The following is a 107,500-nucleotide window of genomic DNA, read 5'->3' as shown; positions in this document are numbered from 1 at the left end:
AATGGCGGACATTATTTGAGCTGAAGCGAGAGAAAATACACTCTGACTTCGGAATTAAATATTCACATCTCATATGAAGCCTGACTACAATATTTCATCTTCATACGTTAATAAATACATGCTGTGTTAATGTTATCGTGTTTACCTGCCTATTTACCGTAGATCACAAGCCCATAATAAGTCAATAGGGCTAATAGGGCTAACTTTTAGGGCTAACTGGCTAGCTACTAGTACTGTTAGGGCTAACTGGCTAGCTACTAGTACTGTTAGGGCTAACTGGCTAGCTACTAGTACTTTTAGGGCGAACTGCCTAGCTACTAGTACTGTTAGGGCTAACTGGCTAGCTACTAGTACTGTTAGGGCTAACTGGCTAGCTACTAGTACTGTTAGGGCTAACTGGCTAGCTACTAGTACTGTTAGGGCTAACTGGCTAGCTACTAGTACTTTTAGGGCGAACTGCCTAGCTACTAGTACTGTTAGGGCTAACTGGCAAGCTACTAGTACTATTAGGGCTAACTGGCTAGCTACTAGTACTATTAGGGCTAACTGGCTAGCTGCTACTATTAGCTAGCCAGATAGCCACGAATAATTGACATCTATCTTGCATTATATTAGTTTTAGGTTATTTTTGCCTGGTAAACTATCTGGTTAGCTACATTATTACGATTCACATATCTAGCTGATAATAATGAAGTAAAATGTTTGCTTTGTGTACATGTTGTTTGGTCTCTATTGTTGCCATTGTCCTGGCTGGAAGAAGGTTCAGTGAATGGGGAGATGCAGCATGAGGTAATACAGTATGGGGAGATGCAGCATGAGGTAATACAGTAGGGGGAGATGCAGCTTGAGGTAATACAGTAGGGGGAGATGCAGCATGAGGTAATACAGTAGGGGGAGATGCAGCTTGAGGTAATACAGTAGGGGGAGATGCAGCATGAGGTAATACAGTAGGGGGAGATGCAGTGTGAGGTAATACAGTAGGGGGAGATGCAGCATGAGGTAATACAGTAGGGGGAGGAGGTGCAGTGTGAGGTAATACAGTAGGGGAAGATGCAGTGTGAGGTAATACAGTAGGGGGAGCGTGAGCTAATACAGTAGGGGGAGATGCAGCATGAGGTAATACAGTAGGGGGAGATGCAGCATGAGCTAATACAGTAGGGGGAGGAGCAGCGTGAGGTAATACAGTAGGGGGAGAAATGCAGTGTGAGGTAATACAGTAGGGGGAGATGCAGCATGAGGTAATACAGTAGGGGGAGATGCAGCATGAGGTAATACAGTAGGGGGAGATGCAGCATGAGGTAATACAGTAGGGGGAGGAGCAGCGTGAGGTAATACAGTAGGGGGAGATGCAGCGTGAGGTAATACAGTAGGGAGAAATGCAGTGTGAGGTAATACAGTAGGGAGAAATGCAGTGTGAGGTAATACAGTAGGGGGAGATGCAGCATGAGGTAATACAGTAGGGGGAGATGCAGCGTGAGGTAATACAGTAGGGGAAGATGCAGCGTGAGGTAATACAGTAGGGGTAGATGCAGTGTGAGGTAATACAGTAGGGGGAGATGCAGCATGAGGTAATACAGTAGGGGAAGATGTAGTGTGAGGTAATACAGTAGGGGAAATGCAGCATGAGGTAATACAGTAGGGGGAGTGCTGCTCAGCGTGAGGTAATACAGTAGGGGGAGTGCTGCTCAGCGTGAGGTAATACAGTAGGGGGAGTGATGCTCAGCGTGAGGTAATACAGTAGGGGGAGCTGCAGCATGATAAAATACAGTAGGGGGAGTGCTGCTCAGCATGAGATAATACAGTAGGGGAGTGTGAGGTAATACAGTAGGGGGAGATACAGCATGAGATAATACAGTAGGGGGAGTGCGAGTGCTTCTCAAATGGAATGTTTTATGAGTTCTCCACACTCTCATCCTCACAAAAATGTACCCAAGACAAAATCGTGTGAGAATGCAGTCTGATCATGAGAGTGTGGTGCACGGTAGTATGCATATTGAGAAACACCCAGAGAGACAGCCACGAATAATTGACATCTATCTTGCATTATATCAGTTTTAGGTTATTTTTGCCTGGTAAACTATCTGGTTAGCTACATTATTACGATTCACATATCTAGTTGATAATAATGAAGTAAAATGTTTGCTTTGTGTACATGTTGTTTGGTCTCTATTGTTGCCATTGTCCTGGCTGGAAGAAGGTTCAGTGAATGGGGAGATGCAGCTTGAGGTAATACAGTATGGGGAGATGCAGCATGAGGTAATACAGTAGGGGGAGATGCAGCTTGAGGTAATACAGTAGGGGGAGATGCAGCATGAGGTAATACAGTAGGGGGAGATGCAGCATGAGGTGATACAGTAGGGGGAGATGCAGCTTGAGGTAATACAGTATGGGGAGATGCAGCATGAGGTAATACAGTAGGGGGAGATACAGTGTGAGGTAATACAGTAGGGGGAGATGCAGTGTGAGGTAATACAGTAGGGGGAGATGCAGTGTGAGGTAATACCGTAGGGGGAGATGCAGCATGAGGTAATACAGTAGGGGGAGGAGCAGCGTGAGGTAATACTGTAGGGGGAGACGCAGCGTGAGGTAATACAGTAGGGTAGGTGGGAGGTAATACAGTAGGGGGAGATGCAACGTGAGGTAATACAGTAGGGGCAGATGCAGCGTCAGGTAATACAGTAGGGGGAGGAGCAGCGTGAGGTAATACAGTAGGGTAGGTGGGAGGTAATACAGTAGGGGGAGGAGCAGCGTGAGGTTATACAGTAGGGGGAGGAGCAGCGTGAGGTAATACAGTAGGGGGAGGAGCAGCGTGAGGTTAATACAGTAGGGGGAGGCGCAGCGTGAGGTAATACAGTAGGGTAGGTGGGAGGTTATACAGTAGGGGGAGGAGCAGCGTGAGGTAATACAGTAGGGTAGGTGGGAGGTAATACAGTAGGGGGAGGAGCAGCATGAGGTAATACAGTAGGGGGAGATACAGCATGAGGTAATACAGTAGGGGGATATGCAGCGTGAGGTAATACAGTAGGGAGAGTGGGAGGTAATACAGTAGGGGAGATGCGGCGTGAGGTAATACAGTAGGGGGAGATGCAGCATGAGGTAATACAGTAGGGGGAGATGCAGCATGAGGTAATACAGTAGGGGGAGATGCAGCGTGAGGTAATACAGTAGGGGGAGATGCAGCGTGAGGTAATACAGTAGGGGGAGGAGCAACGTGAGGTAATACAGTAGGGGGAGATACAGCATGAGGTAATACAGTAGGGGGAGGTGCAGCGTGAGGTAATACAGTAGGGGGAGATACAGCGTGAGGTAATACAGTAGGGAGAGGTGCAGCGTGAGGTAATACAGTAAGGGGAGGAGCAACGTGAGGTAATACAGTAGGGGGAGATGCAGCATGAGGTAATACAGTAGGGAGAGGAGCAGCGTGAGGGAATACAGTAGGGGGAGATACAGCGTGAGGTAATACAGTAGGGGGAGGAGCAGCGTGAGGTAATACAGTAGAGGGAGGAGCAGCGTGAGGGAATACAGTAGTGGGAGGAGCAGCGTGAGGTAATAAAGTAGGGGGAGATGCAGCATGAGGTAATACAGTAAGGGGAGGAGCAGCGTGAGGTAGTACAGTAGGGGGAGGAGCACCGTGAGGTAATACAGTAGGGGGAGGAGCAGCGTGAGGTAATACAGTAGAGGGAGGAGCAGCGTGAGGGAATACAGTAGAGGGAGGAGCAGCATGAGGTAATACAGTAGGGGGAGATGCAGCATGAGGTAATACAGTAAGGGGAGGAGCAGCGTGAGGTAATACAGTAGGGCGAGGAGCACCGTGAGGTAATACAGTAGAGGGAGGAGCAGCGTGAGGTAATACAGTAGGGGGAGATGCAGCATGAGGTAATACAGTAGGGGGAGGAGCAGCGTGAGGTAATACAGTAGGGGGAGATGCAGCATGAGGTAATACAGTAGGGGGAGATACAGCGTGAGGTACTACAGTAGGGAGAGGAGCAGCGTGAGGTAATACAGTAGGGGGAGGAGCAGCGTGAGGTAATACAGTAGGGGGAGGAGCAGCGTGAGGGAATACAGTAGAGGGAGGAGCAGCGTGAGGTAATACAGTAGGGGAGGAGCAGCGTGAGGTAATACAGTAGGGGAGGTGCAGCGTGGGGTAATACAGTAGGGGGCAGGTGCAGCGTGGGGTAATACAGTAGGGGAGGTGCAGCGTGGGGTAATACAGTAGGGGAGGAGCAGCGTGAGGTAATACAGTAGAGGGAGGAGCAGCGTGAGGCAGAATACAGTAGGGGAGATGCAGCATGATGTAATACAGTAGGGGGATATGCAGCGTGAGGTAATACAGTAGGGGGAGGAGCAGCGTGAGGTAATACAGTAGGGGAGGTGCAGCGTGAGGTAATACAGTAGGGGAGGTGCAGCGTGAGGTAATACAGTAGGGGAGGTGCAGCGTGAGGTAATACAGTAAGGGGAGGAGCAGCGTGAGGTAATACAGTAGGGGAGATGCAGCGTGGGGTAATACAGTAGAGGGAGGCGCAGCGTGAGGTAATACAGTAGGGGAGGAGCAGCGTGAGGTAATACAGTAGGGGAGCGTGAGCTAATACAGTAGGGGAGGAGCAGCGTGAGGTAATACAGTAGGGGGAGAAATGCAGTGTGAGGTAATACAGTAGGGGGAGATGCAGCATGAGGTAATACAGTAGGGGGAGATGCAGCATGAGGTAATACAGTAGGGGGAGATGCAGCGTGGGGTAATACAGAAGGGGGAGGCGCAGCGTGAGGTAATACAGTAGGGGGAGGAGCAGCGTGAGGTAATACCGTAGGGGGATGAGCAGCGTGAGGTAATACAGTAAGGGGAGATGCAGCATGAGGTAATACAGTAAGGGGATGAGCAGCGTGAGGTAATACAGTAGGGGGAGGAGCACCGTGAGGTAATACAGTAGAGGGAGGAGCAGCGTGAGGTAATACAGTAGGGGGAGATGCAGCGTGAGGTAATACAGTAGGGGGAGATGCAGTGTGAGGTAATACAGTAGGGGGAGATGCAGCGTGAGGTAATACAGTAGGGGGAGATGCAGTGTGAGGTAATACAGTAGGGGGAGGAGCAGTGTGAGGTAATACTGTAGGGGGAGGAGCATTGTGAGGTAATACAGTAGGGGGAGATGCAGCGTGGGGTAATACTGTAGGGAGAGTGGGAGGTAATAGAGTAGGGGGAGGAGCAGCATGAGGTAATACAGTAGGGGGAGATGCAGCGTGAGGTAATACAGTAGGGTGAGGAGCAGCGTGAGGTAATACAGTAGGGGGAGATGCAGCGTGAGGTAATACAGTAGGGTGAGGAGCAGCGTGAGGTAATACAGTAGTGGGAGATGCAGCATGAGATAATACAGTAGGGGGAGGTGCAGCGTGAGGTAATACAGTAGGGGGAGATGCAGCATGAGGTAATACAGTAGGGGAGATGCAGCATGAGGTAATAAAGTAGGGGGAGATGCAGGATGAGATAATACAGTAGGGGGAGGTGCAGCGTGGGGTAATACAGTAGGGGGAGGAGGAGCGTGAGGTAATACAGTAGGGGGAGGTGCAGCGTGATGTAATACAGTAGGGGGAGATGCAGCATGAGGTAATACAGTAGGGGGAGATGCAGCATGAGGTAATACAGTAGGGGGAGATGCAGCATGAGGTAATACAGTAGGGGGAGATGCAGCATGAGATAATACATGAGATAATACAGTAGGGGGAGATGCAGCATGAGGTAATACAGTAGGGGGAGATGCAGCGTGAGGTAATACAGTAGGGGGAGATACAGCATGAGGTAATACAGTAGGGGGAGATACAGCATGAGGTAATACAGTAGGGGGAGATGCAGTGTGAGGTAAAACAGTATGGGGAGATACAGCATGAGGTAATACAGTAGGGGGAGATGCAGTGTGAGGTAATACAGTAGGGGGAGATACAGCATGAGGTAATACAGTAGGGGGAGATGCAGCATGAGGTAATACAGTAGGGGGAGATACAGCATGAGGTAATACAGTAGGGGGAGATGCAGTGTGAGGTAATACAGTAGGGGGAGATACAGCATGAGGTAATACAGTAGGGGGAGATGCAGTGTGAGGTAATACAGTAGGGGGAGATGCAGCATGAGGTAATACAGTAGGGGGAGATGCAGCATGAGGCAATACAGTAGGGGGAGATGCAGCATGAGGCAATACAGTAGGGGGAGATGCAGCATGAGGTAATACAGTAGGGGGAGATGCAGCATGAGGCAATACAGTAGGGGGAGATGCAGCATGAGATAATACAGTAGGGGGAGATGCAGCATGAGGTAATACAGTAGGGGGAGATGCAGCGTGAGGTAATACAGTAGGGGGAGATACAGCATGAGGTAATACAGTAGGGGTAGATGCAGTGTGAGGTAATACAGTAGGGGTAGATGCAGTGTGAGGTAATACAGTAGGGGGAGATGCAGCATGAGGTAATACAGTAGGGGGAGATGCAGCGTGAGGTAATACAGTAGGGGGAGATACAGCGTGAGGTAATACAGTAGGGGGAGATGCAGCATGAGGTAATACAGTAGGGGGAGATACAGCATGAGGTAATACAGTAGGGGAGATGCAGATGCATGAGGTAATACAGTAGGGGAGATACAGCATGAGGTAATACAGTAGGGGAGATGCAGTGAGGTAATACAGAGGTAAGGTGCAGTAGGGGGGAGATGCAGCATGAGGTAATACAGTAGGGGGAGATGCAGCATGAGGTAATACAGTAGGGAGATGCAGCATGAGGCAATACAGTAGGGGAGATGCAGCATGAGGTAATACAGTAGGGGAGATGCAGCGAGGTAATACAGAGGGGAGATAGCACAGTAGGGGAGATGCAGCATGAGGTAATACAGTAGGGGGAGATGCAGCATGAGTAATACAGGGGGGAGATACAGCATGAGGTAATACAGTAGGGGAGATGCAGTGTGAGATGCAGTAATACAGTAGGGGAGATGCAGCATGAGGTAATACAGTAGGGGAGATGCAGCATGAGGCAATACAGTAGGGGAGATGCAGCATGAGATAATACAGTAGGGGAGATGCAGCATGAGGTAATACAGTAGGGGAGATGCAGTGTGAGGTAATACAGTAGGGTAGATACAGCATGAGGTAATACAGTAGGGGGAGATACAGCATGAGGTAATACAGTAGGGGAGATGCAGTGTGAGGTAATACAGTAGGGGAGATACAGCATGAGGTAATACAGTAGGGGAGATGCAGTGTGAGGTAATACAGTAGGGGAGATACAGCATGAGGTAATACAGTAGGGGAGATGCAGCATGAGGCAATAATACAGTAGGGGAGATGCAGCATGAGATAATACAGTAGGGGAGATGCAGCGTGGGGGGAGATAGCATGAGCAGAAGGGGAGGCGCAGCGTGAGGTAATACAGTAGGGGAGATGCAGCATGAGGTAATACAGTAGGGGGAGGAGCAGCGTGAGGTAATACAGTAAGGGAGATGCAGCATGAGGTAATACAGTAGGGGAGATGAGCAGCGTGAGGTAATAATACAGTAGGGGAGATAGGCATGAGGTAGCACAGTAGGGGGTAGATACAGTAGAGGTAGGAGCAGTGTGAGGTAATACAGTAGGGGTAGATGCAGCATGAGGTAATACAGTAGGGGGGGAGATACAGCATGAGGTAATACAGTAGGGGAGATGCAGCGTGAGGTAATACAGTAGGGGAGATGCAGCGTGAGGTAATACAGTAGGGGAGATGCAGCATGAGGTAATACAGTAGGGGGGAGATGCAGCATGAGGTAATACTGTAGGGGGAGAGCAGTGAGGTAATACAGTAGGGGAGATGCAGCGTGGGGTAATACTGTAGGGAGAGCAGCATGGGAGGTAATACAGTAGGGGGAGGAGCAGCATGAGGTAATACAGTAGGGGGAGATGCAGCGTGAGGTAATACAGTAGGGGAGATGCAGGAGCAGCGGGGAGAGGAGGTAATACAGTAGGGGAGATGCAGCGTGAGGTAATACAGTAGGGGAGATGCAGCATGAGGTAATACAGTAGGGGAGATGCAGCATGAGATAATACAGTAGGGGAGATACAGCGTGAGGTAATACAGTAGGGGGAGATGCAGCGTGAGGTAATACAGTAGGGGAGATGCAGGATGAGATAATACAGTAGGGGATGCAGAGGTGCAGCGTGGGGTAATACAGCATGGGCGAGGAGCAGCGTGAGGTAATACAGTAGGGGAGGTGCAGCGTGATGTAATACAGTAGGGAGATACAGGGGAGATGCAGCATGAGGTAATACAGTAGGGGGAGATGCAGCATGAGATAATACAGTAGGGGAGATACAGCGTGAGGTAATACAGTAGGGGAGATGCAGCGTGAGGTAATACAGTAGGGGAGATGCAGCAGTGAGGTAATACAGTAGGGGAGATGCAGCATGAGGTAATACAGTAGGGGAGATGCAGTGTGAGGTAATACAGTAGGGGAGATACAGCATGAGGTAATACAGTAGGGGAGATACAGCATGAGGTAATACAGTAGGGGTAGATGCAGCATGAGGTAATACAGTAGGGGGAGATGCAGCATGAGATAATACAGTAGGGGGAGATACAGCGTGAGGTAATACAGTAGGGGGAGATGCAGCGTGAGGTAATACAGTAGGGGAGATGCAGCGTGAGGTAATACAGTAGGGAGATGCAGATGGTGGTGAGCATGAGGTAATACAGTAGGGGAGATGCAGTGTGAGGTAATACAGTAGGGGAGATGCAGTGTGAGGTAATACAGTAGGGGGAGATGCAGCATGAGGTAATACAGTAGGGGGAGATGCAGCATGAGGTAATACAGTAGGGGGAGATACAGCATGAGATAATACAGTAGGGGGAGATGCAGCATGAGGTAATACAGTAGGGGGAGATGCAGTGTGAGGTAATACAGTAGGGGGAGATGCAGCATGAGGTAATACAGTAGGGGGAGATGCAGCATGAGGTAATACAGTAGGGGGAGATGCAGCATGAGGTAATACAGTAGGGGAAATGCAGCGTAATAAAATACAGTAGGGGGAGTGCTGCTCAGCATGAGATAATACAGTAGGGGAGTGTGAGGTAATACAGTAGGGGGAGATGCAGCATGAGGTAATACAGTAGGGGGAGTGCGAGTGCTTCTCAAATGGAATGTTTTATGAGTTCTCCACACTCTCATCCTCACAAAAATGTACCCAAGACAAAATCGTCAGAGAATGCACTCTGATCATGAGAGTGTGGAGCACGGTAGTATGCATATTGAGAAACACCCAGAGAGACAGACAGAATGATAGAGAGAGATAGCCAGAGAGAGAGAGACAGACAAAACGTTACAGAGAGATAGACAGAGAGACAGAACAATAGAGAGAGAGAGAGAGAGACAGAACAATAGAGAGAGAGAGATAGACAGAGAGACAGAACAATAGAGAGAGATAGAGACAGAACGATAGAGAGAGAGAGAGAGACAGAATGATAGAGAGAGAGAGACAGAACGATAGAGAGAGAGAGACCGAGAGAGATACAGACCAATAGAGAGAGACAGAGAGAAATACAGACCAATAGAGAGAGACAGAACGATAGAGGGAGATAAACAGAGACAGAACGATAGAGGGAGATAAACAGAGACAGAACGATAGAGAGAGATAAACAGAGACAGAACGATAGAGAGATATAAACAGAGACAGAACGATAGAGAGAGATAAACAGAGACAGAACGATAGAGGGAGAGAGACCGAAAGAGATACAGACCAATAGAGAGAGACAGAGAGAAATACAGACCAATAGAGAGAGACAGAACGATAGAGGGAGATAAACAGAGACAGAACGATAGAGAGATATAAACAGAGACAGAACGATAGAGAGAGATAAACAGAGACAGAACGATAGAGGGAGAGAGACCGAAAGAGATACAGACCAATAGAGAGAGACAGAGAGAGATACAGACCAATAGAGAGAGACAGAACGATAGAGGGAGATAAACAGAGACAGAACGATAGAGAGAGATAAACAGAGACAGAACGATAGAGAGATAGACAGAGACAGAACGATAGAGAGAGATAAACAGAGACAGAACGATAGAGGGATAGACAGAGAGAACGATAGAGGGAGATAAACAGAGACAGAACGATAGAGGGATAGACAGAGACAGAACGATAGAGGGATAGAGAGAGAGAACGATAGAGGGAGATAAACAGAGACAGAACGATAGAGGGAGATAAACAGAGACAGAACGATAGAGAGAGATAAACAGAGACAGAACGATAGAGGGAGATAAACAGAGACAGAACGATAGAGAGAGATAAACAGAGACAGAACGATAGAGGGAGATAAACAGAGACAGTACGATAGAGAGATATAAACAGAGACAGAACGATAGAGGGAGATAAACAGAGACAGAACGATAGAGAGAGATAAACAGAGACAGAACGATAGAGGGAGATAAACAGAGACAGAACGATAGAGAGATATAAACAGAGACAGAACGATAGAGGGATAGACAGAGAGAACGATAGAGGGAGATAAACAGAGACAGAACGATAGAGGGATAGACAGAGTTCTCCTGTGTACTGTGTGTCACTGCATCCTGTTCATTGACTGTGACACAGATCTGTAGAACGTAGTATTTGGCATGCCACACGTGCATTTCTGAATGCTTGTGTTTATCTGTATCCCCCGTTCTGTTGAACTAGTTACAAAAACAACATAACAGATTTTAGCGGTGATATTTTAACCCCCACAACTCATTAGATTGATGTGACAGTGGCATTGAACCTGGACGATGTTGCGCCCTCTGTATGTACTAATTTGTTCCTGCTTTCAAAGAGAGAGAGAGAGAGAGGTAGATAAACACACTTGGAATTGGTGTAACCGATATGAAATGGCTAGCTAGTTAGCGGTGGTGCGCGCTAATAGCGTTTCAATCGGTGACATCACTTGCTCTGAGACCTTGAAGTAGTGGTTCCCCCTTTGCTCTGCAAGGGCCACGGCTTTCGTGGCGCGCTGGGTAACGATGCTTCGAAGGGTGACTGTTGATGTGTGCAGAGGTTCCCTGGTTGGCGCCCAGGTTGGGGCGAGGAGAGGGACGGAAGCCCGCCCGATTGTTACATTGGGATGTTTGATTTGATTTGATTTGATGTGCTGTTTGTGCTAAAGACGTAGTGGCAGACATTTTACCTCCAAGATACAATTCAGGGGCCCTGCTTTCATTCACTGCAGAGGAGTTCAGGAGGCAGACAGACAAATGTTCAGGAGGCAGACAGACAAATGTTCAGGAGGCAGACAGACAAATGTTCCTGAGGCAGACAGACAAATGTTCAGGAGGCAGACAGACGAATGTTCAGGAGGGAGACAGACAAATGTTCCTGAGGCAGACAGACAAATGTTCAGGAGGCAGACAGACAAATGTTCAGGAGGCAGACAGACAAATGTTCAGGAGGCAGACAGACAAATGTTCCGGTGGCAGACAGACGAATGTTCAGGAGGCAGACAGACAAATGTTCAGGAGGCAGACAGACGAATGTTCAGGAGGCAGACAGACGAATGTGCTCTCACACAAAGAGGAATCCTCTCTGATTCACCACTCGTAGACACTCTTCTTTCTAGTGTGCACTTTGTATCTGTTACTGTCTCCCAGCTATCGTTCCTGTGGAAATTATAACTTCCAATGACAAAGTACCTTTGTCAGACATCTGTGTTTTTCTTGATCGTTTTTTGAAATAAACAACCTTTGGAATTCGAATGTCCTATCAAAAACACATCTGGATCTTGGTGATCCAGGCACGTGCCAAATACTACACTACATTACACTACACTACACTACATGACACTACACTACTGCAGGGAACCTAGTGGTTAGAGCGTTGGGCCAGTAACTGAAAGGATCGAATCCTTGAGCTGACAAGATTGTTCTGCCTGAAGATGTCGGTTAAGATAGCAGCCCCCCCCCACACACACACACACCTCTCTGATTCAGAGGGGTTGGGTTAAATGCGGAATACACATTTCAGTTGATGGCATTCAATTGGACAACTGACCAGGTATCCCCCCTTTCATTCAGTTGGACAGCTGACCAGGTATCCCCCCTTCCATTCAGTTGGACAACTGACCAGGTATCCCGCCTTTCATTCAGTTGGACAACTGACTAGGTATCCCTCTTTCATTCAGTTTGACAACTGACTAGGTATCCCCCTTTCATTTAGTTGGACAACTGACCAGGTATCCCCCGTTTCATTCAGTTGGACAACTGACTAGGTATCCCTCTTTCATTCAGTTTGACAACTGACTAGGTATCCCCCTTTCATTTAGTTGGACAACTGACCAGGTATCCCCCCTTTCATTCAGTTGGACAACTGACCAGGTGTCCCCCCTTTCATTCAGTTGGACAACTGACCAGGTATATATATACACAGCTGATTGGCTCAAACACATAAAGAAGGAAAGCAATTCCACCAATGAACTTTTAACAAGGCACACATGTTAATTGAAATGAATTCCAGGTGACTACCTCAGGAAGCTGGTTGGGAGAATGCCAACAGTGTGCAAAGCTGTCATCAAGGCAAAGGGTGTCTACCTTGAAGAATCTAAAATACACATATATTTTGATTTGTTTAACACTTTTTTGATTACTACATGATTCCATATGTGTTATTTCAAACCCTTGAATGAGTGGGTGTGTCCAAACTTTTGACTGGTACTGTATATATATATATATATATATATATATAGAGCTGTGTCATGCCATGATGACAAACTTGGACGGTTCTGCGTGACAAATTAGTGTCACGTTCAACAATCAAGGTGCTGCGTAACATTCAGAACAAAGGTACACAGAACCCATAGCCCAATCCTCTGTGACATCATCACAGAACACAGTATGTCATGGCTAGATTCTAGGAGCTGGTAGCGTTATGTTAAACTGGTGGCCCCAATGTGTGGCTCAGTTGGTAGAGAGCGTGGCACTTGTAACACTAGGATTGTGTGTTTGATTTCCATAGGAGACCAGTGCAACAACAACAACAACAACAAGTATGAAGATGTACATACTCACCACTGTAAATTGTTCTGGATAAGAGTGTCTGCTAAACATGTTAAAACATTGTTATTTTCTCTTTAATCGTTACGCGACTACAGGTATGCTTTACGCCCAGAGGTGTACCGTCGCTATTGTGTTGGCGCTGTCAGGAGTAAAAGTGTCTGTCTCTGACATCCGACACTAATTATCATCAAGTTCAATCTGTAGTCTTACAATAGCATAGGAGACTGTGTACCACAATGCTCTCTGTGAAGGTAAAGTGGTAATAAACACATCTCTCTGTGAAGGTAAAGTGGTAATAAACACATCTCTGTGTGAAGGTAAATTGGTAATAAACGCATCTCTGTGTGAAGGTAAAGTGGTAATAAACACATCTCTCTGTGAAGGTAAAGTGGTAATAGACACATCTCTGTGTGGTGGTAAAGTGGTAATAGACACATCTCTGTGTGGTGGTAAAGTGGTAATAAACACATCTCTCTGTGAAGGTAAAGTGGTAATGAACACATCTCTCTGTGAAGGTAAAGTGGTAATAAACACATCTCTCTGTGAAGGTAAACTGGTAATAAACACATCTCTGTGTGGTGGTAAAGTGGTAATAAACACATCTCTCTGTGAAGGTTAAGTGGTAATAAACACATCTCTCTGTGAAGGTAAAGTGGTAATAAACACATCTCTCTGTGAAGGTTAAGTGGTAATAAACGCATCTCTGTGTGAAGGTAAAGTGGTAATAAACACATCTCTATGTGAAGGTAAAGTGGTAATAAACACATCTCTCTGTGAAGGTTAAGTGGTAATAAACGCATCTCTGTGTGGTGGTAAAGTGGTAATAAACACATCTCTGTGTGGTGGTAAAGTGGTAATAAACACATCTCTATGTGAAGGTAAAGTGGTAATAAACACATCTCTATGTGAAGGTAAAGTGGTAATAAACACATCTCTCTGTGAAGGTAAAGTGGTAATAAACACATCTCTGTGAAGGTAAATTGGTAATAAACACATCTCTGTGTGAAGGTAAAGTGGTAATAAACACATCTCTCTGTGAGGGTAAAGTGGTAATAAACACATCTCTGTGAAGGTAAAGTGGTAATAAACACATCTCTGTGTGAAGGTAAAGTGGTAATAAACACATCTCTCTGTGAGGGTAAAGTGGTAATAAACACATCTCTGTGTGGTGGTAAAGTGGTAATAAACACATCTCTGTGTGAAGGTAAAGTGGTAATAAACACATCTCTCTGTGAAGGTTAAGTGGTAATAAACGCATCTCTTTGGCTGAGGGCGTGAGTTTCACACATCCCTATATGCTGCACATAGATTTGGAGTCACTCAAATATCACATCAATAAACATCAGACAAGAAAATATGCTTTAAAAATGCTAAATTGTTGCTGCACCTCATGACAAAATGTATAGAATTGCAGGAAATGTGCTTTCAAACCTGCAAAATGTTCCCTCCGCCAACAAGAGGGGTGTTTACAGTTTGTGTCATGAACAGTGCTTGTGCCCATACAAATAGACGTTGCTTGGGATGTTCCCCAATGCTGGAAGGGGGAGGCTGAATTAGAGAGCTGCCACACCCTGGTTAAGGGAACAGTGTTCAGCTGGAGCATGTTCCCCGAGCCAGCGTTCCTCGTGTTCCCCGAGCCAGCGTTCCCCGGCTGGGCTTGGCCATGCTTGCACCACAGATCCGTTATACAGAGACAGACAACGGACATGGTTCTTTCTGTTGCCTCATGACTCTACGCGAAGACAAACACTGTCTGCTCATTCAGTCCCACAGAGGAAGGTTCAGATGAGGTTAAACTACAGTAAAAAAACATGTTGTAACCTTTTGATTTCAAGTTCAATTCTGTAGGAATCGTCTCTCATCCAACTTGTGTCAAAATGTACAATTATGAAGAGAAAACACTGGGATTCTGCTCATTCAGTCCGGTAGACTGCAGTTTATATGAGGCTGAGTTAACACTGTTTCTAATCATTAGTAACCATCTCAGTCTTCATTGTTGTGGAAATCCTGCGCCAACGCCAGGCGGGAATCTGAGAAACGCCTCCATGAATAGCGTCCGCCGTTCAGCCACAAGCAAACCCTCCCAACACATGATTGGGCTGTGACAGCTAACCCTTTGAAGAGAGGGAGAGAGGGATGAATCGTCTCCTCACCACTCTCACCGCTGGCTGAGGTCCAGTGGACCAGTGGGAGAACTACAGAAGTATAAACACCCGTCAGGGATTATAATATCTACGTATGTACTATCAAACTACCTATTAAATACAGCTATACAGTCAACTAATAAACCAGTGATGACAATCCTCGCCCCAATATCAGGCCTTCTGTGTCTGGTCAAGAGGAATGCTCGCATCATATCAGAACAGATTCTTCCCAAAATAAGCATCAGCTGGCATGAATAGTTTATAATATAATAGTATGTAATTTGGCTGAAATCAAAACCAATCGTCTTATTTTCTAACCATCGCACAACTGTCAAATGTACACCAATGCACACCAATGTACACCAATGTACACCAATGCGCACCAATGTGCACCAATGTACACCAATGTACTCCGATATTCACCAATGTACACCAATGTACTCCAATATTCACCAATGTACACCAATGTACACCGATGTACACCAATGCACACCAATGTACACCGATGTACTCCGATATTCACCAATGTACACCAATGTACTCCGATATTCAACAATGTACACCAATGTACACGATGTACACCGACGTACACCGACGTACACCAATGTACACGATGTACACGATGTACACCGACGTTGTAACGGCTTTCTAATGGTGAAGGAGAGTCGGACCAAACTGCAGCGTGTCGATTGCGATTCATGTTTATTATACAAACGTAAAACACGACTAAACACGAACACTACAAAACTATAAACGAAACGAAAACCGAAAACAGCCTATACATGTGTCAACTAACATCTAACAAGGACATCAAGACACTCAGGACAATCACCCACAATACAACCAAAGAATATGGCTGCCTAAATATGGTTCCCAATCAGAGACAACGATAACCACCTGCCTCTGATTGAGAACCACTCCAGACAGCCATAGACTCTGCTAGATAACCCCACTAGCTACAATCCCAATACATACACACCAAAACCCCCAGACAAAACACACCACAATACAAAAACCCCATGCCACACCCTGGCCTGACCCAATACATAAAGATAAACACAAAATACTTAGGCCAGGGCGTGACAGAACCTCCCCCCTAAGGTGCGGACTCCCGAACGCACCTCAAAACAATAGGCAGGGTCCGGGTGGGCGTCTGTCCATGGTGGCGGTTCCGGCGCGGGACGTGGACCCCACTCAATAAATATCTTAGTCCCCTCTCCTCGCGTCCCTGGATAGTCCACCCTCGCCGCCGACCATGGCCTAGTAGTCCTCACCCAGAACCCCACTGGACTGAGGAGCAGATCGGGACTGAAGGACAGCTCGGGACTGAGGCAGCTCTCAGAATAATTTTGCACGCCCAATTTTTCAGTTTTTGATTTGTTAAAAAAGTTTGAAATATCCAATAAATGTCGTTCCACTTCATGATTGTGTCCCACTTGTTGTTGATTCTTCACAAAAAAATACAGTTTTATATCTTTATGTTTGAAGCCTGAAATGTGGCAAAAGGTCGCAAAGTTCAAGGGGGCCGAATACTTTCGCAAGGCACTGTACCTTTCATGTCCAACCTGGGACAATCTCAGTCCTATTGTCTGGTCAAAAAGGTGTGCTTTACCTTACACCTCCACAGAGTTCTCTCTCTAAAAATCAGTTTTAGCCGGCCCGAAGCCAACACCCATTGTCTGATCTGAGAATGTAGTAGTATACTATAGCAGTTCACCCACTTTTTTCTGCCTGTCCTTGATCTGTCTCAGCCCAATTGTGTCTGGTTTGCTTAATCCTTATTACGTTACTTTCAAATACATTGTTTACCAGGTCAGTGTCCTCTTTAAATATAGAATCCCTTCAAGTCAATGGTTTATTAGTTGACTGTATAGCTGTATTTAATAGGTAGTTTGATAGTACATACGTAGATATTATAATCCCTGACGGGTGTTTATACTTCTGTAGTTCTCCCACTGGTCCACTGGACCTCAGCCAGCGGTGAGAGTGGTGAGGAGACGATTCATCCCTCTCTCCCTCTCTTCAAAGGGTTAGCTGTCACAGCCCAATCATGTGTTGGGAGGGTTTGCTTGTGGCTGAACGGCGGACGCTATTCATGGAGGCGTTTCTCAGATTCCCGCCTGGCGTTGGCGCAGGATTTCCACAACAATGAAGACTGAGATGGTTACTAATGATTAGACACAGTGTTAACTTAGCCTCATATAAACTGCAGTCTACCGGACTGAATGAGCAGAATCCCAGTGTTTTCTCTTCATAATTGTACATTTTGACACAAGTTGGATGAGAGACGATTCCTACAGAATTGAACTTGAAATCAAAAGGTTACAACATGTTTTTTTACTGTAGTTTAACCTCATCTGAACCTTCCTCTGTGGGACTGAATGAGCAGACAGTGTTTGTCTTCGCGTAGAGTCATGAGGCAACAGAAAGAACCATGTCCGTTGTCTGTCTGTATAACGGATCTGTGGTGCAAGCATGGCCAAGCCCAGCCGGGGAACGCTGGCTCGGGGAACACGAGGAACGCTGGCTCGGGGAACATGCTCCAGCTGAACACTGTTCCCTTAACCAGGGTGTGGCAGCTCTCTAATTCAGCCTCCCCCTTCCAGCATTGGGGAACATCCCAAGCAACGTCTATTTGTATGGGCACAAGCACTGTTCATGACACAGGATTTCCACAACAATGAAGACAGATGTTATATCGGTGTCATTTTGATAGTTGTGAGGGGTTAGATCAGTGTCATTTTGATAGGTGTGTGAGGGGTTAGATCAGTGTCATTTTGATAGGTGTGTGAGGGGTTAGATCAGTGTCATTTTGATAGGTGTGTGAGGGGTTAGATCAGTGTCATTTTGATATTTGTGAGGGTTAGATCAGTGTCATTTTGATAGTTGTGTGAGGGTTAGATCAGTGTCATTTTGATAGGTGTGTGAGGGGTTAGATCAGTGTCATTTTGATAGTTGTGTGAGGGGTTAGATCAGTGTCATTTTGATAGGTGTGTGAGGGGTTAGATCAGTGTCATTTTGATATTTGTGAGGGTTAGATCAGTGTCATTTTGATAGGTGTGTGAGGGGTTAGATCGGTGTCATTTTGATAGGTGTGTGAGGGGTTAGATCAGTGTCATTTTGATAGTTGTGAGGGTTAGATCAGTGTCATTTTGATAGGTGTGTGAGGGGTTAGATCAGTGTCATTTTGATAGGTGTGTGAGGGGTTAGATCAGTGTCATTTTGATAGTTGTGTGAGGGGTTAGATCAGTGTCATTTTGAAGGTAAACAACATTTTAATAACACCAACAATGTTTTCATTCCAACTAGAACATTGATGTTATTTACAGTATACAGGTACATTGATCGGTGTTATTTACATAATACATTAATTTCACAATCATATCAATCAAGAGATTAGTTTGAATAGAAAATCTGAATAGAGGTTGATTCTACATTAGCTGTGAAAATAGGATAATTTTTTATGCTTAGGCTCTGCTTTCTCTGCTGTTTGGTCATGCTGCAGTATGCCTAGTGAATGGGGAACAGTGCCTCCTAGGTTTCTGGTTATAGATGAGTGGGGTACTTGGTCAGGCAACACCATCAAGCAATTACTATAAAGATTGATTCACGTGTGTGTCATCAGTGTGCGTTCTGAAAACTTGTCCTCCCCAAAACGTGGCTCTGAAACTCCAATACATTCAACGAGTATATTTATTGTCTATCATTCAATGTTGGGTGTTTATTCCTTAATTAAACTATATATTTTTCTAGCAGACAGTCCCAGGCTTTTTCTCACTGTGTGTTTCCTTCCTATCCAGGAGGCTGTATCATCTTGCAGAATTCTGTGGCGGTACACAATCAAGCGCGTTTCTGATTCCTTGTGCCTTTTGTTTGTAAAAAAAAACAATGTTTTTTTCTCTCTCTCTATTTTACGTAACATAGTTTCTGGCACACATTCCTGAGCTGTGAAAAACAGGTTGGGAGAGAGGGAGGGAGAGAGAGAAAGAAAGAGAGAGAGAGAGAGAGAGAGAGTGAGGGGGAGATAGACAGAGTGGAGCGTGAGAGAGGGGGAAAGACAGACCGAGAGAGAGAGAGAGAGAGAGGCGGATATGGAGAGGGGGAGGATTTGGAGAGGGGGAGGATAGGAAGAGGGACAGGGAGAGATGGGAAAAGGAGAGGGGGAGGATAGGAAGAGAGGAGAGGATAGGGAGGGGGAGAGGGAGAGGGAGAGGGGGAGGGATAGAGCAAAATGGGGATATGGAGAAGGGGGAGGAAAGGGAGAGTGGGAGGATAGGGAGAGAGAGAAAGGACCGGGCCTCTTGTTCTTATGTTTTCAACACTCCTCTGTCGAGACTGGAGAGGCACTGAGGCATTCTGGGTAAGCTACTGTAGTGACCCCCCCCCCCCCCGTACACAACTAATGACAGAATGCATCTAAGAGATGCTATACATGCATGTTACAGTATATGTCTACATGAATAATAGTTGTGTGTAGCATATAGAATGTGTTAATATTGTAGACAGTGGTGGCAGTAATACATTCAGGGATGAAGAAGTGTTGTGGTGGTGATAATGACACAATTTGGCTTTAGCATTTCCTAGCTTTTCCTTTTCCTCCAGGTTACAAAATCATCCGACCAACCGTGCAACTAATACCCTGGTTAGAGAGTGTGGGATCCGGGGGCCTGGAGGTTCAGACTAGTGAGGATTAGCCCTGTGAAACAGAATCCCCGTGTTTTGACTCTTCCGATGAATCGGGTGACACTCGTAGCATAGCGTCCTTGAATTGGCCCCCTGAGAACCCTAACAATTGGGTGTAAACAGCTAGCCACGTTTCTCTGCCGAGGCTCAGGAAGGATTAGCTTTTTTTCAAGGAAAGTCGACTTTTAGCCTACGCTACAACGCAGGCTGCAATTCTGCTGTGAAATTCAGGTTTAGGGCTGGATGGCCAGGGCTTTTTCTTGTGAGAGAAATAGGCAATTTGAGGATGGAGCCCCTCACCCCCCCACACAACATGTTTTGGCTCATACTGTATGAAGGTAGGGTTCCTGCTACTATGTGGTCAGATTTCCTGAAAAGCAGAGATATATATCCCCGAGCTGATAAGGTACAAATCTGTCGTTCTGCCCCTGAACAGGCAGTTAACCCACTGTTCCTAGGCCGTCATTGAAAATAATAATTTGTTCTTAACTGACTTGCCAAGTTAAATAAACAGTTAAATAAATAAGAAATATTTAGTTGTATTGTTTTGTGATGAACTGTAACAGGCCACCTACATCAATACCTCAGATCTTCAAAAATACATCTATTGTTCCTGATATGACACTATATTTAGCCAGCCAAGCTCCTTATGATACACCGTAAATACTTTGATGATCAGAGATATTGAGACAGAGTGTCACGCCCTGGACATAGAGAGGCTTTTTATTCTCTATCTTGGTTAGGCCAGGGTGTGACTAGGGTGGGCATTCTAGTTTCTTTATTTCTATGTTGGTGTGGTTCCCAATCAGAGGCGGCTGTCTATCGTTGTCTCTGATTGGGGATCATTTATAAGTTGTCCTTTTTTCGTTTGGGTTTTGTGGGTAGTTGTTTTCTGTTTAGTGTCTGCACCTGACGGGGACTGTTTCTGTTTTCACTCGTTGTTATTTTGCACGAGTGTTTTGTGTAATGAATGTATCGTGAACGCTTGGCACGCTGCGCTTTAGTCCATGCCTTCTGACGAGAGACGTGACACTGTGTACAATCAAAAGGTCACGTACTGTATTGACCTCGCAGCAGGTGAGTTTTTAACGTTGATTTAAATACTTCTGGGAAAAAGAAAAAAAAAGAAGGAAACTCCCAACAAAACACACAGACACCTAAAAATAATATGGGTGAATAGTCTCTTTGTTGTCTGCTACTACTCTATTGTGGCTGCATGTGGTCATTGTAAAGAAACACTGCAGGTGTATTTCAGAGAGTGCAGAACTACAGCGGAACTACAGCGTGACTAACCAATGGGCTTTACCAGTAAAAATTCCCAAAGGGAATATTTCCAGGAAGGAAGAAATGTCAGATTGCCATGGAAACGTAAGTCACCTGTACTCATCTGGAACAATGGGTTAAAGCGAGCAAATAAGAAATTAATCTCTGCATTTTTTTTTTTTGATGAGTGCTCCAATTTCTTTCTGCCTCAAATGAGTATTTTTCCTGGTAAGCCCCTTTTGTTGGAGTTGAGCATCCATCTTACTTTCTTGAGTTTGCTGTAGCATTGAGGCCTATCTGAACTCACACATCATGGGAACTTTTATTTTGTAGACCTGGGAGTTATCATGTGTCATGCTGTCACAAAATCTGAATACAATTTGAGGCTGTTTTATTTTTTATTTTTATGTTTTCAAAAAACAAATCAAACAAAAAACCCTTAAACATTAAACCCTTAAACATTAAACCCTTAAACATTAAACCCTTAAACAAGGTGGAATTTTATTTCAAATATTAACCTGAAACATTGAATCAGTTTCACAGCTTCATAATCACACTGTGCTACTTTACTACTGTGACTGTGGGTGGGAGACACGCACACACACACACACACACACACACACACACACACACACACACACACACACACACACACACACACACACACACACACACACTACAGTCACTGCCCCCCCCCCCCCCCCCCGCATCCTCCCCATTGTGACTGTACAGTCCCTTAGATGAAGAGGACAGCGCCTTCCGTGAGCATCAGCTGAAACTGGAGATGACCAGGTACCTGTGAAGGGTTGGCTTTCAACATGGCCTTTTCTTCTGTCCTGTTTCTTCTAACCACGGCCAGTTAAAAGGGGGACGTTGGGTTATTAACATACAATGCTGATGTCTATTGTTATACGTAATCTTATCGCTGAAGCCAGGTACTTATAGTCACGGGGAAAAAAGAGATGAAAGACAGTATGTTTTCCTACGTTTTTCGGACTGCGAGAGTCTGGGGAACTGTTCTACGACCTGCCATCTGAAAATCCAAGGACAATTAATTTTTTTGTAGAGACTTGTTTGGGAAACTTTGATTTTTGATTTCATTTTCCTGTGGGAGAAGAGAGCAACTTTTATTTCAGGTATGTTTCTCATCGTTGAAAATGTTTTCGTTATTTTATCAAATGCACATTTTCCAGACGCCTGGCAATTTAAATTGTATTTCAAGCCAATGATTGGAAAGTAGTGTTAAATGTCCCTTTTGTATAGCACACCACAGTGGTTCTGTATATATGGTACACCACAGTGGTTCTGTATATATGGGACACCACAGTGGTTCTGTACTGTATATATGGTTCACCACAGTGGTTCTGTACTGTATATATGGTACACCACAGTGGTTCTGTACTGTATATATGGCACACCACAGTGGTTCTGTACTGTATATATGGTACACCACAGTGGTTCTGTACTGTATATATGGCACACCACAGTGGTTCTGTATATATGGTACACCACAGTGGTTCTGTATATATGGTACACCACAGTGGTTCTGTACTGTATATATGGTACACCACAGTGGTTCTGTACTGTATATATGGTACACCACAGTGGTTCTGTACTGTATATATGGCACACCACAGTGGTTCTGTATATATGGTACACCACAGTGGTTCTGTATATATGGTACACTACAATGGTTCTGTATATATGGCACACCACAGTGGTTCTGTATATATGGTACACCACAGTGGTTTTGTATATATGGTACACCACAGTGGTTCTGTACTGTATATATGGTACACCACAGTGGTTCTGTATATATGGTACACCACAGTGGTTCTGTATATATGGGACACCACAGTGGTTCTGTATATATGGGACACCACAGTGGTTCTGTATATATGGTACACCACAGTGGTTCTGTATATATGGGACACCACAGTGGTTCTGTATATATGGGACACCACAGTGGTTCTGTATATATGGTACACCACAGTGGTTCTGTATATATGGGACACCACAGTGGTTCTGTACTGTATATATGGTACACCACAGTGGTTCTGTACTGTATATATGGCACACCACAGTGGTTCTGTATATATGGTACACCACAGTGGTTCTGTATATATGGTACACCACAGTGGTTCTGTACTGTATATATGGCACACCACAGTGGTTCTGTATATATGGCACACCACAGTGGTTCTGTACTGTATATATGGTACACCACAGTGGTTCTGTACTGTATATATGGTACACCACAGTGGTTCTGTACTGTATATATGGTACACCACAGTGGTTCTGTATATATGGTACACCACAGTGGTTCTGTATATATGGTACACCACAGTGGTTCTGTATATATGGTACACCACAGTGGTTCTGTATATATGGTACACCACAGTGGTTCTGTACTGTATATATGGTACACCACAGTGGTTCTGTATATATGGTACACCACAGTGGTTCTGTACTGTATATATGGTACACCACAGTGGTTCTGTATATATGGTACACCACAGTGGTTTTGTACTGTATATATGGTACACCACAGTGGTTCTGTACTGTATATATGGTACACCACAGTGGTTCTGTATACATGGTACACCACAGTGGTTCTGTATATATGGTACACCACAGTGGTTCTGTATATATGGTACACCACAGTGGTTCTGTATATATGCTACACCACAGTGGTTCTGTATATATGGTACACCACAGTGGTTCTGTATATATGGTACACCACAGTGGTTCTGTATATATGGTACACCACAGTGGTTTTGTACTGTATATATGGCACACCACAGTGGTTCTGTACTGTATATATGGTACACCACAGTGGTTTTGTACTGTATATATGGTACACCACAGTGGTTCTGTATATATGGTACACCACAGTGGTTCTGTACTGTATATATGGTACACCACAGTGGTTCTGTATATATGGTACACCACAGTGGTTCTGTATATATGGTACACCACAGTGGTTCTGTACTGTATATATGGTACACCACAGTGGTTCTGTATATATGGTACACCACAGTGGTTCTGTATATATGGTACACCACAGTGGTTCTGTACTGTATATATGGTACACCACAGTGGTTCTGTATATATGGGACACCACAGTGGTTCTGTATATATTCACTCTTTAGTTAATAAGACAATATTTCAGTGGATGGAACAACAACAGAAATAATTGAAAGGACTCCAGATTTCAGATTGGGACGCCAGGTAGCCTAGCGGGCTAGAGCCAATAACAAAAAGATCACTAGTTTGAATCCCAGAGCCGACAAGGTTAAAAACGAGCAGTGCCCTTGAGCAAGGCCCTTAACCCAACTACAACCTTGGAATGCTTTGCCACTCTTGTTGTGTTTACATGCAAACTATTTTCTTAGATTTTTTTTCTTCAATAATTATGATTGAAGATATGCCTCTTCCCTATTATTATTAGGTAAACAAAAGGAAATCTGCAATGTGGGGGTTGATGGGGCGGCAGGGTAGCCTAGTGGTTAGAGCGTTGGACTAGTAACCGAAAGGTTGCAAGTTTGAATCCCTGAGCTGACAAGGTACAAATCAGTCATTCTGCCCCTGAACAGGCAGTTAACCCACTGTTCCTAGGCTGTCAAAATTGAAAATAAGAATTTGTTCTTAACTGACTTGCCTGGTTAAATAAAGGTAAAATACAAAGAAAAAAAAAAGATGTTTCCATGTTAATGGATAAGGGTTAAACACACCTGTTGACAGATGCAATAAATCGGAATTTAATGGGGTCAAAATTCCTACCTTTTCAGTGTGTGTGTGTGACCGTGAGAGAGTCAGAGTGTTATATTCCTGGTTATCTTAGACGTTCATGAGTATTTTCATGGGTCCGAGGATCTTTCAGCGGCGCGGGGCAGAGAGGAGGGAGGAGAAGCACGGCGACACAAAAGGCAACATTATTCCCCGTCTGACCTGCGCTACATCCCACTATGAATGGAGTATTGACAAACACAACATTGGGGACTAGATTATTTTTCATTCCTCATAACTGAACCGTTTGTGCCGGGGATTTGAGCAGTTTGTTAGCACGCTGTGCTCAATGGGACAGCCACGGTGCCGGGTTGCTTGGCCGATGTTAAAATCCCTGCTTCCTAATTGGACAGCACAATGATCTCTCTGATCTCTCTCTGTCTCGACCTCCTGAATGCTCGGCTATGAAAAGCCGGCTGACCTTTAACTCCTGAGGTACTGACCTGTTGCACCTTCTACGTCTACAACCACTGTGATTATTATTTGACCCTGCTGGTCATCTATGAACGTTTGAACATCTTGAAGATAATCTGGTGCTAATGGTCATCACCAGGGGCACACTGACTGCCCTCCGGGACATTTACAGCACTCTGTGTCAAAGGACGGACAAGAAGATCCTCAAGAACCTCAGCCACCTGAGTCATGGTCTGTTCACCCTGCTGCCATCTAGCAGACAGAGACAGTAAAGGTGCATCATAGCTTGGACAGAGAGACTGAGAATCAGCTTCTATCACCAGGCCATCAGACTGTTAAACAGCTTCTATTACGAGGCCATCAGACTGAGAAACGGCTTCTATTACGAGGCCATCAGACTGAGAAACGGCTTCTATCACCAGGCCATCAGACTGTTAAACAGCTTCTATTACGAGGCCATCAGACTGAGAAACGGCTTCTATTACGAGGCCATCAGACTGAGAAACGGCTTCTATCACCAGGCCATCAGACTGTTAAACAGCTTCTATCACCAGGCCATCAGACTGTTAAACAGCTTCTATTACGAGGCCATCAGACTGAGAAACGGCTTCTATCACCAGGCCATCAGACTGTTGAATAGCTTCTATTACCATCAGACTGTTAAACAGCTTCTATCACCAGGCCATCAGACTGTTAAACAGCTTCTATCACCAGGCCATCCGACTGTTGAATAGCTTCTATTACGAGGCCATCAGACTGAGAATCAGCTTCTATTACGAGGCCATCAGACTGAGAATCAGCTTCTATCACCAGGCCATCAGACTGTTAATCAGCTTCTATCACCAGGCCATCAGACTGTTAATCAGCTTCTATCACCAGGCCATCAAACTGTTAAACAGCTTCTATCACCAGGCCATCAGACTGTTAAACAGCTTCTATCACCAGGCCATCAGACTGTTAAACAGCTTCTATCACCAGGCCATCAGACTGTTAAACAGCTTCTATTACGAGGCCATCAGACTGAGAAACGGCTTCTATCACCAGGCCATCAGACTGTTAAACAGCTTCTATCACCAGGCCATCAGACTGTTAAACAGCTTCTATTACGAGGCCATCAGACTGAGAAACGGCTTCTATCTCAAGGCCATCAGACTGTTAAACAGCTTCTATCACCAGGCCATCAGACTGTTAAACAGCTTCTATCACCAGGCCATCCGACTGTTGAATAGCTTCTATTACGAGGCCATCAGACTGAGAATCAGCTTCTATCTCAAGGCCATCAGACTGTTAAATCAGCTTCTATCACCAGGCCATCAGACTGTTAATCAGCTTCTATCACCAGGCCATCAGACTGTTAAACAGCTTCTATCACCAGGCCATCAGACTGTTAAACAGCTTCTATCACCAGGCCATCAGACTGTTAAACAGCTTCTATCACCAGGCCATCAGACTGTTGAACAGCTTCTATCACCAGGCCATCAGACTGTTAAACAGCTTCTATTACGAGGCCATCAGACTGAGAAACGGCTTCTATCACCAGGCCATCAAACTGTTGAATAGCTTCTATCACCAGGCCATCAGACTGTTAAACAGCTTCTATCACCAGACCATCAGACTGTTAAACAGCTTCTATCACCAGGCCATCAGACTGTTAAACAGCTTCTATCACCAGATCAGACTGAAACAGCCATCACCAGGCCATCAGACTGTTAAACAGCTTCTATCACTGGCCTTCAGACTGTTGAACAGCTTATATCACCAGGCCATCAGACTGTTAAACAGCTTCTATTACCATCAGACTGCCCTGAACAGCTTCTATCACCAGGCCATCAGACTGTTAAACAGCTTCTATTACGAGGCCATCAGACTGAGAAACGGCTTCTATCACCAGGCCATCAAACTGTTGAATAGCTTCTATCACCAGACAGTTGAACAGCCATCACTAGCCTGCCCTGTACTCATCCCTGCACCTTCAGACTGTTAAACAGCTTATATTACCAGACAGTTGAACAGCCATCACTAGCCTGCCCTGTACTCATCCCTGCACCTTCAGACTGTTACGTTACAGCATTACTCTAATATGGATTAAATAAAACATTTTCCTCATCAATCTACACACAATATCCCACAATGACAAAGCAAAATCCGTTTTCTTTTGTGTACAAATGTTTGAAAAAACCTTATTTGTATTTATTCAGAACTTTCGCCATGAGACTCGAAATTAAACTCAGGTGCATCCTGTTTCCTTTGATTACCCTTGAGATGTTTCTACAACTTGATTGTAGTCCACCTGTGGTAAATTCAATTGATTGGACATGATTTGGAAAGGTACACTGTCACGATCGTTATAAGGAGTGGACCAAGATGCAGCGTGGTATGTTTCCATCGTTCATTTTGGAATAGAAAACTTCAAAGAACAAACAAAATGTAAAGCTAATATAATGCTCACAGGTTAAACATACACAGGTTAAACATACATAGACAATATTTATTTGACCTTTATTTAACTAGGCGAGTCAGTTAAGAACAAATTCTTATTTTCAATGACGGCCTGGGAACAGTGGGTTAACTGCCTGTTCAGGGGCAGAACGACAGATTTGTACCTTGTCAGCTCAGGGGTTTGAACTTGCAACCTTCTGGTTACTAGTCCAACGCTCTAACCACTAGGCTACCCTGCCGCCCCAAGATCTCACAAAGCACAATGGGAAAATGGATACCTAAATATGATCCCCAATCATAGACAACGATAAACAGCTGCCTCTGATTGGGAACCATACAAGGTCAACATATAAATATAATTCACCTAGATAACCCACCCTTAAATCACACCCCGACCTAACCAACATAGAGAACAATAGTTCTCTATGGTCAGGACATACAAATTCCAGAAAATGATGTCATGGCTTTAGAAGCTTCTGATAGGCTAATTGACATCATTTGAGTCAATTGGAGGTGTACCTGTGGATGTATTTCAAGGCCTACCTTCAAACTCAGTGCCTCTTTGCTTGACCTCATGGGAAAATGAAAATATATCAGCCAAGACCTCCAACGAGTCTGGTTCATCCTTGGGAGCAATTTCCAAATGCCTGAAGGTACCACGTTCGTCTGTACAAACAATAGTACGCAAGTATAAACACCATGGGACCACACAGCCATCATACCGCTCAGGAAGGAGACGCGTTCTCTCTCCAAGAGATGAACATACTTTGGTGTGAAAAGCGCAAATCAACAGAGAGGGACATGGACAGAGAGACACAGAGACAGAAAGAGACGGAGACACAGAGAGAGACAGAGAAAGACACAGACAGAGAGATATTTAGACAGAGATATGGAGACAAAAAGACACAGAGACAGAGGGAGACACGGAGACAGAGACAGAGAGAGACACACAGAGACAGAGAGAGAGAGAGACACACAGAGACAGAGAGAGAGAGAGACACACAGAGACAGAGAGAGAGAGAGACACACAGAGACAGAGAGAGACACAGAGAGAGAGAGAGAGAGAGAGAGTTACAGAGAGAGAGATGAAGTCAGAGAGACAGAGAGAGAGGAAGTCAGAGAGACAGAGAGAGACAGACAGAAAGAGAGACAGAGTCAGAGAGAGTCAGAGCGAGTCGGAGAGAGACAGAAAGAGAGACAGAGACCTAGACAGAGAGAGACAAGGAGACGGAGAGGGAGAGGGAGACGGAGACAAAGAGAGAGACACAGAGAGAGAGAGATAAAGAGAGACAGAGAAAGACATGGAGACAGAGAGAGAGAGACACACAGAGACAGAGAGAGAGAGAGACACACAGAGACAGAGAGAGAGACACAGAGAGAGAGAGAGAGAGAGAGAGAGTTACAGAGAGAGAGATGAAGTCAGAGAGACAGAGAGAGAGGAAGTCAGAGAGACAGAGAGAGACAGACAGAAAGAGAGACAGAGTCAGAGAGAGTCAGAGCGAGTCGGAGAGAGACAGAAAGAGAGACAGAGACCTAGACAGAGAGAGACAAGGAGACGGAGAGGGAGAGGGAGACGGAGACAAAGAGAGAGACACAGAGAGAGAGAGATAAAGAGAGAGAGATAAAGAGAGACAGAGAAAGACATGGAGACAGAGAGAGAGAGAGACACACAGAGACAGAGAGAGAGAGAGACACACAGAGACAGAGAGAGAGACACAGAGAGAGAGAGAGAGTTACAGAGAGAGAGATGAAGTCAGAGAGACAGAGAGAGAGGAAGTCAGAGAGACAGAGAGAGACAGACAGAAAGAGAGACAGAGTCAGAGAGAGTCAGAGACAGAGAGAGAGGAGAGAGACAGAAAGAGAGACAGAGACCTAGACAGAGAGAGACAAGGAGACGGAGAGGGAGAGGGAGACGGAGACAAAGAGAGAGACACAGAGAGAGAGAGATAAAGAGAGACAGAGAAAGACATGGAGACAGAGAGAGAGAGAGACACACAGAGACAGAGAGAGAGAGAGGGGGAGAGACAGACAGAGGGTCCAGTGCACTGATAGATTGTGTGTGTTCCACCAGACTGATGGGATCGTCAGTCAGACAGCGAGAGAGACAGAGAGCCATGCGATGCCAGCGTGTAAAGGAGTGTGTGTTCTGGCCGTGTGGGGGCTGGAAGTTGGCTGTCTGGCTGCTGGCATCCCTGCTAGGGTCCCTGCTACTGGTGGCTGTCGGAGTGATACTGCAGATCGGTGAGTGTATGTGTGTAATGGAGTGATATATCAACCCAGCTCATTTTCGAATTGGGAGACAATCTATTTTAAAGCTCCTCGTTGTCTGAGCTGAGTGTAGAACATTTGTGAGTGTTTACTGTTAATTTTTTCTTGTTTATTTCACTTTTGGTCCTCTGTAGTTCAGTTCGTAGAACATGGTCCTCTGTAGTTCAGTTAGTAGAACATGGTCCTCTGTAGCTCAGTTAGTAAAACATGGTCCTCTGTAGTTCAGTTAGTAGAACATGGTCCTCTGTAGCTCAGTTAGTAGAACATGGTCCTCTGTAGTTCAGTTAGTAGAACATGGTCCTCTGTAGCTCAGTTAGTAGAACATGGTCCTCTGTAGTTCAGTTAGTAGAACATGGTCCTCTGTAGTTCAATTAGTAGAACACGGTCCTCTGTAGTTCAGTTAGTAGAGCATGGTCCTCTGTAGTTCAATTAGTAGAACATGGTCCTCTGTAGTTCAATTAGTGAACATGGTCCTCTGTAGTTCAATTAGTAGAACATGGTCCTCTTTAGTTCAGTTAGTAGAACACGGTCCTCTGTAGTTCAGTTAGTAGAGCATGGTCCTCTGTAGTTCAGTTAGTAGAACATGGTCCTCTGTAGTTCAATTAGTAGAACATGGTCCTCTGTAGTTCAGTTAGTAGAACATGGTCCTCTGTAGTTCAGTTAGTAGAACATGGTCCTCTGTAGTTCAATTAGTAGAACATGGTCCTCTGTAGTTCAATTAGTAGAACATGGTCCTCTGTAGTTCAGTTAGTAGAACACGGTCCTCTGTAGTTCAGTTAGTAGAGCATGGTCCTCTGTAGTTCAGTTAGTAGAACATGGTCCTCTGTAGTTCAGTTAGTAGAACATGGTCCTCTGTAGTTCAGTTAGTAGAACATGGTCCTCTGTAGTTCAGTTAGTAGAACATGGTCCTCTGTAGTTCAGTTAGTAGAACATGGTCCTCTGTAGTTCAGTTAGTAGAACATGGTCCTCTGTAGTTCAGTTAGTAGAACACGGTCCTCTGTAGTTCAGTTAGTAGGACACGGTTCTCTGTAGTTCAGTTAGTAGAACACGGTCCTCTGTAGTTCAGTTAGTAGGACACGGTTCTCTGTAGTTCAGTTAGTAGAACACGGTCCTCTGTAGTTCAGTTAGTAGGACACGGTTCTCTGTAGTTCAGTTAGTAGAACACGGTTCTCTGTAGTTCAGTTAGTAGAACATGGTCCTCTGTAGTTCAGTTAGTAGAACATGGTCCTCTGCAGTTCAGTTAGTAGAACATGGTCCTCTGCAGTTCAGTTAGTAGAACATGGCGCTTGCAACGCCAAGATAGTGGGTTTGATTCCCAGGAACACCTCCACGTAAAATATATGTGAGTGAGTTGCTTTGGATAAAAATTGCCTGCTAAATGGAACATGGACTGACCAGGTGAAATCTATTAACCCTTGATGATGTCTTATGACATGCACTCAGTGTAGATGAAGAGGGGAGACAGGCTAAAGAAGAATGTTTAAGACTCAAGCTAATTGAGACGTGTTGAGTGCCACTCACAGGGTAGATGGGAAAGAAAATAGATTTAAGAACTGTGTACGTTAATGGTTGCCAGGCTCAACCAGTTTGTGTCAAGAACTGCAACGCTGAGGTTTTTTGTGACGCTCAACAGTTTCCCGTGCGTATCAAGAATGGTCCACCACCTAAAGGACATCCAGCCAACTTGACACAACTGTGGGAAGCATTGGGGTCAACATGGGCCAGTGTCCCTGTGGAACGCTTTCGAACATCTTGTAGAGTCCATGCCCCGACGAATTGAGGCTGTTCTGAGGGCAAAAGGTGGGGGTGAAACTCAATATTGGGAAGGTGTTCCTAATGTTTTGTATACTCAGTGTATGTACAGTATATATATATATTATTATTTAAACTGCATTGTTGGTTAGGGACTTGCAAGTAAGCATTTCACTGTAAGGTCTACACCTGTTGTATTCGGCGCACATGACAAATACGATTTGATTTGATATATAAATTAGATTGTGTGAAATTCGTTTTCATATGTAGCCTATTGCAAAAAGACAGATGCATCTCTCATGATTTCCCTTTGACTAGACCAGTAAGATGCAAACTTCAAGTGTTTATTGGCTTAATGTTGCCAACGATCAAATTCATGAGGGATTGCTGTGCTATCTGACATTTCTTTGTGACGTTTTTATTTTCTGATTTCAGGAGATTTGACCGAAATCAGCAGAAGAGCCATGCCTGGTAAGTGGTTTTCTAAGTGAATCTCTTCTCATTTTACTGACTGTATTTTCTGAACCGTAACATTACTGATCCCACCGCAGATTTCAGTCCTACGTCACCTATATGAATACAGACGACCAAAAAAAACATATCATATTGTAACATTCTAGGACACTTTTTCAATAACTAACCCACATAGCGAACATAACACAACTGTGTTTAGGGCCTCTTGTTTAATTGACACAAGCACCCATGCACTGGGAAGCCAAAGTCATTCCGCTACCCAAGAGTGTTAAAGAGGCCTTTACTGGCTCTAACAGCCGACCAATCAGCTTGCTGCCAGCTCATAGCAAACTGTCAGGGGAAAAAATTGTGGTTGACAAAATACAATGCTATTTCTCTGTAAACAAATTAACAACATACTTTCAGCATGCTTATAACATGTACTGCACTGACACAAATGACTGATTATTGGTTAAAAGATTGTGGGAGCTGTATTGTTAGATTTCAGTGCAGCCTTTGATATTATTGGCCATAACATGTTGAAAAAAATGTAGGTGTTATGGCTTTTCAACGTCTGCCAAATTGTGGATGCAGAGCTATCCATCTAATAGAACAGAGGGTTTTCTTTAAATGGAAGTTTCTATAATAATGTTAAACATGTAAAGTGTGGTGTACCACAGGGCAGTTCTCTAGGCCCTCTACTCTTTTCTATTTTTACTAATGACATACCACTGGCATTAAACAAAGCCTGTGTGTCCATGTGTGCTGATGACTCAACCATATATGTGTCAGCAACCACAGATAATGAAGTCACTGAAACCCTTAACAAAGAGATGCAGTCAGTTTTGAAATGGGTGGCGAGTAATTAACTGGTCCTGAACATCTCTAAAACTAAGAGCATTGCATTTGGTAAAGCTGAATCTGGTAATCAAATCAAATCAAAATCAAATGTATTTATATAGCCCTTCGTACATCAGCTGATATCTCAATGTGCTGTACAGAAACCCAGCCTAAAACCCCAAACAGCAAGCAATGCAGGTGTAGAAGCACGGTGGCTAGGAAAAACTCCCTAGAAAGGTCAAAACCTAGGAAGAAACCTAGAGAGGAACCAGGCTATGTGGGCTGGCCAGACCTCTTCTGGCTGTGCCGGGTGGAGATTATAACAGAACCTGGCCAAGATGTTCAAATGTTCATAAATGACCAGCATGGTCGAATAATAATAAGGCAGAACAGTTGAAACTGGAGCAGCAGCACAGTCAGGTGGAAGTTGAAACTGGAGCAGCAGCATGGCCAGGTGGACTGGGGACAGCAAGGAGTCATCATGTCAGGTAGTCCTGGGGCATGGTCCTAGGGCTCAGGTCAGTTGAAACTGGAACAGCAGCATGGCCAGGTGGACTGGGGACAGCAAGGAGTAATCATGTCAGGTAGTCCTGGGGCATGGTCCTAGGGCTCAGGTCCTCCGAGAGAGAGAAAGAAAGAGAGAAGGAGAGAATTAGAGAACGCACACTTAGATTCACACAGGACACCGAATAGGACAGGAGAAGTACTCCAGATATAACAAACTGACCCCAGCCCCCCGACACATAAACTACTGCAGCATAAATACTGGAGGCTGAGACAGGAGGGGTCAGGAGACACTGTGGCCCCATCCGAGGACACCCCGGACAGGGCCAAACAGGAAGGATATAATGAATGATGTGACTGTATAACAAGCTGAGGAGACTCAATTAATTGGTGTTACCTTAGATTGTAAACTGTCATGGTCAAAACATATAGATTCAATGGTTGTAAAGATGGAGAGAGGTCTAGCCGTAATAAAGAGATGTTCTGCTTTTTCGACACCACACTCCACAAAGAAAGTCCTGCAGGCTCTACTTTTGTCTTATTTTGATTATTGTCCAGCCAAGTTGTCAAATGCTTCAAAGAAAGACCTAGTTACTGTAAGCTATACAGCTGGCCCAGAACAGAGCGACACATCTTGCTCTTCATTGTAATCAGGGGGCTATTATAAACATTATGCCGTCTCTTGTCTAAGAGTTGAGGAAAGACTGACTGCATCACTTCTTCTTTTAATAAGAAACATGAATGTGTTGAAAATCCCTAATTGTTTGCATAGTCAACTTATGCACAGCTCTGAAACACACACTTACCCCACCAGACATGCCACCAGGGGTCTTTTCATAGTCCCCAAATCCAGAACCAATTCAAGAAAGCGTATTAAAAATTATATTATAATAATATACAGAGTCATTATTGCATGGAACTCCGTTCCATCTCATGTTGCTCAAATAAACAGCAAACCTGTTTTAAAAAAACAGATAAAGCAACACCTCAAGGCACAACGCCTCTCCTTATTTGACCTAAATAGTTTGTAAATAGTGTGTATTGATATGTAGGCTATGTGTGCATTTCTAAATGTATATAGTGCTGTTCTTGTCTATTAATGTTCTGTATTATGTTATGTTTCATGTTCTGTGTGGATCCCAGGAAGAGTAGCTAAGGCGTTCACAACAGCTAATGGGGATCCTAATAAAATACCCCCTCCAAAAAACAAAAACAAATCCTAAAGGGAGAAAGCCTGTGAATTGACATACTGTATTTCGTGTGTGGTGTTTAGAATGGTTACTATTCTCTGTTTTTGAGGAAGTGAATGGAACTAGAAACTAGAATAACATATCTACAGGAAACAGGAAACTGGATGGAAATAGACCCACATTACTGTTTGCTTTTGCTGTACCAACAGAACTTCAAATTGCGGGATAGACTACCGACCGTCATTAACCTGAGGAGTAAAACACAGCATAATCGTGATGCCCAGCTTTCTCACAGTCTTTCCAAAAGAGGAACAAGACTCAGAACACAAGACTAAACAGAACCCAACCCTAAGGAATCTGTGTGGTTGCTAAATGATGGGCGATATACCTAAGATGTCCAATCGTTATTGCTGCATACAACTTTGATCAGTTATTTGGTTAATGTCTAAAGATATAGCGTTGAGGGAAAACAGTGTTTCCCAAACCTCTCCTCCAGTATCCTAGCCATTCCTAACCTCTCCTCCAGTATCTCAGCCAGTCTAAACCTCTCCTCCAGTATCCCAGCTAGTCTAAACCTCTCCTCCAGTATCCCAGCCAGTCTAAACCTCTCCTCCAGTATCCCAGCCAGTCCTAACCTCTCCTCCAGTATCCCAGCCAGTCTAAACCTCTCCTCCAGTATCCCAGCCAGTCTAAACCTCTCCTCCAGTATCCCAGCCAGTCTAAACCTCTCCTCCAGTACCCCCAGCCAGTCCCACCTCTCCTCCAGTACCCGAGCCAGTCCTAACCTCTCCTCCAGTATCCCAGCCAGTCTAAACCTCTCCTCCAGTACCCCCAGCCAGTCCAAACCTCTCCTCCAGTATCCCAGCCAGTCCAAACCTCTCCTCCAGTACCCCCAGCCAGTCCAAACCTCTCCTCCAGTACCCCCAGCCAGTCCAAACCTCCCCTCCAGTATCCCCGCCAGTCCTAACCTCTCCTCCAGTATCCCAGCCAGTCCAAATCTCTCCTCCAGTATCCCAGCCAGTCTAAACCTCTCCTCCAGTACCCCCAGCCAGTCCAAACCTCTCCTCCAGTATCCCAGCCAGTCCAAACCTCTCCTCCAGTACCCCCAGCCAGTCCAAACCTCTCCTCCAGTACCCCCAGCCAGTCCAAACCTCCCCTCCAGTATCCCCGCCAGTCCTAACCTCTCCTCCAGTATCCCAGCCAGTCCAAATCTCTCCTCCAGTACCCCCAGCCAGTCCAAACCTCTCCTCCAGTACCCCCAGCCAGTCCAAACCTCCCCTCCAGTATCCCCGCCAGTCCTAACCTCTCCTCCAGTATCCCAGCCAGTCTAAACCTCTCCTCCAGTACCACAGCCAGTCTAAACCTCTCCTCCAGTACCCCAGCCAGTCTAAACCTCTCCTCCAGTACCCCAGCCAGTCTAAACTTCTCCAGTAACCCAGCCAGTCCAAACATCTCCTCCAGTACCCCAGCCAGTCTAAACCTCTCCTCCAGTACCCCAGCCAGTCTAAACCTCTCCTCCAGTAACCCAGCCAGTCCAAACCTCTCCTCCAGTACCCCAGCCAGTCTCAACCTCTCCTCCAGTAATCCCAGCCAGTTCCACTTGTTAGATATATTCTTGAACTTGCACACAGAGGTTTAAGAAACAGGGATGTTAACAAAGTAAAGCCTGCCATGTTGGGGGGGGGGCAGCATTTGGAAAGGGACAGTAGTTCATAGACAGTAGTTTATAGTTTCCATTCTCAAAACAAAACCCCCCAAATGTCACACAGACAGGAATGTATAAACCCCCTGTACATATTTGTATGTCGACTCCTTCGCTGGTTTAGCTACATGGTCTAAACAGGCTTCCTGTTGCGTTGTCAAGCTGTGTCTCATATCACAGGAAATAGACAGGGTAGACGAAGTACAGTACTATGGAGGGCCAAGTACAGTACTATGGAGGGCCAAGTACAGTACTATGGAGGGCCATGTACAGTACTATGGAGGGCCAAGTACAGTATTATGGAGGGCCAAGTACAGTACTATGGAGGGCCAAGTACAGTACTATGGAGGGCCAAGTACAGTACTATGGAGGGCCAAGTACAGTACTATGGAGGGCCAAGTACAGTTCTATGGAGGGCTAAGTACAGTTCTATGGAGGGCCAAGTACAGTTCTATGGAGGGCCAAGTACAGTACTATGGAGGGCCAAGTACAGTACTATGGAGGGCCAAGTACAGTACTATGGAGGGCCAAGTACAGTTCTATGGGGGGCCAAGTACAGTACTATGGAGGGCCAAGTACAGTACTATGGGGGGCCAAGTACAGTACTATGGAGGGCCAAGTACAGTTCTATGGAGGGTCAAGTACAGTACTATGGATGGCCAAGTACAGTTCTATGGATGGCCAAGTACAGTTCTATGGAGGGCCAAGTACAGTACTATGGAGGGCCAAGTACAGTACTATGGAGGGCCAAGTACAGTTCTATGGAGGGCCAAGTACAGTACTATGGATAGCCAAGTACAGTTCTATGGAGGGCCAAGTACAGTACTACGGAGGGCCAAGTACAGTTCTACGGAGGGCCAAGTATAGTTCTACGGAGGGCCAAGTACAGTTCTACGGAGGGCCAAGTACAGTACTATGGAGGGCCAAGTACAGTTCTACGGAGGGCCAAGTACAGTTCTACGGAGGGCCAAGTACAGTTCTACGGAGGGCCAAGTACAGTACTATGGAGGGCCAAGTACAGTTCTATGGAGGGCCAAGTACAGTACTATGGAGGGCCAAGTACAGTACTATGGAGGGCCAAGTACAGTTCTATGGAGGGCCAAGTACAGTTCTATGGAGGGCCAAGTACAGTTCTATGGAGGGCCAAGTACAGTTCTATGGAGGGCCAAGTACAGTTCTATGGAGGGCCAAGTACAGTTCTATGGAGGGCCAAGTACAGTTCTATGGAGGGCCAAGTACAGTTCTATGGAGGGCCAAGTACAGTTCTATGGAGGGCCAAGTACAGTTCTATGGAGGGCCAAGTACAGTTCTATGGAGGGCCAAGTACAGTTCTATGGAGGGCCAAGTACAGTACTATGGAGGGCCAAGTACAGTACTACGGAGGGCCAAGTACAGTTCTACGGAGGGCCAAGTACAGTTCTACGGAGGGCCAAGTACAGTTCTACGGAGGGCCAAGTACAGTTCTACGGAGGGCCAAGTACAGTACTACGGAGGGCCAAGTACAGTACTGTGGAGGGCCAAGTACAGTACTGTGGAGGGCCAAGTACAGTACTGTGGAGGGCCAAGTACAGTACTGTGGAGGGCCAAGTACAGTACTGTGGAGGGCCAAGTACAGTACTGTGGAGGGCCAAGTACAGTTCTATGGTGGGCCAAGTACAGTACTATGGAGGGCCAAGTACAGTTCTATGGAGGGCCAAGTACAGTACTATGGAGGGCCAAGTACAGTTCTATGGAGGGCCAAGTACAGTACTATGGAGGGCCAAGTACAGTTCTATGGAGGGCCAAGTACAGTTCTATGGAGGGCCAAGTACAGTTCTATGGAGGGCCAAGTACAGTTCTATGGAGGGCCAAGAACCTCCTTTCAACAAATCAGTTGACCAGTGTCTCTCTCTCTCTCTCTCTCTCTCTTTTTTTTTCCTCCCTCCCTGCCTTTTTTTCCCAGCCAATGGGACCACGACGACGACGACCTCCATGAAGACAACACAGTCCCAAGGTAGGCAATGTGCTGCTGGGCTCCCGACCAACTCTCACCACATCCACCCAACCTTCTGTCTGCTACACCCATGTTCAACAAATACATGTTCACATCCAACGCATGAATGACAAATTATCTAACTCGTAGAGAGCGTGAGAGAGAGAGAGAAAGAGAGAGGGAGAGAGGAGAGGGAAAATGAGACAGGGAGAGAGAGATCAGCACCCTAGGCACACTACAACAAGGTCACTTTCTTTTACTCTCAATTTACCCAATCCACCTCAATTACACTCTTGTTCTCCCTCTCTCTCTCTCTCTCTCTCTCTCTCTCTCTCTCCCTCTCCCTCTCCCTCTCCCTCTCTCTCTCTCCCTCTCCCTCTCCCTCTCTCCGTTATTAACTATCATTATATGAGAGTTCTATTTTCAGACAGTAACACACACAGTATAATGTCCAACAGACACTGGGCCTGTTATGTGCTTTGCCCAGACTGACATTTTGTTCCATGTTACATTTACATTTAAGTCATTTAGCAGACGCTCTTATCCAGAGCGACTTACAAATTGGTGCGTTCACCTTATGACATCCAGTGGAACAGCCACTTTACAATAGTGCATCTAAATCTTTTAAGGGGGGTGAGAAGGATTACTTTATCCTATCCTAGGTATTCCTTAAAGAGGTGGGGTTTCAGGTGTCTCCGGAAGGTGGTGATTGACTCCGCTGTCCTGGCGTCGTGAGGGAATTTGTTCCACCATTGGGGGGCCAGAGCAGCGAACAGTTTTGACTGGGCTGAGCGGGAACTGTACTTCCTCAGTGGTAGGGAGGCGAGCAGGCCAGAGGTGGATGAACGCAGTGCCCTTGTTTGGGTGTAGGGCCTGATCAGAGCCTGGAGGTACTGAGGTGCCGTTCCCCTCACAGCTCCGTAGGCAAGAACCATGGTCTTGTAGCGGATGCGAGCTTCAACTGGAAGCCAGTGGAGAGAGCGGAGGAGCGGGGTGACGTGAGAGAACTTGGGAAGGTTGAACACCAGACGGGCTGCGGCGTTCTGGATGAGTTGTAGGGGTTTAATGGCACAGGCAGGGAGCCCAGCCAACAGCGAGTTGCAGTAATCCAGACGGGAGATGACATTATTACAATGACTGTTGCTGGTTTGAGGATGAAAGTGAAGCCAAAATAATTTCAAAGAACATTTCATACTACAGACTGCTGGCATTGAAAAGACTGGTTTGATCACACTTACATTCCTGTCGAGAACAGATGTCACGGTTGATCACCTGTATCTTGCCTTGCCTATAACCTGTTTACCTTAAGATTGTTTCAGAAAATAAATTGTTGGACTGTGGAATGCTGTCCAGATCCTAACGAATAGAAAAAAATATATTTTGCATTGTGGAGCTCCTTCACAATATATGAAGGTTCATTTAAACCAGTGTTGGGGTTCCCGTTTCGTCAGATGAGTCATTCATGACTGAAACATTGGTTTAAGTGAACCGTGTTAAGAAAGGTGGAGCATGTAGTTGTCTGTTTGATCAAAACTGAAACTTCCTTACCCGTTTCTGGTAAGAGTTGTTTGCCAGGAACTACACAGCACATAATGACAGGGTGAGAACTTGTCTAAGCATCTAAAGCATATCAAATCTTGGCGGTAGCACTACACCCTGTGCTGAGAAGGAATGCACGTTGTTCCACTGAGATACGCAGTGCATGCATTGGCAGCAACAACAAAAAGTAACAACCCACTTCAAGGGGAATTTCGACAAAATAATGATATTCTCTAAACAAATTTGACTATCTTACTTAACTTAACCATGTTGTGTGGCACATGTATTACACAGAATGAAAGCATACCGTTTCTAGCCAGCAGTCAACGGCCAGTAAAATGATATGGATTGAATTGGTTTGGTGGAGTATTTTCTTCACTTGCAGTGAAAAATAAGAAGATCTCGATACAGCCTCCCGACAGGATAACATGACATCATCACACCCTGGGTTCATGACGTCATCACACACTGGGTTCATGACGTCAGCATCAGAGTGAGAGGGAAGACAGTGGTGCTGTTTGATGACGTCATCACACACTGGGTTCATGACGTCAGCATCAGAGTGAGAGGGAAGACAGTGGTGCTGTTTGATGACGTCATCACACACTGGGTTCATGACGTCAGCATCAGAGTGAGAGGGAAGACAGTGGTGCTGTTTGATGACGTCATCACACACTGGGTTCATGACGTCATCACACCCTGGGTTCATGACGTCATCACACCCTGGGTTCATGACGTCATAACACACTGGGTTCATGACGTCATCACACACTGGGTTCATGACGTCAGCATCAGAGTGAGAGGGAAGACAGTGGTGCTGTTTGATGACGTCATCACACACTGGGTTCATGACGTCATCACACACTGGGTTCATGACGTCATCACACACTGGGTTCATGACGTCATCACACACTGGGTTCATGACGTCATCACACACTGGGTTCATGACGTCAGCATCAGAGTGAGAGGGAAGACAGTGGTGCTGTTTGATGACATCAGCATCAGAGTGAGAGGGAAGACAGTGGTGCTGTTTGATGACATCAGCATCAGAGTGAGAGGGAAGACAGTGGTGCTGTTTGATGACGTCAGCATCAGAGTGAGAGGGAAGACAGTGGTGCTGTTTGATGACGTCAGCATCAGAGTGAGAGGGAAGACAGTGGTGCTGTTTGATGACATCATCACACACTGGGTTCATGACGTCAGCATCAGAGTGAGAGGGAAGACAGTGGTGCTGTTTGATGACGTCAGCATCAGAGTGAGAGGGAAGACAGTGGTGCTGTTTGATGACATCATCACACACTGGGTTCATGACGTCAGCATCAGAGTGAGAGGGAAGACAGTGGTGCTGTTTGATGACGTCAGCATCAGAGTGAGAGGGAAGACAGTGGTGCTGTTTGATGACATCATCACACACTGGGTTCATGACGTCAGCATCAGAGTGAGAGGGAAGACAGTGGTGCTGTTTGATGACGTCATCACACACTGGGTTCATGACGTCAGCATCAGAGTGAGAGGGAAGACAGTGGTGCTGTTTGATGACGTCATCACACACTGGGTTCATGACCTCAACATCAGAGTGAGAGGGAAGACAGTGGTGCTGTTTGATGACGTCATCACACCCTGGGTTCATGACCTCAACATCAGAGTGAGAGGGAAGACAGTGGTGCTGTTTGATGACGTCATCACACACTGGGTTCATGACCTCAACATCAGAGTGAGAGGGAAGACAGTGGTGCTGTTTGATGACGTCATCACACACTGGGTTCATGACGTCAGCATCAGAGTGAGAGGGAAGACAGTGGTGCTGTTTGATGACGTCATCACACCCTGGGTTCATGACGTCAGCATCAGAGTGAGAGGGAAGACAGTGGTGCTGTTTGATGACATCATCACACACTGGGTTCATGACGTCAGCATCAGAGTGAGAGGGAAGACAGTGGTGCTGTTTGATGACGTCATCACACACTGGGTTCATGACGTCAGCATCAGAGTGAGAGGGAAGACAGTGGTGCTGTTTGATGACATCAGCATCAGAGTGAGAGGGAAGACAGTGGTGCTGTTTGATGACATCAGCATCAGAGTGAAAGGGAAGACAGTGGTGCTGATTGATGACATCAGCATTAGAGTGAGAGGGAAGACAGTGGTGCTGATTGATGACATCAGCATCAGAGTGAGAGGGAAGACAGTGGTGCTGTTTGATGACATCATCACACACTGGGTTCATGAAATCAGCATCAGAGTGAGAGGGAAGACAGTGGTGCTGTTTGATGACATCAGCATCAGAGTGAAAGGGAAGACAGTGGTGCTGTTTGATGACATCATCACACACTGGGTTCATGAAATCAGCATCAGAGTGAGAGGGAAGACAGTGGTGCTGTTTGATGACATCAGCATCAGAGTGAAAGGGAAGACAGTGGTGCTGATGGATGACATCAGCATTAGAGTGAGAGGGAAGACGGTGGTGCTGATTGATGACATCAGCATCAGAGTGAGAGGGAAGACAGTGGTGCTGATTGATGATGACATCAGCATCAGAGTGAGAGGGAAGACAGTGGTGCTGATTGATGACATCAGCATCAGAGTGAAAGGGAAGACAGTGGTGCTGATTGATGACATCAGCATCAGAGTGAGAGGGAAGACTGCTGCTGATTGATGACATCAGCATCAGAGTGAGATGGAAGACAGTGGTGCTGATTGATGATGACATCAGCATCAGAGTGAGAGGGAAGACAGTGGTGCTGATTGATGACATCAGCATCAGAGTGAGAGGGAAGACAGTGGTGCTGATTGATGATGACATCAGCATCAGAGTGAAAGGGAAGACAGTGGTGCTGATTGATGACATCAGCATCAGAGTGAGAGGGAAGACAGTGGTGCTGATTGATGACATCAGCATCAGAGTGAGAGGGAAGACAGTGGTGCTGATTGATGATGACATCAGCATCAGAGTGAGAGGGAAGACAGTGGTGCTGATTGATGACATCAGCATCAGAGTGAAAGGGAAGACAGTGGTGCTGATTGATGACATCAGCATCAGAGTGAGAGGGAAGACTGCTGCTGATTGATGACATCAGCATCAGAGTGAGAGGGAAGACAGTGGTGCTGATTGATGATGACATCAGCATCAGAGTGAGAGGGAAGACAGTGGTGCTGATTGATGACATCAGCATCAGAGTGAGAGGGAAGACAGTGGTGCTGATTGATGATGACATCAGCATCAGAGTGAAAGGGAAGACAGTGGTGCTGATTGATGACATCAGCATCAGAGTGAGAGGGAAGACAGTGGTGCTGATTGATGACATTAGCATCAGAGTGAAAGGGAAGACAGTGGTGCTGATTGATGATGACATCAGCATCAGAGTGAGAGGGAAGACAGTGGTGCTGATTGATGACATTAGCATCAGAGTGAGAGGGAAGACAGTGGTGCTGATTGATGACATTAGCATCAGAGTGAGAGGGAAGACAGTGGTGCTGATTGATGACATTAGCATCAGAGTGAGAGGGAAGACAGTGGTGCTGATTGATGACATCAGCATCAGAATGAGAGGGAAGACAGTGGTGCTGATTGAAGACATCAGCATCAGAGTGAGAGGGAAGACAGTGGTGCTGATTGATGATGACATCAGCATCAGAGTGAGAGGAAAGACAGTGGTGCTGATTGATGACATCAGCATCAGAGTGAGAGGGAAGACAGTGGTGCTGATTAATGATGACATCAGCATCAGAGTGTGAGGGAAGACAGTGGTGCTGATTGATGATGACATCAGCATCAGAGTGAGAGGGAAGACAGTGGTGCTGATTGATGACATCAGCATCAGAGTGAGAGGGAAGACAGTGGTGCTGATTGATGACATCAGCATCAGAGTGAGAGGGAAGACAGTGGTGCTGATTGATGACATTAGCATCAGAGTGAGAGGGAAGACAGTGGTGCTGATTGATGACATCAGCATCAGAGTGAGAGGGAAGACAGTGGTGCTGATTGATGACATTAGCATCAGAGTGAGAGGGAAGACAGTGGTGCTGATTGATGACATCAGCATCAGAGTGAGAGGGAAGACAGTGGTGCTGATTAATGATGACATCAGCATCAGAGTGAGAGGAAAGACGGTGGTGCTGATTGATGACATCAGCATCAGAGTGAAAGGGAAGACAGTGGTGCTGATTGATGATGACATCAGCATCAGAGTGAGAGGGAAGACAGTGGTGCTGATTGATGACATCAGCATCAGAGTGAGAGGGAAGACAGTGGTGCTGATTGATGACATCAGCATTAGAGTGAGAGGGAAGACAGTGGTGCTGATTGATGACATCAGCATCAGAGTGAGAGGGAAGAAAGTGGTGCTGATTGATGACATCAGCATTAGAGTGAGAGGAAAGACAGTGGTGCTGATTGATGACGACATCAGCATCAGAGTGAGAGGGAAGACAGTGGTGCTGATTAATGATGACATCAGCATCAGAGTGAGAGGAAAGACGGTGGTGCTGATTGATGACATCAGCATCAGAGTGAGAGGGAAGACAGTGGTGCTGATTGATGACATCAGCATCAGAGTGAGAGGGAAGAAAGTGGTGCTGATTGATGACATCAGCATTAGAGTGAGAGGGAAGACAGTGGTGCTGATTGATGACATCAGCATCAGAGTGAGAGGGAAGACAGTGGTGCTGATTGATGATGACATCAGCATCAGAGTGAGAGGAAAGACAGTGGTGCTGATTGATGACATCAGCATCAGAGTGAGAGGGAAGACAGTGGTGCTGATTGATAATGACATGAGCATCAGAGTGAGAGGGAAGACAGTGGTGCTGATTGATAATGACATCAGCATCAGAGTGAAAGGGAAGACAGTGGTGCTGATTGATGACATCAGCATCAGAGTGAGAGGGAAGACAGTGGTGCTGATTGATGACATCAGCATCAGAGTGAGAGGGAAGACAGTGGTGCTGATTGATGACATCAGCATCAGAGTGAGAGGGAAGACAGTGGTGCTGATTGATAACATCAGCATCAGAGTGAGAGGGAAGACAGTGGTGCTGATTGATGACATCAGCATCAGAGTGAGAGGGAAGACAGTGGTGCTGATTGATAACATCAGCATCAGAGTGAGAGGGAAGACAGTGGTGCTGATTGATGACATCAGCATCAGAGTGAGAGGGAAGACAGTGGTGCTGATTGAATATGACATCAGCATCAGAGTGAAAGGGAAGACAGTGGTGCTGATTGATAATGACATCAGCATCAGAGTGAAAGGGAAGACTGCTGCTGATTGATGACATCAGCATCAGAGTGAGAGGGAAGACAGTGGTGCTGATTGATAATGCCTCTGACCATGTTGCATTTGTCTCATTGTTGCATGTGTCTCATTTGTCTCTCCTCTGCAGTGGGTCTAGTGATATCATATTGTGTCTCCTCTGCAGTGGGTTTGATGATATCATATTGTGTCTCCTCTGCAGTGGGTCTGATGATATCATATTGTGTCTCCTCAGCAGTGGGTCTAGTGATATCATATTGTGTCTCCTCTGCAGTGGGTTTGATGATATCATATTGTGTCTCCTCTGCAGTGGGTCTAGTGATATCATATTGTGTCTCCTCTGCAGTGGGTTTGATGATATCATATTGTGTCTCCTCTGCAGTGGGTCTAGTGATATATTGTCTCATCTCTCCAGTGCGTCTGGTGAACGGGCGTGTCTCCTCTCCAGTGCGTCTGGTGAACGGGCGTGTCTCCTCTCCAGTGCGTCTGGTGAACGGGCGTGACCGGTGTGAGGGCCGTGTGGAAGTGTGGCACAACGGAACGTGGGGTACGGTGTGTGATGACGACTGGGACATGGTAGATGCCAATGTGGTGTGTCGGCAGCTGGTCTGTGGTGTGGCTGTGGCGGTGGGTAGCATCTCAGAGTACGGCCAGGGCTTGGGGCCCATCATGCTGGACAACGTAGACTGTAAAGGAGGGGAGACCGACCTGGGACAGTGTGGCAGTCTGGGCTGGAGAATCCATAACTGTTACCACTACGAGGATGTATCGGTCACATGCAAAGGTAAGGTTCATTGAGGTATATTTATCCTACTCCAGTCCAGGGTTATGCAGCTCTTACAGGCCGACCAGACTGCACACGCGTGTCTGGATGCACCATCTCACACATGTTGATTTTATTCCCCCACACCAGACGCGATCACGACACGCAGGTTGACAGTATCAAAACTAACTCTGAACCAATTCTATTAATTTGGGGACAGGTCGATAAGCAAACATTTATGGCAATTTAGCTAGCTAGCTTGCTGTTGCTAGCCACTTTGTCCTGGGATATTAACATTGGGTTGCTATTTTACCTGAAATGCACAAGGTCCTCTACTCTGACAATTAATCCACACAGGTTAAAAGGTCAACCGAATACGTTTGTAGTAAACTCTCCTCCTTCAGTGTATTACTCTTCTAATGATGTTTTGTGTAGGAAAGGGGCCTTACAATTTTCTAAAGATTTCATGTGATGTCAATGCATGACATCACATGACTTATTAGTGAGTCAATGTATGACATCACATGACTTATTAGTGAGTCAATGCATGACATCACATGACTTATTAGTGAGTCAATGCATGACATCACACAACTTATTAGTGAGTCAATGCATGACATCACACGACTTATTAGTGAGTCAATGCATGACATCACATGACTTATTAGTGAGTCAATGCATGACATCACATAACTTATTAGTGAGTCAATGCATGACATCACATGACTTATTAGTGAGTCAATGCATGACATCACATGACTTATTAGTGAGTCAATGCATGACATCACATAACTTATTAGTGAGTCAATGCATGACATCACATAACTTATTAGTGAGTCAATGCATGACATCACATGACTTATTAGTGAGTCAATGCATGACATCACATGACTTATTAGTGAGTCAATGCATGACATCACATAACTTATTAGTGAGTCAATGCATGACATCACATGACTTATTAGTGAGTCAATGCATGACATCACATGACTTATTAGTGAGTCAATGCATGACATCACATAACTTATTAGTGAGTCAATGCATGACATCACATAACTTATTAGTGAGTCAATGCATGACATCACATGACTTATTAGTGAGTCAATGCATGACATCACATGACTTATTAGTGAGTCAATGCATGACATCACATAACTTATTAGTGAGTCAATGCATGACATCACATGACTTATTAGTGAGTCAATGCATGACATCACATGACTTATTAGTGAGTCAATGCATGACATCACATAACTTATTAGTGAGTCAATGCATGACATCACATAACTTATTAGTGAGTCAATGCATGACATCACATGACTTATTAGTGAGTCAATGCATGACATCACATGACTTATTAGTGAGTCAATGCATGACATCACATGACTTATTAGTGAGTCAATGCATGACATCACATAACTTATTAGTGAGTCAATGCATGACATCACATAACTTATTAGTGAGTCAATGCATGACATCACATGACTTATTAGTGAGTCAATGCATGACATCACATAACTTATTAGTGAGTCAATGCATGACATCACATGACTTATTAGTGAGTCAATGCATGACATCACATGACTTATTAGTGAGTCAATGCATGACATCACATGACTTATTAGTGAGTCAATGCATGACTCACTAATAAATATAATGTATTATTGTATTACCTCCGTCTCATCTCTCCTTAGTTCCATCAGTGGTGGCGTCACGGAGCCTCGGTGTGGCCACCACTTCATCTCGGAGAAACTCAGGTTTAAGTAAGTGATCCCGTTAATTTCTCTTCTCTCTAATATCAGTAAAATGATGTAAGTAAAATAGTTTTAAAAAGGGTTTGTTTAATTCACTGTATAAACTGCTTTAAGGGAAAGGGTGAAGTCCGTTTGCCTTCAGTCAGAACCAGGTTTGAAGAACTGTCGAACTTCAAAGTTCATGGAGGACAACGCGCTCACAAGAGCCCAATAAATCTAGCCCGAAATCCAAACTAAATAGTCTGCGATTACACAGGCAACACATTTCTGATCTTTTGACCAATCAGATCAGTGCTTTTGCAAGTAATTGGGCAAAAAAAATCAGAATTTGGCTGCCTGTGTAAATGAACAGAGTGATATTCAATTAAGGATTTTAACTTTTTTTTAGTTAACCTTTATTTATCGAGGTAGTGAGATAAAAATAAGTTATCAATAGAGACCTGGAACGAAACTAAGACAGCAGCATGGGAGAGCAATGTTACGGGCAAATCTCAGACATAACAACTCACAGACACAACTCACAGACACAACTCACAGACACAACTCACAGACACAACAACTCACAGACACAACAACTCACAGACACAACAACTCACAGACACAACAACTCACAGACACAACAACTCACACACAACACACAGACACAACAACTCACAGACACAACAACTCACAGACACAACAACTCACAGACACAACAACTCACAGACATAACTCACAGACATAACTCACAGACATAACTCTGTGAGTTGTGTACAGTGCTGTACAGAAACCTAGCCTTAAGCCCCAAACAATGCAGGTGTAGAAGCACGGTGGCTAAGAAAAACTCCCTAGAAAGGCCGGAAACTAGGAAGAAACCTAGAGAGGAACCAGGCTATGAGGGGTGGACCGTCATCTTCTGGCTGTGCCGGGTGGAGATTATAACAGAACATGGCCAAGATGTTCAAATGTTCATAAATGACCAGCAGGGTCAGATAATAACAATCACAGTGGTTGTAGAGGGTGCAACAGGTCAGCACCTCAGGAGTAAATGTCAGTTGGCCTTTCATAGCCGATCATTCAGAGTTAGAGACAGCAGGTGCGGTAGAGAGAGAGTTGAAAACAGCAGGTCCGGGACAAGGCAGCATGTCCGGCGAACAGGCCATGGCTCCACAGCCGCAGGCAGAACAGCAGAAACCGGAGCAGCAGCACGACCAGGTGGACTGGAGACACAAGGAGTCATCAGGCCAGGTAATCCTGACCCATGGTCCTAGGGTTCAGGTCCTCCAAGAGAAGAGAGAGAGAGAGAGAAAGGGAGTGAAGGAGAAAGAAAGAGAGAAAAAGAGAAAGCGAGAGAGAGAATTAGAGGGGAATACTTAAATTCACACAGGACACCAGATAAGACAGGAGAAATACTCCAGATATAACAGACTGACCCTAGCCCCCTGACACATAAACTACTGCAGTTAAATACTGGAGGCTGAGACAGGAGGGGTCGGGAGACACATAGACACACCATAAAGACATTATAGATGTGTTATAGACATGAAGCCAGGCTTTGAGTGAGATGTCGACACCTGCTCGTCTAACATCTCATTCCAAAATCATGGCCAGTAATATGGAGTTGGGCCTTTGCTTCTGTAGCAGCCACCACTCTTCTGGGAAGGGTTTCCACTAGATGCTGGAACATTGTTGCTGTAACAGCCTCCACTCTTCTGGGAAGGGTTTCCACTAGATGCTGGAACATTGTTGCTGTAACAGCCTCCACTCTTCTGGGAAGGGTTTTCACTAGATGTTGGAACATTGTTGCGGGGACCTGCTTCTATTCTGCAACAAGAGCATTAGTGAGGTCGGGCACTGATATTGGGCGATTACTCCCAAAGGTGTTCAATGGGGTTGAGGTCAGGGCTCTGTGCAGTCTAGTCAAGTTCTTCCACGCCAATCTCGATAATTCATTTCTGTATGGACCTCACTTTGTGCACGGGTGCACGCGTTTCCACTGCTCCAGAGTCCAATGGCAGCAAGCTTTACACCACTCCATCCAATGCTTGGCATTGGGCATGGTAATCTTAAACTTGTGTACAGCTGCTCGGCCATGTAAACCCATTTCGTGAAGCCCCCTGACTAACAGTTATTGTGCTGACGTTGCTTCCAGAGGCAGTTTGGAACTCTGTAGTGAGTGTTGCAACTGAGGACAGATGATTTTTACACGCTACGTGCTTCAGAACTCAGCGGTCCCGTTCTGTGAGCTTGCGTGGCCTACCACTTCGAGCCTGGGCCGTTGTTGCTCCTAGACGTTTCCACTTAACAATAACAACACTTACAGTTGACCAGGGCAGCTCTAGCAGGGCAGAGATTTGACGAACTGACTTGTTGGAAAGGCATCCTATGACGGTGCCATGTTGAAAGTTGCTGAGCTCTTCGTTATGGGCCAATCTGCTGCCAATGTTTGCCTTTGGAGTTTTTTTGTGTTATTACATAAAACCAAATAACTTTTAGATATCAGAACGGTGCATTGCGACCAGGAATACAACTTTCCCCAATTGGATCCTTTGTTCGTACCCCCCAGGGCAATTAAGCTAATCCCAGAGGTTGCTCCATGAAGTTGCCGGTGGAGAAGAGTTATTCTGGTCCATGCACACCATCCACCGCTAATGTTCAGCCTCTGGATAATAAAGTAGACGAGCTCAGGGCGTGGATCTCCTTCCAGAGAGACATCAGGGATTGTAACATACAGAAACATGGCTCTCTCTGTGTATACTGTCCCCGTCCATACAACCAGCTGGGTTCTCAGTACATCGCGCAGACAGGAATAAAGAACTCTTCGGGAAGAAGAAACGAGGGTGTGTATGTTGCATGATGAACTACTCATGGTGTGATTGTGATAACGCACAGAAACTCAAGTCATTTTGTTCAGCCGACCTAAAAGACCTCACAATCAAATGCCGACCGTATTACCTCCCAAGATAATTATCTTTGGTTATGGTCACAGCCATGAATATCCCCCTCAAGCCGATACCATCCACAAAGACCTACACTGGACTTTATGCAAACTGGAAACCACATATCCTGAGACCGGAATTTATTGTAGCTCGGGATTTTAACAATGCAATTTGAGGAAAATGCTACCGAAGTTCTACCAACACAATGACTGTAGTACTCGCACTGGGAAAACATTGGACCAATGCTACTCAACTTTTCAAAATGTCTACAAGGCCCACCTCCACCCTTCCTTCATAAAATCTGATCACAACTCCATATAGGCAGGAACTCAAACAGGACGTAAATGTGCTCAGGTCTATTCAACGCTGATCTGACCAATCGGAATCCACGCATCAAGATTATTTTGCTCACATGGACTGGAATATGTTCCAGGTAGCCTCTGGGAATAACATAGAGGAATACACGGATACGACACGGTGACTGAGTTCATCAGGAAGTGTATAGGAGATGTTGTACCTACTGTGACTATTAAATCCTACCCAAACCAGAAACCGTGGATAGATGTCAGGATTCGCGCAAAACTGAAAGCTCAAACCACTGCATTTAACTACGGCAAGGTGACTGGGAATATGGTTGAATACACACAGTGTAGTTATTCCCTCCGAAAGGCAATCAAACAGCCAAACCGTCAGTATAGAGACAAAGTGGAGTAGCAATTCAATGACTCAGACACAAGATGTATGTGGCAGGGTCTACAGACAATCACGGACGACAAAGGAAAAACAACCACATTGCGGACACTGACGTCTTGCTTCCGGACAAGCTAAACACCTTCTTCACCAGCTTTGAGGATAACACAGTGCCACCGACGCGGCCTGCTACCGAGGACTGTGGGCTCTCCTTCTCCATGGCCAACGTGAGTAAGACATTTATGAGTGGTTACCCTCGCAAGGCTGCCGGCCCAGACGGAATCCCTAGCCGTGTCCTAGAGCATGCGCAGACCAGCTGGCTGGAGTGTTTACGGACATATTCAATCTCTCCCTACCCCAGTCTGTTGTTCCCACATGCTTCAAGAGGGCCACCATTGTTCCTGTTCCCAAGAAAGCTAAGGTAACTTCCGTAATTAAGCAAAGGTAACTGAACTAAATGACTATCACCCTGTAGCACTCCTGTCATCATGAAGTGCTTTGAGAGGTTAGTTAAGGATCATATCACCTCCACCTTACCTGGCACCCTAGACCCACTTTAATTTGCTTACCGCCTCAATAGCTCCACAGACGATGCAGTCGCCATCGCACTGCACACTGCTTTATCCATGGCACTGCACATTACCCTATCCCATCTGGACAAGAGGAAAACCTATGTAAGAATGCTGTTCCTTGACTCTCGCTCAGTATTCAACCCCATCGTACCGTCTAAGCTCATCATTAAGCTTGGGACCCTGGGTCTGAACCCCGCCCTGTGAAACTGGGTCCTGGACTTCCTGACGGACCGCCCACAGGTGGTGAAGGTAGGAAACAACACCTCCACTACGCTGATCCGCAACACAGGGGTCCCACAAGGGTGCATGCTCAGCCTCCTCCTGTACTCCCTGTTCACCCATGGCTGCGTGGCCACGTACGCCTCCAACTCAATCATCAATTTTTCAGACGACACGAGTAGGAGGCCTGATTACCAACAACGACGAGACGGCCTACAGGGAGGAGGTGAGGGCCCTGGGAGAGGGGTGCCAGGAAAATAACCTCTCACTCAACGTTAACAAAACAAAGGAGCTGATCGTGGACTTCAGGAAATAGCAGAGGGACCACCCCCCTAGCCACATCACCTGGACAGCAGGGGAGAAGGTGGAAAGATTCAAGTTCCCCGGCGTACATTTACATTACATTTAAGTCATTTAGCAGACGCTCTTATCCAGAGCGACTTACACATCACTGACGATCTGAAATGGTTCACCCACACAGACAGTGAGGTGAGGAAGGCGCAACAGTGCTTCTTCAACCTTAGGAGGCTGAAGAAACTTGTCTTGGCCCCTAAAAACCTCACAAACTTTTACAGATACACAATTGAGAGCATCCTGTCGGGCTTTATCACCACCTGGTATGGCAACTATACCGTCCACAACGTCAAGGCTCTCCTGAGGGTGGTGCGGTCTGCGCAACGCATCACCAGGGGCAAACTACCTGCCCTCCAGGAAAGCTACAGCACCTGATGTCACAGGAAGCCCAAAAAGATCATCAAGGACATCAACCACCCAAGCCACTGCCTGTTCACCCCGCTATCATCCAGAAGGCGAGGTCAGTACAGGTGCATCAAAGCTGGGACCGAGAGACTGAAAAACAGCTTCTATCTCAAGGCCATTAGACTGTTAAACAGCCATTACTAGCCAGCTTCCACCCGGTTACGCAACCCTGCACCTTAGAGGCTGCTGCCCTATATACATAGGCTTGGAATAAATGACCACTTTAATGGAACACTAGTCACTTTAATAATGTTTGAATAATGCTTACATACTGCTTTACTCATCTCATATGTATATACTGTATTCTATTCTACTGTATTTTAGTCAATGCCACGCCGACATTGCTCGATCTAATACATTTACATTTACATTTAAGTCATTTAGCAGACGCTCTTATCCAGAGCGACTTACAAATAATATTCATATACGTATTAATTCTATTCTTTTAGATGTGTGTATTGTTGTGAACTGTTAGATACTACTGCACTGTTGGAGTTCAGAACATAAGCATTTCGCTACACCCACAATAGCATCTACTAAATATGTGTATGTGACAATTCAAATTTGATTTGATTTTTGAAAATCACTGAGCTCTTCAGTACGAGCCATTCTACTGCCACTGTTTGTCTATGGAGATTGCATGACTGTGTGCTCGACTGTATACACCTGTCAGCAACGGGTGTGGCTGAAATAGCCGAATCCAACTAATTTGAAGGGATGTCCACATACTTTTGCATATATGGTTTACATGGAATGCCGATGATTCCCTCCCTCCCCTATATTTTAGGAGATGGTAGGATCCGCTTAGTTGGTGGACTGGACTACTGCCAGGGACGAGTGGAGGTCTTCTACCAGGGCAGCTGGGGGACGGTGTGTGATGACGACTGGGGTAGGAGAGACGCAGGGGTGGTGTGTCAGCAGATTGGCTGTGGCCACGCCGTTTCCTCCACCACCAATGCCTACTTTGGTTACGGCACAGGACTGATTCTACTGGACAATGTCAACTGTAATGGTTACGAGAATCAGCTAAGTAAATGCTACAGCCTGGGATGGGGGATACACAACTGTGGACATCATGAGGATGCTGGAGTTATCTGTTCAGGTGAGAAGCTGTTTCTGTCTCTCTCTGTCTTTCTCTCTCTGTCTCTCTCGGTCTTTCTCTCTCTCCCTGTCTCTCTCGGTCTTTCTCTCTCTCCCTGTATCTCTCTGTCTCTCTCTGTCTTTCTCTCTCCCTGTCTCTTTCGGTCTTTCTCTCTCTCCCTGTCTCTCTCTGTCTTTCTCTCTCCCTGTATCTCTCTGTCTCTCTCTCTCTCTCTCTCTCTCTCTCCCTGTATCTCTCTGTCTCTCTCTGTCTCTCTCTCTCTCCCTGTATCTCTCTCGGTCTCTCTCTCTTTTAATTCAATTCAACAACAACAAAAAATGTCTCCCTTGCCCTTTGTCTCTCTCTGTCTCTCTGTCTCTCTGTCTTTCTCTCTCTCTCTCTGTCTCTCTGTCTTTCTCTCTCTCTCTGTCTCTGTCTTTCTCTCTCGCTCGGCCTCTCTGTCTTTCTCTCTCTCTCTGTCTCTCTCGGTCTTTCTCTCTCTCCCTGTATCTCTCTCAGTCTCTCTCTGTCTTTCTCTCTCTCTCTCTGTCTCTCTCTCTCTGTCTCTCTCTCTCTCTGTCTCTCTCTCTTTTAATTCAATTCAACAACAACAAAACAAAAAATGTCTCCCTCGCCCTTTGTCTCTCTGTCTTTCTCTCTCTCTCCCTGTATCTCTCTCTCACTTTCTCTCTCTCTCGCTGTAATTCATGTTGCCAATGTCTTTAATACTATGTCTGCTATTCATGTCTGTTCTCTGTGTAGGTTCAGGCTCCACCACAGTTTCTACCAAGAACACAATGCCCATGGGAAGGGGATTCTTCCAGACTGCCAGCATTACAGGCAATTATTTAGCTTAAGTATTATAATGTAATAATAGTGTGGTCCCCGTCAGACCACACTGCTGCACCTGCACCTCTATCTATCCTATGACCAATAGAGGGTGCTGTTTCCTCTCTAAGTTTCTCTTTAACTCTGGGACAGCGGTCACCCCATAGAGATCCTATTAAAATTACTAGAGGGGCTACAGTATTTTCTAAACCCTCAAAGTTCCAGAACATGGTGAAAATGGCAGCCATTTTGGTCAGTCTAATTGGAATGAATGCAGTAGAGGCATAAGTGATGCATTTCCTGATTTGACTAATGCAGGAAAATAAAAGTAAGGCATGTGATGTGTATCAGAAATGGTGTAACAGAATTATAGTCAACCTAAAATATTGTCATATTATAAACACAGCTTATACGGGTTTTGTGCCAATTTTCTGTATAAATAACCTTTAAAATATATCTAAAAAAGACCATATATATATATATATATATATATATATATTTATTTTTTAATGTTTGTTTCCAAGCTGTGATATTATATGATACAATCTCAGTACTTGCGTTTACAACTTGTCTAAGCTGTGGAATGACTGTATTGTTTGAATGGAATGTTGGGTAGTTAATTTGATCAGTTCATAGAACCATTCCTCTAAAACTGGCTGGCTAGCTAGCTAACAAACACGCAGCGCAGACACATTCTTCAAATGAATTGTTTTACACAATATTTTATCACAGCCCTGGCAAACTAAGGTTGACCAATTCCCTGACCAAAATGGCTGACCTTTTCTACTATCATAAGAAGGTTAATGTCCATTCTGGTATTCTAAATTCTAGTATTGTAATTCCTAATTCGACCCCCCCCCCCCCTCTCCTCACAGAGGATGGGAAACCGTCTGCCGCCTACTGTAGGCATCAGCTTGCCGGTGTAGACCGACTCATTATTCTGATTCTAATGCATCGTTTGTCTTATTCTAGTGACCGACCGAACAGAACCAGTCAAGACCACTACTACAACTACCGTGACAAAGACAACGGTTGCTATGACAACCAAAGGTAGTGGTAATGCTGCAGCCCCCCATGTGACAAATGAATGGGAATTATCTCCAGCTAATGTACTCTAAACAGATATATCTGTTGTTATAATACTTGTTTATTATTTAAGCTTTATGGCACGAGGGGGTGTGGTATATGGCCAATATACCACTGCTAATGGCTGTTCTTAGGCACGACGCATCGCGGAGTGCCTGGACACACCCCTTAGCCGTGGTATATTGGCCATATACCACAAACCCCCGAGGTGCCTTATTGCTATTATAAACTAGTTACCAATGTCATTAGAGCAGTCTGATATACCACGGCTGTAAGCCAATCAGCATTCAGGGCTCTAACCACCCAGTTTATAATCACAAATATTCCATTTATAGACTAAAGCCATTGTGCAACAAGGAAACCATAGTAACACCTTTTACTAATACACCATGAAGAATGTGCCTCTCTGTGTGTCTCCTCCTCCAGAGCGTCCCGTCATCCGCGTGGTGAACGGTAATAGCAGCTGCGAGGGTCGCGTGGAGGTGTTCCATGGTAACCTCTGGGGCACGGTGTGTGACGACGACTGGCAGCTGCCCAACGCCCAGGTGGTGTGCAGGCAGCTGGGTTGTGGTCCCGCTATCGCCGCCAAGATCCTGGCCTTCTTCGGCTACGGCTCGGGTCCCATCTTGCTGGACAACGTGGACTGTACGGGCAGTGAAATGAAACTGGAGAATTGTTTCAACCTGGGCTGGGGACAGCACAACTGTGGACACCATGAAGACGCTGGAGTTATCTGTGCACGTAAGACTGACTGGGACTATGGCAATATAACTTATTTGTCCGATGAGAATCAGATATGGTCCTTTTGATCTGCAGCAGGGAGGACTGCCACAGTAGACTGAGTAATGTTGTCCACCAGCCATCTGGGTTCACAGCTCCTCAGAATGGGGTTTTAAATTCTATTGAATGGAAGCCTATGACCGCTGGTTGTGATTGGCTGATCTCGATTCATCACCATCTAGCATAACCCTTGACCTCTCCCCCCTCTACATTGTAGACTTCAAAGTGCGACCAGCACAAGAGTGTTAAAGTTTGGAAAAGAATCTCACAGTACATTTCTTAGAAATAGTTTTCACGTCACGTTCGTTAGAGCGATGAGACCAGGGCGCAGCGTGATGTAAATACATCTTCTATTTTAATGAAACGAAGAAACAAACTTACAAAAACAACAAAACGAACGTGACGCTATATAGAATAAGTGCAGACACAGGCAACTAATACAATCACCCACAAATTACCCAAGGAATATGGCTGCCTAAATATGCTTCCCAATCAGAGACAACGATAAACAGCTGCCTCTAATTGAGAACCAATTTAAGGCAACCATAGACATACAAAACACCTAGAATAGTGAACAACCCCATAAATATTCAAAAACCCTAGACAGGACAAAAACACAACGGACCACCCCTTGTCACACCCTGACCTGACCAAAATAATAAAGAAAACAAAGATAACGAAGGTCAGGGCGTGACAATTCACATAAACTGTAAATACCCCGAACTCAATTGGCCGTGGCAAAAACAATACCAGCCGACATGATACAACATTTATTTTTAATTGCCGCATTTCTCCATTCATCAAAGTCCCATCTAATACAACCGTAGCAGGCTTGCTGCCTCTCCAGCCTCGATTTAGAGCCACGGTGGCTGGAATTTGCTCTGAATTTGTATTAATTAGCGTGTCACTCAGTAATTACACACCCTCTAATTTCCAAACAGTCCCACACTGTTACCAGGCGGCAGCAAGTCAAGAGATTAGACTCCGATCTAGGTACATAGTGAAGTAAACACACGTTGGTTTTTACTGTACTTGTGAGGACCAACAATTGATTTCCATTCGAAGCCTATCTTCCCTAACCCCTATTTATTTATTTTTTACCTTTATTTAACTAGGCAAGTCAGTTAAGAACAAATTCTTATTTTCAATGACATCCTAACTGCCTTGTTCAGGGGCAGAACAACAGATTTGTACCTTGTCAGCTCAGGGATTCGAACTTGCAACCTTTCGGTTACTAGTCCAACGCTCTAACCACTAGGCTACCCTTCCGCCTCTACGCTCTAACCACTAGGCTACCCTGCCGCCCCTACGCTCTAACCACTAGGCTACCCTGCCGCCCCTACACTCTAACCACTAGGCTACCCTACCGCCTCTACACTCTAACCACTAGGCTACCCTACCACCTCTACACTCTAACCACTAGGCTACCCTACCGCCTCTACACTCTAACCACTAGTCTACCCTACCCTTAAAATTGACGTTCTCCTTGTGAGGGAATATGTCCTCAGTATAGAAAAGAATAATAAAAATAGAGAAAGACATCCTTCCTGTGACTAAGGTCTTCTTCATGTCAGAGTTATCGGAGCAGACCAGGTGAACCTTAGTGAACCTCTGATGATAAAGGGGATCACAAAGTTGACTTCCAGAGCCCTTGTCTTCTAATCTAACTGAATAACTGATCAATGGAATAACTTACTACAACGTTTTGAGGGCTCTGGTATAGATTGCTCTGATTGGACCGTATCAACAGTTGTTCTCAAGTAGATGACCACTCCCCAGGGAAACACACACAACAGATACAAACCTCATACGATCTCCCTCTTCTTCTCTAGCCTTTCAGCCTGTTCGAGCTGGAAGAGACTTCGCCGTGACAGAAACAACAACTAGACCACCAAGTGACGGTTAGTCTTCTACCTGTTCAGGTTTAGCTACATGTTCCTGGTTCAAGTTAAGGTGAAAGGTCAACACACATTCACAGCATCATTTTTCAGAGGCCAATCTTCCATAACGCATCGTATTTCATTTGCATCTCAGGACTAGCCATGGTGTGTGGTACGTGTCTATAGTGTTAAATGTTAATTTACTACAGAATATGTGACTGTTTCTACCCTCTCTTTCCCTCTAGGCATGGTGAGGTTGGCAGGCGGGCAGCACCACTGCGAGGGTCGGGTGGAGATGTTCTTGGGGGCGAAATGGGGTACGGTATGCGACGACGCCTGGGACATGCCAGATGCCCAGGTGGTGTGTCGCCAGCTGGGCTGCGGAGAGGCTGCTGCGGCTCGCGGGGAGGCCTACTTCGGGCCCGGTAACGGCACCATCCTCCTGGACAATCTGAAGTGCAGTGGCTCCGAGACCTCGCTCCAGCAGTGCTCACACATACCCTGGGATGTACACAACTGTGACCATTCTGAAGACGCTGGCGTCACGTGCTCACTGTCGTGATTCGAGTAGCGGTGGGCATAACCCGGGACTTGTAAACATGATGTAAATAACAGCGACGCCAAATGGAAGGAAGACAACAACAAAAGAAAAAAATTAAATAACAAAAATAACAAAAATTAACATATTATTAAATATTATGATTATATATTCCTATTAAGCACCTTATAAATAAAAAAGATTATATATAAAACGCTGTACACATTTTTTGATATATGATAAACAGAAGAAAACCAAGGCTTTTAACCAACTCTCTCTGTCTGTCTCTGTCTCTGTCTCTCTCTCATCAAGGTGCTCAAAAATGTAGCTCACAGGCCAGCAACCTGGTAGTAGGTGAATTCTTTGATGGTTAAGTAAGGTACATAGGCGATGCTGGTGTGAGATCAAACATTATTCAATGTCTAGATGATAGAGACCCCACCACCAACCTTCTGCTCACTAGCACACAGACATACTGCACTACAGAAACAGACATACTGCACTACAACAACAGAAACAGACATACTGTACTACACTAAACAGACATACTGCACTACAGAAACAGACATACTGCATACTGTGCACTACACTAACAACAACTACAACAGAAACAGACATACTGTACTACACTACAACAACAGAAACAGACATACTGCACTACAACAACAGAAACAGACATACTACACTACAACAACAGAAACAGACATACTACACTACAACAACAGAAACAGACATACTGCACTACAACAGAAACAGACATACTGCACTACAACAGAAACAGACATACTGCACTACAGAAACAGACATACTGCACTACAGAAACAGACATACTGCACTACAACAACAGAAACAGACATACTGCACTACAGAAACAGACATACTGCACTACAACAACAGAAACAGACATACTGCACTACAACAACAGAAACAGACATACTACACTACAACAACAGAAACAGACATACTACACTACAACAACAGAAACAGACATACTGCACTACAACAGAAACAGACATACTGCACTACAACAGAAACAGACATACTGCACTACAACAGAAACAGACATACTACACTATAACAACAGAAACAGACATACTGCACTACATAAACAGACATACTGCACTACAACAACAGAAACAGACATACTGCACTACAACAACAGAAACAGACATACTGCACTACAGAAACAGACATACTGCACTACAGAAACAGACATACTGCACTACAGAAACAGACATAATGCACTACAGAAACAGACATACTGCACTACAACAACAGAAACAGACATACTGCACTACAACAACAGAAACAGACACACTGCACTACAGAAACAGACATACTGCACTACAGAAACAGACATACTGCACTACAACAACAGAAACAGACATACTACACTACAAAAACCGAAACAGACATACTGCACTACAACAGAAACAGACATACTGCACTACACTACAACAACAGAAACAGACATACTGTACTATAACAGAAACAGACATACTGCACTACAACAGAAACAGACATACTGCACTACACTACAACAACAGAAACAGACATACTGTACTACACTACAACAACCGAAACAGACATACTGCACTACAACAGAAACAGACATACTGCACTACAACAACAGAAACAGACATACTGTACTACAACAACAGAAACAGACATACTGCACTACACTACAACAACAGAAACAGACATACTGGACTACAGAAACAGACATACTGCACTACAACAACAAAACAGACATACTGCACTACAACAGAAACAGACATACTGTACTACAACAACAAAACAGACATACTGCACTACACTACAACAGAAACAGACATACTGCACTACAACAACAGAAACAGACATACTGTACTACACTACAACAACAGAAACAGACATACTGCACTACAACAACAGAAACAGACATACTGTACTACAACAACAGAAACAGACATACTGCACTACACTACAACAACAGAAACAGACATACTGGACTACAGAAACAGACATACTGCACTACAACAACAGAAACAGACATACTGCACTACAACAGAAACAGACATACTGTACTACAACAACAAAAACAGACATACTGCACTACACTACCACAGAAACAGACATACTGCACTACAACAACAGAAACAGACATACTGTACTACACTACAACAACAGAAACAGACATACTACACTACAACAACAGAAACAGACATACTGCACTACAACAACAGAAACAGACATACTGCACTCGAACAACAGAAATAGACATACTGCACTACAACAACAGAAACAGACATACTGCACTACAACAACAGAAACAGACATACTGTACTACAACAACAGAAACAGACATACTGTACTACAACAGAAACAGACATACTGCACTACAACAACAGAAACAGACATACTGCACTACACTACAGAAACAGACATACTACACTACAACAACAGAAACAGACATACTGTACTACAACAGAAACAGACATACTACACTACAACAACAGAAACAGACATACTGCACTACAACAACAGAAACAGACATACTGCACTACAACAGAAACAGACATACTGCACTACAACAGAAACAGACATACTGCACTACAACAACAGAAACAGACATACTGCACTACAACAACAGAAACAGACATACTGCACTACAACAGAAACAGACATACTACACTACTACAACAGAAACAGACATACTGTACTACACTACAACAACAGAAACAGACATACTGCACTACAACAACAGAAACAGACATACTGCACTACAACAATAGAAACAGACATACTGCACTACACTATAACAACAGAAACAGACATACTGCACTACACTACAACAACAGAAACAGACATACTGCACTACACTACAACAACATAAACAGACATACTGTACTACAACAACAGAAACAGACATACTGCACTACACTACCACAGAAACAGACATACTACACTACAACAACAGAAACAGACATACTGCACTACAACAACAGAAACAGACATACTGTACTACACTACAGAAACAGACATACTGCACTACACTACAACAACAGAAACAGACATACTACACTACAACAACAGAAACAGACATACTGTACTACAACAACAAAAACAGACATACTGCACTACACTACCACAGAAACAGACATACTACACTACAACAACAGAAACAGACATACAACACTACAACAACAGAAACAGACATACTGCACTACACTATAACAACAGAAACAGACATACTGCACTACACCACAACAACAGAAACAGACATACTGCACTACACTACAACAACAGAAACAGACATACTGCACTACAACAACAGAAACAGACATACTGTACTACAACAACAGAAACAGACATACTGTACTACAACAGAAACAGACATACTGTACTACACTACAGAAACAGAAACAGACATACTGTACTACAACAACAAAAACAGACATACTGTACTACACTACAGAAACAGAAACAGACATACTACACTACAACTACAGAAACAGACATACTACACTACAACAACAGAAACAGACATACTGCACTATAACAACAGAAACAGACATACTGTACTACAACAACAGAAACAGACATACTGCACTACACTATAACAACAGAAACAGACATACTGCACTATAACAACAGAAACAGACATACTGTACTACAACAACAGAAACAGACATACTGTACTACAACAGAAACAGACATACTGCACTACAACAACAGAAACAGACATACTGTACTACACTACAACAACAGAAACAGACATACTGCACTTTAACAACAGAAACAGACATACTACACTACAACAACAGAAACAGACATACTGCACTACAACAACAGAAACAGACATACTGTACTACAACAGAAACAGACATACTGCACTACAACAACAGAAACAGACATACTGTACTACACTACAACAACAGAAACAGACATACTGCACTATAACAACAGAAACAGACATACTACACTACAACAACAGAAACAGACATACTACACTACAACAACAGAAACAGACATACTGTACTACAACAACAGAAACAGACATACTGTACTACAACAACAGAAACAGACATACTGCACTACAACAACAGAAACAGACATACTGCACTCGAACAACAGAAACAGACATACTGCACTACAACAGAAACAGACATACTGCACTACAACAACAGAAACAGACATACTGTACTACAACAACAGAAACAGACATACTGCACTACACTACAACAACAGAAATAGACATACTGCACTACAGAAACAGACATACTGCACTACAACAACAGAAACAGACATACTGCACTACAACAACAAAAACAGACATACTGCACTACACTACCACAGAAACAGACATACTGCACTACAACAACAGAAACAGACATACTGTACTACACTACAACAACAGAAACAGACATACTACACTACAACAACAGAAACAGACATACTGCACTACAACAACAGAAACAGACATACTGCACTCGAACAACAGAAATAGACATACTGCACTACAACAACAGAAACAGACATACTGTACTACAACAACAGAAACAGACATACTGCACTACACTACAACAGAAACAGACATACTGAAACAGACATACTGCACTACAACAACAGAAACAGACATACTGTACTACACTACAGAAACAGACATACTGCAACAACACAGACATACAACAACAGAAACAGACATACTACACTACAACAACAGAAACAGACATACTGTACTACAACAACAAAAACAGACATACTGCACTACACTACCACAGAAACAGACATACTACACTACAACAACAAAACAGACATACTGCACTACAACAACAGAAACAGACATACTGTACTACACAACAGAAACAGACATACTGCACTACACTACAACAACAGAAACAGACATACTGCACTACAACAACAGAAACAGACATACTGTACTACAACAACAGAAACAGACATACTGCACTACAACAATAGAAACAGACATACTACACTACAACAACAGAAACAGACATACAACACTACAACAACAGAAACAGACATACTGCACTACACTACAACAACAGAAACAGACATACTGCACTACACCACAACAACAGAAACAGACATACTGCACTACACTACAACAACAGAAACAGACATACTGCACTACAACAACAGAAACAGACATACTGTACTACAACAACAGAAACAGACATACTGTACTACACTACAGAAACAGAAACAGACATACTGTACTACAACAACAAAAACAGACATACTGCACTACACTACCACAGAAACAGACATACTACACTACAACAACAGAAACAGACATACAACACTACAACAACAGAAACAGACATACTGCACTACACTATAACAACAGAAACAGACATACTGCACTACACCACAACAACAGAAACAGACATACTGCACTACACTACAACAACAGAAACAGACATACTGCACTACAACAACAGAAACAGACATACTGTACTACAACAACAGAAACAGAAACAGACATACTGACTACTACAACAACAGAAACAGAAACAGACATACTGTACTACAACAACAAAAAACAGACATACTGTACTACAACAGAAACACAGAAACAGAAACAGACATACTGCACTACAACAACAGAAACAGACATACTGCACTACAACAACAGAAACAGACATACTGCACTCGAACAACAGAAACAGACATACTGCACTACAACAGAAACAGACATACTGCACTACAACAACAGAAACAGACATACTGTACTACAACAACAGAAACAGACATACTGCACTACACTACAAACAGACAACAACAGAAACAGACATACTGCACTACACAACAACAGAAACAGACATACTGCACTACAACAACAGAAACAGACATACTGCACTACAACAACAGAAACAGACATACTGTACTACAACAGAAACAGACATACTGCACTACAACAACAGAAACAGACATACTGTACTACACTACAACAACAGAAACAGACATACTACACTACAACAACAGAAACAGACATACTGTACTACAACAACAGAAACAGACATACTGTACTACAACAACAGAAACAGACATACTGCACTACAACAACAGAAACAGACATACTGCACTACTATAATAACAGAAACAGACATACTGCACTACAACAACAACAGAAACAGACATACTGCACTACACTACAACAACAGAAACAGACATACTGCACTACAACAACAGAAACAGACATACTGCACTACAACAGAAACAGACATACTACACTACAAAACAGAAACAGACATACTGTACTACAACAGAAACAGACATACTGTACTACACTACAACAACAGAAACAGACATACTGCACTACACTACAAAAGAAACAGACATACTGTACTACAACAGAAACAGACATACTGCACTACAACAGAAACAGACATACTACACTACAACAACAGAAACAGACATACTGCACTACAACAACAGAAACAGACATACTGCACTACAACAGAAACAGACATACTACACTACTACAACAGAAACAGACATACTGTACTACACTACAACAACAGAAACAGACATACTGCACTACAACAACAGAAACAGACATACTGCACTACAACAATAGAAACAGACATACTGCACTACACTATAACAACAGAAACAGACATACTGCACTACACTACAACAACAGAAACAGACATACTGCACTACACTACAACAACATAAACAGACATACTGTACTACAACAACAGAAACAGACATACTGCACTACACTACCACAGAAACAGACATACTACACTACAACAACAGAAACAGACATACTGCACTACAACAACAGAAACAGACATACTGTACTACACTACAGAAACAGACATACTGCACTACACTACAACAACAGAAACAGACATACTACACTACAACAACAGAAACAGACATACTGTACTACAACAACAAAAACAGACATACTGCACTACACTACCACAGAAACAGACATACTACACTACAACAACAGAAACAGACATACAACACTACAACAACAGAAACAGACATACTGCACTACACTATAACAACAGAAACAGACATACTGCACTACACCACAACAACAGAAACAGACATACTGCACTACACTACAACACAGAAACAGACATACTGCACTACAACAACAGAAACAGACATACTGTACTACAACAACAGAAACAGACATACTGTACTACAACAGAAACAGAAACAGACATACTGTACTACACTACAAAACAGAAACAGACATACTGCACAACAACAAAAACAGACAACTGTACTACTACAAAACAGAAACAGACATACTGCACTACAACAACAGAAACAGACATACTGCACTACAACAGAAACAGACATACTGCACTATAACAACAGAAACAGACATACTGTACTACAACAACAGAAACAGACATACTGCACTACACTACAACAGAAACAGACATACTGCACTATAACAACAGAAACAGACATACTGTACTACAACAACAGAAACAGACATACTGTACTACAACAGAAACAGACATACTGCACTACAACAACAGAAACAGACATACTGCACTACAACAACAGAAACAGACATACTGCACTACAACAACAGAAACAGACATACTGTACTACAACAACAGAAACAGACATACTGCACTACTACAACAGAAACAGACATACTGACTACAACAGAAACAGACATACTGCACTACAACAACAGAAACAGACATACTGTACTACACTACAACAACAGAAACAGACATACTGCACTATAACAACAGAAACAGACATACTACACTACAACAACAGAAACAGACATACTGTACTACAACAACAGAAACAGACATACTGTACTACAACAACAGAAACAGACATACTGCACTACAACAACAGAAACAGACATACTGCACTCGAACAACAGAAACAGACATACTGCACTACAACAGAAACAGACATACTGCACTACAACAACAGAAACAGACATACTGTACTACAACAACAGAAACAGACATACTGCACTACACTACAACAACAGAAATAGACATACTGCACTACAGAAACAGACATACTGCACTACAACAACAGAAACAGACATACTGCACTACAACAGAAACAGACATACTGTACTACAACAACAAAAACAGACATACTGCACTACACTACCACAGAAACAGACATACTGCACTACAACAACAGAAACAGACATACTGTACTACACTACAACAACAGAAACAGACATACTACACTACAACAACAGAAACAGACATACTGCACTACAACAACAGAAACAGACATACTGCACTCAGACATACTGCACTACAACAACAGAAACAGACATACTGCACTACAACAACAGAAACAGACATACTGTACTACAACAACAGAAACAGACATACTGTACTACAACAGAAACAGACATACTGCACTACAACAACAGAAACAGACATACTGCACTACACTACAGAAACAGACATAGAAACAGACATACTGTACTACAACAGAAACAGACATACTACACTACAACAACAGAAACAGACATACTGCACTACAACAACAGAAACAGACATACTGCACTACAACAGAAACAGACATACACTACAACAGAAACAGACATACTGCACTACAACAACAGAAACAGACATGCACTACAACAACAGAAACAGACATACTGCACTACAACAGAAACAGACATACTACACTACACTAACAGAAACAGACATACTGTACTACACTACAACAACAGAAACAGACATACTGCACTACAACAACAGAAACAGACATACTGCACTACAACAATAGAAACAGACATACTGCACTACACTATAACAACAGAAACAGACATACTGCACTACACTACAACAACAGAAACAGACATACTGCACACTACAACAACATAAACAGACATACTGTACTACAACAACAGAAACAACACTACACACCACAGAAACAGACATACTACACTACAACAACAGAAACAGACATACTGCACTACAACAACAGAAACAGACATACTGTACTACACTACAGAAACAGACATACTGCACTACACTACAACAACAGAAACAGACATACTACACTACAACAACAGAAACAGACATACTGTACTACAACAACAAAAACAGACATACTGCACTACACTACCACAGAAACAGACATACTACACTACAACAACAGAAACAGACATACAACACTACAACAACAGAAACAGACATACTGCACTACACTATAACAACAGAAACAGACATACTGCACTACACCACAACAACAGAAACAGACATACTGCACTACACTACAACAACAGAAACAGACATACTGCACTACAACAACAGAAACAGACATACTGTACTACAACAACAGAAACAGACATACTGTACTACAACAGAAACAGACATACTGTACTACACTACAGAAACAGAAACAGACATACTGTACTACAACAACAAAACAGACATACTGTACTACACTACAGAAACAGAAACAGACATACTACACTACAACTACAGAAACAGACATACTACACTACAACAACAGAAACAGACATACTGTACTACAACAACAGAAACAGACATACTGTACTACAACAGAAACAGACATACTGCACTACAACAACAGAAACAGACATACTGCACTACTAACAACAGAAACAACATACTGTAGAAACAGACATACTGCACTACAACAACAGAAACAGACATACTGCACTACAACAACAGAAACAGACATACTGTACTACACTACAACAACAGAAACAGACATACTGCACTACAACAACAGAAACAGACATACTGCACACACTACAACAACAGAAACAGACATACTGCACTACAACAACAGAAACAGACATACTGTACTACAACAGAAACAGACATACTGCACTACAACAACAGAAACAGACATACTGTACACACTACAACAACAGAAACAGACATACTGCACTACACAACAGAAACAGACATACTACTACACTACAACAACAGAAACAGACATACTACACTACAACAACAGAAACAGACATACTGTACTACAACAACAAAACAGACATACTGCACTACACTACCACAGAAACAGACATACTACACTACAACAACAGAAACAGACATACTGCACTACAACAACAGAAACAGACATACTGCACTACACTATAATAACAGAAACAGACATACTGCACTACACCACAACAACAGAAACAGACATACTGCACTACACTACAACAGAAACAGACATACTGCACTACAACAACAGAAACAGACATACTGTACTACAACAACAGAAACAGACATACTGTACTACAACAGAAACAGACATACTGTACTACACTACAGAAACAGAAACAGACATACTGTACTACAACAACAAAAACAGACATACTGTACTACACTACAGAAACAGAAACAGACATACTGCACTACAACAACAGAAACAGACATACTGCACTACAACAGAAACAGACATACTGCACTACAACAGAAACAGACATACTGCACTACAACAACAGAAACAGACATACTGCACTACAACAACAGAAACAGACATACTGCACTACAACAGAAACAGACATACTACTACAACAGAAACAGACATACTGTACTACACTACAACAACAGAAACAGACATACTGCACTACAACAACAGAAACAGACATACTGCACTACAACAGAGAAACAGACATACTGCACTACACTATAACAACAGAAACAGACATACTGCACTACACTACAACAACAGAAACAGACATACTGCACTACACTACAACAACATAAACAGACATACTGTACTACAACAACAGAAACAGACATACTGCACTACACTACCACAGAAACAGACATACTACACTACAACAACAGAAACAGACATACTGCACTACAACAACAGAAACAGACATACTGTACTACACTACAGAAACAGACATACTGCACTACACTACAACAACAGAAACAGACATACTACACTACAACAACAGAAACAGACATACTGTACTACAACAACAAAAACAGACATACTGCACTACACTACCACAGAAACAGACATACTACACTACAACAACAGAAACAGACATACAACACTACAACAACAGAAACAGACATACTGCACTACACTATAATAACAGAAACAGACATACTGCACTACACCACAACAACAGAAACAGACATACTGCACTACACTACCACAGAAACAGACATACTACACTACAACAACAGAAACAGACATACAACACTACAACAACAGAAACAGACATACTGCACTACACTATAATAACAGAAACAGACATACTGCACTACACCACAACAACAGAAACAGACATACTGCACTACACTACAACAACAGAAACAGACATACTGCACTACAGAAACAGACATACTGCACTACAACAACAGAAACAGACATACTGCACTACAACAGAAACAGACATACTGTACTACAACAACAAAAACAGACATACTGCACTACACTACCACAGAAACAGACATACTGCACTACAACAACAGAAACAGACATACTGTACTACACTACAACAATAGAAACAGACATACTACACTACAACAACAGAAACAGACATACTGCACTACAACAACAGAAACAGACATACTGCACTCGAACAACAGAAATAGACATACTGCACTACAACAACAGAAACAGACATACTGCACTACAACAACAGAAACAGACATACTGTACTACAACAACAGAAACAGACATACTGTACTACAACAGAAACAGACATACTGCACTACAACAACAGAAACAGACATACTGTACTACACTACAACAACAGAAACAGACATACTGTACTACACTACAACAACAGAAACAGACATACTGTACTACACTAAAACAACAGAAACAGACATACTGCACTACAACAACAGAAACAGACATACTACACTACAACAACAGAAACAGACATACTACACTACAACAACAGAAACAGACATACTGCACTACAACAGAAACAGACATACTGCACTACAACAGAAACAGACATACTGCACTACAGAAACAGACAGAAACAGACATACTGCACTACAACAACAGAAACAGACATACTGCACTACAGAAACAGACATACTGCACTACAACAACAGAAACAGACATACTGCACTACAACAACAGAAACAGACATACTGAAACAGACATACTACACTACAACAACAGAAACAGACATACTGCACTACAACAGAAACAGACATACTGCACTACAACAGAAACAGACATACTGCACTACAACACATACACACTATAACAACAGAAACAGACATACTGCACTACATAAACAGACATACTGCACTACAACAACAGAAACAGACATACTGCACTACAACAACAGAAACAGACATACTGCACTAAGAAACAGACATACTGCACTACAGAAACAGACATACTGCACTACAGAAACAGACAGACTACAGAAACAGACATACTGCACTACAACAACAGAAACAGACATACTGCACTACAACAACAGAAACAGACAACAGAAACAGACATACTGCACTACAGAAACAGACATACTGCACTACAACAACAGAAACAGACATACTACACTACAAAAACCGAAACAGACATACTGCACTACAACAGAAACAGACATACTGCACTACACTACAACAACAGAAACAGACATACTGTACTATAACAGAAACAGACATACTGCACTACAACAGAAACAGACATACTGCACTACACTACAACAACAGAAACAGACATACTGTACTACACTACAACAACCGAAACAGACATACTGCACTACAACAGAAACAGACATACTGCACTACAACAACAGAAACAGACATACTGTACTACAACAACAGAAACAGACATACTGCACTACACTACAACAACAGAAACAGACATACTGCACTACAGAAACAGACATACTGCACTACAACAACAGAAACAGACATTCTGCACTACAACAGAAACAGACATACTGTACTACAACAACAAAAACAGACATACTGCACTACAACAACAGAAACAGACATACTGCACTACAACAACAGAAACAGACATACTGTACTACACTACAACAATAGAAACAGACATACTACACTACAACAACAGAAACAGACATACTGCACTACAACAACAGAAACAGACATACTGCACTCGAACAACAGAAATAGACATACTGCACTACAACAACAGAAACAGACATACTGCACTACAACAACAGAAACAGACATACTGTACTACACTACAACAACAGAAACAGACATACTGCACTACAACAACAGAAACAGACATACTGCACTACAACAATAGAAACAGACATACTGCACTACACTATAACAACAGAAACAGACATACTGCACTACACTACAACAACAGAAACAGACATACTGCACTACACTACAACAACATAAACAGACATACTGTACTACAACAACAGAAACAGACATACTGCACTACACTACCACAGAAACAGACATACTACACTACAACAACAGAAACAGACATACTGCACTACATGAACAGAAACAGACATACTGTACTACACTACAGAAACAGACATACTGCACTACACTACAACAACAGAAACAGACATACTACACTACAACAACAGAAACAGACATACTGTACTACAACAACAAAAACAGACATACTGCACTACACTACCACAGAAACAGACATACTACACTACAACAACAGAAACAGACATACAACACTACAACAACAGAAACAGACATACTGCACTACACTATAATAACAGAAACAGACATACTGCACTACACCACAACAACAGAAACAGACATACTGCACTACACTACAACAACAGAAACAGACATACTGCACTACAACAACAGAAACAGACATACTGTACTACAACAACAGAAACAGACATACTGTACTACAACAGAAACAGACATACTGTACTACACTACAGAAACAGAAACAGACATACTGTACTACAACAACAAAAACAGACATACTGTACTACACTACAGAAACAGAAACAGACATACTGCACTACAACAACAGAAACAGACATACTGCACTACAACAGAAACAGACATACTGCACTACAACAGAAACAGACATACTGCACTACAACAACAGAAACAGACATACTGCACTACAACAACAGAAACAGACATACTGCACTACAACAGAAACAGACATACTACACTACTACAACAGAAACAGACATACTGTACTACACTACAACAACAGAAACAGACATACTGCACTACAACAACAGAAACAGACATACTGCACTACAACAATAGAAACAGACATACTGCACTACACTATAACAACAGAAACAGACATACTGCACTACACTACAACAACAGAAACAGACATACTGCACTACACTACAACAACATAAACAGACATACTGTACTACAACAACAGAAACAGACATACTGCACTACACTACCACAGAAACAGACATACTACACTACAACAACAGAAACAGACATACTGCACTACAACAACAGAAACAGACATACTGTACTACACTACAGAAACAGACATACTGCACTACACTACAACAACAGAAACAGACATACTACACTACAACAACAGAAACAGACATACTGTACTACAACAACAAAACAGACATACTGCACTACACTACCACAGAAACAGACATACTACACTACAACAACAGAAACAGACATACAACACTACAACAACAGAAACAGACATACTGCACTACACTATAACAACAGAAACAGACATACTGCACTACACTACAACAACAGAAACAGACATACTGCACTACAACCACAGAAACAGACATACTACACTACAACAACAGAAACAGACATACAACACTACAACAACAGAAACAGACATACTGCACTACACTATAATAACAGAAACAGACATACTGCACTACACCACAACAACAGAAACAGACATACTGCACTACACTACAACAACAGAAACAGACATACTGCACTACAGAAACAGACATACTGCACTACAACAACAGAAACAGACATACTGCACTACAACAGAAACAGACATACTGTACTACAACAACAAAAACAGACATACTGCACTACACTACCACAGAAACAGACATACTGCACTACAACAACAGAAACAGACATACTGCACTACAACAACAGAAACAGACATACTACACTACAACAACAGAAACAGACATACTGCACTACAACAACAGAAACAGACATACTGCACTGAACAACAGAAATAGACATACTGCACTACAACAACAGAAACAGACATACTGCACTACAACAACAGAAACAGACATACTGTACTACAACAACAGAAACAGACATACTGTACTACAACAGAAACAGACATACTGCACTACAACAACAGAAACAGACATACTGTACTACACTACAACAACAGAAACAGACATACTGTACTACACTACAACAACAGAAACAGACATACTGTACTACACTACAACAACAGAAACAGACATACTGCACTACAACAACAGAAACAGACATACTACACTACAACAACAGAAACAGACATACTACACTACAACAACAGAAACAGACATACTGCACTACAACAGAAACAGACATACTGCACTACAACAGAAACAGACATACTGCACTACAGAAACAGACATACTGCACTACAGAAACAGACATACTGCACTACAACAACAGAAACAGACATACTGCACTACAGAAACAGACATACTGCACTACAACAACAGAAACAGACATACTGCACTACAACAACAGAAACAGACATACTACACTACAACAACAGAAACAGACATACTACACTACAACAACAGAAACAGACATACTGCACTACAACAGAAACAGACATACTGCACTACAACAGAAACAGACATACTGCACACAACAGAAACAGACATACTACACTATAACAACAGAAACAGACATACTGCACTACATAAACAGACATACTGCAACAACAACAGAAACAGACATACTGCACTACAACAACAGAAACAGACATACTGCACTACAGAAACAGACATACTGCACTACAGAAACAGACATACTGCACTACATAATGCACTACAGAAACAGACATACTGCACTACAACAACAGAAACAGACATACTGCACTACAACAACAGAAACAGACACACTGCACTACAGAAACAGACATACTGCACTACAAAACAGACATACTGCACTACAACAACAGAAACAGACATACTACACTACAAAACCGAAACAGACATACTGCAACAACAGAAACAGACATACTGCACTACACTACAACAACAGAAACAGACATACTGTACTATAACAGAAACAGACATACTGCACTACAACAGAAACAGACATACTGCACTACACTACAACAACAGAAACAGACATACTGTACTACACTACAACAACCGAAACAGACATACTGCACTACAACAGAAACAGACATACTGCACTACAACAACAGAAACAGACATACTGTACTACAACAACAGAAACAGACATACTGCACTACACTACAACAACAGAAACAGACATACTGCACTACAGAAACAGACATACAGACTACAACAACAGAAACAGACATTCTGCACTGTAGACATACTGTACACAACAACAAAAACAGACATACTGCACTACACTACCACAGAAACAGACATACTGCACTACAACAACAGAAACAGACATACTGTACTACACTACAACAATAGAAACAGACATACTGCACTACAACAACAGAAACAGACATACTGCACTACAACAACAGAAACAGACATACTGCACTCGAACAACAGAAATAGACATACTGCACTACAACAACAGAAACAGACATACTGCACTACAACAACAGAAACAGACATACTGTACTACAACAACAGAAACAGACATACTGTACTACAACAGAAACAGACATACTGCACTACAACAACAGAAACAGACATACTGCACTACACTACAGAAACAGACATACTACACTACAACAACAGAAACAGACATACTGTACACAACAGAAACAGACATACTACACTACAACAACAGAAACAGACATACTGCACTACAACAACAGAAACAGACATACTGCACTACAACAGAAACAGACATACTGCACTACAACAGAAACAGACATACTGCACTACAACAACAGAAACAGACATACTGCACTACAACAACAGAAACAGACATACACTACAACAGAAACACTACAACTACTACAACAGAAACAGACATACTACACTACAACAACAGAAACAGACATACTGCACTACAACAACAGAAACAGACATACTGCACTACAACAATAGAAACAGACATACTGCACTACACTATAACAACAGAAACAGACATACTGCACTACACTACAACAACATAAACAGACATACTGTACTACAACAACAGAAACAGACATACTGTACTACAACAACAGAAACAGACATACTGCACTACACTACCACAGAAACAGACATACTACACTACAACAACAGAAACAGACATACTGCACTACAACAACAGAAACAGACATACTGTACTACACTACAGAAACAGACATACTGCACTACACTACAACAACAGAAACAGACATACTACACTACAACAACAGAAACAGACATACTGTACTACAACAACAAAAACAGACATACTGCACTACACTACAGAAACAGACATACTACACTACAACAACAGAAACAGACATACTACAACAACAGAAACAGACATACTGCACTACACTATAACAACAGAAACAGACATACTGCACTACACCACAACAACAGAAACAGACATACTGCACTACACTACAACAACAGAAACAGACATACTGCACTACAACAACAGAAACAGACATACTGTACTACAACAACAGAAACAGACATACTGTACTACTGTACTACACTACAGAAACAGAAACAGACATACTGTACTACAACAACAAAACAGACATACTGTACTACACTACAGAAACAGAAACAGACATACTGCACTACAACAACAGAAACAGACATACTGCACTACAACAGAAACAGACATACTGCACTACACAGAAACAGACATACTGCACTACAACAACAGAAACAGACATACTGCACTACAACAGAAACAGACATACTACACACTACAACAGAAACAGACATACTGTACTACACTACAACAACAGAAACAGACATACTGCACTACAACAACAGAAACAGACATACTGCACTACAACAATAGAAACAGACATACTGCACTACACTATAACAACAGAAACAGACATACTGCACTACACTACAACAACAGAAACAGACATACTGCACTACACTACAACAACATAAACAGACATACTGTACTACACTACAGAAACAGACATACTGCACTACACTACCACAAAACAGACATACTACACTACAACAACAGAAACAGACATACTGCACTACAACAACAGAAACAGACATACTGTACTACAACAGAAACAGACATACTGCACTACACTACAACAACATAAACAGACATACTGTACTACAACAACAGAAACAGACATACTGTACTACAACAACAGAAACAGACATACTGCACTACACTACCACAGAAACAGACATACTACACTACAACAACAGAAACAGACATACTACACTACAACAACAGAAACAGACATACTGCACTACACTACAACAGAAACAGACATACTGCACTACAACAACAACAAAACAGACATACTGCACTACACTACCACAGAAACAGACATACTACACTACAACAACAGAAACAGACATACAACACTACAACAACAGAAACAGACATACTGCACTACACTATAATAACAGAAACAGACATACTGCACTACACCACAACAACAGAAACAGACATACTGCACTACACTACAACAACAGAAACAGACATACTGCACTACAACAACAGAAACAGACATACTGTACTACAACAGAAACAGACATACTGTACTACAACAGAAACAGACATACTGTACTACACTACAAAACAGAAACAGACATACTGTACTACAACAACAGAAACAGACATACTGTACACTACAACAACAGAAACAGACATACTGCACTACAACAACAGAAACAGACATACTGCACTACACTACAACAGAAACAGACATACTGCACTACAACAACAGAAACAGACATACACTACAACAGAAACAGACATACTACAACAGAAACAGACATACTGTACTACACTACAACAACAGAAACAGACATACTGCACTACAACAACAGAAACAGACATACTGCACTACAACAATAGAAACAGACATACTGCACTACAACAACAGAAACAGACATACTGCACTACACTACAACAACAGAAACAGACATACTGCACTACAACAACAACAAAACAGACATACTGTACTACAACAACAGAAACAGACATACTGCACTACACTACCACAGAAACAGACATACTACACTACAACAACAGAAACAGACATACTGCACTACATGAACAGAAACAGACATACAACAACAGAAACAGACATACTGCACTACACTACAACAACAGAAACAGACATACTACACTACAACAACAGAAACAGACATACTGTACTACAACAACAAAAACAGACATACTGCACTACAACAACAGAAACAGACATACTGCACTACAACAACAGAAACAGACATACAACACTACAACAACAGAAACAGACATACTGCACTACATAATAACAGAAACAGACATACTGCACTACAACAACAACAGAAACAGACATACTGCACTACACTACAACAACAGAAACAGACATACTGCACTACAACAACAGAAACAGACATACTGTACTACAACAACAGAAACAGACATACTGTACTACAACAGAAACAGACATACAACAACAGAAACAGACAGACATACTGTACTACAACAACAAAACAGACATACTGTACTACACTACAGAAACAGAAACAGACATACTGCACTACAACAACAGAAACAGACATACTGCACTACAACAGAAACAGACATAACAGAAACAGACATACTGCACTACAACAACAGAAACAGACATACTGCACTACAACAACAGAAACAGACATACTGCACTACAACAGAAACAGACATACTAACAGAAACAGACATACTGTACTACACTACAACAACAGAAACAGACATACTGCACTACAACAATAGAAACAGACATACACTACACTAAACAACAGAAACAGACATACTGCACTACACTACAACAACAGAAACAGACATACTGCACTACAACAACAGAAACAGACATACTGTACTACAACAACAGAAACAGACATACTGCACTACACTACCACAGAAACAGACATACTACACTACAACAACAGAAACAGACATACTGCACTACAACAACAGAAACAGACATACTGTACTACACTACAGAAACAGACATACTGCACTACACTACAACAACAGAAACAGACATACTACACTACAACAACAAAAACAGACATACTGCACTACACTACCACAGAAACAGACATACTACACTACAACAACAGAAACAGACATACAACACTACAACAACAGAAACAGACATACTGCACTACACTATAACAACAGAAACAGACATACTGCACTACACCACAACAACAGAAACAGACATACTGCACTACACTACAACAACAGAAACAGACATACTGCACTACAACAACAGAAACAGACATACTGTACTACACTACAACAACAGAAACAGACATACTGCACTTTAACAACAGAAACAGACATACTACACTACAACAACAGAAACAGACATACTGTACTACAACAACAAAAACAGACATACTGTACTACACTACAACAACAGAAACAGACATACTACACTACAACAACAGAAACAGACATACTACACTACAACAACAGAAACAGACATACTGCACTACAACAACAGAAACAGACATACTGTACTACAACAACAGAAACAGACATACTGCACTACACTATAACAACAGAAACAGACATACTGCACTACAACAACAGAAACAGACATACTGTACTACAACAACAGAAACAGACATACTGTAACAACAGAAACAGACATACTGCACTACAACAACAGAAACAGACATACTGTACTACACTACAACAACAGAAACAGACATACTGCACAACAGAAACAGACATACTACAACAACAGAAACAGACATACTGCACTACAACAACAGAAACAGACATACTGTACTACAACAGAAACACTACAACAACAGAAACAGACATACTGTACTACAACAACAGAAACAGAAACAGACATACTACACTACAACAACAGAAACAGACATACTACACTACAACAACAGAAACAGACATACTACAACAACAGAAACAGACATACTGCACTACAACAACAGAAACAGACATACTGCACTACAACAACAGAAACAGACATACTGCACTAACAACAGAAACAGACATACTGCAGACATACTAGACATACTACAACAACAGAAACAGACATACTGCACTACAACAACAGAAACAGACATACTGCACTACTACAACAACAGAAACAGACATACTGCACTACAACAACAGAAACAGACATACTGCACTACAACAGAAACAGACATACTGAACAACAACAAAAACAGACATACTGCACTACACTACAACAGAAACAGACATACTGCACTACAACAACAGAAACAGACATACTGCACTACAACAACAGAAACAGACATACTGCACTAACAACAGAAATAGACATACTGCACTACAACAACAGAAACAGACATACTGCACTACACTACAACAACAACAGAAACAGACATACTGTACTACAACAGAAACAGACATACTGCACACAACAACAGAAACAGACATACTGCACTACAACAACAGAAACAGACATACTGCACTACAACAACAGAAACAGACATACTGAAACAGACATACTGCACTACAACAACAGAAATAGACATACTGCACTACAACAACAGAAACAGACATACTGCACTACAACAACAGAAACAGACATACTGTACTACAACAACAGAAATAGACATACTGCACTACAACAACAGAAACAGACATACTGCACTACAACAGAAACAGACATACTACACTACAACAACAGAAACAGACATACTGTACTACACTACAACAACAGAAACAGACATACTGCACTACAACAACAGAAACAGACATACTGCACTACAACAATAGAAACAGACATACTGCACTACACTATAACAACAGAAACAGACATACTGCACTACACTACAACAACAGAAACAGACATACTGCACTACACTACAACAACATAAACAGACATACTGTACTACAACAACAGAAACAGACATACATACACTGAAACAGACATACACACACAACAACAGAAACAGACATACTGCACTACAACAACAGAAACAGACACTGTACAGAAACAGACATACTGCACTACACTACAACAACATAAACAGACATACTGTACTACAACAACAGAAACAGACATACTGTACTACAACAACAGAAACAGACATACTGCACTACACTACCACAGAAACAGACATACTACACTACAACAACAGAAACAGACATACAACACTACAACAACAGAAACAGACATACTGCACTACACTATAACAACAGAAACAGACATACTGCACTACACCACAACAACAGAAACAGACATACTGCACTACACTACAACAACAGAAACAGACATACTGCACTACAACAACAGAAACAGACATACTGTACTACAACAACAGAAACAGACATACTGTACTACAACAGAAACAGACATACTGTACTACACTACAGAAACAGAAACAGACATACTGTACTACAACAACAAAAACAGACATACTGTACTACACTACAAAACAGAAACAGACATACTGCACTACAACAACAGAAACAGACATACTACACTACAACAACAGAAACAGACATACTGCACTACAACAACAGAAACAGACATACTGTACAAACAACAGAAACAGACATACTGCACTACAAACAACAGAAACAGACATACTGCACTATAACAACAGAAACAGACATACTGCACTACAACAACAGAAACAGACATACTGTACTACAACAACAGAAACAGACATACTGCACTACAACAACAGAAACAGACATACTGAAACACACACTACAACAACAGAAACAGACATACTGCACTACAACAACAGAAACAGACATACTACACTACAACAACAGAAACAGACATACTGCACTACAACAACAGAAACAGACATACTGCACTACAACAACAGAAACAGACATACTGACAACAACAGAAACAGACATACTGCACTACAACAACAGAAACAGACATACTGCACTACAACAACAGAAACAGACATACTGCTACACTACAACAACAGAAACAGACATACTGTACTACAACAACAGAAACAGACATACTGTAACAACAATAGAAACAGACATACTGCACTACACTACAACAGACAGACAACAGAAACAGACATACTGCACTACAACAACAGAAACAGACATACTGTACTACAACAACAGAAACAGACATACTGCACTACACTAACAACAGAAACAGACATACTGCACTACAACAACAGAAACAGACATACTGTACTACAACAACAGAAACAGACATACTGCACTACAACAGAAACAGACATACTGCACTACAACAACAGAAACAGACATACTGCACTACAACAACAGAAACAGACATACTGCACTAACAACAGAAACAGACATACTGCACTACAACAACAGAAACAGACATACTGTACTACACTACAACAAAGAAACAGACATACTGCACTACACTACAACAACAGAAACAGACATACTGCACTACAACAACAGAAACAGACATACTGCACTACAACAACAGAAACAGACATACTGCACTACACAACAGAAACAGACATACTACTACAACAACAGAAACAGACATACTGCACTACAACAACAGAAACAGACATACTGCACTACAACAACAGAAACAGACATACTGTACTACAACAACAGAAATAGACATACTGCACTACAACAACAGAAACAGACATACTGCACTACAACAACAGAAACAGACATACTGTACTACAACAACAGAAACAGACATACTGCACTACAACAACAGAAACAGACATACTGCACTACAACAACAGAAACAGACATACTGCACTACAACAACAGAAACAGACATACTGCAACAACAACAAACAGACATACTGCACTACAACAACAGAAACAGACATACTGCACTACAACAACAGAAACAGACATACTGAAACAACAGAAACAGACATACTGCACTACAACACAGAAACAGACATACTGCACTACAACAAAACAGACATACTGTACTACACTACAACAACAGAAACAGACATACTGCACTACAACAACAGAAACAGACATACTGTACTACAACAACAGAAACAGACATACAACAACAGAAACAGACATACTGCATACAACAGAAACAGACATACTACACAACAACAGAAACAGACATACTGCACTACAACAACAGAAACAGACATACTGTACACAACAGAAACAGACATACTGCACACAACAACAGAAACAGACATACTGCACTACAACAACAGAAACAGACATACTGCACTACAACAACAGAAACAGACATACTACACTACAACAACAGAAACAGACATACTGTACTACAACAACAGAAACAGACATACTGCACTACAACAACAGAAACAGACATACTGCACTACAACAACAGAAACAGACATACTGCACTACAACAACAGAAACAGACATACTGCACTACAACAACAGAAACAGACATACTGACAGAAACAGACATACTGCACTACACTACAACAACAGAAACAGACATACTGCACTACAACAACAACAGAAACAGACATACTGCAACAACAGAAACAGACATACTGCACTACAACAACAGAAACAGACATACTGCACTACAACAACAGAAACAGACATACTGTACTACAACAACAGAAACAGACATACTGCACTACAACCACAGAAACAGACATACTGCACTACAACAACAGAAACAGACATACTGTACTACACTACAACAACAGAAACAGACATACTGCACTACAACAACAGAAACAGACATACTGCACTACAGACATACTGCACTAAACAACAGAAACAGACATACTGACACAACAACAGAAACAGACATACTGCACTACAACAACAGAAACAGACATACTGTACTACAACAACAGAAACAGACATACTGTACTACAACAGAAACAGACATACTGCACTACAACAACAGAAACAGACATACTGCACTACACTACAGAAACAGACATACTGACTACAACAACAGAAACAGACATACAGACATACTGTGTAGAAACAGACATACTACACTACAACAACAGAAACAGACATACTGCACTACAACAACAGAAACAGACATACTGCACTACACTACAACAACAGAAACAGACATACTGCACTACAACAACAGAAACAGACATACTGCACTACAACAACAGACACAACAGAAACAGACATACTGCACTACACAACAGAAACAGACATACTGTACTACACTACAACAACAGAAACAGACATACTGCACTACAACAACAGAAACAGACATACTGCACTACAACAACAGAAACAGACATACTGCACTACACTATAACAACAGAAACAGACATACTGCACTACACTACAACAACAGAAACAGACATACTGCACTGCACTACAACAACATAAACAGACATACTGTACTACAACAACAGAAACAGACATACTGCACTACACTACACAGAAACAGACATACTACACTACAACAACAGAAACAGACATACTACTACAACAACAGAAACAGACATACTGTACTAACAACAGAAACAGACATACTGCACTACACTACAACAACAGAAACAGACATACTGCACTACAACAACAGAAACAGACATACTGTACTACAACAACAAAAACAGACATACTGCACTACACTACAACACAGAAACAGACATACTGCACTACAACAACAGAAACAGACATACTGTACTACAACAACAGAAACAGACATACTGCACTACACTATAACAACAGAAACAGACATACTGCACTACACCACAACAACAGAAACAGACATACTGCACTACACTACAACAACAGAAACAGACATACTGCACTACAACAACAGAAACAGACATACTGTACTACACTACAACAACAGAAACAGACATACTGTACTACAACAACAAAAACAGACATACTGTACTACACTACAGAAACAGAAACAGACATACTACACTACAACTACAGAAACAGACATACTACACTACAACAACAGAAACAGACATACTGCACTATAACAACAGAAACAGACATACTGTACTACAACAACAGAAACAGACATACTGCACTACACTATAACAACAGAAACAGACATACTGCACTATAACAACAGAAACAGACATACTGTACTACAACAACAGAAACAGACATACTGTACTACAACAGAAACAGACATACTGCACTACAACAACAGAAACAGACATACTGTACTACACTACAACAACAGAAACAGACATACTGCACTTTAACAACAGAAACAGACATACTGCACTACAACAACAGAAACAGACATACTGCACTACAACAACAGAAACAGACATACTGTACTACAACAGAAACAGACATAACAGAACAGAAACAGACACTGCACTACAACAACAGAAACAGACATACTGCACTACAACAACAGAAACAGACATACTGCACACTACAACAACAGAAACAGACATACTGCACTACAACAACAGAAACAGACATACTGTACTACAACAACAGAAACAGACATACAGACATAACTGCAGAAACAGACATACTGCACTACAACAACAGAAACAGACATACTGCACTACAACAACAGAAACAGACATACTGCACTACAACAACAGAAACAGACATACTGTACTACACCAACAGAAACAGACATACTGCACTACACTACAACAACAGAAACAGACATACTGCACTACAACAACAGAAACAGACATACTGTACTACAACAACAAAAAACAGACATACTGCACTACACAACAGAAACAGACATACTGTACTACAACAACAAAACAGACATACAACACTACAACAACAGAAACAGACATACTGCACTACACTACAACAACAGAAACAGACATACTGTACTACAACAACAGAAACAGACATACTGCACTACAACAACAGAAACAGACATACTGCACTACAACAACAGAAACAGACATACTGCACTACAACAACAGAAACAGACATACTGTACTACAACAACAGAAACAGACATACTGCACTACAACAACAGAAACAGACATACTGTACTACAACAACAGAAACAGACATACTGTACTACAACAGAAACAGAAACAGACATACTGCACTACAACAACAGAAACAGACATACTGCACTACAACAACAGAAACAGACATACTGCACTACAACAACAGAAACAGACATACTGTACTACAACAACAGAAACAGACATACTGCACTACACTATAACAACAGAAACAGACATACTGCACTACAACAACAGAAACAGACATACTGTACTACAACAACAGAAACAGACATACTGTACTAGAAACAGACATACTGCACTACAACAACAGAAACAGACATAACTACAACAACAGAAACAGACATACTGTACTACAACAGAAACAGACATACTGCACTACAGAAACAGACATACTGTACTACACAACAGAAACAGACATACACTACAACAACAGAAACAGACATACTACACTACAACAACAGAAACAGACATACTGCACTACAACAACAGAAACAGACATACTGTACTACAACAGAAACAGACATACTGCAACAACAACAGAAACAGACATACTGTACTACACTCAACAACAGAAACAGACATACTGCAACAACAGAAACAGACATACTACACTACAACAACAGAAACAGACATACTGCACTATAACAACAGAAACAGACATACTATACTACAACAACAGAAACAGACATACAGTACTACAACAACAGAAACAGACATACTGCACTACAACAACAGAAACAGACATACTGCACTCGAACAACAGAAATAGACATACTGCACTACAACAACAGAAACAGACATACTGTACTACAACAACAGAAACAGACATACTGTACTACACTACAACAACAGAAACAGACGTACTGCACTACACTACAAAAGAAACAGACATACTGTACTACAACAGAAACAGACATACTGCACTACAACAACAGAAACAGACATACTACACTACACTACAACAACAGAAACAGACATACTGCACTACACTACAGAAACAGACATACTGCACTACAACAACAGAAACAGACATACTGTACTACAACAGAAACAGACATACTACACTACAACAACAGAAACAGACATACTGCACTACAACAGAAACAGACATACTGCACTCGAACAACAGAAATAGACATACTGCACTACAACAACAGAAACAGACATACTGCACTACAACAACAGAAACAGACATACTGCACAACAACAGAAACAGACATACTGTACTACAACAACAGAAACAGACATACTACACTACAACAACAGAAACAGACATACTGTACTACACTACAACAACAGAAACAGACATACTGCACTACAACAACAGAAACAGACATACTACACTACAACAACAGAAACAGACATACTGTACTACAACAGAAACAGACATACTACACTACAACAACAGAAACAGACATACTACACTACAACAACAGAAACAAACATACTGCACTACAACAACAGAAACAGACATACTGTACTACAACAACAAAAACAGACATACTGCACTACACTACCACAGAAACAGACATACTGCACTACAACAACAGAAACATACATACTGTACTACACTACAACAACAGAAACAGACATACTACACTACAACAACAGAAACAGACATACTGCACTACAACAACAGAAACAGACATACTGCACTCGAACAACAGAAATAGACATACTGCACTACAACAACAGAAACAGACATACTGCACTACAACAACAGAAACAGACATACTGTACTACAACAACAGAAACAGACATACTGTACTACAACAGAAACAGACATACTGCACTACAACAACAGAAACAGACATACTGCACTACACTACAGAAACAGACATACTACACTACAACAACAGAAACAGACATACTGTACTACAACAGAAACAGACATACTACACTACAACAACAGAAACAGACATACTGCACTACAACAACAGAAACAGACATACTGCACTACAACAGAAACAGACATACTGCACTACAACAGAAACAGACATACTACACCACTACAACAGAAACAGACATACTGCACTACAACAACAGAAACAGACATACTGCACTACAACAGAAACAGACATACTACACTACTACAACAGAAACAGACATACTACACTACAACAACAGAAACAGACATACTGTACTACACTACAACAACAGAAACAGACATACTGCACTACAACAACAGAAACAGACATACTGCACTACAACAATAGAAACAGACATACTGCACTACACTATAACAACAGAAACAGACATACTGCACTACACTACAACAACAGAAACAGACATACTGCACTACACTACAACAACATAAACAGACATACTGTACTACACTACAGAAACAGACATACTGCACTACACTACAACAACAGAAACAGACATACTGTACTACAACAACAGAAACAGACATACTGTACTACAACAACAGAAACAGACATACTGCACTACACTACCACAGAAACAGACATACTACACTACAACAACAGAAACAGACATACTACACTACAACAACAGAAACAGACATACTGCACTACAACAACAGAAACAGACATACTGTACTACACTACAGAAACAGACATACTGCACTACACTACAACAACAGAAACAGACATACTACACTACAACAACAGAAACAGACATACTGTACTACAACAACAAAAACAGACATACTGCACTACACTACCACAGAAACAGACATACTACACTACAACAACAGAAACAGACATACAACACTACAACAACAGAAACAGACATACTGCACTACACTATAACAACAGAAACAGACATACTGCACTACACCACAACAACAGAAACAGACATACTGCACTACACTACAACAACAGAAACAGACATACTGCACTACAACAACAGAAACAGACATACTGTACTACAACAACAGAAACAGACATACTGTACTACAACAGAAACAGACATACTGTACTACACTACAGAAACAGAAACAGACATACTGTACTACAACAACAAAAACAGACATACTGTACTACACTACAGAAACAGAAACAGACATACTACACTACAACTACAGAAACAGACATACTACACTACAACAACAGAAACAGACATACTGCACTATAACAACAGAAACAGACATACTGTACTACAACAACAGAAACAGACATACTGCACTACACTATAACAACAGAAACAGACATACTGCACTATAACAACAGAAACAGACATACTGTACTACAACAACAGAAACAGACATACTGTACTACAACAGAAACAGACATACTGCACTACAACAACAGAAACAGACATACTGTACTACACTACAACAACAGAAACAGACATACTGCACTTTAACAACAGAAACAGACATACTACACTACAACAACAGAAACAGACATACTGCACTACAACAACAGAAACAGACATACTGTACTACAACAGAAACAGACATACTGTACTACACTACAGAAACAGAAACAGACATATTACACTACAACTAGAGAAACAGACATACTACTACAACAACAGAAACAGACATACTGCACTATAACAACAGAAACAGACATACTGTACTACAACAACAGAAACAGACATACTGCACTACACTATAACAACAGAAACAGACATACTGCACTATAACAACAGAAACAGACATACTGTACTACAACAACAGAAACAGACATACTGTACTACAACAGAAACAGACATACTGCACTACAACAACAGAAACAGACATACTGTACTACACTACAACAACAGAAACAGACATACTGCACTATAACATCAGAAACAGACATACTACACTACAACAACAGAAACAGACATACTGCACTACAACAACAGAAACAGACATACTGTACTACAACAGAAACAGACATACTGCACTACAACAACAGAAACAGACATACTGTACTACACTACAACAACAGAAACAGACATACTGCACTATAACAACAGAAACAGACATACTACACTACAACAACAGAAACAGACATACTGCACTATAACAACAGAAACAGACATACTACACTACAACAACAGAAACAGACATACTGCACTACAACAACAGAAACAGACATACTGTACTACAACAGAAACAGAAACAGACATACTACACTACAACTACAGAAACAGACATACTACACTACAACAACAGAAACAGACATACTGCACTATAACAACAGAAACAGACATACTGTACTACAACAACAGAAACAGACATACTGCACTACACTATAACAACAGAAACAGACATACTGCACTATAACAACAGAAACAGACATACTGTACTACAACAACAGAAACAGACATACTGTACTACAACAGAAACAGACATACTGCACTACAACAACAGAAACAGACATACTGTACTACACTACAACAACAGAAACAGACATACTGCACTATAACATCAGAAACAGACATACTACACTACAACAACAGAAACAGACATACTGCACTACAACAACAGAAACAGACATACTGTACAACAGAAACAGACATACTGCACTACAACAACAGAAACAGACATACTGTACTACACTACAACAACAGAAACAGACATACTGCACTATAACAACAGAAACAGACATACTACACTACAACAACAGAAACAGACATACTGCACAACAACAGAAACAGACATACTGTACTACAACAACAGAAACAGACATACTGCACTACAACAACAGAAACAGACATACTGCACTACAACAACAGAAACAGACATACTGCACTACAACAACAGAAACAGACATACTGCACTACAACAACAGAAACAGACATACTGTACTACACTACAACAACAGAAACAGACATACTGCACTACACTACAACAGAAACAGACATACTGCACTACAACAGAAACAGACATACTGCAACAACAACAGAAACAGACATACTGCACTACAACAACAGAAACAGACATACTGCACAACAACAGAAACAGACATACTGTACTACAACAACAGAAACAGACATACTACACTACAACAACAGAAACAGACATACTGTACTACACTACAACAACAGAAACAGACATACTGCACTACAACAACAGAAACAGGCATACTACACTACAACAACAGAAACAGACATACTGTACTACAACAGAAACAGACATACTACACTACAACAACAGAAACAGACATACTACACTACAACAACAGAAACAAACATACTGCACTACAACAACAGAAACAGACATACTGTACTACACTACAGAAACAGACATACTGCACTACACTACAACAACAGAAACAGACATACTACACTACAACAACAGAAACAGACATACTGTACTACAACAACAAAAACAGACATACTGCACTACACTACCACAGAAACAGACATACTACACTACAACAACAGAAACAGACATACAACACTACAACAACAGAAACAGACATACTGCACTACACTATAACAACAGAAACAGACATACTGCACTACACCACAACAACAGAAACAGACATACTGCACTACACTACAACAACAGAAACAGACATACTGCACTACAACAACAGAAACAGACATACTGTACTACAACAACAGAAACAGACATACTGTACTACAACAGAAACAGACATACTGTACTACACTACAGAAACAGAAACAGACATACTGTACTACAACAACAAAAACAGACATACTGTACTACACTACAGAAACAGAAACAGACATACTACACTACAACTACAGAAACAGACATACTACACTACAACAACAGAAACAGACATACTGCACTATAACAACAGAAACAGACATACTGTACTACAACAACAGAAACAGACATACTGCACTACACTATAACAACAGAAACAGACATACTGCACTATAACAACAGAAACAGACATACTGTACTACAACAACAGAAACAGACATACTGTACTACAACAGAAACAGACATACTGCACTACAACAACAGAAACAGACATACTGTACTACACTACAACAACAGAAACAGACATACTGCACTTTAACAACAGAAACAGACATACTACACTACAACAACAGAAACAGACATACTGCACTACAACAACAGAAACAGACATACTGTACTACAACAGAAACAGACATACTGTACTACACTACAGAAACAGAAACAGACATATTACACTACAACTAGAGAAACAGACATACTACACTACAACAACAGAAACAGACATACTGCACTATAACAACAGAAACAGACATACTGTACTACAACAACAGAAACAGACATACTGCACTACACTATAACAACAGAAACAGACATACTGCACTATAACAACAGAAACAGACATACTGTACTACAACAACAGAAACAGACATACTGTACTACAACAGAAACAGACATACTGCACTACAACAACAGAAACAGACATACTGTACTACACTACAACAACAGAAACAGACATACTGCACTATAACATCAGAAACAGACATACTACACTACAACAACAGAAACAGACATACTGCACTACAACAACAGAAACAGACATACTGTACTACAACAGAAACAGACATACTGCACTACAACAACAGAAACAGACATACTGTACTACACTACAACAACAGAAACAGACATACTGCACTATAACAACAGAAACAGACATACTACACTACAACAACAGAAACAGACATACTGCACTATAACAACAGAAACAGACATACTACACTACAACAACAGAAACAGACATACTACACTACAACAACAGAAACAGACATACTGTACTACACTACAGAAACAGAAACAGACATATTACACTACAACTAGAGAAACAGACATACTACACTACAACAACAGAAACAGACATACTGCACTATAACAACAGAAACAGACATACTGTACTACAACAACAGAAACAGACATACTGCACTACACTATAACAACAGAAACAGACATACTGCACTATAACAACAGAAACAGACATACTGTACTACAACAACAGAAACAGACATACTGTACTACAACAGAAACAGACATACTGCACTACAACAACAGAAACAGACATACTGTACTACACTACAACAACAGAAACAGACATACTGCACTATAACATCAGAAACAGACATACTACACTACAACAACAGAAACAGACATACTGCACTACAACAACAGAAACAGACATACTGTACTACAACAGAAACAGACATACTGCACTACAACAACAGAAACAGACATACTGTACTACACTACAACAACAGAAACAGACATACTGCACTATAACAACAGAAACAGACATACTACACTACAACAACAGAAACAGACATACTGCACTATAACAACAGAAACAGACATACTACACTACAACAACAGAAACAGACATACTACACTACAACAACAGAAACAGACATACTGTACTACAACAACAGAAACAGACATACTGTACTACAACAACAGAAACAGACATACTGCACTACAACAACAGAAACAGACATACTGCACTCGAACAACAGAAATAGACATACTGCACTACAACAACAGAAACAGACATACTGTACTACAACAACAGAAACAGACATACTGTACTACACTACAACAACAGAAACAGACATACTGCACTACACTACAACAGAAACAGACATACTGTACTACAACAGAAACAGACATACTGCACTACAACAACAGAAACAGACATACTGCACTACAACAACAGAAACAGACATACTGCACAACAACAGAAACAGACATACTGTACTACAACAACAGAAACAGACATACTACACTACAACAACAGAAACAGACATACTGTACTACACTACAACAACAGAAACAGACATACTGCACTACAACAACAGAAACAGGCATACTACACTACAACAACAGAAACAGACATACTGTACTACAACAGAAACAGACATACTGCACTACAACAACAGAAACAGACATAGTGCACTATAACAACAGAAACAGACATACTACACTACAACAACGGAAACAGACATACTGTACTACACTATAACAACAGAAACAGACATACTGCACTACACTACGACAACAGAAACAGACATACTGCACTATAACAACAGAAACAGACATACTGCACTACACTACAACAACAGAAACAGACATATTGCACTACAACAACAGAAACAGACATACTGCACTACAACAACAGAAACAGACATACTGCACTACAACAGAAACAGACATACTGCACTACACTACAGAAACAGACATACTGCACTACAACAGAAACAGACATACTGCACTACAACAACAGAAACAGACATACTGCACTACACTACAACAACAGAAACAGACATACTACACTACAACAACAGAAACAGACATACTGTACTACAACAACAGAAACAGACATACTGTACTACACTACAGAAACAGACATACTGCACAACACTACAACAACAGAAACAGACATACTACACTACAACAACAGAAACAGACATACTACACTACAACAGAAACAGATATACTGCAATACACTACAGAAACAGACATACTGCACTACACTACAACAACAGAAACAGACATACTGCACTACAACAGAAACAGACATACTGCACTACAACAGAAACAGACATACTGCACTACAACAACAGAAACAGACATACTGCACTACAACAGAAACAGACATACTGCACTACAACAGAAACATACATACTGCACTACAACAACAGAAACAGACATACTGCACTACAACAGAAACAGACATACTGCACTACAACAACAGAAACAGACATACTGCACTACAACAGAAACAGACATACTGCACTACAACAACAGAAACAGACATACTGCACTATAACAACAGAAACAGACATACTGCACTACACTACAACAACAGAAACAGACATACTGCACTACAACAACAGAAACAGACATACTGCACTACAACAACAGAAACAGACATACTGCACTACAACAGAAACAGACATACTGCACTACAACAGAAACAGACATACTGCACTACAACAACAGAAACAGACATACTGTACTACACTACAACAACAGAAACAGACATACTGCACTATAACATCAGAAACAGACATACTACACTACAACAACAGAAACAGACATACTGCACTACAACAACAGAAACAGACATACTGTACTACAACAGAAACAGACATACTGCACTACAACAACAGAAACAGACATACTGTACTACACTACAACAACAGAAACAGACATACTGCACTATAACAACAGAAACAGACATACTACACTACAACAACAGAAACAGACATACTGCACTATAACAACAGAAACAGACATACTACACTACAACAACAGAAACAGACATACTACACTACAACAACAGAAACAGACATACTGTACTACACTACAGAAACAGAAACAGACATATTACACTACAACTAGAGAAACAGACATACTACACTACAACAACAGAAACAGACATACTGCACTATAACAACAGAAACAGACATACTGTACTACAACAACAGAAACAGACATACTGCACTACACTATAACAACAGAAACAGACATACTGCACTATAACAACAGAAACAGACATACTGTACTACAACAACAGAAACAGACATACTGTACTACAACAGAAACAGACATACTGCACTACAACAACAGAAACAGACATACTGTACTACACTACAACAACAGAAACAGACATACTGCACTATAACATCAGAAACAGACATACTACACTACAACAACAGAAACAGACATACTGCACTACAACAACAGAAACAGACATACTGTACTACAACAGAAACAGACATACTGCACTACAACAACAGAAACAGACATACTGTACTACACTACAACAACAGAAACAGACATACTGCACTATAACAACAGAAACAGACATACTACACTACAACAACAGAAACAGACATACTGCACTATAACAACAGAAACAGACATACTACACTACAACAACAGAAACAGACATACTACACTACAACAACAGAAACAGACATACTGTACTACAACAACAGAAACAGACATACTGTACTACAACAACAGAAACAGACATACTGCACTACAACAACAGAAACAGACATACTGCACTCGAACAACAGAAATAGACATACTGCACTACAACAACCATAACAGACATACTGTACTACAACAACAGAAACAGACATACTGTACTACACTACAACAACAGAAACAGACATACTGCACTACACTACAACAGAAACAGACATACTGTACTACAACAGAAACAGACATACTGCACTACAACAACAGAAACAGACATACTGCACTACAACAACAGAAACAGACATACTGCACAACAACAGAAACAGACATACTGTACTACAACAACAGAAACAGACATACTACACTACAACAACAGAAACAGACATACTGTACTACACTACAACAACAGAAACAGACATACTGCACTACAACAACAGAAACAGGCATACTTCACTACAACAACAGAAACAGACATACTGTACTACAACAGAAACAGACATACTGCACTACAACAACAGAAACAGACATAGTGCACTATAACAACAGAAACAGACATACTACACTACAACAACAGAAACAGACATACTGTACTACACTATAACAACAGAAACAGACATACTGCACTACACTACGACAACAGAAACAGACATACTGCACTATAACAACAGAAACAGACATACTGCACTACACTACAACAACAGAAACAGACATATTGCACTACAACAACAGAAACAGACATACTGCACTACAACAACAGAAACAGACATACTGCACTACAACAGAAACAGACATACTGCACTACACTACAGAAACAGACATACTGCACTACAACAGAAACAGACATACTGCACTACAACAACAGAAACAGACATACTGCACTACACTACAACAACAGAAACAGACATACTACACTACAACAACAGAAACAGACATACTGTACTACAACAACAGAAACAGACATACTGTACTACACTACAGAAACAGACATACTGCACAACACTACAACAACAGAAACAGACATACTACACTACAACAACAGAAACAGACATACTACACTACAACAGAAACAGATATACTGCAATACACTACAGAAACAGACATACTGCACTACACTACAACAACAGAAACAGACATACTGCACTACAACAGAAACAGACATACTGCACTACAACAGAAACAGACATACTGCACTACAACAACAGAAACAGACATACTGCACTACAACAGAAACAGACATACTGCACTACAACAGAAACATACATACTGCACTACAACAACAGAAACAGACATACTGCACTACAACAGAAACAGACATACTGCACTACAACAACAGAAACAGACATACTGCACTACTACAGAAACAGACATACTGCACTACAACAACAGAAACAGACATACTGCACTACAACAGAAACAGACATACTGCACTACAACAGAAACAGACATACTGCACTATAACAACAGAAACAGACATACTGCACTACACTACAACAACAGAAACAGACATACTGCACTACAACAACAGAAACAGACATACTGCACTACAACAACAGAAACAGACATACTGCACTACAACAGAAACAGACATACTGCACTACAACAGAAACAGACATACTGCACTACACTACAACAACAGAAACAGACATACTGCACTACAACAACAGAAACAGACATACTGCACTACAACAGAAACAGACATACTGCACTACACTACAACAACAGAAACAGACATACTGCACTACAACAGAAACAGACATACGGCACTACAACAGAAACAGACTTACTACACTACAACAACAGAAACAACAACTCTCATTCAGGTAGGTCCCTCCCCGTTTTTAACCCAGGCTGTGGTTAGGCTGTGGTCAGGCTGTGGTCAGGCTGTGGTTAGGCTGTGGTCAAGCTGTGGTTAGGCTGTGGTCAGGCTGTGGTCAGGCTGTGGTTAGGCTGTGGTCAGGCTGTGGTTAAGCTGTGGTTAAGCTGTGGTCAGGCTGTGGTTAGGGTGTGGTTAAGCTGTGGTCAGGCTGTGGTTAGGCTGTGGTTAGGCTGTGGTTAAGCTGTGGTTAGGATGTGGTCAGGCTGTGGTCAGGCTGTGGTTAGGCTGTGGTCAGGCTGTGGTCAGGCTGTGGTTAGGCTGTGGTTAGGCTGTGTTCAGGCTGTGGTCAGGCTGTGGTTAGGCTGTGGTCAGTGCTGTGGTTAGGCTGTGGTTAAGCTGTGGTCAGGCTGTGGTCAGTGCTATGGTCAGGCTGTGGTCAGTGCTGTGGTTAGGCTGTGGTCAGTGCTGTGGTTAGGCTGTGGTTAGGCTGTGGTCAGGCTGTGGTTAGGCTGTGGTTAAGCTGTGGTCAGGCTGTGGTTAGGCTGTGGTCAGTGCTGTGGTTAGGCTGTGGTTAAGCTGTGGTCAGGCTCTGGTCAGTGCTGTGGTCAGGCTGTGGTTAGGCTGTGTTAGGCTGTGGTCAGGCTGTGGTCAGGCTGTGGTTAAGCTGTGGTTAGGCTGGGTTCAGGATATGGTTAGGCTGTGGTCAGGCTGTGGTCAGTGCTGTGTTCAGGCTGTGGTTAAGCTGTGGTCAGTGCGTTGGTCAGGCTGTGGTCAGTGCTGTAGTCAGGCTGTGATTAAGCTGTGGTCAGGCTGTGGTCAGTGCTGTGGCCAGACTGTGGTCAGGCTGTGGTTAAGCTGTGGTTAGGCTGTGTTCAGGATATGGTCAGGCTGTGGTTAAGCTGTGGTCAGGCTGTGGTCAGGCTGTGGTTAAGATGTGGTCAGTGCTGTGGTGAGGATGTGGTTAAGCTGTGGTCAGTGCTGTGGTTAGGCTGTGGTCAGTGCTGTGGTCAGGCTGTGGTTAAGCTATGGTCAGGCTGTGGTCAGGCTGTGGTTAAACTGTGGTCAGTGAGGTGGTCAGTGCTGTGGTTAAGCTATGGTCAGGCTGTGGTCAGGCTGTGGTTAAGCTGTGGTCAGGCTGTGGTCAGGCTGTGGTTAAGCTGTGGTTAGTGCTGTGGTTAGGCTGTGGTCAGTGCTGTGGTCAGGCTGTGGTTAAGCTGTGGTCAGGCCCAGGTTAAACTGTGGTCAGGCTGTGGTTAAACTGTGGTTAATCTGTGGTCAGGCTGTGGTTAATCTGTGGTCAATGCGGTGGTCAGGCTGTGGTCAGGCTATGGTTAATCTGTGGTCAGTGCGGTCGTCAGGCTATGGTTAATCTGTGGTCAGGCTGTGGTTAATCTGTGGTCAGGCTGTGGTTAATCTGTGGTCAGGCTGTGGTTAATCTGTGGTCAGGCTGGCTGACTGACATGGTAGAGCTGCTTGGGTAGTTTGAACCCAGGCATGATGATGGGTCTTGGTGGATTTGTTCTGTAGCCTATTAGACCTGCGCTCTGCTGCTCAACATAGAGGCTAGTCAATTACTGCAACATGCTATTCTAATCAAATCAGATTGTGACTAAACATGAAAGGTACCCTACAAGTTCTCCCTATAGAGACCCTACGGTAAGTCTACACTAGACCTACTGTCACAGCATGTGTATGAGAATAACCTTCTCTCTAAGTCTACAAATGTTCAATTATAGGGTGTGTTTAAATGGTGTAGAATACAACATACCACCTCGATACCATTACAGCACCCTGCACAGAGTACAAGCGTGTGATTCTAACGGTAGAATCCTATTCGTTAACCATTATCAGGCACTGACTGTGCTCCCAATAAGGACTGTGACATCACTACACACTGACACGCCTTTTTTTCTGTCGCTGACGCAATCCAGGGAAAGTGGTAATGTTGGGGAGGGAGTGTCTCGTCCGTGCGCACAGACAGCAGGGAGCAGCTGAAGCAAGAGGAGTTCTGGTGACATTTCGCTGCATTGCTGAAAGTGACACATTATCATTTAAAACTTGAACAATTCTAGAATAGCATTGTATCAACGACAGCTAAAATGGTAGATCGCGAGCCACTGGTGCAGAAAGCCAGGCTGGCCGAACAGGCTGAACGATATGACGATATGGCAGCAGCCATGAAATCGGTAAGTTCTGCTTTGGAATGATATTTCTGAGTTTAATAAGCGATCATAAATATCAGCCACTAACAGTGTCATTTCCTCCCGTTTAAAAGAATATATACATTTACATAAATACTAATTGCGATGTATCTATCCTATGGCAATCATCGTTGCCTGCTTATTGTATTCCATATTTAATTAGATGCATATTCGGTGTATTAAACATGCCCTGAAAGATCATTATTATGACAAAACTTGTATCTTGAATAAGACAGGTGATAGCCAACATATCATGCCGTTTACATTTTCGGGAACGTGACAGGCCCATAGGTTACTACAATACATATCAGTTTTGTTTTAATCCAGCAATTGTTTGCACCACATTCGTTATCTAAATGAAAGGCATGTTTATTGAAACATTGAGTTATGTGGTCAGGTATTGCCTTATAGTATAAAGTGGTTGTCAGTGTGGCCACGGGCTGTCAGATGAAGGAAACAAAAACTGAATGCGGACTGTTTGATCTTGGGGCGGTGCCTTTTTTTGCCAGGTTGCTTTTTAATCAGCTAGACAGCATGGCAACAATGATGGGGAGTAATAACGGATACATCATCTTGCTCTGGCGATGAAACCTGTTTGTTTAATTGTTGATCTAACTGAATTAAATGGGAAACGGATACTATTGGCAAGGAGAGGCAGGGGAAGCTTCGTGTAAAATGATGTGCTTTTGGGTAGACACCAGAGAGAACAAGCAATTCAGTGGTACTTTAAGCTACTGTTTAAGAGTGACATGGTTGGAGGTAGGGATGGCTCAATCCCCTGATTGTGATACTGATCTCTAACCATGACAATTTCCCGCGAAGATCCATTTGTATTAGTCCTATCTAACATTGTGAGGAAATACATTTACGCACCACACACAAAGTCAGTAACACGCGCTGTGTAGAATAAAGCAAACGTTAGCTGACTGTTGTAGCCTATATCGATTTTCGCAAAATACAACGTGTCCGTAAAATATCATCCTGGGAACGTGAAAACGTGGGTGGTAGCAGAAATCCTTCTAGAACGTTCTTTGGTTGTCCTATTGCAGTGGAGGCAGACTGGAGCGTGTTCGAATGGTCGGAATGGTTCTGAATTCCATCTCTAAGATAACCGGCATTGTTGCAGCCAATGCTGTATCATTGCATTCTCCTCGACCTCGTCACAAGGAAGGCGTAGGAAGTACTTGTACGAGGCGTGTCGCAGAATGTGCCAAGGTGCAGTACCCGTATTGCACCATTTCGGGAATCGGACTCAGCACCTTTTTGGCCTACTATTCAGACATGCATAGGGGGCTTGATATAATCAGAATGATGATATGGTCAGGTCAGTATGTGGTAGTGGTCCCTGGCCTGGGATGTATGTCCAATGTGGTAGCCTGTCTAGCCTATCTCTTATCCTTATCCTGACCAAACAAACATGAAGGTACAATCTACCCAACACAGTAGGTTGGTGGTAATCTTAATTGGTGAGGATGGGCTAGTGGTAATGGCTGGAGCAGAATCAGTGGAATGGTATCAAATACACCAAACACCCTTTTATTATTATTATTATTATTATTATTATGAATAATATTATTATTTAACCCTGCTGGTCATCTCTGAACATTTGAACATCTTGGTCATGTTCTGTTATAATCTCCACCCGGCACAGCCAGAAGAGGACTGGCCACCCCTCATATTCTGGTTCCTCTCTAGGTTTCTTCCTAGGTTTTGGCCTTTCTTTGGAGTTTTTCCTAGCCACCGTGCTTCTACACCTGCATTGCTTGCTGTTTGGGGTTTTAGGCTGGGTTTCTGTTTGGGGTTTTAGGCTGGGTTTCTGTTTGGGGTTTTAGGCTGGGTTTCTGTTTGGGGTTTTATGCTGGGTTTCTGTTTGGGGTTTTAGGCTGGGTTTCTGTACAGCACTTTGTGATATCAGCTGATGTAAGACGGGCTTTATAAATAAATACACTTGATTTTGGTTTTCATGTGTTTGATGCCATTCCATTTGCTCCGTTCCAGCCTTTACTATGAGCCGTCCTCCCCTCAACAGGCTCAACTGATACCCAGTAGTATATTCGGTCTCTATTAAGGCTATTCACCTTAATGGCTATATTCACCTCTGAGGAAATGCTCTGTCACAGACTACTAGTCCATAGAGGGCATGGCATAATTGCCTTTTTTATTATTATTTATTTAACTAGGCAAGTCAGTTAAGAAAAAAATCTCATTTTCAATGACGGCCTAGGAACAGTGGGTTAACTGGTCTAGGAACAGTGGGTTAACTGCCTGTTCAGGGGCAGAACGACAGATTTGTACCTTGTCAGCTCGGGGATTTGAACTTGCAACCTTTTGGTTACTAGTCCAACGCTCTAACCACTAGGCTACCCTGCCACCCCCTCCCCCAAATTGCCTTGAACAGGGTGCTCTAATGTTGCTCTAATGTTGTCACTAAGCAGGTACTGTACTACACTGTAATAACACAGACACAGAGTCCATTGCAGAAGCTGGCTGTAGTATTAGCCAGCAAGTCAACCAGTCAGTATGTAATGTAAAGGAATCATGTTCTCCAGGGTTAAGGTCAGTATGTAATGAAAATGAATCTCGCTCTCCAGAATAGTAGGCCAATGTGGTGTAATTGTAGACCGCAGTCTGGGCTTTTGATATCAGGAAACGCCCATTGGTGCCTGCCATTGGTCAGTTCCACGTGCTATGAGACTGATGGTTTCTCGACACAGATCATTTGTTTACATAGCAGGTTAGGAGAACTAACGTGGAAAGCTAGGATAATTCATGTGGTAGGTTAGGTGAATCAGCGTGGCAGGTTAGGAGAATGAGGTTAAGGTTAGGAACAGGGTTAGGGTTAGGCCTAGCTACAATGGTACTGTTGTCAACAATTGTTGCCCCTGACGTGAAAGAAAGGGCCACAGACAAATAGTGAGCATTGATGGAGGTAATTTGACATCAAGAAACGCCGATAAACGCCCCACAGCATTTCCCAAAGTCAGTCCTAACCCCCCCCCCCCAGGGGCACGTTTTTGTTGTTGCCATAGCACTACACAGCTGATTCCAATTAATTAAAGCTTGATGAAAAAATCCTGGTCTAGCAGGTTGCTTTAGGACCGGGTGGTGGTAATGTCGGGTGGGGGGTCCACCCACCCTCTAAATTGAGGCTGACTCAGAGAGGGAGGAGGGGAACCCTCATCCTAGCCTGACTACTCACCCTAAATTCTTCCGCTGCCCTGTCATTCGCTACATACTTTAATCTGAGACATCATTGAAGTTGTTTGTGGTGACGGGGCATGAAGGATGTTGTATAAAAACAAAGTCATCAGTGATTGGATCATCTCCAACCGATCAGAGAATCAAAGCCAATGACACATTTTCAAACCGGCACTTTACCCACCTACGTGTGTTCAGGATCTAGCTCAACCCAACGCATCGGTTTCTGGACCAATCAGACGGCCCCAAAAGTGTTCGCATTCAGTGAAGGGTCAGGAAGGCTCCCAGATCCAGACTCATTGCAGAGAGGAAACTAACATCCGTACGCATAGCGTAGCGTTTGGCCGGATCAAGGTAGCCGCTACTTCCGGGTTGGAGCGAGCGGTTGCATTCGCACTTCGGCCGCAGGTTGTATAACTTTCCATTACATTTCATTACATTTCACTATAGTACAACGGTTTGATTTGTCTAATCTTAGCAATTTCTTCTTAGCTAGCTACATAGCCGTCTTTGTATCAAAGATAATTGCGTAATTATCGTATTTCGTCGTCCTAACGCAGTCTACACTGCTATCTGCCCAGCAGCTAGCCAGCTAGCCAGCTAGCTAACGTCCACCGTCTATCGAATAGCAGCACTAAAAACTATTACACTCAACTGAACGACATAGCCGTCTTTGTATCAAAGATAATTGTGTAGTCTAGAGCGATTTTCTAGGTTAGCTAGCCAGCTATTGTCGTTCTTTTAACGCAACGTAACGTAATCAACACTGCTAGCTAGCCAGCTAGCCCCCGAATAGCAGCACTGTCGAAACTATCACACCCAACGGAACGACTTGATTAGTGTAGTGTCAACAACGCAGCCACTGCCAGCTAGCCTACAAAGTCAACAACGCAGCCACTGCCAGCTAGCCTACTTCAGCAGTACTGTATCATTTTAATCATTTTAGTCAATAAGATTCTTGCTACGTAAGCTTAACTTTCTGAACATTCGAGACGTGTAGTCCACTTGTCATTCCAATCTCCTTTGCATTAGCGTAGCCTCTTCTGTAGCCTGTCAACTATGTGTCTGTCTATCCCTGTTCTCTCCTCTCTGCACAGACCATACAAACGCTCCACACCGCGTGGCCGCGGCCACCCTAATCTGGTGGTCCCAGCGCGCACGACCCACGTGGAGTTCCAGGTCTCCGGTAGCCTCTGGAACTGCCGATCTGCGGCCAACAAGGCAGAGTTCATCTCAGCCTATGCCTCCCTCCAGTCCCTCGACTTCTTGGCACTGACGGAAACATGGATCACCACAGATAACACTGCTACTCCTACTGCTCTCTCTTCGTCCGCCCACGTGTTCTCGCACACCCCGAGAGCTTCTGGTCAGCGGGGTGGTGGCACCGGGATCCTCATCTCTCCCAAGTGGTCATTCTCTCTTTCTCCCCTTACCCATCTGTCTATCGCCTCCTTTGAATTCCATGCTGTCACAGTTACCAGCCCTTTCAAGCTTAACATCCTTATCATTTATCGCCCTCCAGGTTCCCTCGGAGAGTTCATCAATGAGCTTGATGCCTTGATAAGCTCCTTTCCTGAGGACGGCTCACCTCTCACAGTTCTGGGCGACTTTAACCTCCCCACGTCTACCTTTGACTCATTCCTCTCTGCCTCCTTCTTTCCACTCCTCTCCTCTTTTGACCTCACCCTCTCACCTTCCCCCTACTCACAAGGCAGGCAATACGCTCGACCTCATCTTTACTAGATGCTGTTCTTCCACTAACCTCATTGCAACTCCCCTCCAAGTCTCCGACCACTACCTTGTATCCTTTTCCCTCTCGCTCTCATCCAACACTTCCCACACTGCCCCTACTCGGATGGTATCGCGCCGTCACAACCTTCGCTCTCTCTCCCCCCGCTACTCTCTCCTCTTCCATCCTATCATCTCTTCCCTCTGCTCAAACCTTCTCCAACCTATCTCCTGATTCTGCCTCCTCAACCCTCCTCTCCTCCCTTTCTGCATCCTTTGACTCTCTATGTCCCCTATACTCCAGGCCGGCTCGGTCCTCCCCTCCCGCTCCGTGGCTCGACGACTCATTGCGAGCTCACAGAACAGGGCTCCGGGCAGCCGAGCGGAAATGGAGGAAAACTCGCCTCCCTGCGGACCTGGCATCCTTTCACTCCCTCCTCTCTACATTTTCCTCTTCTGTCTCTGCTGCTAAAGCCACTTTCTACCACTCTAAATTCCAAGCATCTGCCTCTAACCCTAGGAAGCTCTTTGCCACCTTCTCCTCCCTCCTGAATCCTCCTCCCCCTCCCCCCCTCCTCCCTCTCTGCAGATGACTTCGTCAACCATTTTGAAAAGAAGGTCGACGACATCCGATCCTCGTTTGCTAAGTCAAACGACACCGCTGGTTCTGCTCACACTGCCCTACCCTGTGCTCTGACCTCTTTCTCCCCTCTCTCTCCAGATGAAATCTCGCGTCTTGTGACGGCCGGCCGCCCAACAACCTGCCCGCTTGACCCTATCCCCTCCTCTCTTCTCCAGACCATTTCCGGAGACCTTCTCCCTTACCTCACCTCGCTCATCAACTCATCCCTGACCGCTGGCTACGTCCCTTCCGTCTTCAAGAGAGCGAGAGTTGCACCCCTTCTGAAAAAACCTACACTCGATCCCTCCGATGTCAACAACTACAGACCAGTATCCCTTCTTTCTTTTCTCTCCAAAACTCTTGAACGTGCCGTCCTTGGCCAGCTCTCCCGCTATCTCTCTCAGAATGACCTTCTTGATCCAAATCAGTCAGGTTTCAAGACTAGTCATTCAACTGAGACTGCTCTTCTCTGTATCACGGAGGCGCTCCGCACTGCTAAAGCTAACTCTCTCTCCTCTGCTCTCATCCTTCTAGACCTATCGGCTGCCTTCGATACTGTGAACCATCAGATCCTCCTCTCCACCCTCTCCGAGTTGGGCATCTCCGGTGCGGCCCACGCTTGGATTGCGTCCTACCTGACAGGTCGCTCCTACCAGGTGGCGTGGCGAGAATCTGTCTCCTCACCACGTGCTCTCACCACTGGTGTCCCCCAGGGCTCTGTTCTAGGCCCTCTCCTATTCTCGCTATACACCAAGTCACTTGGCTCTGTCATAACCTCACATGGTCTCTCCTATCATTGCTATGCAGACGACACACAATTAATCTTCTCCTTTCCCCTTCTGACGACCAGGTGGCGAATCGCATCTCTGCATGTCTGGCAGACATATCAGTGTGGATGACGGATCATCACCTCAAGCTGAACCTCGGCAAGACGGAGCTGCTCTTCCTCCCGGGGAAGGACTGCCCGTTCCATGATCTCGCCATCACGGTTGACAACTCCATTGTGTCCTCCTCCCAGAGCGCTAAGAACCTTGGCGTGATCCTGGACAACACCCTGTCGTTCTCAAATAACATCAAGGCGGTGGCCCGTTCCTGTAGGTTCATGCTCTACAACATCCGCAGAGTACGACCCTGCCTCACACAGGAAGCGGCGCAGGTCCTAATCCAGGCACTTGTCATCTCCCGTCTGGATTACTGCAACTCGCTGTTGGCTGGGCTCCCTGCCTGTGCCATTAAACCCCTACAGCTCATCCAGAACGCCGCAGCCCGTCTGGTGTTCAACCTTCCCAAGTTCTCTCACGTCACCCCGCTCCTCCGCTCTCTCCACTGGCTTCCAGTTGAAGCTCGCATCCGCTACAAGACCATGGTGCTTGCCTACGGAGCTGTGAGGGGAACGGCACCTCAGTACCTCCAGGCTCTGATCAGGCCCTACACCCAAACAAGGGCACTGCGTTCATCCACCTCTGGCCTGCTCGCCTCCCTACCACTGAGGAAGTACAGTTCCCGCTCAGCCCAGTCAAAACTGTTCGCTGCTCTGGCCCCCCAATGGTGGAACAAACTCCCTCACGACGCCAGGACAGCGGAGTCAATCACCACCTTCCGGAGACACCTGAAACCCCACCTCTTTAAGGAATACCTAGGATAGGATAAAGTAATCCTTCTCACCCCCCCCTTAAAAGATTTAGATGCACTATTGTAAAGTGGCAGTTCCACTGGATGTCATAAGGTGAACGCACCAATTTGTAAGTCGCTCTGGATAAGAGCGTCTGCTAAATGACTTAAATGTAATGTAAATGTAACCCCCATCCTTA

The 107,500-nt window shown here is 43.0% G+C and overlaps 2 protein-coding genes across 2 annotated transcripts in view; both read left to right on the top strand.

Annotated features, from left to right (window-relative positions):
- The first annotated feature begins 21,895 nt into the window (after window positions 1-21,895).
- On the top strand, window positions 21,896-59,337 carry LOC115127781 (scavenger receptor cysteine-rich domain-containing group B protein). Its single transcript, XM_065023956.1, has 12 exons — window positions 21,896-22,253; window positions 29,831-30,000; window positions 32,215-32,250; window positions 38,411-38,461; window positions 45,644-46,012; window positions 47,686-47,754; window positions 53,691-54,005; window positions 54,747-54,824; window positions 55,785-55,862; window positions 56,325-56,639; window positions 58,511-58,579; window positions 58,804-59,337. Exons 2-12 carry the CDS (start codon window positions 29,835-29,837, stop codon window positions 59,118-59,120), a joined length of 1,863 nt encoding a protein of 620 aa, XP_064880028.1. The 5' UTR covers window positions 21,896-22,253; window positions 29,831-29,834; the 3' UTR covers window positions 59,121-59,337.
- A 40,561-nt stretch (window positions 59,338-99,898) lies between these two features.
- The window catches only part of ywhag1 (3-monooxygenase/tryptophan 5-monooxygenase activation protein, gamma polypeptide 1), a 24,809-nt gene continuing 17,207 nt past the window's right edge, over window positions 99,899-107,500 (top strand). The window contains exon 1 of the mRNA XM_029654534.2: window positions 99,899-100,126. Within this exon, the coding sequence (XP_029510394.1) occupies window positions 100,040-100,126 (87 nt within the window). The 5' untranslated portion in view covers window positions 99,899-100,039. The remainder of the gene's footprint in view (window positions 100,127-107,500) is intronic.

This window comes from Oncorhynchus nerka, linkage group LG10 (assembly GCF_034236695.1).
Source record: "Oncorhynchus nerka isolate Pitt River linkage group LG10, Oner_Uvic_2.0, whole genome shotgun sequence".
In the NCBI taxonomy this organism is placed as follows: domain Eukaryota; kingdom Metazoa; phylum Chordata; class Actinopteri; order Salmoniformes; family Salmonidae; genus Oncorhynchus; species Oncorhynchus nerka.
Note: the sequence above shows the minus strand (reverse complement) of the source record. Positions and strands in the feature narration are given on the sequence as shown.

Coding starts and splice junctions, on each gene's coding strand:
- LOC115127781 (XM_065023956.1), top strand. CDS start 29,835: ATGGGATCGTCAGTCAGACAGCGAGAGAGACAGAGAGCCATGCGATGC. Junction 30,001..32,214: donor CGGAGTGATACTGCAGATCG/GTGAGTGTATGT, acceptor TTCTGATTTCAG/GAGATTTGACCGAAATCAGC. Junction 54,006..54,746: donor TGCTGGAGTTATCTGTTCAG/GTGAGAAGCTGT, acceptor TTCTCTGTGTAG/GTTCAGGCTCCACCACAGTT.